This window comes from Leptodactylus fuscus, chromosome 2 (assembly GCF_031893055.1).
Source record: "Leptodactylus fuscus isolate aLepFus1 chromosome 2, aLepFus1.hap2, whole genome shotgun sequence".
Taxonomy (NCBI): domain Eukaryota; kingdom Metazoa; phylum Chordata; class Amphibia; order Anura; family Leptodactylidae; genus Leptodactylus; species Leptodactylus fuscus.
Window position 1 is genome coordinate 64,519,893 of NC_134266.1, and position 123,629 is coordinate 64,643,521.

The 123,629-nt window shown below is 41.6% G+C and overlaps 3 protein-coding genes across 3 annotated transcripts in view; 2 read left to right on the plus strand and 1 right to left on the minus strand.

Annotated features, from left to right (window-relative positions):
• The window catches only part of ZFX (zinc finger protein X-linked), a 24,304-nt gene extending 361 nt beyond the window's left edge, over positions 1–23,943 (plus strand). Inside the window, exons 2-8 of the mRNA XM_075263885.1 lie at positions 6,315–6,406; positions 9,783–10,328; positions 12,231–12,377; positions 12,485–12,628; positions 12,730–12,867; positions 13,958–14,110; positions 18,185–23,943. Coding sequence (XP_075119986.1) covers positions 6,343–6,406; positions 9,783–10,328; positions 12,231–12,377; positions 12,485–12,628; positions 12,730–12,867; positions 13,958–14,110; positions 18,185–19,377 — 2,385 coding nt within the window. The 5' untranslated portion in view covers positions 6,315–6,342 and the 3' untranslated portion in view covers positions 19,378–23,943. The remainder of the gene's footprint in view (positions 1–6,314; positions 6,407–9,782; positions 10,329–12,230; positions 12,378–12,484; positions 12,629–12,729; positions 12,868–13,957; positions 14,111–18,184) is intronic.
• Positions 23,944–37,892: 13,949 nt separating this feature from the next.
• Positions 37,893–98,803, plus strand: GDPD1 (glycerophosphodiester phosphodiesterase domain containing 1). The gene is made up of 11 exons (XM_075263894.1): positions 37,893–38,491; positions 62,888–62,930; positions 71,947–72,082; positions 77,069–77,114; positions 79,620–79,741; positions 84,845–84,934; positions 86,924–87,057; positions 87,628–87,687; positions 93,052–93,103; positions 94,013–94,881; positions 95,215–98,803. Exons 1-10 carry the CDS (start codon positions 38,356–38,358, stop codon positions 94,133–94,135), a joined length of 942 nt encoding a protein of 313 aa, XP_075119995.1. The 5' UTR covers positions 37,893–38,355; the 3' UTR covers positions 94,136–94,881; positions 95,215–98,803.
• Positions 98,804–103,681: 4,878 nt separating this feature from the next.
• On the minus strand, positions 103,682–121,247 carry LOC142194629 (eosinophil peroxidase-like). Its single transcript, XM_075263886.1, has 13 exons — positions 121,167–121,247; positions 119,974–120,067; positions 119,095–119,270; positions 116,858–116,978; positions 114,826–114,955; positions 113,979–114,185; positions 112,467–112,788; positions 111,115–111,275; positions 109,577–109,829; positions 108,185–108,355; positions 107,201–107,438; positions 104,408–104,619; positions 103,682–103,933 (listed from the first exon to the last, which is right to left on the minus strand). Exons 1-13 carry the CDS (start codon positions 121,240–121,242, stop codon positions 103,911–103,913), a joined length of 2,184 nt encoding a protein of 727 aa, XP_075119987.1. The 5' UTR covers positions 121,243–121,247; the 3' UTR covers positions 103,682–103,910.
• Between the last annotated feature and the right edge of the window lie 2,382 nt (positions 121,248–123,629).

A 123,629-nucleotide genomic window follows, 5' to 3' on the forward strand; every position in this document is an offset into this window, starting at 1 on the left:
GTGCGGGGGCCTGGGCGGGAAACGAGCGCAGTCAGGGGGGAAGCTACAAGGCCGGGCGGCGGGCGCTGCAGAAGGCTGCCTCGGTGTTGCTTAGAGAGGACGCTACAGGAGCTCGGGCTGCAGCGGCTGCCACGTCCTCGGCGAAATGCTGCGTTTCTGTCTCGGTATCACTCTCGGCGGTGTGAGGAGAGACAGGCCGCGGCCTGGTGTGGCCCGCTTGTAGGCCTCCGTTCGACCGCTTGCCCTTCCAGGCCTCAGAGGAGGCCGCAGCTAGGCCCTAGTGGGGGTGGAGGTAGGGGGGGCGGCGGCGCGGTCATGGCGGCCTGTTTCCCGCCTTATCGCACACGACATGTAGCCGTGTACAGAGGCTTGTGCACATTGCGTGCGCTCAGGAGCCGTCATCACCTCACAATCGTCACAACTTGTACATTTCTTTATAGAGACTGTAATGCAGTGAAAGCAAGATGGCGCCGGCCCACATGCTGCATGGGAGGGAGGGGGAGCGCCGCCATCTTGAATTACCCTGAGAGGGATAGACTGGGCGTAGGAGGAAGATAAGGAGAGAAGGGCTGCTCAGGATTATTGCACAGCAGCTTGTCCTAGTTACTTAGGCGGGGCTGAGGGCCGGACACTCCCTGCTCTAGTGCTGAAGTCTCTCATAGTCTTACACCACTGACTGCCATTCCTTCTAGCAAAGTTCTTTTCTCCTGATAATCTTGTATGTGAATTATAAATTACTTATTGGATGATAATAAAAGTGTTCTGATGGAAAGATTGGTGCAATAAGTCTGCTACATAGCCATACGTACTCTGTGTTGTATAGGGTGACAACTGCCTAATATCTGTGTGCACCTATTCACAGACACCATTCTCCAGAGTTTAGGATCTGCAGCATGTTTTGCAATCCAAATGTCATGTTCTGCAAAATGAGATTTGTTTTTTTTGGTACTATTCCGTTATCGGGCCAGCAGCAGCGCATTTCAGCACCAGCTTTCGGGACAGCAGTTCAGTTCAGCAGCGGGAATTACAATGACATCCGAGGACTGCTGGCCCGATGCTTGTGCCCAGTAGCCAGTACATCAATGACCCCCCCTCCATCTCCTCCTCCTTCCAGTGCTGCCCCCCAGCTCTCCTTACATCTACCCCGTACCCTCTCCCCGCCACATGACTAAGCCGATGCTGGCCCGATGATAGAGGCCGTGCTTGTGTGTAGTAGGCAGTACATCGATCGATGCCCTCATCCTCCTCTTCCTTCCAGTGCTGCCCCCCAGCTCTTCTTACATCTGCCCCGTACCCTCTCCCTGTAATAGGCCTCACCGTAAATCTTGAGCAATGAATGCTACTAGATAGCCGCCGGACGCTGCAGAAAGTTTGTCCCTCCGGCTCGCTGTAGCTCACCGTTCCTATAGTCGGCGTGTTTCTTGTCAGGGCCTGGATTGAGCCCCGGTGTCTTTCCTTTCGGTCTCGGTACTAGCGCTGAGGTGAGGCCTAGTCGTGTGGCGGGGAGAGGGTACGGGGAAGATGTAAGGAGAGCTGGGGGGCAGCACTGGCAGGAGGAGAAGGATGGGGGAGGGGGGTCATCGATGTACTGGTTACTGGGCACAAGCATCGGGCCAGCAGTCCTCGGATGTCATTGTAATTCCCGCTGCTGAACTGCTGTCCCGAAAGCTGCTGCTGAACTGCGCTGCTGCTGGCCCGATAACGGAATAGTACCGTTTTTTTTTTAAAAAAAAAGTCACTGGTTTAAAAATATTTGCTATTGAAAATTTTGTTCTGAAGGGACGTGCTGTAAATATATGGCCATAAGGATACATTACATAGGTGGCAGCTTTTTATATACAGTCTTTGTAGGCATCAGAAATTGCCGGATGAAGTCCAGCAAAAGAATTATAGACATACAATGGATCCAATTCTAGTTAATGGGGTCTATCAAGTTCTGTATGTGACTGCTTGTATAGCGCTCCGCCTGTCTGTTGTCCTGGTCCTCTGACTGCCCAGAACAAGGCATAGGCTGACACTAGTGCGGACCTAACATAAGGCTCCATTCATGTCACATTGCTGCTGTCCATTCATCCGTTTAACAGATACAAATATGCATCCAATTTTACATTAAAGAAGGCTCCGTTTAGTTGAACAGGGCCGTATGGTGCTCTGGCGAATACTGGTGTGTAGGGATGGGTGAACTTCACAAAAATTTATGAAATATTTGTGAGGTTTCCACGCAAAACATACAGAGAGAAAAGTCCTGGAAGTAACACTTCTGCATGTTTCGTGCAGAAACCACATAGACCCCATTATAGTCTATGAGGTCTGCGGGTTTCCTTTAGGTAACCGCTTTCTTATGCCTATAGGTTTCCATCTGGGGGTCCCCAAACAGAAACCCGAATGCAGATGTGAACTGGGCCTTACACGTTACGTGGACAACAATTGCGATCTGGTTCTGCCATCATCCCAGCCAGTAAATGTGACTATGACTTGTAACTTGCTGCAGTTGTGATAATTGCAAAAAATTTACTAGGTTTAGATTTTTCTGCAACCATTGTCAGCTTGCGAGTTGCAGTGCTGAGATTTTCATCTTTGTTAGTAGTGTTTTGGTTCCCCCCACCACAGTGTTTTTCATTGAGTTTTTGCTCTCTTTTCTCTGCTCTTTCGAAACGCACACATTTTTTTTAAAAAAAATCTGCTTCCCCCTGTCATTTGTGGATGAGATTAACCAAAATCTTATTCACTTTGCTGGTCCTGTAAAATGCATTTTTTTCCCCACAGCTGTCAAGAATGCTGCATATGTGCGATGTTGGGCCATAGCCTTACATATAATCTTTGACCATGCCGCCCTTGCCTATGGCTTGTTATTGATTTCACACAATTCCAATATGGCATCCAGAAGTGAATTTGAGAGGCGGACACTGATGTAAGATGAGATTTCCTGGCTCACAATATCTGTTCTAGTTCACCCCAAGGGTATTGGATGTGGTTGAGGATGAGGGCTTTGTGTGAGCCAGTCAGGTTTTTCCACACTAACCTCCTCAGCCATGTCGTTATGGACACTGCTTTGTCTTGCTGGAACAGGAAAGAATGACCTTACAGGCAATACTGTCACCTCTGCTGTTCTACTGAACTGAATTTGGATGTTTTCATAGGGTTCAGCTGAGAATTTAAAAGGGTTATTCCCTAGTATAGTGGATATTGTGCAGATCAAAGAGATCCAACCACTCAGATTCCCATTGATCAGGAAGATGTCCCCTGTTCTTAATGGAGTGGTGGTCAGGCAGTGCGTGTCCTGCTCCATTTATTTCAGTGGGAGCACCGGAGAAAAAGTGGGTGATGTATTTTGTCTTTCTTCGGCACTCCTATTTAAGTGAATAGAGTGATGTGCATGGCTCCATTTGTTTTCATGGTTAGTGGACTCTCACGTTACGCTGGGTTTACACCAGCGCCTGAACTCCGTTTTCAGGTTTCCGTCTTCTGCATGCAGAAGATGGAAACCTGTCATGCCGAGTCCGGCATGTCCGACTCTGTGTCTGGTTTAAAAAAAACGGTTTCGCCCTCGGAGCGCATTAAACGCTCACCGGCGCACACGGCCGGACACAAGCCCATTCAAATGAATGGAATTGAAACATGCCGGCAGTTTTCCATCTTCTGCCCCTGTTTTGTGCAGGAAACAGAAACCTGCAGAACGGAGTACAGGCGCAGATGTGAACGAGCCCTTATCCTGTGTATAGCAGGTAGTTAGAACTTACATCTGTTATTTGGACTAAGGGATAGTAAAAACTGTTGTGGTGCATTAAATGGCTGCAATTTTTGTCACCCATTTTTAATAGAAATGTATAATGAAGGGCCCTGTTATGGGGCCTTTACACAGTGGCAGCGTCCTCTATGTGCTAATCCTCAGGTCACGCCTGTACTTGCCATGCAATGTTTCAGGACATGGCTATAGCCACATTCAGTTCAAATTCAGCGCCATTTTCCTCTGTGTTTATGCACCCTTAGAGAGAGTCTAGTGGTGTCATACCCTAAGGCTGGGGCCCCACAGGCAGGAAATGCCGCGATTTGCCCGCAGCGGAGATGCTGCGGGAAAAATCGCGGCGTTGTACAGTGCTTGCAAAGTGGATGGGATTCATGCAAATCCCATCCCTTTGCGGAAAAGAAGGCAGCGCGGCCACGAGGAAAATTTAACTTATAAAATTTTTCTTAATAATGTGATGCTTCTGTTTAAGTTATGCTTGAGGGCGACACGGTGGCTCAGTGGTTAGCACTGCAGCCTTGCAGCCCTGGAGTCCTGGGTTCGTATCCCGCCAGGAATAAAATCTGCAAGAAGTTTGTATGTTCTCCCCGTGTTTGCGTAGATTTCCTCCCATTCCACAAAGACATACTGATAGGAAAAAAAATATATACATTGTGATCCCTATATGGGGCTCACAATCTACATAAAAAATAAATCTCAAATTATGCCTATATTACTTACATTGTCACTTGCACTTCCATAGAATGAGGAAGACTATCCTTTGTGTTAAGGATTGTGTCTACTTCCTCTTGCTGAACTGGCCTGAGAAGTCTCAGAACACTTATGCAGATCCGATAGTATGCAGATGCTTGTAGAGAAGGACTCGGTGTTATCTGTGTTTTTACATAGATATCAGACCTGCCACCAAGAGCAGTGAGTGACATCACTTGTCTTATAAGTTTGTGGTTATAGCAACGCTGTGTAAACAATGAGAGGAATAAGTTCACATAGCAGGCAAACAAAGCAGCATTTCTAAAGCAATATATTGAGGTAAAAGTCTTCAATTTTCATAAGCTACCAGTATAGATATGATCCTTGCGATGGGACAACCCCTTTTAAGGGAGTATTAACTCGATCTCTAGGGGAAGAGTGCCAATCAACGAAAACCATTTATTGCACAGACCAAGGCAAACTGAATTGACAACAATAATGGCCCTGAGTATGTGCCCATCTAACTGGTCCTTTAGAGCTCCACAGTGGTATTGTGTAATCTTAAGCACATGCAGTATATGTTACTGTATTTTTGTGTATAATACAATGCTGTAGTGCTTTTTTTCAAAACACTTTGAACCTTTTACCACCTCCACCAACTCCATTCCTAGCATCTATTAATAGTTGCCCTCCTCCCCCCCTATTCCTGAGCAATTAGTATGGTTAGTTCTGGTGCCTGATAGTTGCTGTTCAGGCTCTCTAATGTCAGGTAGGAACAGGCAAGGAGACGTGATTCAGGGCCTGGTAGTTCCATGTTCTGGCATGTTATCCCTGGCCTCATTGGCTAGATGTCAAACCATCAATAGTCTGTTGTGATTGGAATATCGTTCAGATAAAGCAAAAAGAAGGTCAGGGCAAAAGTCTTTACAGAGGACTTATCATGTCCTCCTGCACATGTGGTTTTATATACAGCTAGAAAGCTGACAGTGCGAATTCAGCACCATTCTCTGCCCACTTGCATAACTGCGTTTCTGACAGTTTAGCTGGGCTATGAGGAATGCCCCTCCTAACAGTACTCGTCTATAGCCCTGTACAGTCAGAGGGGGCGTTCTTTACCGCCCAGGAATGACGCTGAGCTGTGAGGAATGGCGCCCCCTGCCCCCCAGTTCAAGTCTATGGACAAGTACTGTCAGATGAGATGTTTCTTTGTCCCTCCATAGGTGCCTATGGATGAGCAGCTCCAAAAAATACGAGGAACGTTCCCCCTACCATCTAGCAGCCCAAGCATAGTGAGGGCACTGAGAGGATATCGGCACATGCAATTTATTGGGTGTTCTTATTTTAAAAGGAGATTATCCATGGCTTCTTGTCGTGGTTCTTCCATCATATACTGGACCCATCATGATGAAGTCTTTCCCTTTCCATTGTTGCCCCTCTGTGATCTCTGTTGCAGCAAAATTAAGTTATAATTGTTTGAAAGCATAAAAGGTCATATGCAAATTATATTAAGTGGTTGCGGTGGGCGGGGCAACTACAGTCTAGTCATGCTATCCCCTCCTGGATGTAATTGATGTTTTCTTCTCAGTCCTTTCACTTCCTGAAGTCACAAGGGAGACCTCACTCACACCAAGGAGGCGTTTTCCAATATTTAGATTTTACTTTGATGCAACAGAAAGATTACAGATGGGCATCAATGGAAAGGTAAGTGCGTCATTCTACATATGATGGGACCAGTTTATTGTGGAAAAACCACCTCACAGAGACCCTTTAACATCATTGTAATGTTCTTTTGTATTTAATAAATATACCTTATCATTTTGTTGATTTCTGGTGTTTGAATCATCATGATGATTATAAGTCCTTGTTTGTGTTTTTCTAGAAATATCAGCTAATGATTGTTCAGAGTCATGGAAGAAGATGTGGCAGAGCTGGCACTTCAAACAGAACCGCATGCTTTTTTTCATACTTCAGGTACAAAGACATGCTCAGATCTCCAATATAAGATTGTATGCAAAAAATGGACTGATGTACCGTGCAATGTATGAAAACATTTAATACTACAGAAAGATGTGTCTAAAATAATACTGCATGGTAATTGTGCGTTGTTTTCCTCTCAGACTTATATAATTAGAAAAAAACCCTGCAATAAGCAGTGAAACTGTAGTTGTTGTATCTGCAGCTGTTTTTAGCTGCGTTTCATAGTGTGTAGCCATAGGCTGGTTGTACACGACCGTAATGCTTTTACGGTCCGCAAGTTGCTGATCATTAACATAGACTCCGCGGATGCCCGTAAACTGCCGCACTCGCCCATAGAGTTCTATGGGTGAGTCCGTGCAGTGCCGTGAATTACGGACATGTTTTGTGAAGTGTGAACCTCGGTTGCGGCCCGGATAAATATCCGGTGGTGTAAGAGGCCGCATTAAATATAATGTGTGCGCAAATGGTCCGCAATTGAAAACCCTCAATTGCGGACCATTTGCGGTCTTAAACTACGGTCGTGTAAGACCAGCCTTACTGTGAACCCATCCTATTGTTATTATTGTCTGTTCCTAACTTACATCATTGGCACTAATGTAATGAACATGATGGACACTATCTTTCGTCATGTTTGTTGAGTTTTGTAACGGAAGGAAAAGTTGTGGAGTCTGTGTTCCTTCTCTGCTACAGTTTGATGTCTGTTGTTGTCACCATATGACGGAAGACAGCAACAGACATTAACGGTAGTGTGAACCCAGCCTTAGGGAGCGTTCACACTACCGTCTGTGTCCGACATGTAGTGTCCGCTCCTAGTGTCCGCTCAAAATCTGTCACGGACACTAGGAGCGGACACTAGATGTGTCCGTGACACCTGTCATTCATCTCAATGGGCATCGGGTGCGTTCTTTTGCACTCCGTGCCCGTCCTTTCCTGTCCGCAAGAGAAGATGTCCGACTTCTCAAGCGGACAGAAAAACCCTGCATGCAGGGTTCCTCTGTCCGCTTGAGAAGTCGGACATCTTCTCTTGCGGACAGGAAAGGACGGGCACGGAGTGCAAAAGAACGCACCCGATGCCCATTGAGATGAATGACAGGTGTCACGGACACATCTAGTGTCCGTGACAGATTTTGAGCGGACACTAGGAGCGGACACTACATGTCGGACACCGACGGTAGTGTGAACGCCCCCTTAGTCTTTAACTTCAGCTTTTTTTTAAATTTGTTTTACAAATGAATAGTTCTATTTTTGCTCCTACTCCCTCCATAGGAATTATATAAACTACAACCTGTGTTCAATGAAAACTGAATTTCCCCCACTGAACTGAGCAGTTTGCCATACAGGAGTGTAGCTGATACCAGCAGATGGGAGCATTTTCCTCTTATAAGATATATTACAAGGTTTCTTAGCTGTTTACCTTAGCTGTTCATTTACAAAAATATAGGAAAGGATTGTTAGCCTTAAAAGTGTTTAACCCCTTTCCACCGCAAGTAGTTTTCAATTTTCTTTTTGACTCCACACCTTCCAAATCCCTCTTTATTTTTCTATTCAGAGTGAACAAGAATCAATCTTAGGAGCCTTCATTAAAGGGATTCTACCACTAAACCAAGATTTTTTTCTAATTACCACGTCAGAATAGCCTTAAGAAAGACTGTTCATCTCCTACCTTGCTCAGTCGACTCCGGCCCGCCATTTCGTAGAAATACCGTTTTTTACTGTATGCAAATGAGTTATCTTGGAGCAATGGGGGCGGGCCCCAGCGCTCAAACGTCCCCCATTGCTGCCAGAGAACTGTTTCAAGTGATACCTCCATCTTCAGCTGCATCCTCCCCTTCTCTCGTCGTCTTCCGTCTGGGTCAACTCCGACACCTGCGCAGTCAGCTCTACCAGTGAGACACCAACAGAGCCGACTGCGCATGCCGACTGGCGGCAATTTTTGGGAGGCCGCTCTTGCTCTTGTAGTTCATGTAGGTTTTTGCTGTCTGCTTGAAAAGTCGGACATCTTTGGGAACGGACACTTAAGGACACCCACGGACAGTAAAAGAACGCACCCCATGTCCATTTAAATCAATGCAAAATGTCACGGACACATCTAGTGTCCGCTGATAATGTCCGCACAAGATTTTGAATGGACATTAGCAACGGACACTAGCTGTCAGACACCGACGGTAGTGTGAACGCTCCCTTACCCATGAATGAGGTTAGATTTACTGGCGTATAGTTGGGACAGACCCAATTATAGCATCCTTAAAGGGAGTCTGCCACAAGCAGTATCACTTGTAAACTATTTGTATGCTCTTGCAGTTTGTGACATAGTCAACATAAATTTCTTGGGAGAACGTGCAGTGTTGCTGCTGAGGAGTTCAAGTCTTAAAGGGATTCTACCATTAAAAATCTTTTTTCTGTGGCCAACACGTCGGAATAGCCTTTAGAAAGGCTATTTGTCTCTTACCTTTAGATGGGATCTCCGCCGCGCCGTTCCTTAGTAATACCGGTTTTTACCGGTATGTAAATTAGTTCTCTGGCAGCGATGGGGGCGAGCCCCAGCGCGGAAAATGCGATGAGGGCGTCCCCACCGCTGCCCTAGAACAGGATCCTGCGCCGCCTCTATCTTCTGCTGGATCCTCCCCTTCTTTCTTCAGCTGCTTCACCTCTGTCGGCTCAAACACTAGTAGAGCCGAGCTCTACTAGTGTCAGAGCCGACAGAGGTGAAGCCGCTGAAGAAAGAAGGGGAGGATCCAGCAGAACATAGAGGCAGCGCAGGATCCTGTTCTCAGGCAGCGGTGGCGACGGTAAAAACTGATATTACTAAGGAACAGCGCGGCGGAGATCCCATCTAAAGATAAGAGACGAATAGCCTTTCTAAAGGCTATTCCGACGTGTTAGCCACAGAAAAAATATTTTTAATGGTAGAATCCCTTTAAGCCATATGCAACTGAATTGGCATGGGCTTACACCTTTTCTTGCACCCACTTTCTTTTGCAATTGCCACCCAGTGCGATCCCCAAAATAGAAAGACCAATATGTCCCATGAACAGCAATTTGCAATGATTGCAAAAGATAATGGCGCTTCAGCAGGTATAACCCTGCCCTGAGTGCACCAAATAACTCATTTGCACATGGTAGCAGACTGGTATGGATTCTGGAGTGAATATAGGGAGGAAAGCAGCTTTATTCTAAGTGAAGAATGGATCCTGTTTCTTTAAGACATATTACGAAGTTTCTTATATTCACCCATCCTGTTCTTTTAAGAAAAGCTATTTTAGAAATGTTGGTTTGCTTTAAAAGTGCTTGTAACCAAGTATATTTGAGCAATATTATTGTATTCCACAATTAAACTCACTGCCTTTTTTCACGATTTTCTTTTTTATAGATCCTGGAGCCCCTCACCTCAATGGTAATGAGATAATTGTGGAAATCCAGGAGACTGTCTTTGTTGCAGATGGAGATGGTGGCATGGCCGTTCAAGGATTTACGGATGATGCAGACTCTGTTGTTATTCAGGATGTCATTGAAGATGTGGTCATTGAAGATGTACAGTGTTCTGATATTTTGGAGGGAACACGGGTGTCCGAGACTGTAATAATCCCAGAGCAGGTTTTAGAAGATGAAATTGCCCCTGACACAGAGGAACAGGAACTGGAAGAAGATGTGTTATCCAGTTGCGATGTTCCTGAAAATGTCTTAGACTCTGATTTAGTGGAAGGAGCATTGACTGTAGCGAGCAGTGTAACTTCTGTTCATCCAGCTCATGTAGTAGGAGAGGAGATGGCAGAGGACGGCCTTGGCGATGATATTATTTCTGAAGAGGTCCTTGTGGCAGACTGCGCTTCTGAAGCTGTAATTGACGCTAATGGAATTCCGGTGCAAGGTCCGGATGGGGAAGAAGTCAATTGTGATGACTACCTTATGATATCTTGTAAGTAACAGCACACAATTGTTACATCAACTGAAAACTTCTCCCTTTGGCAAACAATAAGAAGTAACCAAATCTGTTGGAAATTGTTACAGAATGTAATCCGTGTTTCCAGCATGTTCACATTTATCTGCTGGTATCTGATGGTCTTTCCAGAGAAGAAAACTTACATGTCATTTTCCTGTCCAAGAAAACAGCATTGTCACATTTGTTCACTGAGCTAGGCCATATGAGAATACCGTATTTTCCGGACTCTAAGCCGCACATAAAAACCTACGATTTCCTCAGAAATCGTAAGTGCGGCTTATAGTCCGTTGCGGCTTATATATGGATGGAAGCGGCGGCAAAGACTGCGTGCCGCTTCCATACATACATAAAAGGCACCGTAAGGGTGCATTCACACTACCGAACGCCGGCGTGTATCACAGCCGTACACGCCGGCGTTACAGCAGGGCTGCCGGACACTTCCTATTCATTTCTATGGGAGCAGGCATGCGAGCGCTCCCCATAGAAATGAATGGACAGACACTTCCCATTCATTTCTATGGGAGCCGGCATGCGAGCGCTCCCTATAGAAATTAATGGAAAAAAGCAGTCCATTCATTTCTATGGGGAGCGCTCGCATGCCTGCTCCCATAGAAATGAATAGGAAGTGTCCGGCAGCCCTGCTGTCACGCTGAAACAGAACGTGAAACTTACCCAGCGGTGCAGGGCGGGCGGGCGGGCATTCAGGCCTCCTCTGCCTCCGATGTTCCGTCCTTCTCCTCCGGCGCTCGCTGATAATGGCCTGGGCGCATGCGCAATATCATAATGCTTCTACTGCGCATGTGCCCTGGCCATTATCAGCTTGCGAGCGCCGGAGGAGGACAGAACATCGGAGGAAGAGGAGGCCTGAATGCCCGCCCACCCTGCACCGCTCGGTAAGTTTCACATTCTGTTTCAGGCTTTTATTTTAAAACGGGGGGAGGTAGTTTAATCTAACGTTTACGGTTGGGCTCTATCAGCATGATTTTGCTGATAGAGCCCCTCCTCGCCTGCCGAGCGCTTCCAATAGAAGCGGCTGGCACGCGGGGGGTTAAGCGGCCGCTGGCAAAGTCTGCCTGCCGCCGCTTTCAATAAGATATAATGCGCACCGGACTGCGGCTTATAGTCCGGTGCGCCTTATATATGAACCGAGACGGACTATAAGGCGCTCATGGGCAATGCGGCTTATAGTCCAGTGCGCCTTATAGTCCGTAAAATACGGTAAGTGCGAAACGAGTGATAAATGTTTCATGTAGTAATTTCTGTCACTTTTCTGTATTACTGCTAAACTTATTGTTGTATAACTAGGGCTGCACTTAACTCTGGGTCAGCTGATAGCTATTACTTTTGACCAATACGCTTTTGTTCTTAGTTTGGCTGTGTATGCAAACAGCTGGCAGATATCTCGCACAGGAGCGTTTCTCACTTTGGAACAAAAGGATCAGCATTATAAAATCCAATGTACCTGATTCTTTACAACTGCTGGCTAAGGAAGAATTACAACACCCTCAGCTAATGCGTTAAGGGTTTGATCTCCCAAGTTTTGCATCCTTAGAGCCATGTTTACTGATGAATAGTAAGGCTAGTTTCACACTAGTGTTATAGTGTCTGGTACAAACATTTGTGATACTCATCATCCAGGAGACAAGAGGATAGAAATGGAAAAAGACAAAAAGTAATTTTCGCTACAATCATTACATTTTGTGAAATGGTGCTTTTTTTTTTGGCCGCCACTGTATAATTGGACAGCAAGAACACAAGGGAACAATGTGCAGGTCTCCAGCCCTAATCCCTAGATATGTACTGGAAGTGAAATTGTAATGTAGAATGCCTTGCGTCATGCTATAGATATACCTCTAATAACTATTTTGTTCTGTTTAGTGGACGATGCTGAAAAGATTGATGAAGAATGTGCAGAAGAAATTGCTATGGGTGGTGAAGTGGATGTAGACACAGCTAAGTTAGATGGGTCATGTCCAGAAGTCATCAAGGTTTACATCTTTAAGGCAGACCCTGGTGAAGACTTGGGTATGAACGCTCAGTTTCTTTGCTAAATTCACTTAGTTATTGGTCCACATAATAGTGCATTATGTGTTTTATTTTTTTCTAAGTGACATTGCTATCTTCCTCGTCAGGTGGTACTGTAGACATTGTGGAAAGTGAGTCAGAAAATGACCCTGGAGACGGACTGCTCGATCCTCATACTGGAGGTCGTCTTCCTCGTGAAAAAATGGTTTACATGGCTGTAAATGATCCTCAGAACGATGATAATGATTTGGGTGAGTTCACGGACAAATCCTCGTGACGGTGTTCTGTAGAATGTGTATTGCTATGTTGTGTAAGGATTGAAGGGCTCACGTAAAGTGTTTTGTTTTTTCAGATGTAGCAGAAATTGCTGATGAGGTATATATGGAGGTGATTGTTGGAGAAGAAGATGCTGCAATCACACATGAACATCAGCTGGATGATGCCGAACTAAGCAAGACCTTCATGCCAGTTGCCTGGGCTGCAGCTTATGGTAAAGGCATCACAGCTATAGACTTACAGCTGAATTTGCACATAAACATTTCTTGTAAGATTCCCTGATCCACTGTACTTTGAAAGGCTCAGTTGTAAGGCTACAATTCACATGACGGTGCATTATTACTTTACACTGTACACTGGAGGTTAATCTGTTTTTACGGATCCCTCATAGACTACTTAGGGAGTCATAAAATCATCCAGAGAGAGAGAGAGCATGTTTTTTCATTTTATTTTTCTTTGATAATTCACTTGTATAAATAAATCTATTAACCAATTAAGGCCAGGCCATTTTTGCTTTTGCAATTTCATTTTTTCCCTCCCAACATTCCAAGTGCCATGACTTTTATCATTTTTCAGTTCACAAAGTCACATGATGGCTTATTATTTGCGAAACAAACTGTACTTTGTAATGGCACCATTCAATATACTGTGCAATAAAAAAAAAAATTCAGAAGGAGGTGCATTTGGAGAAAAACGCTAATTGCACCAATTTCATAAGGGTTTAATTTTTGCAGCGTTCACTGTGTGGTAAAAATGATATGTTAACCTGTGTTCTGAGTCAGTAGGAACACGGCGAGACCAAATTCATATAGTATTTGTAATGTTTTGATACCTTTAAAAAAAAATGAAAATGGAAAAACTTTGCAAATTAGAAAAAAAATTCTGTCACCATATTGTGACTCCTGTAACTTTTTCATATTTACATGTACGGAGCTCGGTGCCGTGTCTTTTTAAGCAATACAAAATTATGTTTTTATTGATACCATTTGGGGAAATAAATATTTTAATAGTTCAGACATTTTGGAATCTAATGTGTTTACTTTTATTTACTTTTATATCTGATCTAGGGAAAGGGGTGTGATTTGAACTGGGGGGGGGGGGGGGGGGGGGGGTAATAGATCTATTGCCATGACAAGTCTGGAAGGCTTCAATAGTCTCTTGTTCATGAATACTGGAGTTATAATTGGAGGTGCACCGTAAAATATCCTTCTGTTTATTGGAAACTATCCAACGGCTTGGTGATCATTAACATTACTAAATGAGAGCTTGTCAGGTCTACTTGTTAATTTGAGTATACGTTTTAGGTAATAACATGAATAACAATTTGGAGGGAGTGGAGCATCGGAATGGCACTGCTAGTGCCCTATTGCACATAGATGAATCTGATGGACTGGACAGGTTAGCAAAACAAAAACCAAAGAAAAAGAGAAGGGGAGAAAACCGTCAGTACCAAACAGGTAAGTGTATTGTTAATACATTGGGTCTTGTAAAAGTTGTATTTGGTACTTCATACATGAGAATATAAAAAGTATACTGTCTCCATTGTTTTGAAATGCAAAAAATAAAATGTCAACTTTGCCATGTTCTTTATAATTCCTTGTGTTTCTCTGTGTCACTTCCCTGGGCCCAACTAATTCTCCTTTAGATCCATATATTTCAATATTTCCTATATCTATCATTTAACTCTTTTGGCTGAGAGTTATCTCTGGACACTGGCAGGCTGGGGCTGCGGCAGCCCCGCCTGCCAGTGTCAGTAGATGACTCTCAGCCTGCGCTGTGAAGAAGCAGCATCCCGGCCCCCTCCATCCCTAAGAGCGGCCTGCAAGTGCTTCTTCACAGCGCAGGCTGAGAGTCATCTACGGACACTGGCAGGCGGGGCTGCTGCAGCCCCAGCCTGCCAGTGTCCAGAGATAACTCTCAGCCTGCGCTGTGAAGAAGCAGACAGCGGGAATGCCTGGGCGGCCACCTCTCACAATCCGCCAGCCACGCCCACACGCCAAGCCCCACCCACAAGAAGTGGGTAGTTGATCTTAGGGCTTGGTCATTTAAAGAAGTAGCTCACATGCTGACAAAGTGTGAGCACCCTTGATCTACAGTATCTAATGTGTCATTTATCTCACAACAGAACCTGATAATAATTCAGTTTTTAATCCTGCTCTGTGGTAAAAATGTCAGTCTCCTCTTTTCTGCCTGCCACTTAAAACTGAATAAAACTTCTGTGTACAGATTTTATCCTGGGGCCAAAGGAGGGAAATAAGTGAATACTAACACTAGGTTCACACTCTGGTTCTCAGTATAAAATTGACAGAAACTCGGCAGACCCCATTATAGTCTCTGGGGTCCATAGGTTTCCATGTGTTACAGCTTTTTAAGCAGACAGGGTTTCTGTGTTTTGAGTCCCCATGTGGACCAGATGGATGGAAACCTGAACACTAGTGTGAACCTAGCGTAACTGGCTTTCAATCCTATTAATATTATAAATGTGAAAGTTTGTGGGTTTGTGAGTTTGTGTGTGTTTGGATGTTCGGATGTTTGTTCCTCAATCACGCAAAAACCGCTCCACCGATTTGGCTGAAATTTTCCACAAACATAGTTAATACACCCGATTGCGCAATAGGCTACTTTTCGTCACAATAGCACACATACGTTTGTGCCAGGAACCCCACAAAACCCAAACTCACACCACCATCTCTGCAATCTCACACACTTTGGACCATAGCAAGCCCCAAAATTCATATTGCCCTCTACAGCAGAGGTCAGCAACCCCACACAATCTCATATACATATACTTTACCACTTTGCCCCTCACCTTAACGATACTCCAGGAGGCGCTCTATAACGCTCCGGAGCAGCCATGTTTGCCGACCCCCACCGCTCTGACAATCCGCGACACCGCCCACCCATGTCAATACCCCTAGGCGGTCTAATAAATGCAAAAAAAAGTTTAAAAAAAAGTTTAAAAAAAAAAAACAAACAAAAAAAACAAATAAAAAGGATTAAAAATTCAAATCGCCCCCCTTTCCCTAGAACACATATAAAAGTAGTTAAAAACTGTGAAACACATACATGTTAGGTATCCCCACGTCTGAAATCGTCCGCTCTACAAAGCTATACAAATATTTTTCCTGTTCGGTAAACGCCGTAGCGGGAAAAATGGTCAAAAGTGCCAAACCGCCGTTTTTTCACTGTTTTGATTCTGATAAAAATTTGAATAAAAAGTGATCAAAGCAATAACATTTCCCGAAAATGGTAGAACTACAAAGTACACCCGGTCCCGCAAAAAAAGACGCCCTATGCATCCCCGTACACGGACGTATAAAAAAGTTACGCCTGTCAGAATATGGCGACTTTTCAAAAAAAAATTTTTTAACATAGTTTTGGATTTTTTAAAGGGGTCAAAATGTAAATAAAACCATATAAATTTGATATCCCCGGAATCGTAACAAAACACAGAATACAGGGGACATGTCAATTTGGTTGCACAGTGAACGCCGTAAAACCAAAGCCCGTAAGAAAGTCGCAGAAATGCATTTTTTCTTCAAATCCACCCCATTCTGAATTTTTTCCCTGTTTCCCAGTACATTATATAGAATAAATAATGGTGGCATCATGAAGAAAAATTTGTCCCAGAAAAATTAAGACCTCATATGACTCTGGGAGCGGAGAAATAAAAAAGTTTATGGGGTTTAGAAGGAGGGGAGTCAAAAACGAAAAACCAAAATCAAAAAATGCCATCGGCGGGAAAGGGTTAACTTCAAATACCTCTGTCCCAAAGTCACTATGTAAAGTTTCTCACATCACCATATAGCAGCTCAAATACAAATTACATCCAACACAAAAGTCTCACGTATTCTCTGAATTACAACAAGATACAAAGTTACATTTCATATCCCATACCTTATACACAGTACGAAAACCTTACCCGCGCCTGTATATACCCACTGCTACAATCACCGCAGACGAAGTCGCGGGTACCAGCTAGTTAAAGAATATTTTAGAAGAAAAATGAATTTAAAAAAAGTAATACTACTAATATACCACTAGAGGTCCTAGTTCACTGGGTTTGTTTTTTTTCCTGTTACAGCAGTACACACACACACACACACACATCTGTCTGTACTATCATTTATACCACAACTTACAAACCAAAAGAGCTTATCCATGGTTAAATTATTCAGTTTGTTACAGACAAGGGTCACTTTAACCATAGTGCAAATGGTTCCCCTGCAGTTTATTTTATGACTTCTGGGCTTCAGCTCCCAACAGAAGCATTTGCTTTTATCTGTGTCAGGATTGTATTCATGTATTTATTACCAGCGGTAGTTCTCGGAGCGCAGACACAGCAGAATTACACATCGTGAGCACAGGGTATATTATTTGTGCTGTACATTCCTACAGGTGCTGAACTACTGCTGGTAATAAAGACCACTGTGCACAGGTACAGGACTATATATATATATATATATATATATATATATATATATATATATATATATATATATATATTATACTGTACTGATCTTACTATAGTTCCTGATCCATCTGAACTCTCCTGGGAGCCACTTGTGAGTAAGGAACAGGATGCTTTTAAACAGTCTATAGGGTCGCTGTGTTCAAGGTCAGGGAGAAAACACACAGCCAGTAATGGGAGACTGAGCAGCTCTAGTTGTGAGTGGTGGGAATGTAAATGTAAGCCAGGATGATTTCACTCATTTTACTGGATGTGGAAGATGGATGGAATCAATCTTACCCCTTGTTCTACCTGGAAGCACAAAAGGGGGCATTATTACTCTGGAGGCAACACAAAGGGGAGACTATTATGTAACGTACGTCCACACAGGACTGATCTGCCTAATTTTCAGTTGTAGAAAATTAACAGAGAGAATTCCAGAGGAAATACTGACATTCTGTGGATAAAAAAAATTTAAAATTAGGTCACAAATTGGTTGACACTGCAGGTGTTTTTGGCTGCATCTGGAGGAGTTTCCTGAAAACCTTAGCCAATGTGCTGGTACTGTAAAATGCTGCAAGTATTCTGCCCACAAATCTGCAGAATTTATGTCCGAGTCGACAGACCCTTGGGCCTCATGAATACGGCAGTGTGTGCAGTCTGAGGGAGTTCAGATGTTTTAGCAGAATGCACTCAGGTGACATCAGAGTGTGAGCGGAGTGCCTTCCATCCCCCATTGTTTTCAGTGTGGTGGTAGGGATGTCACCTAGCAAGATAGGACAGGAACAGAGCTTCCCCTATCGAAGGAGCCTTGGCCTGCACACTCCGTCAGGTAAGAGACCTTACTGTGTGCAGTACAAATCAAAGTACTCTCCATGAGGGACATGATTACAATCTCTGTCACCTTTGCTCTGGGCTTGGCTAAGAAAATAAGTCACATTTAAGATAGTTGCCTAAAAAGTGCTAGACAAAAGGTTACAGTTTATTTTAACGTGATCTTTCCCTTAAAACATATTTGTCAGTATATACAAAAAAAAATAAAAATTGATTTTTTTTTTTTTTTTTTTATTTTGTTTTCTAGCCATAATCATTGGTCCTGATGGCCACCCGCTTACTGTCTACCCATGTATGATCTGCGGCAAGAAATTCAAATCCCGAGGCTTTCTGAAGAGGCACATGAAGAACCACCCTGAGCATTTGGTGCGTAAGAAATATCGCTGCACAGACTGCGATTATACCACCAATAAAAAAGTCAGTCTACATAACCACCTGGAGAGTCACAAACTGTCTGCTGCAGTTATTAAAACGGAGAAGGAATTGGACTGTGATGAATGCGGAAAAGTATTTCTACATGCTAATGCTTTGTTTGCCCACAAGCTGACCCATAAGGAGAAGGCGGGCAATAAAATGCACAAGTGCAAGTTCTGCGACTATGAAACGGCTGAACAGGGCTTACTAAACAGACACCTTTTGGCCGTGCACAGCAAGAGCTTTCCACACATCTGCGTGGAGTGTGGAAAAGGTTTCCGTCATCCCTCGGAATTAAAGAAGCACATGCGCACTCATACCGGCGAGAAGCCATATATCTGTCAATATTGTGACTACAAATCTGCTGACTCCTCCAATTTGAAAACCCACGTTAAGACAAAGCACAGCAAAGAAATGCCATTCAAGTGTGAGATTTGCCTCCAGACGTTCGCAGACTCTAAAGATCTGCAGGCACATGTCATCCTGCATCAGGAGAGCAAAAGTCACCAGTGCCTGCATTGTGACCACAAAAGTTCTAACTCGAGTGACCTGAAAAGGCATATTATATCTGTGCACACCAAGGATTATCCCCACAAGTGTGAAGTGTGCGAGAAGGGCTTCCATCGGCCCTCTGAGCTCAAAAAGCATGAAGCTGCACACAGGGGTAAAAAGATGCATCAGTGCAGGCATTGTGAGTTCCAAATTGCGGACCCGTTTGTGTTGAGCAGGCACATTTTGTCTGTACATACTAAGGAGTTGCCGTTTAGGTGCAAACGCTGCCGTAAAGGCTTCAGGCAGCAACAAGAACTGAAAAAGCACATGAAGTCTCACAGTGGTAAAAAAGTGTATCAGTGTGAGTACTGCGAGTACAACACCACAGACGCTTCTGGTTTTAAACGCCACGTCATCTCCATCCACACCAAAGACTATCCCCACAGATGTGACTACTGTAAGAAAGGCTTCCGCCGGCCATCTGAAAAGAATCAACACACAATGAAACATCATAAAGAGGCTAGCTTAGTGTGACTGTCTGTTGCGGGCGTTTCCGAATATTGCTAAAATATACCCGTTCTTGTAGAGAACAGTGTCAGGTTTTCGTTTTCTTCTCTCCTTATGATTATTAATCTATGTGCCTCTAAACAAATAATTTTTATATTCCAGTCCTGCCCTTTGTTTAATATATTAACAAAGCGGCAAATACGAGGAAACCACTGGAGATATGTATGTTTAGTTCTTCCTTCCAAATTGATCGTGTTTTTCATGCACTGCTGTTGTAACGTTCTCCCTTTAGTATTTTGGGTTCTTAGACCACATATGCTGAAACATTGGCTATTTCATGGTATTTGATCAGTCAATGTAGTTTGCACTTGTGTATGCTTTTTTTTCCCCTAGAGAAAACTTGGAGTAGATGCTTACAAAAAAAAAACTTTTTCAATCCATTCCTGATTTTGGCTGAAAAATATGCATCATAAACTGCACTGTATGAGCAAAGCTTTTGAAGGGGTTTTCTAAAAATTGTAATGGATAATTTAACCTTTGGGTAGGCCATCATGCATGATCTTTAGCAGGTCCTACATCCAGGCCCCTGACTAACATACAGCAACATTTGCAGTACAGATCAATACCTGCCACTTATATCCATGGTCACTGCATAGCCCTGTGGAACTGACTTAACATGTTGTAGTATCCTTAATTCAATGTGTGGAAACCCAGTGACCAGGGGGTGGTTCTTTAACTGAGGTGTGCCGTGAGCTGTTTTCCATCTGATTCCCTCTGCTCTCATTGATCGCTGTAGCATACAACCAGGAGACGGATAAGGATATAACGCCAAGTACAGTTCTATGTGAGGGCCTGCCTTCTGCGCAGTGGGTATCTGGTTTACCCACATAAATATATGGAAGTACTGCCTGCAGTTTTGCAGGGGCAAAATTTCTGACCTCTTGGTGTTTTTATACTGATCATCCACGGGATAAGTCATTGGTATACAATCCTTGGGGCCCTGCAGTAATGAGGTCTTCTGGCTGCCTCTGGGCACTGAATGGGTCTGGAAGCAACGCTGCACCACCATTATATAGTAGACTATAGGGCTACAGCTCTGCACCTATTCTGTGGGTAGGTCATCAGTATGAAAAATGCTGGGGGACTCGGAAAACTCCTTTTAACTCAAGAGTAATGTTTGTTTTTGTGAAAAGCAAGAAAGTTCATGTAATCTGTAACTACAAACTTAAAGTGGTATTCCCATGTACATAATTATTTTTAAATTTGTAGATAATTAAAAGTTAAACATTTTTGCAAATATAAGTAATTAAACATTTTGCAGAGTTTTAAAGATTTTCTCTAAATATCTTGTGGTCTTGATCTGTTGCCAGTGGATACAACCATGAATGCAGGAACTTACTAAGGTCAGAAAATCCGCCCTGATTTCCTTATTGTGGCCGGGATATCTTTTGATACATGTAGTATCCCTGCATGATAACCCAGCTACAATAAGAAAATCATAGCTGGTTTCCTGACAAGTGCCAGACCTAGGAAAGTTTCTGCATTAGTGCTCATAATCCATTGGCAACCGATCAAGATAACAGACTGTCACCACTGAGAAAGTTAGAGAAAATCTTTAAAACTTTGCAGAATGTTTAATTACTTATATTTGCAAAAATGTTTAACATTTAATCTAAAAATCTAGATATGATCATGTACATAGGAATACCCCTTTAAAGCAAACCAAACCAGAAACGTCATTAGGAGGCAAAATGTTTCTGTCGATCTATTTCTGTCCTTTCTTGGGTATATAGAAAGCTAAAATAAAGTATAATAAGGCTAAGTATAGCAAAACATGTAAATCATTTAGCATCTCCTCATTTTCGGGTGGACAAAGATGTTTTATTAATACTTTGCCACGTCACCATTTTGGCCAAGGTTTGCTGCTTTCATCTTTTTTGTAGTCAGTGTTACTCGATTTGGATGTTTACATTCCTTTCAAGGAAAGGAAGAAGAAATGTCTATTTCAGAATCTATTCCCAGTGTTTTAAAGAGGTTTTTAGATTCTTACTTTCCATTAAATACTAAAGGTCTTATGCTTCCCAAAATAGCAACTACCGTATATCTTAGGGCTGGGGGACAGAAATGCTTTATTGTATTATAGACAAATGTAATGGGAGAAAGCTGGAGAAATTCTCACAGTCAAAAGTATTGATGGAGATTGTGTATAAAATATTGCCGATAAATTTTATTTGCATCATAAAATGTAATCTTTGGGCTATGCAGTGCGATTATGCAACGTACAATGTAGATATTTTCACTTGCTACAAGAATAGATGAAACACTGTTACCAATGCACCCCACATATTGATCATATGTTCTTCTGTTCTCTTTAATGAATTGGCACATGGAGATTTTATGGAGATTTTAAATGCTGTTTACATTTGTGATATGTTTTGGCTTTTTTTTTTTTTCATTTGGGTCTTAAATTATTTTTTTTAAAAATTGCACTTTTTAATATAACTGGTGGTGTTTTTTTGCTGCATGCAGATCACAAATTGTTTTGGGGGAGAATCGGACTAGTGTTGCTTCTTAAATCCAGGCAGCAATGTCAACTTGAGAAAAAAAAAAAAAGAGGTCCCATTGATGTCTTCAGTGAAGTTTGTAAAATGTTAATGGCACTTCCTGTCAGAATACTATATCATGATCCAGCACTCTTATACTTTATGTATCCAGTAAAAATGTTTTATCTCTTTGCACACATGACACTAAAATAAGTGGGTAAACTTATCTAAAATTTGCCCCGTACTGAAAGGGGTTTCTCACTAATAATATGTAAGATGGAGAATAGGTATCTAATCGCCGCTAGTCTGAATCTTGTGATCATGAGAATAGGATTCCCCTGTGGGAACAGAGCTGTAGTGTTTATCTATGGCCACCATCACCATCCACTTCTATAAGGGGAAGTTCACACTGAGTTTTTTGGTCAGGATTTTGAGGCCGTATCCGCCTCAAAATCCTGACCATGAAGATGGCTCCCATTGAAATCCATGGGAGCCAGTCAGTTCTTTTCTCCGGGAGCCGGTTTGTTTTGGCTCTTGGATAAAGAAGCGAGATGATCATTCTTTCAGGCGGCTTCGCCTCACAACATCCGCCTGAAGACACTCCCTCCCCACTAGCCCCATTCATTTGGGCCTAATCCGGAGTGGAGTGCAGCTACCCGTATTTTGGACTCTTCCAAAAAACCCTATATGAACTTACCCTTAGACTGAAAGTGCTGTACTCAGCTGTTTCCTTCAGTCCCATAGAAGTAGATGGAGTGGCGATGAAACATATGGGCTACTGCTTTATTAATACCATGAAGGGCGGGTTCACATATGCGTCCCGATCTCCGCTTTCAGATTCCGTCTTCTGCCGACAGGAAATGGAAACCAGGCAGACCGTGTCTGCCCGTGAGCGTTTTGTGGTTTCCGCGGCGAAACCGTTTTTTTTTTTTAACCGGACACAAAGTCAGATATGCAGGACTTTGTGTCTGATTAAAAAAAAAAAAAAACTTTTGCAGCGGAGACCATAAAACGCTCACGGGCAGACACTTTGCAAACCCACTCAAATGAAAGTGTTTGAAAACTGACTGCCGGTTTCCGTCTCCTGTCCAGTTTCTCTGCAGAAGATGGAAACTGAAGGCGGAGACTGGGCACAGGTGTGAACCCGCTCTAACTAGGTAGACCAACCTTTCTCCTGATTCCTGGTCTAGGCGTTGGACCTGCCGTTGTACTTAGTTTTTTTCCCCTCTGTATCCTCGGGATAAAGCGATACTTATTATTAGTGTGAAACAAACCCTTAATATTACATTGAGAGACTCCTCTATGTAGAACATGAAACCTGCTTTGTCCAATACTTGATAGCAGTGTGAAGGAGGGGGAGGGTGGGTCCTCCTTTTCATCTCATACTGTAAGTGGGGCTTTTCTTCTCTTTGATTTTTAAATTGCTTTTACGTTACCAGAATGTATTACCTGAAAGTCTAATAGTTACTGAAATTGTTCTAAATAGACATATGACAGATACCTGCAGTGCAGTGTTTTTATTCCCAACGTGCATATTATCCAATTCTCTTAATGCTATACATACAATTGTAATAAGATTAGAATATAATAAAGGCTTCACTTCATGTTTTTGTTACAAGAACGGGGCTGTATAGATGTAAATTTGTGTTTTTCAAGTTTTTTGTTTTTTTTATATGTTAGATTCATTCTGGCTTTTGTAAAGACCACATCTGTATAAAGACGTTGTAGCTATTGTTCATACTTGTTTCTTTGTTTCCATGGTTTTAGTTTCAGCTGAAATGTATGGTAAGTGCTCCAAAACTTGAATGTTTTGGTCACATGTTCAAGAGGTACAGGTTGATGGTTTTTTTTGTTTTGTTTTTTTGTTTTCCTTTGTACAAGAACATATTGTAAATTATTCATTAGACCCAGCCTGTAAAATATTTTATTGTCTTTATTCTGTGTACAATTTTGTATAAAAAGTAAAGCAAATCAATATAGGGATGTGAGATGACATTGTAATTGTGCTCTTGATAATGTGGTAAAATAAAGATCAGAATATTTTCCTGTTGGTGAATGTTCACAGTATTTTATGCCCTGGGAAAGAACACAAAAATACCCATCAAAGTTGTGATGTCTGCATAACCACTGCATAACCTCTTGGCCTGTAAGACATGCTCTTACATTTGGGGAGACAAATCTTTCAATTTAATGGCCTAGTGAACATAATCCTAGTGTCAAAGTGCGGTCACGCTGCAGAGAAACACTGCCACACCCAGGTTAGGCCCATAACTGCAGGCGCACTCATTTTTCTTTTATGGTTACCACCTAGTGCAAGCACTAAAACAAGTATGTCAGTAACAAACCCTAAAACCGCACATAAGGCTGAAGTGAAATGTTGTAAGGACACGTATTGGCTCACTCGTGCACTTTGTGACACACTTGGGACCAGTGGAGTGTGTTATGTGGGCTCACGCACTCTGCCGCTGAATCCGCATAAAATCGACAGATAGGAAAGTCCTGCAAGGAGGACTTTTCTTTCCACCAGTTTCCTTATCATATCAGTGACACTGGCAGGTCTATGAGATCGCGGGTTTTGATCTGTAATCACTTTTTAAGTGGAATGGGTTTCTGTCTTTCGGGTCCCCATGCAGAGCCCAAGGATAGAAACCCAAACGCTAGTGGGAACCTAGCACCAAACTAACGTCTGCCTCGACCACTGACTTCTGATTGAATTTTCATGGAAATCAGGCTAGTGTCCTATGAAGCCTTGGTTGTTGTAGTGGACTGTTTCCTACTACCACCAATGGTCCTAGAGGATTAACTGGGGGGGAGGGGGGATTCTCTGGATTGGCCATGTGAGGGAAAGTGGCCCTGTGGAGGCTGTCCTTATCTCTGTGTTCCTTTAGTGGGTTGTAGCAGAACTAGTCATCTATTTTTATCTATGAAGAAAGATGGAAGGTAAAACCAAAAGGGAAGACCCTATATTTGCATATATGCTATCTGGTTTTCAAAATGACAATCCTTCTCCAAGTCTCAGCTTTATCAGGACAGCATGGAGGAGGAACGGCCCTCTCTAAAGAGACACTGAAGGGATTTTGCCATCATAGAGTCATACAATATGTCCTGTAGCTAACTGATCAGGAGGACGGGAACAAAATTGTGCTTGTGTGACCAGTGCTCCTTTCACTGCTATTGGCTTCCTGGGACTGTAATCTCCAGCTGAACCCACATCTCCATAGAAGTGAATGGAGTGTTGGTCATGCAAGCACGCTGGTGCTAAATTCACCTGATCTCTGAGGTATCTAATGATTGGACACTTCTCACCTGCCTTGTGAATAGGGAATAAATGTCCATAACAACACAACCCCTTTAAGACACTGATCCAACGGGAAATCAGATCCTCCCTTGCTTCTATTTTATCTGACAAAAGCCTCACCTTTATTCCCTTCAAAAAGAAAACAAAAAAACAGTTGTCTAAATTAACCTCTGAGTCCAAGCCTGAACTGATATCCGCCATGGGGAACTTAGTGAGAAAGGTGATCTTCTCATCGAGAGGTGACATTTTCTCCTCAGATCTTATGTACAAGCTTCTTCCAGGTAGTTAGAAGCACTACGGCTATTGAAGAAGTGCAAGAGGTCAAAACTGTACAGGACCAAATGTTTGGGGCTTAAAGGTATGGAAGAAACATTTTTTCCCCTGTCCTGATGGTTTAAAGAACATCATTAAAAATGAATGGTCTGATCCAGAGAAGAAGTAGAGCATTGTTTCTGAGTTCAAAGGTGACGTAAAGGTTGTAAGAGTCATAAAGAAAACCATCATTCCAGTAGAAAATTGCCTTCAGTTGAAGGATCCAGAACTGCAAAGTGAAGTGTCGCCTGAACAAATCGTGGGAAACCTCAGTGGCACTTCTTAAAGCTAACATCACTTCTATTTTTGTGGCCGTATCAATGTTTTGAAGGTTAAATCAGCTGGAGACCTATTTGAGTGAAGGAACTTAGTGCTGTGAAAGTGTTCACCCCCTTAAACAGGGTTCACACTAGCGTCGGTGTCCGATGCTAACGTCCACGGAAGATTTTAACATCGGACACTAACTGTGTCCGTTTGCAATTTGCATGATTTTATATGGGACATCGTGTAGTGTCTGTGGGTGTCCTTAAGTGTCCGATTTTTCAAGCGGACAGCTTCTTGCTGCTGACCAGCTTTATGGAGATTCTGATTAAATTTTCCAGCAGATCATTGTACCTGCCCATAATGACCAAAAAGTACCAATAACCTGGTGTAATAACCACAGTATCGCTGTAATTGAATGTCCATAGCGAATCTATGGTGTATTGTCAAGTGGAAGATGAGACACCAGACACAACAACAGACTAAGGGAATGTTCACACTACCGTCAGTGTCCGACAGGCAGTGTCCGCTCCTAGTGTCCGTTCAAAATCTTGCACGGACATTAGGAGCGGACACTAGCTGTGTCCATGACACTTGTCATTTATTTAAATGGTCATCGGGTGCGTTCTTTTGCACTCCGTGCCCTTCCTTCACTGTCCGCATGTAAAGATGTCCGACTTTTCAAGCGGACAGAAAAAGCCGACATGTAGGGTTTTTCAGTCCGCTTGAAAAGTCGGACATCTTTACATGCGGACAGTGAAGGAAGGGCACGGAGTGCAAAAGAACGCACCCGATCGCCATTTAAATAAATGACAGGTGTCATGGACACAGCTAGTGTCTGCTCCTCCTAATGTCCGTGCCAGATTTGGAGCGGATACTACCTGTCGGACACAGACGGTAGTGTAAACGCCCCTTAACTGAAGGCAGCTACCAAAGCAACTTCTATAACACTCCAGCAGTGCCACAGGCTGATCGCCTCCACACTTGGCTGCATTGATGCAGTCATTCATGCAAAAAGAGCCCTAAGCAAGGATTGAGGGCATATACAGTTCATGCTTTTCAATAGTCCAACATTTCTTTATAGAAAGTCACTTTTTTAATTGGTCCTAAGTAGAAGTGAAACTCCCGTTTCGAATAGCACGCACCCATAGGAATGAATGGACGCTTCCATTCATTCTTGTGGGTGCATGCTATTCAAAACGGCCGTTTCAAATAGTACTCACTCATCTCTAGTCCTAAGTAATCTAATTTTTTTTGAGACCCTAGCTTTTGGATTTTCATTAGCTGTAAGGGGGCCTTCACACTACCGTCTGTGTCTGACAGGTAGTGTCCGCTCCTAGTGTCCGTTCAAAATCTGGCACAGACATTAGCAGCGGACACTAGCTGTGTCCGTGACACTTGTCATTTATTTAAATGGCGACCGGGTGCGTTCTTTTGCACTCCATGCCCTTCCTTCACTGTCCACTTGTAAAGATGTCCGACTTTTCAAGCGGACAGAAAAAACCTACACAGATCAGTTCCCAGCGCTCAAGCAGCATGGGGGGCGTCTCCAATGCTGCGAGAGAACTCTCCGGCCACAGCCTCTGTCTTCTTCTGGCATGCCCTCTCTGCAATGTCTTCTTCCGTTGGCTTTAAGTGGCATGCATGCGCAGTCGGCTCTGCCCTCGGCAGAAGAAGCCAACACAAGAAGACAGAGACCGACTCTGCATGTCTACGGCCATTTTCTTAGCTAGCGTAATTGGGTTATCTACTTGTGCATGCACTGTCCTTTATCTGTTTTTGTGTTCGTGTGTGAGACGATACCCCGGCTACAATAAGGAAATCATAACTTGGTTTTCCTGGCAAATCACAGAACCCAGACCATAGAAAAGTTTTATAAATTAACAAAAAAAAAGACAAACTTGGCATCACTGCGTCCATTGCTTCTAGCAACGCCACCCAGTTTTCGCTCCCCTTGTTTTGCTCACAGCTGGCATGTCTGCTAGTTGTAGGTAGTGCCCCTTATATTCTGTAGAACCTACGATGTAGCAATGTTCTTTTTTTTTTTTTTCCCTAAGACTCTAAGTAGATTACAACTATACAGTGACCCCTAACCTGGTTTTCCAACAGCCACATAGCTTAGAGTCTCTTGAAACCAATTGGACAGAAAATTAGGGTTTGTTCCCACGTAGGAACCCCAAATCCGCAGCAGATTGCAACTGAATCACTCTCCTACTGTTTTCAATGGGAGGTAGAGATTATAGCGGGACACAGAAAAAAAAATAAATCAGCGTTCTGCTGGATCTTGCCATGGACTCCACAGCTCAGCAAGTTCATCTGGATCTAATCAGTAGAGGAAAGCCGCAACTGTATCAGCATTCCACTGTGGCAATCCCACGGCCAAATACGGCAGCGGAAAATTAATAGGAATTTCTCTTTCTTTTCTGCCGTGTGAACATACCGGTACCTTTAGAACTGCCCAAATGCCATACAGTGTGGTTAGACACCACGCAAGAGTGTTTTAGAATCAACTTGTGGAAGCCCTCAAAATCTATTTAAAGAGGCAAGGCTTGGGTCCGTTTATTAATTGAAAGTATGTTGCATTGTTGTATCTGTATGATAATTCCTGTAAAGATGGTTAGTGATTTCCAGCAGGAGTATACTGTAATGTTACATGGCTGAAAACCTGAAACTGTTCTTCCTTGTTGTATGACATCAACTATCAGAATATTGTGTGACTACTGCTGGCCATACACAAGATATTTATCTGCAGATCATTGGCAAAGTCTGTTATCTTAGTAGCATCTGCTGTTGATCTTATCTATATCACAGACATCAGATTCTAAGCAGATTTCTCCAAATTTAACTGGATCTGCCAAAGGTCTGCAGATAAATGTGATGTGTGTGGTCAGCCTAAAGGGAACTAAACTGACCTGTTTTAAGTGTATTGTGTAACATAATTTCCTTATGTACGTTGCTGGGGTGGGGAGTAATGTCATCTTCAAGATGTTACACAATGATTATTATTTTTCTTTTTTTTTTTCGGTGGTTACCCAAAATAATTATGGGCTGACAGTATTTGAGAAGGTGTGGACACCATAAAGAGACTGTCCAAGACACTGATGGACAATCCTTAGGATGAGTTATAGATATTAGATCAGAGGGTGTCTAATACTTGGCACCCTCACTGCTCAGCTGCTGGTTCTGTACAGTGTATGAAGCAGGAAACTGACTGCTCCACAACCTGTAGTGGCCATGCCATGCTATTGCAGCTCAATTCCTTTTCACTTGAATGGGAGTTGGGAATATTCCAGAACTGCCAATATGCTGTGCACAGACAGCTTTTGGCTCTGTACACTGTACAGATGAGGTGACAGATGAACAGAGAGCATTCTGGGTGTGTGACCCCCAGCAATATGATATTGATGACCTGTCCTAAAAGTAGAGAATAGAGAGACACCGAGCACACTTATAGTGTAGATGGTCTATTATAAATATATAGATGAATTATCTGGTGTTTATGAAAAGAACTCAGGACCTGGTGGCCTCTCACCTGATCGGGTTGTGACTCCGTTCACAACTCCGTTTTCAGCAATATTAGGCTTCGTCAGAGTGAGAGTGGCAGCACGTCTCTATAACACTGGTCAAAAACCAGGAGGATGCACCAATGGAAGAACAAAAGGACGGCGCTCTCAGGTCCAAAGGAATTTATAGTGCAATCTTCTTTTTGAATAAATTCCTTTGGACCTGAGAGCGCCGTCCTTTTGTTCTTCCATTGGCTGTCCTAAAAGTAGGCCTTCAATATCTAAGTCTAAGACTTGGACTTGCATTCTGGCTGTGGAGGCCTAGTGTGGTGTCATACGTGCCAGGTTACACTTCTGCTGCTGGACAATACCTAGCTGTAACTCAACGGTAGGTTCTCTGTGCACAGGTCCAGCACGTAATGTTAATGAAGATAATCCATTGACTGAAGTTACAATTTAAGGAGCTTCTACTGTTTGATTAAAATGACTAAGAATTTCAAGTTTATTTTCAAGATTAAATGTAAGTAATGTTGGGGGAATCATAATACCCCAGAGATATGCTGTCTGTAAAGGAAAATTAATTAACAGGCCTAGATGGACTGCAGCCATCTTCTTTAAGCCTGGAGAACTGATTAAGACACAAGATGGTGGTGTATAAAAAGAGTTCTGTTTAATGGTGGCTAGAACAAAGTATATATCACATGGCATAGACAGAACAGGATTGGCTAGTATAATTAGCCTAACATCTATTGGTGGAGAAGTTTGTAACAATAGCCCTGATGCATATCTATTGGATAAGAAACTGGAGAGAGGTCACACCCCCCTGAGGGCTAGCTCTACTCTAAAATGGAGTCAGTGACCGCATGGTGGTCACATGGTATCAATCAAAATGGCAGCCATCAGCACATGTCTCAAATACACACCCTAGATGTCTATCTCATGGTATTCTAAAGACAATAGACATCCTTGTTGGAGACAATTAGCTTAATTACCCTTCTCTTGTCCCTTTATCTTTAAAAGGGTCTTTGGTCTTTGATCCTTTCCTAACAATGCCCCTGGTTCCAGACGATCTGTCCCCATCCTTTGTACGATAGCATCACCCAATACACAGAGCATAGTATTTACATAACCAGTCTGGCAAGTCTCCAAATTGCTCATCTCTGGACAGATAGAACAATTTCAGCCCCCACCTCTATACACAATTTTTCATAAGATGTTATTAGCCCCCCACAGTAACTTCTGTTTAAAAACATGGGGGTTGTGGCCTGAAGCACAATGGTTTAGGATGCATGGTCCTGGAGCTTCCAAAGAGGCCCAGATCCACCCCTCCTTCATCTATGGGGCATGGAGAATGGTCACTGCCAATTCCTGCTGAAGGTGTCGGCACTGCTGGCCCCTCTGAAAAAGATGTTGGCGCCATGTTTTCTGTAGATTGTGTGTCTCCTGCTGCACCTCAGCACTCCTCCACTTCCACAGGTTGATCCTGCTTTATTAGCACCTCTCACCTCCTGCAGCTGAGACCGCTCTGACCAACTCCAGAGGTTCCGTTATGACACTCACTCTTCTAACTACTCCTCTAGGAACTTAGGTAGAAGAAGAAAACCTTGCGGCTACACCCAGTATGTCCCCCTATGACACCTCAGGACAAGAAGATGCAAGCCCTACTCTGCTAGAAAGGCATGCTGCAGCTCCAGGATACCCTCCTAACAGGATCTACCGAACTGGTCTGATGTTTGGTTCAACTCCAGACAAAGCACTATTATCAGTACCCTGTTGCAGAAGGCACTGACATGTTATGCCAAAATATCAATGGTGCAGAGGGACCTCCATCACATTGCTTCTAGAGTTGAAACCTTGGAGGAAGACCATGAGGCCACAAGGGCCTAAATTTCTCAGGTACAATCCACAGTCCTCTCCCAATCCGCTGTGGTTAAAGACATTCATCGGCACCTTGAGGACCTTGATCCGGTGCTCTGACCTGCTGTGTTTCCCCTCTGTGGTTATATTTGGTCCTGTCTGGTTATCACCTTTGACCCTCTATATATATGCCCCATATCAGGACATTTAGTCCCGTCTAAGATTCACTTGTTTGTGGGTGTTTTATGCTATGTTCTGTCAATATTTCTATGTTTTTCCTAGTCTCTGTTTGTCTCTCCTGTCTGTCCTTCTCCTCCCCTTCCTCCCTCTCTCAACTTCCTTTTAGGTCCAGAGTCAGGTTGATACATCTCGCCTCCATGATGATGGCCCTCCATCTGGTATGTACTGGTGGTTCCTCTCAACTCTCTGTGAACTGGGTGAGACTTACTCTATCATTTGTATTTCTCTTAATATTGCTACCCATTGGTTAGGGGTGCCAGGGCTCACCTAGGAGATTTAGCACACTATGCAGCACATTGCCTTCTCTTATACACTCACTAGCGCCACTATGAATCGGGCAATAAGGCACATACTGTCATGGCCTAGGAGACTCTTACGTCACCTCCATCCCACATGCGGTGCGCAATGCTAAGGATACCACTCAACTTCATCCCGACACCATCACCACAGCCGCCTTCAACTATTTTACAAAACTGTACAACCTCCCTTCCCATTGGGTCTCGACACAGTGTACGTGGGAATTTCTGGTCGCTTGTGGTTTTCCCTCCCTTAACGCACCGTTTACAGATGAGGAGGTTGAGGAGATACTGAAAGACCTTCCAAAGGATAAAGCTCTGGGCCCAGATGAGTTCACTTATTTGTAAGACTTTTCAGGCTGACCATCTGAGACGTTTATTCAACTCTTTCCTGGAGCGCACCTTTATCTGCCGTCTATGCTGCACTTCCAGGAGTGTTCTAGCTATAGGCCCATTGCTCTGCTAAATGCGGAATTAAAACTATTTACGAAATTCTTGCCTAATCGACTATATGTGTGTCTCTCCTCTCTTGTACACAAGGACCAGGTGGGCTTCATTCCCCGTTGTCAGGGTGGAGATAACAAAAGAAGGACTGTGGACCACTCTTTCGACTCCCGCCCTCTTAGGCTTCGATGCAGAAAAGGAGTTTGACCACTATCAGGGTCTGGGGTTGCTAGGTGGGGTGGCATAGACACACAGTCCAGATTCTTTAGTCCAAAACAAAGGTTTATTTTCATTCAAACATATAGTGCAGCAACAAAAGGAAAAAAATACAAAAATAAATCCCTGCCCGGCTAGGCTCTAACTACACATAAGAATAGGTTACCTCACCTAGAATAACAGAAATGAAAAAGCCAGTAGAATCATTCAGGACACAGCTCCAAAAATATGACCTCTCTGTCATCTCTCCAGCCAAGCTCTGGCAAAGTGTTGCTGCTGGAGCTGGCTTCTTAAGCCTCCTTGATGAGCAGACTCTCTGCAGCTGAGTCGCTGCCGGAACATACCCAAAGTGTGGACTGGAGGGGGGGTTGAATGACAGGTCCCACTACCAACCTACCTGCCATTCCTAAAAATCCAGCCCAATACTGAGCATTTACCAAAATGCTCAGCAGACGAAAGTTGTCTGCTGAGAACAAACATTCCTTCTGGAGTTTTCTCATCTCACCCACCTGATTAGTCTGGGTGAGATATACACCCCCTCCATTACCTGACCAACCATCGGCTTACACCACATTGATTGGGTGTTCATGATGGCTTCCTTTGAAACTTTTGGCTTTCAGGGTGAGTGCCTTCAGGCTATTTGAGCATTGTGTTCTACTCCCTCAGCTGCACTGAAACTCCCCCACTCCTCCTCCAGCACCCTCCCCATCATAAATGGCACCCGGCAGGGCTGCCTCCTTTCTTCTCTAATTTTTGCGCACTGTATTGAGCTGATATTAACAGGGATTAGGATTCAGGACAGGGAATATGTCCCTCTTTCTTTACTATGTCCTTCTTACTCTCAGCAATCCTTACACCTACCTACCTTCCCTCATGAAAACCCTCCAAGACTATGGTCAACTATTGGGCTACAAAGTTAGCTCTTCTAAGTTGGAGGCCTTCCTGCTCAATATTTTTGATTCAATTGTACAGTTGCTATGAAGCAATTTTGACTTTCAGTGGTGGAAACAGTCGATTTAAATACTTAGGAATCCATCTCTCTCTTTCCTATACTCCGCTCTACTCTGTAAATTTTTCCTGCTTGTTCTGTAAGCTCAAGATGCTGTTGGATAAGTTGCACCCCTTACATATTTCTCTTCTGGGTAGGATCTCTGCTGTAAAAATAACACTGCTCCCTAAACTGTTATATTCCTTTGAGACCCTTCTAGAGGCAATCCCCCTCCCCTGTTCAGACCTTTGTGACTTGCAGAGGGCTATATTCCAATTTTTTCTATCTATATTATTATATTCCAATTAATTTGTAATGCTAAACTTCATTGGATCCCTATATTCGTTATGTTGGTGGGGAAGGGAGTTAGAAGTTGGTTGGTTGGTTCCACACCTCCTTCATTTCTATTGGGCCACCCACTCTTTTGGTCCGCATCTCAGGCATATACAAAGTGGATGGAGGTTGAGAAGCTGTGGCTTGCTCCCATGCAAACTAATGCTCTCTTGTGGATTGGATAATACACCTCCCTTCCTGATCTTCACATTGGTTCCCATATGCTTTACAAGGGTGATTTGGTGTACATGCTCCGGCCTATTTTCCCTCGCCTCACAGAAACATTCTATGATTTCCTTCTTATACAATATGCTTCTACTGGGGAAAAGCTTTTGGCTTCTATGGTACTCCCTTGGTCCAGGGGTGGCCTCTTTAGATTGGCTGATATGGTTGACCCTGTGACTCTGGCGTTCAGGCCCCTTGATTATCGCACTTTAACATGGACCCCCCCCCCTCAAACCAAGTGTTTCCATTATAGTCAAGTTGTCCACTATGTATTTTCCCTTTTGGCTCTCTGCAGGTCTCTACCGCTACTGCCTTTGAGAAATTGTCAGGTACCTCTACTAAGTGCTTATCTCTGCCATTTATCAACTCCTATCATCTCCTGAGGGTCCGGCTCCCACTTATCTACACATAGGTGATTAGGTGGGAAGAAACCCTAGGCCAGACGATTTATTCAGCACAATAGCAGATTATATGGTCACGGGCAACTAAATCCTCTGCTTGTGTGACTTTTCGGTAAGTGCAATATGAGATACTCATGCCCTGGTAACATACCCCTGCTTTTCTCCATTCCCTGAATCCTATGATCCCCTCACTTTGCTGGAGATGTAATTTGTCCATAGGCTCATATATTCTGGGATTGGTATGAGATTATTGGGGGGGGGGGGGGGTCAAAGCCATTGCTGACAATCTCTTTCTACAATTGGTACTATTGGACCCCTTTATTCATTTGCTTAAACTGCCACTGAGACAGATGGGGAAGAAGTCTGCCAAACTCTTCCTTTACCTCTGCACAGCAGCTAAATCTCTCATAGCTTTACACTGGAAGTCAGTTACCCTCCCCCCCCCCATCAATTCCTGACCTCATTGCCCAAGCCTAGAACTTCCATAACTTTGAATATCTGACACCTCGTCTAAATAATACAGTGATGGCCTTTGACTCAGTCTATTCCCCATGGGATACCTATTGATAGCTGTAGGATCTCTGACCTCTTTCCCCTTTCCTCTATCCTTTGTTTGTCCTTCCTTGTCCTGGCGTTTTATCTGTTCCACCCTTCTTTTTATTGGTTTTCCCTTTTAGGGTGCATTCACACTGAGTAAACGCTAGCTTATTCTGAACGTAAAACACGTTCAGAATAAGCGGCGTCTAAAGCAGCTCCATTCATTTCTATGGGAGCGGGGATACGAGCGCTCCCCATAGAAATGAATGGGCTGCTTCTTTCACTCCGTGCAGTCCCATTGAAGTGAATGGGGAGTGCTGGCGTGTACGCTCCGGCATGAGCAGAGCTTGCCGTATACGCCGGCACTCCCCATTCACTTCAATGGGACTGCACGGAGTGAAAGAAACAGCCCATTCATTTCTATGGGGAGCGCTCGTATCCCCGCTCCCATAGAAATGAATGGAGCTGCTTTAGACGCCGCTTATTCTGAACGTGTTTTACGTTCAGAATAAGCTAGCGTTTACTCAGTGTGAATTCACCCTTATTGTGTTTATTCTTGTGTAGTTTTTTATTCATTTGTTTATTATATTGTAAATTTTAATAAAATTACAGTTGAAAACAAAAAAAAATTCCACATATTTTTTTTTTTTTTTAGAAAGCTCCTAACAGCAATTTACATTGCTCCAGGGAGATATGAAGCCTCTAATCTTCAGTGTACTCAAGGGCTCTTAGCTCATATTACTAGCTGGAAGGGTTTTTCACAATCAGAATGACCTTTTATTTAGAAAGTATTGTCTTTGGAAGGGTGGACTGGATTCTTAAAGAAGTGGTGAGGTATGCTTAAGAGCCAAGTAATTGGGTTATAGAATTTAGGCAACAGCGACATCCCCAGCGTTTGCAGTGGCTGAGAGTGCATGCTTATTTCAATAGGAATGGGGAGAGATGAGATGATTACAGACAAGTACTCTGTTTCTCCTAGGACAGTGTTTCTTAAAGGGAACCTGTTATTTGGGACACTACATCACCCACAGGTCTTTGATGACTTGGGGTTAAGTATCCCCAGTAGCTGTGATATAAAATTATTTGTACCTGCATTAAAAATGTAGATGTTTTGCATCAAATTTATCTTTGGTGCTCCTGTGCAGTGGTTCAGTAAAGCAGGTGGAGGTACCATCTAGGCTTCACTGCACATGAACCCAAGGTCTCACACTTGCGCTGTGTAAACAAGGTGTACTTTTATCAGCTTTACTGAACCACTGCACAGGTTTTTTGGGCTTTTTTTGTTTTATTAACGATCTGTGAGTATTTTACAGTCTCAATTCGTCTGGACAAGGTTCCCTTTAACCTTTTTTCACCAAGTTACCCCCAAATGGCAAAAGGCTATGAATATCCCCTGAGGAAGCGATCTGTTAATATTCATAACAAAATGAGACTTCTGCGAAAGGTTATGTTTAAAGCTTCAGGTGCAGGTAGCACATGCAGTTTTATATACTGCTGGAAAGCTGACAGTGCGCTGAATTCAGCTTTCCCGATCTGTGCCTGGTGTAAAGCGCTATCGGTCCCGTAGGGTTTTACAGTCAGAAGAGCGTTCCTGACCTTCTGCCCAACAGCGCCTATTGCGCTGTACTGTGGAGCGGGGAGTAACTCCCCCCTCCCGCTCCTGATAATACTTGTCTATGGGCGAGCACTGTAAGCAGAGGGAGGGGGCGTTCCTCCCCGCTCACACTATACAGCGCGATAGGCGCTGCTGGGCAGAAGGGCGTCCCTGGCTAAGTGTCAGAAACACCATTCTGACTGTAAAGCGCTACGGTACCAGGACCGATAGCGCTTTACACCGGGCACAGATCGGGAAAGCCGACAGTGCGCTGAATTCAGCGCACTGTCAGCTTTCCATATAAAACTGCATGTGCCCGATCTGATGAAAGGTCCTCTTTAAAGGGATTGACCACTTTCAGACCAATATCAAGAGACAAATCTCACTGTATAATAAAAAGTTATACAATTTTCCAATATACTTTCTGTATCAATTCCTCACAGTTTTCTAGACCTCTGTTTGCTGTCATTCATTCTGATTATCTCTAATGGCTGAAATTCTGACCATGGTCATGTGATGGACATTCAGGTGTACAGTTTGTTATAGTCACAGCACATGAATAAGACATTTGCCTGGTAACGTGAAAAGTCCTGCAACAAAAAAAAAGCTGCGTTTCTGCAAAGGCCCCACGTTGTGGAAATGCAGCTTTTTTTTTGTTGTTGCAGATTTTGTTGCAGTTTTTTGAGCCAAAGCCAGGAGTGGCTACAAATGGAATCAGAAATATATAGAAAGCTCTTATACTTCTAACTTCTGCTTAGTCTAGTCTTGGCTTTGGCTGAAAAAAAACACAACAAAATCTGCAACAAAAAAATTTGTGATTCTGCAACGTAGGGCCTTAACCGTAAGGGGTTTTTCCAGACTTTTATGGCTTATCCAAAGAGTTTCTGTTAAGACTTAGTCACACACAGCCATTTTGAGAACACATTTGATTCTCAAAGTTTGTCATCAAGAATCATCAAAAAAACTGAGTTGCTTTTCTTCATCTTTGGATCCATTTCTAACTGATGTGAAACGGAATGATGTTCATCTTAAAACTGGATTTCTGACTTGTGTAAAAACTGAAATTCATCCATTTGACATCCCATTGTCTTCTTCAGGAGTATAGAAACAGAGTAGCATACAGTAGCGCAGTTTCTGTACAGCCTGACTATAGCTGAAAGTCTTCTCAACATTGGCGGTTGAATGGATGGATTGGTTGGTTGGATTTTAGCCATAGAGGCCAGTACCAGACGTTTAGGGTGTATTACCCTGGCCTATTTGTAAGGAGTGCACGGCTATACAGCCAGCAGCCATCACAAGCACTGCTATCTCTGCCCTGACATGAGCGGAAGAGCTTGTTGTTTATAGTCGTAGCTTATTACATCTCTCTGTAGAGCGGCTCTGTCTGGTAACTGGATGTAAACCTTAGCACTGCGCATGCGTACTCCTAATCTTTGTTGTATTGTCAGCCGTCGAGGCGGGAGTGCGCAGGCGCAGTACTCTGGCAGTGACAAGTGTAGATAAACCGGCTAAGAGAGGAAGCTGCTGCAGTGCACCCAGCCTGCCGGGCAGAGCACAACACTGACTGCAGCCACATTATATCCAACGAGACGGACTAGGACGTGTGTAACGGAGAAGACCTGGATATTGTGGATCAGCACCAGAGCCCCACAAGCTGCCATCCTCCTGGCATTGAGCAGTTACACATAGCAGCTGAGAGCTTCTTATGAGCGGTGTGAGGAGTCTCTTCTGCTGTGCTGTCTCTGCGCCCAGAGCAGCAGATCACTGGGAGGAGATACCTCTATAATCTCCAGCAGGATCTGCAGCAAGACACATCAGATACAGTCTGCTATGGGATCTCACTGACCAGCACCTACAGCCAGGAGAAAAGCCATCCTACACAGCAGCCCAATCTGATCGCACCGATCTCCCCGTCCAGACCTACCTGACACAACGCGATCGAATCGTCCATAGCAACATGTCTACTGCCTTCTACATACTGACCACCCTGGGGGGTTATCTGGTCACATCAGCGCTGCTCCTGAAATTCCCCATCCTCCTACATAAGAAGAAACAGCAGAAGTTCCGCTGCAGACACATCTCCCACCGGGGAGGTAAGGATTTAGGATGCTCACTATCCCCCCCACATGCACATGTGTCATGGCACTGACAACTACCTGCTGATCACACATGTCAGGGTCTTTGGGTAATATCTATAGATTTCTTTAACTATGACCTTGAGAAGTTGTCAGAAATTCTCTCCAACTAAATAATAGCTGAAATGCAATACATATTCCTGACACCATGAACAGCCTTGTGTCATCGGCCAAGATAGGGTGACAGTAACAGTGTGCCCTAAAATGTAGCGATAAGTACAATTTTATGTAACTTTGCACCCCTGACAATACACATCTGTCACCACCCATCACATATAACTAGAAAAAGCAATAGATCAAAATCTGAGAACATTTCTAACACCATTTTTAGTTTCTAGTCCCCAAATAACTTGGAATGTACATAGCATGGTTTTGGCATATGGCAGACTCCAGTAGTGGATATGAGGGTCCATTGTGGTTTGCATAGCATGAAGTACAGGTATATTATGATGCAATAAGCCCTGTTCACATCTGCTTTGCTATTTGTATTCTTTCACATCTGTTCTTTCATTCCCCTTCTTTTGGTCCATTGGAGGGCTAAAAGAATGGAAAATTTGACAATATCGGTTCCCCACAGTGATGAACATGAACCCAAGGGACCCCATTGACTATAATGGGGTCCCTTTTTTTTTTTTTGCCGAAATTGCCAGGTGAAAAAGTAGGACTCCCAGCACTTTTTCATCCAGCTATTTGTGACAGATCTGCATCAGACGGACACACGGCCATATTGAAACAGAATCACAAAAACAATGAAAGTACCAAATCTGCTGCATGATGGACACAATGAGTGCACGATGGACCCCATTGCCTTAATGGGGTCTTTCTGGTCTCCATTTTGGGAGATTGTGCGTTATTTTGGTCATGATTTTTAACGTAAGTGATGAAGTCTACAACATAGATGTGAACAATAGCATTTTAATATGATAGTCTTGAAGAAAGATAATAGTGTTATTAAAAACAAGGTTACGCTGGGTTCACGCTTGTGTTTGGGTTTCAGTTTATGAGGACTATTTGGGGAGCCAATGGATGGAAATCTAATCTGCTTTAAAAAAAAGTGGTTACCTGTGGGCCCCTATAATGCTGGGTTTCCACTCAAAAATACGGAGATAAAAGACCTGCTTGTATTTTTTAAGCGGATTCGGGATGGAAATCTCGAATGGAGATTGGGTGCAAGTGTGAACCTAGCCTTAAAAAAAAAAAAAAAAATTTGTTCAACTAGTGAAAATTTGTTTGATCACTCACAAACACTCCCAGTTTGTCTCAGGTAGTCTAAAACCAACCTCAGTGTCCAGAGAGTTACTTTCTATCACAGAAAATAGAATTTGACACTAAACTACTAGAGCTAATAGAATAGATAAATGAGGAAGCGTGTAATTCATCTTCATGTATGTGTTTGTGTTCCGGCTCTGTTCCTGCTTTATGTTCCGTGCTGTTGTGCGGGCAGATTGCTACCTAGGACAAGTGCCAAGTGCTGATATAGCAAGTTTATTAGGGCCCTTTATAAAGGAGCTTTTTGGGTACTTCCACATGGGGTTCCTGGAATACCATCTGGCAACAACCTTACATGGTTGTATTGCTGATTCCAGGGCAATTTACACAGACACATGGCTGGAGAAGAGTGAATACTCATTTCACTGGTTATTGGCTCCTGTAAAGGTCTCTTGACGGCCTTATTCACACGTCCGCATCCAAGGTCCATGCTTTTCACCAACAGCCGCCCACCTCACTCATTTGTGGATGGTGTGCTGTCCATGGTAGTAATGTTATTCATGTGTGTAAAGCAGATCATTTTTTAAAAAAATGTTCTATATTTCTGATTTCTCTCTTTTTTTTATGGACCAATATACATTTATTGATGCATCAGTGAAAAAAAAAAAACAAGGACATGCTTCTGTTTTTTTGCAGACCTTGCATGAATAATCACATTAAAATGAATGGGTACATTTGGCGTCTGTGAAAAATGCGCCTGCCATACGGACATGAAATGCGGAAGTGTCAATAAGGCCTAAAGGGGTTGTTCAGCCCCAAAAGGATTTTTCCTACTTATGACCTGTCCAGAGTATAGATCAGCAGTTTGTGATGTTTGGGGTACTGACACCCAGACCCTACACAGATCATCTGCTCCTATAGTCTTTACAGTAGTAGATAGGGAGCACCTACAGGCTCTCCTAATCCTATAATAGTGATGCACTGCCCTGGAACCAGCGCTAATGCTGTAACTTCAAGTGCCTGGAGGCTGCCGTAACAAACGATCTGTGTGGGGTCTGAGGATATATGATCAGCACAAAAAATCCTTTTGGGATTGGAAAACCTGTGTCCCAGTCCCAGTATTTTAAATTATCTGTAATATTTGATACATATTGAATAAGAAATGGCTTTATTTGCAGTTGTTCATTATAACTCAAAGCTACAATGTGAGTGATATTTATTGTATCATTGTGCAGCCCACATGTTATTTCATGCTTTGTGGATTGTAGACAAAACCTCTTGTGTTTGGAGATCTGCTTGCCTGTTTGTGTTGAGTTTTAGCTTTTCAAGTGCAGTAAAGCTTTACATATTGCATATGTCCAAATGTGAACACCTGCTGTTCCCCACAACCAGTAGTCAGTTATACACTTGATCTCTGCATTCATTATAAGAACAGCTGCAATGCACTTGTCACTAAGAGACAATATGATAGAGAACAGCTGCAGGGCACAATATCCAGGCTATGCCCAGCACAACATGGCACCCATGTCACAGCCTATATTGATATAGAATAAAGCACATGACACTGAGATTCTGCTGACCGGTTTGGCTACTATACCAGAAGTACAGTACAAGAATAGGCATTTCTCTAAACATCATGTACATAAAATTCTCACTAATGGTCTGCAATGTTCCGGACTGAAACATTGGCGCTGTAGAGTTTGTACTTTCTCCCAGCAGTTAGGTGGGTTTACACTACTTTTGTTTCTTGTTGTTCTCCAAAAATCTACTGATAGGTTAATTTGATTTTCTAAGAGTGTGATTCTGATATGGGAAAATGATATATTGTGATCCTCATGGGAACAGGAAGCAAAATCTTGGCTCAATTGCAAACTGCATTATGGACCGTGGGGAAGGTAACTCGGTAGCAGCAATGGTGCGGACCCAACCAGTCAGAGACATGGACACAAAATCTGTAGCAAACAGGTTTATTTAAAGATGGCAAAATAAATAAACCTTTACATCAGGCACAAAATGAGCAAAATAAAATACAGCCTTAACTTCAGGCGAAAGAAGGTGAAAAAAAAACTCTGCTTGTCCGAGCTCTAGCTAAACAATAAAGTACTAACTGTATGTGTGGCTTACTACCAACCACATTAGTAAACAAAAATAACGCAATACAGTCTCACCAGACTCACAGTGTGTCAGGACAGACCCAGGCACCTCCTCTCCTTCCAGGATCTGCCCTGAAGTGCAGGCTCTGCAGCCTTTTATGGCCCAGTAACAAGCCCAGGACCTACACCTGGGGCTGAGGCCTATTCAAGACCTGCACTGGACTACACATAGGTCAGAAACCTGGGGCTGATATAGCGGGACTCCAGCAGTCTGCCTGTCACCTTCTCACAGGAGGTACCATATGGAATTTGCAACTCTGTGGTGTAGAACCTTCATTTTCTACTGTATAGGCTACATATACAAGCCTCTGCCAATAGACTCTTGTCAGTGAATGTTTTATATGTTATGTTTCATAGATTTCTTTTAGCAATGGAGACAAATATAGCAATAGTAGACTGCAAAAAATACTTTCATCGACAAAAAAAACAAATAAATAACACACCCAGATTAAATTGTCAGACTGCTGCAAATGTTGGCATGTAGTTACATGTGGTCAAGTTAGACACTGGGACTTGCCATAAGAGGGTTGTAAAAGTGCTTTCTCCGCTGCACTGTAAGAATTCTCTCAGAAGTTACTTTTGGGTAGTGTAACTCATGGTAAGAGATCATTGACTGGTAGACATGCATGTAGAATACACATGAAGACATTTTGCCCATTTTACAGACTTAATAGGGAGCACATCATAGGATTTAGAGAAGCAGGAAGTTTTGATGAATTGTTCACGATCTAGGCCATTTGGACCTAGCTGTTAGTGGTATTGGGATCAGTGGTTATGTGAGGGCATGCACACTTGAATCAGAAACTCGGACTGCAATGGATTGGAACCGAATCCGGGTTATGCTTTGGATTCCAGAACTGTCGCGTTTTATTATGGAGATCTCATGGTGTGCGCTTCAGTCCTGCTTCTGTTAAGGGGCTGATTTTGAAGCGAAATCCGCTGTCAAAAAACTCCCCTTTGCCCACGTGTGAACTAGCCCTTATGGGCGACACTCTTTCTTAACTGCTGGTCATTCATTCCTAGTAGTGATTTGAGGGACACTTAACAGTTCAGCAATATGTGCAGGACATCCTGCAGCTACGAGTATACAGGATCTACAAGCCCAACTGCAACTTGTATTGGCAAATATAACCGAGGATACCATATGAAACCTGCATGCCTCCATGCCCAACCAAATCTCAAATTTTATCCAGGATAGGGGCAACCTAATAGGGTACTACATCCTCCTTTCAGATGGACAGTTTCCCCCCCAATAACGTTTTCCTTTTACTCTAATACCATTATCACTTACGTATATCATCATTGTATTCACACAGAGAAATTTTCATTCAATTCTAATAACATGTTCGCATTGAGTTATTTCTTTTTGTGGTCAATGATCTTATATGGATACCCTTACCCATTCAGACAGTTTTGTTTGATTTTAAACAGATGTCCTAGCAATAATACACAGCGTACACTATTACATACACAGTTTGTGTAAGCCTTGTCTATGATCAGGCTCTTGTTTGACAGGTGCGAGGAACCACATTGCTATTCCTTGTGACATTCTGTATGGGCTGCTCTACAACATTGTTAGCTGCATATCCAAACAATAGGCAAACCAGAAAACGACTTTACCGCAGCACAAATGCAAATTACTTTAGTTTTGTGAACAGTCAGAATATAGTTGTAACCTCAGCTCGTAAAGTCAGTAGAAGATGTTGTATATATGATCATGTTCTATCGTACCGTGCATAATGTACCATAGCTATTGATGTATGGTTGGCCTTTGTACCTTTTATCAGATAGCATTCAGCTTGCTATAAAACACATTTCCGGTTTTATACATTTGGCTCATGTCACTAGTCACTGAATAGCCAGAATTTCGACCTAAAGCAACTATCATATCCACTCATGACTACCCAGCACATTTATTTTAGGCCGGGACCTTCCCCCGTGGCGTAAATGATCTGGTTTGGCCGTGGTGGAAATGCCGTGGGAAAAAAAAACGCAGTATTTTACAGTCACTGATAGACAACCAACCAAAAATAAGCAACCTAAAGTATATGCATAAATGCATGGGTTCCTTTAAACTATACCAAGCCCTAAAGAAATCTGTGTCCTCACCATACACATAAATATCCACAAGAAAAGCAATCGTGAGTATGACACTTAGTATAAAAAGAATATACTACACATCCAGTTTAGGTCAATAAACTTGTCATAATTTTATTTATTACATCATACACATATATATAAAAGATGGACATTAGAAGGGGAATCTACAAATACAAACTGACTGGGTAAAAGTGAAGTGCAGCAGATGGTTTGTGGTCCCTTTAAGTATTTACATACAATGGAATGCACATGGATTAAGCTAATGCCAGAAAGGAGCTCAGCATTGGAGTCCTTTATACACCGTGTGGGGGCATTATATACACATAGCAATAGTATCAATAGCCGCTGAGGTATATATCATGATTGGCCACAAAGTTATACACATTGCCACAACAGCTCAAAGAAAATGCTAGAAGTTTAAAGTTACCATGTGGTCCAATATATGTCTCCTATCCATTAAAGTAATAGCATTAATACACACACATTGGTGACTACAGTCCTATGAAAAAGTTTGGGCACCCCTATTAATCTTAATCATTTTTTGTTCTAAATATTTTGGTGTTTGCAACAGCCATTTCAGTTTGATATATCTAATAACTGATGGACACAGTAATATTTCAGGATTGAAATGAGGTTTATTGTACTAACAGAAAATGTGCAATATGCATTAAACCAAAATTTGACCGGTGCAAAAGTATGGGCACCTCAACAGAAAAGTGACATTAATATTTAGTACATCCTCCTTTTGCAAAGATAACAGCCTCTAGTCGCTTCCTGTAGCTTTTAATCAGTTCCTGGATCCTGGCTAAAGGTATTTTGGACAAACAATTCAAGTTCAGTTAAGTTAGATGGTCGCCGAGCATGGACAGCCCGCTTCAAATCATCCCACAGATGTTCAATGATATTCAGGTCTGGGGACTGGGATGGCCATTCCAGAACATTGTAATTGTTCCTCTGCATGAATGCCTGAGGATTTGGAGCGGTGTTTTGGATCATTGTCTTGCTGAAATATCCATCCCCGGCGTAACTTCAACTTCGTCACTGATTCTTGAACATTATTCTCAAGAATCTGCTGATACTGAGTGGAATCCATGCGACCCTCAACTTTAACAAGATTCCCGATGCCGGCATTGGCCACACAGCCCCAAAGCATGATGGAACCTCCACCAAATTTTACAGTGGGTAGCATGTGTTTTTCTTGGAATGCTGTTTCTTTTTGGACGCCATGCATAACGCCTTTTTTTATAACCAAACAACTCAATTTTTGTTTCCAAAATGAAGCTGCCTTGTCCAAATGTGCTTTTTCATACCTCAGGCAACTCTATTTGTGGCGTACGTGCAGAAACGGCTTCTTTCTCATCACTCTCCCATACAGCTTCTATTTGTGCAAAGTGCGCTGTATAGTTGACCGATGCACAGTGACACCATCTGCAGCAAGATGATGCTGCAGCTCTTTGGAGGTGGTCTGTGGATTGTCCTTGACTGTTCTCACCATTCTTCTTCTCTGCCTTTCTGATATTTTTCTTGGCCTGCCACTTCTGGGCTTAACAAGAACTGTCCCTGTGGTCTTCCATTTCCTTACTATGTTCCTCACAGTGGAAACTGACAGGTTAAATCTCTGAGACAACTTTTTGTATGCTTCCCCTGAACAACTATGTTGAACAATCTTTGTTTTCAGATCATTTGAGAGTTGTTTTGAGTAGCCCATGATGCCACTCTTCAGAGGAGATTCAAATAGGAGAACAACTTGCAATTGGCCACCTTAAATACCTTTTCTTATGATTGGATACATCTGGTTATGAAGGTCAAAGCTCACTGAGGTTACAAAACCAATTTTGTGCTTCAGTAAGTCAGTAAAAAGTAGTTAGGGGAATTCAAATCAATAAAATGATAAGGGTGCCCATACTTTCGCACCGGTCAAATTTTGGTTTAATGCATATTGCACATTTTCTGTTAGTACAATAAACCTCATTTCAATCCTGAAATATTACTGTGTCCATCAGTTATTAGATATATCAAACTGAAATGGCTGTTGCAAACACCAAAATATTTAGAACTAAAAATGATTAAGATTAATAGGGGTGCTCAAACTTTTTCATAGGACTGTATAACAACATAGGTTCACATGTATCCTATACCACTATATACAGGTTTAATAGCACTGTGGCTTACCCATGTTGCCAATATAGGAGGTATACAAGTCAGGTATACAAGTCAAGACAGGCACTCACTCCCCAGTACCTGACGCGCGTTTCAGCTATGCAGCCTTCGTCAGGAACGATATAAAGCAACGATATTCTGTCTCCTAGTATTGTGCTAGCCTTCCTCTACGCGTTTCGTCACTTGACTCATCAGGAGGATACATAGAAATTGCTAGTTTCGGATAGACTCCAGTACTCGTGTAGGTCATACCTACACGAGTACTGGGGTCTACTACCATCAAGGCCCCAGGAATTGTGGTTTTCACTGCAAATTATCCGAAACTAGCAATTTCTATGTATACTCCTGATGAGTCAAGTGATGAAACGCGTAGAGGAAGGCTAGCACAATACTAGGAGGCAGAATACCGTTGCTTTATATCTATACATATATCTGAATTCTATATAGGGGTAGAGTATAGTGTGTTTTTGGGGGAGCTATAAGTAATAGGTTGACCTAGCTCAACACCTGTCACTACCACTATCTCTCACTACTAGGTATATCTGCCAGGTTATAAAAGTGACTTCAGCATACAGTTGCTAGATTACAGTTGGCTGGGATGCTGACTAGTGGATACACCATCTACCTGGGCTCAACCAACGAATTTGATACTAGAGTGGGAGCCAAACTGGGATGAATGAACATCAAATGTCTTTTTTTTATACACTATTTGATTTTGGGATTGATCACTGGGTGCTATTTAGTGAATGTCTTAACAGAAGTAATTAAAAGTTAGGTTTTAGTATTTTTTCTTTAGTAGAGAGTACCCCTGTGTAGAAACACTTGAAAATAGTACTCTAAAACCCTGTGTGTTTGACATATGTAAACTACGGTAAATTCAATTGTGTTAGATATCTGAACCCTGAGTAAACTATCCCAAGTGAAAAGGGTATTCTTCTCACTAGTGACACTACAAAAAAATTCCCGATTCCCGACTGCATTATTGTTAACAAATGAAACTTAATACCATGGTTAGACTTCTTACGGGGGTGAAGAATATTTGCCGACAGCTGTGAGCGTAGTGGATCTAGCTGTTATATGAGCACTTCTGCATACTGCATTCAGTAACATGGACAGCTGTTTGGAGTTCAGGATGTTAAGTCATGTTATATGAATACTCAAGAAATATTGTCTCTTATGTATAAAAATTAGGGTTGGAAAAACCCTTTTACCTTGATTTGCAGGGTGCTGAGAACCTTTTCAACTTCTTCTTGAAGGTAACTTCCCAAATATACAGATATATGCTGTATTGTCATAATCTGGAACCCACTCCCCACCACAGTACAAGTCTATGGACCAGTACTGTCAGGAGAGGCGTTCCTCACAGCCCAACTAGACTGTCAGGAACATCCTTCTGACAGTGGGAAGAGATCGGTGCCAAAACTAACGGCACCGATATCTCCAGCCCCAGAACACATAATGGGAAAGCCGACAGTGCGCTGAATTTAGCGCACTGTCTGCTTTCTAGCAGTATATAAAACCGCATGTGCATCAGTCTCTTTAAGGAGACTGCTTTTGCAGGCCACTTTTTCAGGTGTACAGAGTCCTACAGACCATATGTGTTCTGCCAAGAGAAGTCTGAGAAGAAATATGCTAATACATTCTCCTTGATGGCAAAAGAGAAACTTTTTGGAAGGCAGCTTTCTATAAATCAGTGCCTAGTTTTCCGGAAAGCAAGTGACATGACTTGAGAATAAAGCCAAACCAGAATATCTCCTTCAAAATGAAGATGGAGATCTACAGACTGGTATTATATATAACACCAGTTTGTAGATCTCTATCCCTGTTTTGGAGGAGATATTCTGGTTTGGCTTTATTCTCAAGTCAATATGTATAGCTGTAATTACAATTAGTCATCAAATCACAAACGTACATTGTACATGGGACTGTGACCAGTGCAAACAGCATAATAAATACAAATGTATGCCAAGTCATACAGAAGTACAATATACAGAAAGCACAGAACCTACACTATACGTTAGCCATATACAGCTATTTTGTCTATTTCCACTCATCAGTGAGAAACAAAGTACTGGTTGGATAGGTGATAGGACATAGACCTGCGTTAAGAGGGGTAAAATGGTCTGTTAGATTATATGGAGTGAGAAAAGGATATTTACACTGCCCCCCAGCAGGCAGAGGTGGTAATGTCTCTAGCTACTGTGCAGAGGCATCAAAAGCAGGTTGAACACTATCTTCCCTGTGGAGCCCCTATCACAATCATCATGGTCACAGAGCTAAGGGTGCCCTAATTCAAAGCAGGAGAGAGCAAGCAGGCTACTAAGAGGGCCATAGGACATACATTCTCCAAGGTAAGGGCTAGGTAGCAGACCAATACTGCATTTAGCTGTATAGCTGGTCCCTAGAAAGAATTCTGTGCCCTAGGCACCCCATTCTGACATATGCCCTCCTAGAGACAGAGCCCTATTGGCCACCATCAGCTAGGTTGGTGTATTTTTTTCTCCTTTTTTATTATTATTGGCTGTGTAGAATAGTGTAGTAGATTACCTTATACTGCCTGTTATATATATTTTGTGCATATGTACTGTATTTTTTTGTACATTAATGGGCACTAATTGAAGTTAATTTGATTGTTTGTTTTTTTTACTGATCCTTTAAATGTACATTATGATAGGCATCCATTCTTTTTCTAACAGACCCTATCAGAACGAACACCCAAAACTAGTCTGAACGCCCCAAAGTCTCATTTTCCTGTAACTATTTCTCTTCAGGAACATATTAAACTTGCTTTTTATGTCTTAGTAAAGACCTCAAAAGCCCAGTGACCCCCCTCTGATAGGCACTATCTAAATTTGTTCAGCCTTTCTAAAGCTATAAGCTCCAATAATGTGCATAACATACAGCACAGATAGACCCCACCCCAGAGAAACCACAGTGTTACTGCCCACTTGGCTAGTAGACTTTAATTTGCATATCGGCTGAACAGCTTGGGACAGTCAACAGCCACATGCTTCATATGAGGTACATTGTTAGGCTTCTAGGACTTGGGGACAGGTCCTTTTTTCATAATTTATTTCCCTATCAGTATGTCTTTGGAGTATGGGAGGAAACCCATGCAAACAAAGGGAAAACATACAAACTCCTTGCAGATGTTGTCTTTAGCAGGATTCAAACCCAGGACTCCAATGCTGCAATGATGACCACTGAGCCACCATGCTTCCTTTTTTATATTTTATGTTGCATCTTATCCTGCTCATGCTTCATGTCCTAAAGATGTCTCGGTTATCCTTGACAAACCATGGACTAGATTATTTGTCACATTTTCAATTCACATCATGGCTTACTGAAATTAGCAAATGGTCCATTCCCAAGTCTCCGCTCCCGATTTTATGACACAACACATCCTCTTTCTAAGCTGACCTTCCTTGTTTGCCTTGCCTTCTGGATTTATACATTGAAAATTGCAGAGATTGTAGGAAAATGACTGCATTGCAGTCTGCAGCATTCTCTGTCGATTAGCAGATCAGCAGACGTGTGTAAGTAAGTTCAGGACATTCCCAGGCTAAGGATTAATAGACGATGATGTCTGTGTCTCCGCTTGTGCCACAAAGTCACATCTTCAGGGCACATAATGAATGGAAAGAAATCCTAAACCTTTTGTGTCTCTTCAGGACAAGTTTCATTAGATACCTCCTTTTTTTCTTTATGAGAAAACCAGTTGGACCACTTTTATTGGATTCATTATAATTCACCAATATGAAGGATGTGAAAATGAGACCTATCAGAAATAGCTGCATGTTTCAGTGTAATATATATCATTGTATCAATAAGGTAAATGTTAGTGATTAAAGACTGGATAAATTGATATAGAATTTGTATTTTAGATAGTTAAAGGGTTTTTTGGGTAAAAATATTGGTGACCTGTCCCACCAGTCAGCTGTTCCATAAAGAAAGGAGCAGGAAGTTAAATGGGAGCTAAGTTGGAGCAACTCAGTTCAGCCACTACATGGCATAGAGAGTTGTCTGCTTCCTGGTCTTTCTCTGTATGGGTATGTTCACATGGCGGAATGTGCATTCCGCGTGTGAACATTACGCGCAGCTAGCCGTGACGGCATGCCGTTGCAGTTCACCGTTATCCTGTCGTGGCATTCCTCTCCGGATTAGGCCCAAATGAATGGGCCTAGTCGGGAGGGAGCCTTGCGCCGCGGACCCCTGGCTGATTCAGCCGTGGAATCTGCGGCAAGAAGAGTCATCTTGCTTCTTTTTTCTGCTACTAGCTAGCGGAAAAAAGAAGCGAGCGGCTCCCATTGAAGTCAATGGGAGCCGGTTTTGGCAGCGGATTTTGAGACAGATTCCGCGTCAAAATCCACTGCCAAAAAATCTGTGTGAACTGACCCTGTATCAGCTGCTGAGAACTGCTGATAGTTGGGGACACTGGGTGTCGGAGCCTCTTCAATCTCATATTGATCTCCTATCCTCAGGACAGGTCATCAATAATTTTAGATTGAAAAAAACATTTTAAAGGGGTTGTTCCATTGTGCCTGCAACCCCATAGAAGTGAATGGAGTGCCGATTGCTCATATAATTCATGGAGAAATGAGCAGCAGTATATCTAATGCTCTAGTAGGTCTAAAACAGATGAAAGTTGTTGTTAAACTTTGTTATAATCCCAGAATTTTACAATTTCCCAATATGCCCCTGTTATTCAGCTTTGTAGCCCCATTTTCATGTAAATTGAAGTTTAATTCATGTACAAATCAGGGAACCTGCTTTGGATGTGTCTTAGCTAGCGTGGGATTTGGTCTCAGCTCTAGATAACCAGTCAAACACTTTCCCCCCTCATTTCCATATGAATAAAAAGGCAATTTTCATGGGGGTCCAAAGCTGCAAAACAGAGGCATATTTGGAAATTCTAGAATCACCTCTACAATCACTTAATGGGGTTAGGTTTCTAACCAGACTCCCGCTTTTATCCATTTTAATGGAGGCTTTAGGCTGTGATTTGTAGACAGAGTCTGGAATGGATCTAATGTACAGAGTAAAGATCTTATTTTCTATCCAACCTGAAAAAGTACATTTGTGAATCCTCCAGGCGATAACATGGCGGTATTACATTTGTGTGAAATGTAGCAAAAAAAGCAATGATTGGCTTTCCTTGGAACGTCTTTTCCCAATCATTACCACTCTTGCCGACCCATGTGAATGGGTACAAATCCACCTATGTAAATGCAGATATAAATTGACCTATAGAATGAAAGTTGCCTTGTGCTACCGTTATGTATCTTTCTTTGGAAAGAGCGCAGTCAGCTTGTTTTTCTAGATTCTTTATGTATCAGAAAGAATTTAGTGTATGTTTGTGTATTATAAGGCTTACTAACTCAGGGACTCTAAGACAACACTGGCTCTATGTAAGGAGCCTTGTACTTTTGAACATGTGGCAATTTGCTTACCTGTCAGAATGATTTAGCAAAAAGCATGCACGTCCATTACAGTCTAACCTTTGAACCTGTCAGTCTGAACAAATAAAAATTATAGGGCTGATCTTGTAAAACAGATGTCGTCTTCAAGTCGGTGAAGATACAATATCTTATCTAGGCTGACATCATACCCTTGAATTGAGCAGAATGAATATTTACTATACCGATTCCCTGAGATTAAGGTTGGCAGAAGAAGGCTTAAACATTGGATTAATAATTGTATTAATATTATACAGGCCATAAACTATAAAATAAATTTTCGTAAGCACCCCAATAGCTGAGCTCTTTGATCCTCAGGATATTGCTGCAGCATTATTGGCTGTCATACAGACCATAGAACTTGTGGGCTGTAAGTATTAAGCCACTTTTTTAGCTTTTGTCAGATGACTTGACCTGCTCAGAGACGCTGATAAATTATTTGCAGCCCTTCAGTTTGTCAAGGTGAAGTAATCTGGCCACTTGCGTAAAAAGAGACCTTAACCTTGGTATTTGATGCTCAGTGTCTCCATGGCTGAAAGGTTCATGTTGCATTCTTGGTGTTCCCTTTACATCCAAATTATTGATGATGTCACTAAAACAACGCCTGTCTGGTGGAGCTGGCTGCTGAATTATTCAGTCTTCAATGATATCAACCTTGTTTCCACACAGATATATCTTCCTTCACATAGTATACTCTATAACAGAGGTTCTTTTCCAGGGTTCGATCGAACCCTAGGCCATATGTACGGTTCATTTTGTGTGCCAGTAAAAAAAACCATATACCTATGTCTTGAATTTGGAAAAAAAATCATATTTGATTTATCACTAAAGAAGGGTTCGGTGAATGTGCATATAAAACTGGTGGGTTCGGTAGCTCAAACAAGGATAAGAACCACTGGTCTATAAGTAGGGCGTGACTGCCATGCAAGACACTCATTTATGGTAATAATCGCTTATAATAGATGTAAGTGGAAAACTTTATGGTGACTTGACTATAAATAATATTATTGTATCCATCGTATATTAGATCCGCTGATTATACAGATAGAAGGGGCACTGCTGGCACTACACATCTGTCCATCACAGATCACTTTAACAAGAAGCTTCTTCTCCTCTATGAGCTGTATAAATGCAGTCAGCCTTCTAGGATTAGGGAGACAAGGCACTGCCAGGCCCCCCATGCAGGCAGAAATGATCAAACATATCAAACTCCAACATGCTTGTTCCTTCTCTCCCTAACATCTGTCATCTCTATAACATCACATATGACTGAAGAAGACAATGTCAAAATAGCACAACAATTATAGCGTCTTTTCGGATTGCTTCCAGTGCGTTGTGTGTGATTATGTATGTATTCTGAAGCTGAGCAATATATACATTAAGCAATGAAATCCCGTGGGCGTAATTCGAAATATAGATGTGTTACATTCGCAAGCTAATTTGGCGGATCTCTGTGGAAGCCCCCAGGATATTAGCTAAATACATTGTCATAATTATGATTAGGGAATATCCATTAGGACTGCAGTGATGACAGTCACCCATGAGATGCTGTAGCCCAAGGTAAAGCACCTGAACGCTGCACCAGTGAATTGCTACAGAAGTGAATGATGTACCAGATGTGTCAGACGTCATCACTGTAGGATTGTTGGAGATCGTATGCATAGCAGTGCTAGAATTTAAAGGGTAAATTAATGTTGTGGATTTTTTTTTTATTTGTACTTTATAACTATATCTTGGGTCTTGGAAACCCCTTTGTTTATTTCTCTCTATTAAGTCTTATGTATTGTTCAGTACCCTGTGCTTGTACATGTTGATTGTCCTGCTCCATACTAAATTTTATGTACAGAAATATTCATTTGATCCACATATAATGGTCCCTATAGAATGCATGTGTATAGAATCAACCTCATGAATCTCTATGACAGCCCTATTATTGCTCCATAAAAAAAATGTATAAAGACCTGCCAATTTCGACCAATTCAGCCGACCATCTAATGTGTAAGGAAGTCTGACGACCCGCTCTTGATGGTAGATATTGAGAAAGATACTGCCTGATCCTTTCGTAGTGAGTGGCAGTTCATTACACATGCACTGCTCGGTCACACATGTATGTATCGTATATACTCGAGTATAAGCCAACCCGAATATAAGCTGAGGCCCCTAATTTTACCACAAAAAACTGGGAAAACTTATTGACTCGAGTATAAGCCTAGGGGGGAAATGCAGCAGCTACTGGAAAATTTCAAAAGTTTGGTTGTCTGTCTGCCCCTTTCCTGAGCTTGAGGACTGTTTTTTCTTCCCCCACTTGGAATTCAGTCTGGCTGAATATAGGGTATCTGCAGTGCTCCTATTAACCCCTCCCCGACGGAACAGGAGCACTGCAGATCCCCTATATTCAGTAGACCGGGCACTTTCAGACACAGGATACCTAATGTGTTTGTGTTTCACAGTCATTTTCTACTTCTGTATGTATTCTGTAATTTTTTTTAAATCTTCTTTTTTTTTTTTTTTTGCACTATTTTATGGGAGATTCTATACATTAATATTGTGGCTGGTCATAGACCCCCCCCCCCCCCCTAAAAAAAGAAAAAAAAAAGAATTTTTTTTTTTTTTTTGCTGACTCGAGTATAAGCCGAGGGGGGCTTTTTCAGCACAAAAAATGGGCTGAAAAATTCGGCTTATACTCGAGTATATACGGTATATGGAGATGTTGGGTGAGTTAATGTCGGACAAATCTAAGAGTTCAGTCTCTCCTGGAGGCTGCACATACTTATTCCTACGCTAGCTTGCTTGTATTACCACTGTCTAGCTTCTCTCTTATCTCACAGCACAGGATGCTTTTACAAGCGGTTTATATTCTGGTAAAATTGTATTCAAGGTATGAAGCTTGGACAATGGATTCTTTTCTTTGTATAGAATTGTCACTACTATTCAAAAACAATGGTGCAAAATTCTAGCCTTGGTATTTATTACCGAGAGAATAGAGTATCAATATATTCACATACTATCTATCCAAGTTTTATCCTCAGACATGAACTCTTCTGTTTCTGTCACACATTGTTTCATGTTGTTCACATTCTGTGGTTGGGGAGGGGGGGGGGGGAACATAAACAATGTGGGTTTTTTTTTCTTCCGCCAACCGGTATGTCTTTGGAGTGCGAGAGGAAACGCACGCAAACATGGGGCGAACATACAAACTCTTTGCAGATTTTGTCCTTGGCAGGATTCAAACTCAGGACTCCAGCGCTGCAGTGCTAACCACTGAGCCACTGTTATGCCATACACTGTATTCTTGATGTAGTTCAACCCAAAGAAGTCTCAGGACTGTCTGTTGAGGCTTTCAGTTGTGGAAGCCAACACTGTTGGTGAAACTTTTTCCGGTGCAGCTGATCCAACATTGTGGAAGAGTTTTATTAAGCTATTGGTGAACATTCGGAGGTGCACCACACTGCTGGTAAATTGTATATTTGGCAGGTCTTCCTCTGCGGCATAAGTTGTCCTTTAACATGGCCAGGTAGGAGATCCTAGTGGCCATATTATTGGCATAAAAAAGAGACCATAGACTTTGCTCCTGCTGAATGCAAAGAACATGTTCCCTTTCGGTGAGTTCCTCACGTGCTCAATAAGGGTACATGGTTTTTCAGAACCCCAATTTATAAGGTAGCTGATCTGCAGCCTGTCGCTGAGCCACAAAACTGTTATGTGGAAGAAGTAAAATTGACAATCCCTTGAAATAAAGGCATAGATAAAGTAAGGTCATTTTCTATCTCAGATTTCACTACAAATCAGCTAAATCCTACTGTGTTACATGCAGATTATGGCATAGATTTCACCTGACGCCTTGTAATCTATAGTGAGATTTTAAAGTATTTTCACAAAAGAGTAAGCATGCTTTGGCTTTTTCACACATTTATTGGCAGGCTTTTGCATACATTGCAACAAGTCATCAGTGGCTCCGAGGACAGACGGTGAACTCATAACTATAATGTGAATGTCACACTAGCATTCTAGTCTCCGTACGAGAATCCGTCCCACATTCTGCTTAAAATTGACAAACAGAAAAGGCCTGCAAGTTTTTGGCAGAAAACGGGTGGACCCCCTTATAATCTATTAGGTCATTGGGTTTTCCATGTATTATTTTTAAGTGGATACGGTTTCCGTCTTTCAAGTTCCCAAGTGGAGCCGAAAGACGGAAACACAATTGCTAGTTTGAATCTAGCGTAAGTCTGCTGTATTCTTATATCACTACTGTTAGCCAAATGGCAATCTAGCCGTTTCCTTCCCTAAAGATTGTCACACCTATATATGGGTTGTCTTTGATATAGAATTAATGGAGAGAACCTGCAGTACCACACTCATCCTGTGACACTGATTTTCGAAGACATATATATTGTAATATGGAACAACCTGCATACGCGTTTCCACCGACATGACTGAACTTTTCAAAGCCAGTAGTTATACGGTTATAAAAATATGGGCGAACCTTCACAAGGTCAGGCTGTCGGTGCTGACTTCGCTTCCATACTATATTCTAATTATACATACTTGCGTTTCATTAGGTCCCTTAGAGTTTCCTTAATAATTTCGCCTTGATCTCCTCCGGCTAGACATTTTTGCCCACATTCTTTTCACTTTGGGAGCAGCTTACACTCGTAACACAAAGGCTTTCATTGTATATATATTAATAACGTTGTTGAGGTCAGCATAGGAAGGAATTTGGCGATACTGTATTGATACTAATATGCTTATGTGGAATACAGTCCATAATTATTATGCGCGCTGTTTAGTATATTACTACAAAAGACGTCTTGTTAGGAGTTGTCTGTGTTTCTAGTTCTTTGTCTGGCCTGCTGAGATGGAAGATCTGCTTACAAGACACTTTCATTGGAATTGTTCTTCAGAGCTGCATTTGTCTGTAAATGTCACATTTAACACATCAACATGATTCTGCAAATCCTTAGATGACTCACGTGCTTGCTGAGTTGTGTAATTCATATAAGGCAGCCGTGTCATTGATTCACTGCAAACATAATGTTTGTTTAAGCCACAAGCAACTGACTGACTGTGTATGGTTTATACACACAGATGCTATCATGGTGGCTTTAACCATATGGCAAACAGTGTATCCGCACCAAGCCCTGTGACAGCAGGGGCCCGAACACTGAGCAAGTGGAACCATCCCGCATTTTTGGGTGTTGTCCTGCTTTTCCGAGTGTTAGGCAAGCAATCTCAACTCAACTTAGGAGGCAGATAAAGTTGAATACAATGGTGGATCACAGAGCTCCATGCTGCACCACTCAGGCTTCATCTTAGGATGTCTGTGCCGGAGTCTACATGAAGCACCGTGGGAAAGTGGTGAGGTGAGTATAACTTTTTTTTTTTTAAAACTGTCATTTTTGGGGGAATTTAATGAGATTACATAGCAAGAAAAAACCATAACAAGCAGGGAAAAAAATGACAAAACCATTATCAACGGAGAACCAGTACCAGAAGGGAAGCGAGAAGACAAATGCCCGAGACAAGAAACACAGCAGACAAACAGGGGACAACAAAATGAATGGGGGAGCAAAAGTGTAAGGAGCTAGAGATCAGAGACCATGAAGGATACAATAAGCATCCCACATTAAATTATGATGGAGGGGCCCCTTAGGAAACCTTTTTTTTTTTTTTTTGTAGATTGTGAGCCCCATATAGGGATCACAATGTACATTTTTTTTGTCCTATCAGTATGTCTCTGTAGAATGGGAGGAAATCCACACAAGCATGGAGAGAACATACAAACTCCTTGCAGATGTTGTTCCTGGCGGGATTCAAGCCCAAGACTCCAGCACTGCAAGGCTGTAGTGCTAACCACTGAGCCACCGTGTTGCCCTCCCCTTAGGAAACCTTTGAACAGGGCCCACTAAAGTATTAAAATTGCCCTGGATGCAATTCAGCTCTTACATGAAAACACTGGCAAGTCCTTGTGATAGTTTTGCAGTAATTACCGTAATATTGTATTATATAAAAAATGATTTATGTGACCAGAGCTGTGGAGTTATTAGAAAAAAAAATCACTGACTTCTGCTCTGACGCCTTCATAAGTGGCTGATATCTATGGTCAGCCAGAAGCAGTAAAATCCTCCAATTCATTAAAAACCTACTGATTGAATTACTATGAAAATAAATATATAACGGAGTGTAATTAATTATACGACATTAATAATTAATTGTGTAATATAAGTAATAATTTTATTTTGATGCTGGAGTCGGTAACATTTTTCCTCTGACGCTGGGTTCACACCAGCGTTTGGCAGTCTGTTCTCAACCTGTCATGCCGAGTCCGGCCGTGAGCGGCGGTGAGTGTTTTATGCTCTCTGCGGCGAAACTGTTTTTTTAAAACCGGACACAGAGTTCTGCATGTCCAACTGTGTGTCCGGTTTAAAAAAAAATGCTTTCGCCGCGGAGAGCATAAAACGCTCACCGGCGCACACAGCCAGACACTTTTAAAACCCATTCAAATGAATGGGTTTGAAAGATGCCGACAGGTTTCCGTCTCCTGCCCAGTTTTGTGCAGGAAACAGAAACCTGCAGAACGGACTCCCGGGCGCAGATGTGAACGAGTCCTGACTCTGCAGCCCTGTCTGCAAAATATTCTTTTAAAGTGACACACACTGCTTTTGGGTCTGTGTATATTCTCAGCCATAGTACCACATAAGAGCCTGCCATATAGCAATTGCTGCAAGATTGATTGAGTGGAGTGAATAAACCCCTGATATCACATGCAAGGACAATCTTTTTTTTTTTTTTTTTAATGTAGATTGTGAGCCCCATATACCCATATAGGGATTACTATGTACTTTTTTTTTCCTATCAGTATGTCTCTGTAGAATGGGAGGAAATTCATGCAAACACGGGGAGAAAATACAAACTCCTTGCAGATGTTGTTCCTGGCAGGATTTGAACTCAGGACTGCAGCGCTGCAAGGTTGCAGTGCTAACCACTGAGCCACCATGTTGCCCTTTGTGCTAGGACAATCTGTACATGACATACAGTTTACTAAATATTTGAAAAATAAAAAAAATTGAGGATAACTGTACGTTTGTGTAATACTCACCCTTCACTCAGGCTGCAAATTGAACATAAATCGCACCCCAGTCCTACTCACATAGGCACACATCTCTCCATCAGGTTCAAAGAGCAAGCACAAAGTACCATTAAAGAGATTGTCCAGTCTAAATAGTATTCTATGATTAGGCTGGGGAGGGCAAAAAATCCTAGAGTGGTGCGGTCAGCTGCCTTCTTACTGATGAATTTCTTGCCAGTTGTGACATCTTGGTTCCCTTCAGCTGAGGCTGCTAATTTGTCACGTGAATGACTGAGGCCAATGCGTGGCCGCAGCAACTTCAGTAAGAGCACCGCGGATGTCACAGGTAGTGATGTCCTCAGTCAGGTAGTGACATCCTCAGTTCCCTTCCTGAGGCCGCTGATCACAGACTTCCACCGGAAGACAACAACAGAGCTGCAGGACCTGACCACATGGGGAGGTGCCAGAGTCCTGGGGACAGGTGAGTATGGCTTTAATTTATTTTTTGGCTTTTAATATTTTTTTTTATAGTAATAAATATAATGTTAGGCCGGACAACCCCTTCAGATTTATTGATTTACTACCCACAGGGTTCAGTGCTATATATGAAAAAGACGGTGATGATAAATGATGGCAAGGCAAGAAAAACTGTTTTTAAATAAAAGGGAGAAAATACAGAAAACCTGGTAACTTAGAGTCCTTTTATTTCCATGCAGCATGGAGATTTTTTTTATGTAGCTTGTGAGCCCCATATAGGACTCACAATGTACATTTTTCCCTATCAGTATGTCTATGTATCAGTATGGGAGGAAATCCATGCAAACACCGAGAGAACATACAGACTCCTTGCAGATGTTGTTCCTGGCAGGGTTCGAACCCAGGACTCCAGCGCTGCAAGGCTAACCTCTGAGCCACCGTGTTGCCCCATTTGGAGATTCTTAGATTGGCAGGGCACACTCCGTCTTTTGCTGTCGTCTACAAAGTGATAAAGTTCCAAGGTATTTTGGAAATGGTGAACTCCTGGCTTGTGTAGGCGCACCCTCTGCCAGGGTGCCTCCCCTCCTCCCCTTTCATCATCAAAGATGGGAAATGAATTTTTCCATCTCCATTGGGCAAAGCTGACTATCACATATGTTTGAGGTCACAGTCTGGTCGCAACACTTTTTTTTTTTTTTAATTCAGTATGGATATATACACTAGTGGGCTTCTTTCATCACACTGTATATAGATAGAAATTGTCACATTACAAATTATAACATATCTACACATGTGGATGAACTGTTTATTGCTACTGTATCCTGTGTAATGTGCAGTGTCAGTGAGCCTTTCACTAGGAAACTGGCTACCAGTCACAGCACATTGTAGAGGACATTATGCTGAGCACCATTAAACCTTAGATAGTCCAACAGATGCTCCATTTCCATGAAAAATATGTCTTTAGAAATCTGCAAATAAACCTCAAGTGCAATGAGATGTGCCAGAGCCTCCAAGGGCTCCAGCTGGGAAATGCCAGGCACTTGTGTAGGAATTCTACAGGCAGCGTCATAACTGTAAAGTATTAAGTGACTGTCAATCAAATGTACAAGACCTTGGGAAATACAGCACGACACCCTGATTATGGTTTATTACCATCCTAGCCTATCTGATCACTGTATACATAGTGCTCAATAGGCAACATCAATAGGCTGGGCAGAAGTAGAAGAAGCCTGAGAAAGTTGACTATTGGGTGTGTGCATATGTGTATGATCCTATTAATATTATAAATGTGAAAGTTTGTGGGTTTGTGTGTTTGGATGTTTGCATGTTCGGATGTTTGTTCCTCAATCACGGAAAAACCGCTCCACCGATTTGGCTGAAATTTTCCACAAACATAGTTAATACACCCGATTAAATAATAGGCTACTTTTTGTCACAATAGCGCACATACGTTTGTGCCAGGACCCCCATAAAACCCAAACTCACACCACCATCTCTACAATCTCACACACTTTGGACCATAGCAAGCCACAAAATTCATATTGCCCTCTTCAGCCTCGCCCCTAACCCCACACAATCACATATACATATACTTTACCACTTTGCCCCTCACCTTACCGATACTCCAGGAGGTTCTCTTTAACGCTCCGGAGCAGCCATGTTTGCCGACCCCCACCGCTCTGACAATCCGCGACACCGCCCACCCATGTCAATACCCCTAGGCGGTCTAATAAATGCAAAAAAAAATTTAAAAAAAAAAATATAAAAAAAATAAATAAAAAGGATTAAAAATTCAAATCACCCCCCTTTCCCTAGAACACATATAAAAGTAGTTAAAAACTGTGAAACATATACATGTCAGGTATCCCCACGTCCGAAATCGCTGGCTCTACAAAGCTATACAAATATTTCTCCTGTTCGGTAAACACCGTAGTGGAAAAAATGGTCAAAAGTGCCAAACCGCCATTTTTTCACTGTTTTGATTCTGATAAAAATTTGAATAAAAAGTGATTAAAGCAATAACATTTCCCGAAAATGGGAGAACTACAAAGTACACCCGGCCCCGCAAAAAAAGACGCCCTATATATCCCCGTACACGCACGTATAAAAAAGTTACGGCTGTCGGAATATGGCGACTTTTCAAAAAATAATATTTTAACACAGTTTTGGATTTTTTTTAAGGGGTCAAAATGTAAATAAATCATATAAATTTGGTATTCCCGGCATCGTAACGAAACACAATACAGGGGACATGTCATTTTGGTTGCACAGTGAACGCCGTAAAACCAAAGCCCGTAAGAAAGTCGCAGAAATGCATTTTTTCTTCAAATCCACCCCATTCAGAATTTTTTCCCTGCTTCCCAGAACATTATACAGAATAATTAATGGTGGCATCATGAAGAAAAATTTGTCCCAGGAAAAATTAAGACCTCATATGGCTCGGGGAGCGGAGAAATAAAAAAGTTATGGGGTTTAGAAGGAGGGGAGTCAAAAACGAAAATCAAAAAATGCCATCTGCGGGAAAGGGTTAACTTCAAATACCTCTGTCCCAAAGACACTGTGTACAGTTTATACCAACACCGTATAGCAGCTCAAATACAAATTAACTTCAACACAAAAGTCTCACGTATTCTCGCAATTACAGCAAAAACAAGATACAAAGTTACATGTCATATCCCATACCTTATACACAGTACGAAAACCTTACCCACGCCTGTATATACCCACTGCTACAATCACCGCAGACGAAGTCGCGGGTACCAGCTAGTGTATAATATATGCTGAGTGTAATTCTGTAATACTGCACAATATCTCTTCTCTTGTTCTGTTTGCTGGGTGCAATTCTTTGTTTTCACTGATACTCAGTATGAGGTTTGTAGGTATTTTAGGTTCTGTATATATTTTGGTATATGGGCTTTGTACGTGGTTTGGGGGTCTGGGTTTCATATTTTTATATATTTATTTATGGGTCTGTTTTAATGTTGGGGACTGACCTTGGGCTATGGTGTCATGTTGCGGCCAAAACCTGTGCAGATACGCTGTTGGTGCAGTATTAAAAATGATTTTACATGTAAAATCATGTTAATGGCCATGAAGTTCTGCAAGTAAAATTACTATCAGAGGGAATATAAAAAAAATTGTGTGCTTGTTTTCTTAGACTGTCTCTGATTACAAAGTATGCAGGAAAATGTCATGAATGATGTGCGTAAATCTATGTGTGTGTATATGCTGCATATGCTTGTATTGTATATGTGTATGTTTATTGTATATGTGTGTGTATGTATATGCTGTTTTGTTTCCAGTGTACACCTGTCTCGGACTGTGTTAGTGACTGAACATCTGCCCCGTACACATGAAATTCTAAAGTGACTATATGATGCAAAATGGGTGTTTGCGTTCACTTTGCTTTATCTGCCTTGGGCACCAGAATGCCTTATCCCGGCCCTGGCAGGTTCACCTACTCATTGAATATGATGGAACTGTGGGCAGTGGTTGCAACGTGTAATTTAGAATTGCGGGATCTTTGTTTCAGGTTCCAACTTGCTGGTATTGAGGTATTTTCTCTGCTCCACATATTGTGTAAGCTTGTATACATGCATAAACAAGAATGGCATACTGTATGAAAAGAACTGGAACGTTCATATTAAGTACAATGCAATAAAGTCTATTAAATGTAGCAGCTCTTTAATGTACATTATTATATATAATACATATATTTTTGTTTTTTTCAAAGGTGCTGGAGAAAATCTAGAAAATACAATGACTGCTTTCAGACAGTGAGTATTCTGTATATTCTATGAACAGATATTATAATGTTTTTCTAAAATACATTTATCCTTTGAAAAACAGGAATATAGCTTATCTATAGGGAAACTAGTAGGTTATAAGAACTTGCACTATACAGTTCCCAAAACAAGTCTGAAGTATTTCGTATCACATCTGACATTGTGAGAAAAGCCTTTTCTGTCTGCTTTGCTGGCCATACTTACACTGACTTAAGATTCTTTACTATTGGGCAATGATAGGCCGAATGGTCAGACTATTGATTTGGAATTGGAAAATAAAAGTAAAACAAGCACTGATTCTTACTGACAGAGGTCGCGGTGCTCCTCCAAGAAGGTTATTCTTAGCTTGGTAGATTCAAGGGTGGACAAGGATGGAAGAATTTTATATGAGACTCTTGATGTCTAGTAGTTTATCATAGACCCCCCTTCTTTGATCATAATAATTGTGAGCTATGAAATCCTTGACCATGGTCCGTTATATGGTAACCTGATAGCCAGTAGGGGGCAGTGGGTGCCCTTACCTACAGGAACCCTACATCTGCACAGGTTGCACGTATGGTAGGTCCACCCCAGGGTACATTTAGGAATCGCAGAGTATCTGGCTGTCAGCCCTTTCTCGAGCTGCATTGATATCCAATTTTTGTTGTTGTCAATTTTGTATAACAATGTGGAACAAATCTACCTATAAAAAAGTAGTACATTGTAACAATGTAAAACTACTATTTACTAATCTACTAGCATCACAGCTTCAATTTAGAAAGAATACCAGTGAACCCCAATGGACCTCATTCAATTTAATGGCAATGACCCAGACGGCCCCCTTATTGCTGTCAATAAGGTCCTGTGAGCAGAGTAATGATGGTATTTAATAGGTTAATCAATAGGCTGACACTATATAAGCTATATAAGTATACATATTACATTATATTACAATATATAAGTATACACCTTGACATGACCATATGCATGAGTCCAATTATTGTTTTCAATAGCAGTTTGTATATAAAAGGTGCCTAATCTGCTTGGTGCAGTAGTATAACCCCTGTTTCTATATTGCTGCAGAACTAAGTAAGTTTGCCTATATAGAGGCCATATTGATTGTCACATAGCTCTCCAAGACATAGAGTGTTTTTAATAAATATATAGAACAATATAGGGTCTTATGGTTACTGGTGGTTTCTTCAGTGTTAGTTGGAAAATCTCTTTCTGAGCCTTTTAGTATCTTCATCCATCAGTCTTATACTCTGCGTTGTGGTTTGTGTTTGGAATAATGGAAACCATGACACAATGCTAGAGCCATCCAGATGGATATTTCCTGTGGTCAATAGACCTTATTGACTTATAAAGGCCGTCTCTTGTCTTTGGCCAAGATGCCCGTCCTTTTGCAGCAAAAAAATAACCCTGTATGCAGCACTATTTGTCTGCTGAATGTAAGCGTATTAGTAATGGGCCTCCCAATGGAGCCTTTTACCCATGGACACGACCAGTTCTTTCCCCGTTCCAATTTGCAATTAAAAATGACAAGTTCCTAATGACTCGGCACTGCAGAATGTATAATACTCCCCCACACAAGACTCCTTTAATGTAGTAGGTTTAGCAAAGCCAGCACTTTCCTTGAACTAATGGAGCAGCAGGTTATACTGCAATATTAGGTCAATACCTATATATATTATAACATAATACCTTGGAGAAATCTCTGGGTAATCCTTCAGTCATGTTTATTTGTTCTGTTTTACTTTAGCTGACTATTGGAATTTTGTGCCTTGTAAGAATATTGTAAGAATACATTTTACACCCTTGGGGCTGGATAAGACAGTCCCCGAACTCTTGTTGATAATCTCTTAGTATGTATTATACAATCATGGCACATACTTAAGGGGAATTGTCAGCATTAAACTCTAGGGAGGGTAGCGTTCCTGCACATGACATGTCAAAGGAACATGTTGGGTTAATAATAATATGATCCTGATTCATAGTCGCCCCCCCTCGTTGTCTTTCTAATTAGGAGAGTGACATGATATAAGAGTCTAATGGTGTCCTAAAGCCACCAATCTGGGGCGAGCGATGCACAGTGCTGCGGGCTTTCGGATTCCCAGCTCCGCTGCTTGCACGTCTCTCTGTCATCAAGTTTATGTTAATAAGAGAGCTGAGAAAGCCTTAGGATAAATCACATTACAGATATTTTGTAAGAAAAAGAGTCCCTAGGAGCCTAAGTACATAGTTTTTCTTCCTGAATAGATCTGCACAGAAAATCTCTTCCTCTGTCTAATATACTGCAAATAAACCAGGATATTATTCTATATAAAATGTATGCACAAATCTTTCACTAGGGACTACAAACCTCATTGTCTATCAGTTGCTAATACTTGACCTACCCCCACTTTAAATGATATTACATGCTATACTATTCTCTTCTGATAACATCACAAGGGTACAAATGTTGGGAAAATAAAGTTGGATTAATAAGCGCCTCCAACCCTCAGCAACTGCCCTCATATTGCAATGAAATGTCATCCAATAGGATATAGTGTAACCAATTTTATTTAAAAAAAACCCCACAATACCGGGATTGTCCGACACTGGGTCCTGCCATTTGTGTGTGGTTCACTGTCCTCTGCTGCTAATGTTATGGTGGCTAATGTCACTGCCATCGCTTTATGCCCTTCAAGATCTAAGACCTGGGGGTTGTAGCAAACAAGGATACCGATAATAAAGTTGTTGGAAGAGGGCTGTCAGGGACATGAACTCATCGGTCCTTTGTAGGAAGTCAGTGTTTTAGTAATGTCATGGGGATGATAATATCATAATAAACATTGGGGGTGACATTTGCTGGCGGAATGAGATGAGACTTCACAGATAGAGATGTGGCAGTTTGGGGCACCTCAGGTTGTGCAAACCCTATAAATGGACCCCTGGATCCCTAAGCTACACCTGAGAGCACTGGTGGCCCATGCTGGAGACCTGCTACACACCTTTTAAGGCTCTATTAAATTGAATTGAATAATTCGCCATTTCAAAAGAAACAGATTTCTGACTTTCATCAAGAACATGAAATCAATGTTGCCACCAACGAAGAGTCTGATGTCTTCCATGCAAGTTTTGTCCTCCTGCCCAAACTATAATCAACAGTTTCTTTACTGAAGTCGGGTGGTAGGATGAAGAAGCCTGCATCAGATAAATCTGACTACTTCTTATTGCACCTTGCTGAACTTTTTTTGCTTTGTCTGAAGTCCTACATGTCACATGATCGCTGAGATCAACCAGTGGCCTCAGTGGTTGCTGGAAAGGGATCGGTGATGTCAATCACATATACCAATTATTTCTTGGTACGACCACTGAGATTGGTCTGAATGGTCATGTGGTGTTCAGGATTTCCAGCAACAAGGCCCCAGGACAAGCCTGAACAGACATCAACAATGGACAAGATGAATATGTTTTTTTTATCTATGCCATACCTCTCCTGTCCGCCCCATAGGTTGTGCCAGTTCCTGGATAACCACTTTAGGCCAGGGCACCACAGGCCAGAAACTCCACGATTTGGCAAAGTGAATGGGATTCATGCGAATCCCATGCCCACCTTGCGGAAAAAATTGCAGTGCGGACACGCTGCTATTTCCAAAATCGCCGTGGTTTTGGAAGTCTCAGCATATCAGTTATATCTACGGAAATGTTGGCAGCTTTCCCGTAGCTATAATCGTAACAGAAAGTCAGCGGAGGAAAACTCTGTGAACTTTCAGTTCAAAGCGCTGCAGGAACAACTGTGATGCGTTCACGCCGCTGTTGTTGCCACAGCGCGGCATTTCCGGCCCGTGGGGCCTTAGCCTTAATGTAGTAGGCCTTAGCCTTAAGAAGCCTTCAATCAATAAAAAGACTGAGAAAACAATCTAATGATATAAAATGTGTTTTGTTTTGTCCTTGCCATATATAAATGATAGAATTATAATTTTTGGTCACTTTTCTTATCTCTTTGTATAATGTTTATGTAATAGATTTTATTATAATAAAACAAACAAAATCTGCAAATAAAGCCTATATAAGGCTAAGGTCCGAGGGGGCGGAAACCGCGGCGTGAACGCATCATGGTTCTTCCCGCAGCTCTTTTAACAGAAAGTTCATGGAATTTTCCTCCATGGACTTTCTGTTACAATTATGTAAAACACTGCAATTTTTCCCACGTCGTTTCCGCCGCAAGCAAATCGTGGCGTTTCCAGCCCGTGGGGCCCTGGCCTAAAAGTCAGTCTTTATTAAGAATTATTAAAAAGACAAGGGTCCAGCAACTAAAAACACATAAGCACAGGGATGTCATCCGGGAGGTCACAAAATAATAATATCCAAGAGAAAATAATCAGCAGACTATAACTCAATATTGGTGCCATCTTGTGTGGTCGACTACTGAGGGTCTGTGTTTATTGTAGACTTTATTTATTATTGTATTATGGACTGATGGATGATATTACTGGACATTATTGCGTGTACTGGACATTATTTATTTAGCATTTATAGCCTGCTGATTCTATCTATAATCCGCTCTAGATTTATTTTGGTTGTTATTCCTGATCCTCCCATCCTGTGCTTATGTGTTTTTAGTTGTTGGACCCTTGTCTTTTTAATAATTCTTAATAAAGATTGATTGTTAAGTAGGCTTTATTTGCTTATTATTATTATTGGTATTATTTATTGTCTGATGCTGCTTCATGGATGGGTATCCTTCCCATTGTGTAGGTAACATCTGCAGATGGTTGTGTGATATTCGTTCTATGAAATGTATACTATAGAGCAGGGGTGGGCAATTAATTTTCCCATGGGGCCACGTGAGAAATTGTAACTGTTCTAGAGGGCCATGAGCGTCGCGGCAAACTTAGTTGCACCCACTTCTCTGCTGACTCCGCCCATTCTCAATCATTTTTCCCATGTGCCCCACAAAGTAAAATCCTCCTACAGTCACCCTAACATTATACCCCCCCCCCCACATTATAATGTTTACCTCCAAATGTCCCACAGTATTAAGTCCCTCTCCTGGTGCCCCAGTGTAAACCAGCAGAAGCTAGAGGGGACATTAAACTGGGGGCAACTAGAGGTAGACATGTCCCCCTCCAGCTACCCCCCATGGATTAATATCCTCCTCCAGCTGCCCCAGTTTAATGTCTCCCTCCATATGCCCCCTAGTTTAATGCCCCCCCTCCATGTGCATTAAAGGGGCTCTATCACTAGGAAAAGTCATTTTTAACTAATCACACCTTTGCATAGCCTTTAGAAAGTCTATTCCACACCTACCTTTTGTATGTAGATTGCCTCAGTGGTTTCTGAATAAGTCCGTTTATATTCATATGCTAATTAGACTAGTGCACAATAGATGGTGCACACCTCTCCTGTTGTTTCCTATGGGAGACTGCTGCTGGTGATGATGATGACTCAGCTTCCTGTTTGATTTCATACACATAGAAGATAATGGGAGAGAGGAGGCTGCTGGGAACTTCCTGAGCTGGCTGGAAGCTTATTAGCATATCAATAAAAACGGACTTATTCAGACACCACTGAAGCAATCTACATACAAAAGGTAAGTGTGGAATAGCCTTTCTAAAGCCTATGCAAGGATGTGATTAGATAAAAATGACTTTTCCCAGTGATAGAGCCCCTTTAAGTTTAGCTGCCCCCCTACATCTGCCTCTAGTACCCCCTCTTGCTCACACATGCTGTCTCTTCTCTCTTTATCATCCAGCAGCCCCATTAGCCGGCACCTTGCAGCAAGCACACAGTTCCGTGTGGCTCCACCCACTAACGAGTCATAGCCTATCCTGGTGATAGGCTGTGATGACATCATCACAGGTCCTTGAAAAACCTTCCACTAGTTATGCGGGCCGCACATTGCCCAGGTCTGCTATAGAGTCAAATAAGATATTGGAGCAGGCCTATTTCTACAAAGTGTACTTTGCATAGTATTGACATTTCTGTGTTATGTATAACAAGGAAGTTATATAAAGCGGGTATTGCATATGGTAGCGTATTAAGATTTATATGCTTTAAACAATGGGAAAATTTGGTTTGAAATGACACCAACATAGAAGTCCCAGTGTTCAGATTAAAACCGTGAAAGCTACTGAAAATCATCAGGACTCAGGTAATGAAACGCAGCTAAAAAATGCCATTGGAAAAAATATAGCAAAAATGTTATTTTTTGCTACAGTGTTTTTGCGGCATGTTACATGTGATTATTGTAGTATTGAAACTGTTGGAAGATGAATGTATCCATTTTTTATCTATTTTTTTCCCCAGCTTTGAAGCCAATTGTGTGTGGGCACGGATATTTTTTGTTCTCACTTTGTTCACGCTAGGTTTACACCCTCATTCCGGTTTCCATTTTTGAAAGAGGGAAACCCAATCCGCGTAAAAAGCAGTTACCTGCAGAAACTATATTATGAGGTCTGCTGGGTTTCTGTTCTGTTTCTTCCTGGAAAAATGCGGAGAGAAAAGCCCAGCTCGCAATTTCAAGTGGATTCAGGGATGAAATCCCCGAACGGAATCTGGGTGCAGGTGTGAACCCAGCCTTAGCTGTATCTATTGGCCCATGGTGTAGTAAATTACTATAAGGGAGTTCACACGGAGTAACGTGCCGCGTGATGTGGCACGTATATGCCGTGTGTGCTTTTGCGGGCTGTATACGCTCCCATTGATTTCAATGGGAGCGTGGATCTTATACACGGCGCTATTTTGCGGCCGTGATTTTGAGGCCGCAAAATAATGCCACGTATACGATCCCGGATCCCATTGAAATCAATGGGAGCGTATACGGCCCGCAAAAGCTCACACGGCGTATACGTGCCACATCACGCGGCACGTTACTCCGTGTGAACTCCCCCTAACAGCAATGATCTCATGGTAGTAAAGTCTGCTACATAGGCTGTCTGAGGTTAATATAGAAGGCAATGTATCATATGACTATGTCACATAAATAACATCCACATGCAGCCCATAGTCTAGACTCTACAGGTTATTCACATGCTGCAGTATTCCTTGTGTGCTAGACGCTTACTATGCAGACTTGTCCTAGAGGTTTACTACCAAACATGTACTCAACTTCCTTTACTCTGTCAAATAACCTATTTTTTTAATTATCTTTTAATTATAAGAATTAAATCTAATGAACAGTTTAATACTGAATTATTTCATCACTGTCCATAGAAATAAAAACACAAAAACATGCCTTGGAGGAAATGTATAGCCTTTCCTTAGCATTTGTCTGTTAGGAATAGTTGCTGCGTTCTTGCCTTGACAACATTATTTGGATTTCAATATGTTCTAGTTTGATGGCAACAACTTTAGATTTGTTGGTCTGTCCCATTTATTTTGTGTCTTTTTATGATGTTCATCAAAAATACTTTGTTTTTAGGCTAAAAATATTTTTAAAAAATGATCTTAACACATTTTACTACTTAGTTTGGAATCATGTAAAGCATTGTTAAAATGGATTTAACATGATCTTATGGTCATTTTGATACCAATACCATGTATTGGTTTCAGTTAGTATGGTTGGGATGAGGACTACCCCTTATCTTCTCCGGTATGATACTGCCCACCTTACAGTACAGAGCCTAAATGGCACCAAAACTACCTGCGCTGATTGCTCAGGAACAAATCCAACTGTGCCAGAATTGGTGGCGCTGCGTCTATTAACCAAGGCTACAAAGTGAAGGTGGTGAAAGGTCCTCTATAAACAGGACATCAACTAGGACATATTGGTAGGAAACCAGTGATCGGATGATCAATCATGTTATTAATGGAAGTAATGCTAGAAACAGCTGTAGGGTAAAAAAGTGATCCAGAAAAGTGAGATGATGTCCGTTAGAAAAATTGTGCTCTATATTTACTCTATAATTATGACGGGCAAGCCATTTTTAATATTTGTCAGCAATATTTCTGAAATATAGGATCATTAAAGAGGCATGGATAAATAACATGTGTATACAGACATGAGGAAAACAGCGGCAGTGGCTGAAAATCTCTGTTGGCCATACATTACAGATTTCAGATCAGGCCATTTTGTGAACAACTTGTCATTTCCATAGTGCCGTACATGTGAGAAGAGACTGCATGCATAGTACAATAAACGTGAATGAACTAAATGTCTGAGGCTAGGGTCACATCTGCTTTGGCGTTTCCGTTATTCAGATACCCAATCCTCTTAAAAAGCGGTTACCCGCAGACCTCATGGGCTCACCCGAAAAATCTTTTCTGTCTGTATTTTTCAAGCGGAATGGAGTCCCACAATGGTCGCACTATGCAAGTGTGAACCTAGCCTGATACTACCTGTGAGGGCCTATTCTGCAGACAGGGGAGGAAATACAAGGTGAGGGTAGAAGCTGTTCACATGGAGTAGTAGTGTACTAGTTCCTGCAGGCTACAGATTTTCCTCAGGAGGAGGATTGTCAGATTACCCTTGAAGAATTCAGTCATGGAGGACTGCCTTAGGGTATGTTCCACGGAGGAAAAGATGGCGGAAACCTTTTTCGCACGGCTTGCCAATGCAGCATCAGCATTCCGTTGCGGCATCCCACTCCTGATTAGGCTGGAATGAATGGGCCTAAACTGGAGTGTGTCTTAAGCCGCGGACACCACAGAATCCGTGTCAAGATAGGTCATGTCACTTCTTTTTTCCGCCTGCAAAAAACTCAGCGTGAACATACCCTTATGTGTTCAGGTAGAGCATTTGCAGAGGATGCAGTACTAATAGGACAATAGATAGCCAGAGAAGGAATCAACAGAGAGAAGGAGAACCAGGAGAACCAAGAATGATGGCAGCAGAGGTAAGGGTGGATTTGGGAAGTGCATTAGATGGAGGGCCACAGAAAAGATTCTATTATTATCTCTTTATCTCCAAATTGGTTAAAGTGCCAGAGAGAACATTTTTTTTATATAGTTCAGTATCCATGATTTTTTGTTAAAAGGATGTGCATAGATATTCTATATATTATTATGACAGCTAACATTATATTCTCATTTTCTCTTAAAGTGCAGTCAGTCTTGGAACAGATATGTTGGAACTTGATTGTCATCTCACAAAAGATGAAGAAGTTGTTGTGTCTCATGATGGTAACTTGAAGCGGTCAACTGGTGTGAATGTCAATATATCGGAGACGAACTACTGTGTAAGTATTTTTATACTGACTTGTACACATTCTCTGTGACCACTTTCAGAGGTGCTATCAATGTTGTAGAATGGCTGTATGTATGAGCATTATGTTATGTTGATCTTGAAGATTCTTACCTTGACATGGTGAAAAGTAGATCTTCATAATCCCCATGTTTGTGTAAGCTTGTTCTGGGTACTCCAATTTCTACCCACAGTCCAAAGGCATAGTGATAGGGAATTTAGACTGTGAGAACTACTTGGAACAGTGAGCGATGATAATATTGTTACAGCCCTGCAGTATATGTTGGCGCTATTTAAGCGTGCAGAATATGTCATTTTGAGTGATTGGTAATTCAACTGTGGAATTGTATCATGATATTTCACAGGAGTTTGTACAGTATATAATTCTGTCTTAAGATTTGATGATGTAATAAATACCTATTTGGTGAATATTTAAGACATTGTCACCAAGGACCTTAATTTGTCCAGTAGTTAGACTCGGTGCTCTACACATTCCAGGTAAAGCAAGCACTGAATCTGTGTCACCTTAGAGCACCTATGCTTTATGAATACAGCACCTAGATTTTGGGCTTCCATGATGCATTTGCTTGATCAGGGAAGGGATTGTTCATACAAACAATTCCACTACTAACATTAAAGGAAATTGGTCAGGCCCACAATGCCTCCCAAATTAAGAAATGTGTCATAATGGGCCTTTAGTAGCAGCAGGTGCTCATCTCTGTGGCCACAAGCCAAGGAATAGATAGAGGTCATTATATTTTTATAGCTGTGCAAATCAGTCTGTAAGTGCACTAGGGGCGGAGCCAATTTACCAGGTTTGACAGCTGCAGGTACTGAGGCGTTCCGCTGGAATCGCTACCACAGTCCCTTTAGCTATGAGTAATGTTTTAGGTTCTCTGCCTGCATTATAACTGTCTGTAGGTAAATCTGGCAGAATTAGACCTGCCTTAATACACTTGTAGGCTGATCTGTAAGAAGGTGATTATCAGCGTTTTGCTTCATTGGTTTGTATCTGAAAGGTATGTTACTATTAAAGGCCCCTAAACAGCACTATTGGTCATTTGGGAGGCATTTTGGAGCTGAGAGACCAGTTTACAATCAGTTTATAAGACCAAAGTAGTGAGTTTGCATTACCTGAATGATAATCGGCTGATCTTTGCAAACACTTTTGTAACAGATTGTTGTCCCAAATTAGTAAAATGGGCCATTTCGGCTGTTGAAAGTCTTAAGTCTTATCTGAAGCACAATAGGACCATAGGGCATTGAAGATTATCCCTTTTAGAGAATGGCCTTGACTTGCATAGACTAGAAACCTTGCTATAGAACTGAATTAGAAGCTATACCTCTTGTGCAACTCAGTGCCAAAGTTCTGGAGATCGGTGATTGCTTCTATTGATATAAGCTTATGTAAACTAGTGGCTACACAAATGCTGATGTCCGCACCTTCCAATGTGCAGTCTCACCTCAGCCATTTATTTGTCAGGATGTGGTATATTCAACTTTGCTTTTTTTTTGCTTATGACTTTTAACGCAATTTACAATAATATAACAATGAATGCCAAGTCCCATTAAAGAATCCTCAACTATGTGCCAGCAATAGCCTATGTGTGTATTCATACAATATAATATGATACAGGTATTCTAGCATGAATACCATACTTATACTCTATTAAGGCTTTCTCCATTCAGATTGGCCCACCACTAAGGAAGCTTCAGTCTCAGAACTATATTAGATAACTGCATATCTGCTGTAAATGTAGAAATAATCCAGTGAATTTTTCAGTACTGAAAGGAATTCAGGTAGAGAACAGAATACAAGCAGGCAGTGCTTATGTCATGGCCAATACTATATCAGCACATTAGACTACTTGAGAAGTCCATTGACAAAATACAGGTTGTACTAATTTTCTCCTTTTATTATGTTGGGCAAAGGGCAAGTGGAATTCTGTACAGGCCAGCAGGATTAATATCTACTCATGTAAAGGGGAGCTACACTGAGAATTCATTTCAATGGGAAAGCCATGTAGGTTGACATAATTCTCACATGCAAATGCACATTAGCTGGCTGTAAGGGAATACCCATCCAAATCCGCCATACACTGTAAACAGTTGTTGGCTGTGAGCGATCTTGCGCGCTTTCCCGTCATACCTGCACATTGAGCTCAGCTTAGGTGTCCATTTGCATGGAACTGGAAGGAGTAGGAAACCACTACTAGACTAGACTCTACAGCAGGGATAGGCAACTTTTGACATTCCAGCTGTTGTAAAACTACAACTTCCAGCATGTATAGTTGCTTTGCTGTTTTTGGAAATCCTATGTAAGGGAATGGAGCATGTTGGGAGTTGTAGTTTCACAGCAGCTGGAGTGCTGAAGGTTGTTGACCCCTGCACTACAGGCTGCAGATTATCTCACGGAGAACAAAATGATTGGGCAATTGAAATCCTTATCTTCCCTAACATCTGCCATCTTGGGAGAGCCAGGAAACTCCCATAGACGGTGAATGATCAGCCGACATATGGAAATCCGCTCCTTACTTGGATTTGCATCTCTTGTATGGATAGCTTAAGACATTTATAGTATATTCTCAAGGCCACCTCTAGGACTATCATTTATTGGATGGATCGGTGACCCCAGTTTGCCAGCTGCTGCACTATCCATATATATTAGTGGAGGGGTTGGACGTGTATAACCGTCTCCATGAAGGTATTTATCAAGGGACAAACCAGCAGCTCTATCAGAAAATGTGGATTTAATTGAAAAAAACTAGAGTTGAATTTCCGTAATTCATGAAGTGCTGAAGCCGGGGCGATTAACATTCCTTAACCCCGGAGGCTGAATGAGCCCATACCAATTTATCAAAAGCAGCATACTTGTGTAGTAAAATAGGAGAAAGGTCAGGTATTGTTACATTGCTGCTGACGCAGGGGAAATGAATTTGCTATATAATGAATATTTTTTGTGTACTTCCACTTTGGAGGTTCTTTTCCGAATCTAAATGACATTGTGCGAGCATATTCTACATTATTATTATGCATACATCAATAACCACAACTCGTTGAAGCCAGGCAGAATTTTATCTTTCAAGGGGATTTACTGATGAAGACAACCCTGCCTATATTTCATATTTCAACATCCAGACAAAATTGGAAGGGGTCAAATAATGTGGAAAGGCTTCCCCAAAAAATGTTGTTGAATTGGAGATTTAGCAATTCCCAAAAGATAATGGAATTGCTATCTAAGCAACTTCCTAATCCACAACAAGTACCTGACAGAACCAGCAGACAGCAGGTACGAGTGTCCAGTGATCCATCACCACCTTGATTCTCAGAGCCCAAGGACAACCCAAGGCCTTAGACTCCACCAGAGCTGCTGCACGGCGTTCACCTTACAGAGAAGGGCGCCTTTTTCTAGCAGCTTGGGCACAATACCATAACACCTAGTTCCGACCAGCTGTCATGTCTGGCAAAGGTCACGAGGATGAAATATCACCAACTTTGACTGCATTTTATTCAATAAATGATCTTATTAAAGGGGTCGGCCACTTTTAGACCAGTATTGAAAGACAAATGTTATTGTTTCTATAATAAAAAGTACAATTTCCCAATATACTTTTTGTATCAATTCCTTACAGTTTTCTAGATCTCTGCTTGCCTTCTGCTTAATTAAAATCAGTCCATGGTCATGTGATGGGCAAAGCTCGTTACCAGGCAGATGTCTGATTACTGAGCTGTGACTGTAACGAACTGTGCACCTGTGAATACATCACACGATCATGGACTGTATATCACATGACCATGGACTGTATATCACATGACCATGGACCGTATATCACATGACCATGGACTGATTTCTATCCACTGGGAGTCAGAAGAATGAATGAATGAATGAAAGCAAGCAGAGATCTAGAAAACTGAGAGGATTTGATATAGGAAGTATATTGGAAAATTGTATAACGTTTTATTATACAGAAAATAACAGAGGTCTTTCAAAATTAGTCTGAAAGTGGCCGACCCCTTTAAGTATTGACAATAAGGCGAGCAAAGTTTTTATTTTCCTAGTTGACCATAGAGAGGGAATGTGGACTAGAATAAAATGTTAGGAATTCTGGGCAATGAATGTGGCTACGTTGTATGGAAACGCATGACTTCATCTGTATGTATAAGTGTATATGTTACATAGAAGAATGTGTGATCAGTACAGTTTGCAAATATCTAAACCAGGAACAAAGCCACATTCACAATGTTCACTCTTATAAGATATGTTTTAGCAAATTTTATGGAACAGAAATCATGTTACCCTAGTAACCTTTGGAGCTGTCTGGTCTTGTTTGGATACCCAAGATCATTCCTCATAGCAGAGGTGCATACTGGATGTTAAAGCAATATATTTACCCACATGTTGAGCTAATTCCTTCTGACGGGCATGAACTCCTAGGAAGTAAGTGGGCTGAAGCAGAAGGACACATATCGGTTTTAGCCTACTCTTGGGTAGATCAAGAGCAAACTGTTTCTATAACACAATGTGCCATAGTGTTCTGTCTGTCATCTTTACTGTACTTATTGGTCATTACTATCCAATACCTAAGATAATATTGGATATAGATGTCACATTTTTGTTGGTTCCTTGCCTATATATTTTCATGGGAAGAATATGCAAATGTGTCTCCCAAGATGTAAACAGGGAGACAGTGCCTCTGTTATGCTGGGTCGGGCATGATGTTCAGGGTGCTTCCCATAGAGGGCAGCATAACAGAGGCGCTGTCTCCCTGTTTACATCTTTGGAGACACATTTGCATATTCTTCCCATGTTCCCTTGCAGTGGAGCAATTATGGCTGTATAAGTCTCCACACACCTGAAAAGGTGGTCTCTCCCTAAGGAGTGACATTATCCCCATAATCTATATATTTTCATGTCAGTCGCATAGATGTAGCGTAGATTGTGTAGATGAAGACATTTGTAGATGTTCTTGTGTTGTTGCAGGATCTTCCTCCATATCTGTGCCAGCTGGATGTGACATTCGAAAAAGGTAAATCCCTTACTGCTAGCCTTGTGTGAATAGCCTCGTTCATATTTACCAAGCATAGACAAATCCCTTACTGTTATTGTCTTGTTTGAATAGCATAGGCCTTGTTTACCCAGCACAGACAAATACAGGTAGGTCTAGGTTACTGTGCTTAGATATAAATGTATTATTATTCTTTATAACAATGGCATGCTGTATCCTCCCTAGAAGCAATGCTTCCAGAATACGCAGCATAAGTTGGAACTTGCAACAATCATATGGTATATATGTATGGACTCACTGTATGTCTCTGAACACGGAGGCACACTATGAGCCCATAGGTTTCTGTGGGTGCCATAACACAGGTGTATTAGGCCAAAAACCCTTTTCTCTTCATCGTGGAATCTCTGTTTTAGAAGGGCAGCACGGTGGCCTTGCAGCGCTGGAGTCCTGGGTTCGATCCTGACAAGGGCAACATCTGCCAGGAGTTTGTATGTTCTCCCTGTGTTTGCGTGGATTACCTCCCATACTCCAAAGACATACTGATAGGGAAAAAATGTAGATTTATGGGGCTCACAATCTGCATAATAGAAAAAAAAAATCTAAGTTTTAGGGTAGGTTCACACATCCGTTATTAATGTCCATTGCTCTCACCTGTCATAGGACAAATACAGGGGACATTAAGTGACTGATGCAAATAGAGCCCTGTCCATCGGGTGGCTATTTGCATTCAGCCTTATGTAATAAACATGACAAAAGCTTTCTTTCATCATAATTTTTACTTTTCTGACGGAAGAAAAAGTTATGCATTCGGTGGGGCCCCTTATGCATCTGTCACTATAGTGCCGTTAATGTCCATTGCTCTTATCCTATGATGGATGAAAGCGAAAATCGTCTTTAATGGTAGTTTGAAAGCCTCCTTACACATAATGTTCCAAGTAGTAATTGTTAAAGAGATTTTTAAGAAAATTAGTAGATTGTCACTTGTCCATTTAGGGCCATTACAGGTGTAACATGCGAAAATAATCAAGTTCGTTCTATATTGCTTAGAAAATCGGCAAAATCACAGAATAAAATATTTGTAAAAGCAGAAATAAAGGGACACACAAAGCGAATCCCATCCACACATTGCAGATTTCTAGAATCATCACACTCCCTATGGAAACGCCCGCAGTTTCCCTATAGGTGTAATGGAAGCAGAAGGTTTCCTATGTGAGCTTTCTGTGATGTGTGATGTGTTACCGCTGCAGTTTTTCCCACAGTGCTTTTTTGCTGCGGCTCGCTACATAGGGCGTTAGCCTAAGACAGGCCACACATTGCAGAAATCCAGTGTTTATTGTTGCAGATTTTGCTGCATTTTTTGTAAGCCAAAGTCAGGAGTGGCTTGAAAAGAAAAGTAAAATATAGAGGAAGGACTTTGGACGTTTTCGTTTCCCTTCTGTTAAATCCATTCCTGACTTTGGCTCAAAAAAAATGCTGAAGATGCTCCCGGAGGCAAGACGGTCAGCAGTAAATTGGTTGTCAACCTGTGTTAAGAACCTTGTAGAGGTTATTCCATGGTTTCCAAATATGCCTCTGTTATTCAGCTTTGCAGCCCCATGTTTGTGTAACTCTCCATTTTATTCATAAGCAAATGAAGGAGGCGTGCTTTGTGACTGTGCCTTAGCTTGCTCGGTCTTCAGACTCAGCTCTAGATTCCTGGACAAAGCACTTTCCTCCAATTTGTATATGAATAAAAGAACAATTTAGATGAAAATGTGTCGCAACACCACCAAATGTAGCCTATCAGAGGGGTTGTCCAGTGTCAGACAGGTATTGAGAAACAAATATTATTGTTTTTATAATGAATAGTTTTTCAATTTTCCAATATACTTTCTGTATCAATTCCTTACTGTTTTCTAGACCTCTGCTTGCTGTCATTCGTTCTGCTTACATCCAGTGGATTAAAGACAGGGCAGATGTCTAATTACTGTGCTGTGACTGTAACGAGCTGTGCACCCGTGTCCATAAATCCCAGAAATCCCTTTTAGGGTAAGGCCTGGTTCACATCTGTGTTCGGGATTCTATTTGGGGAGTCCGTTTGGGTCCCATAGACTATAATGGAGTCCGTGCGGTTTACGGTCGGTTTCTGTATGAAACATGTGGAGAGAAAAGTGGTGCTTGCAGGACTTTTCTCTCTGCGTGTTTCGAGTGGAAACCGAACAAAAACCACACGGACCCCATTATAATCTATGGGGTCCGTGTGTTTTCCCAAGTAACCACTTTTCTATGTGTATAGGTTTCGGTTTGGGGGTCCCCAAGCAGAATCCTCGAACGGAATCCTGAATGTAGATGTGAACCGGGCCTAAGGCCCCACGTAGCGGGACGCAGCAGAAAAGTCTGCCCCATTACAACGAATACAGTAAAAATGCTGCGTCTCTGCAATGTTGGGCCTTAGCCTTAATTCAATCTATGTGCACTATGAACGTTTTATTAAGGTGGTGCCTGTTGGATACATTGTTAGTAAATGATGACCCACATTCTCTCCAGATTGCTGCTGTGATGGAGGGGACGACAGGCGAATCCCACTGCTGAAAGAAGTGTTTGAAGCATTTCCGGAAACCCCGATCAACATTGATATCAAAGTGAATAATGACATTCTTGTGAAGAAGGTATCTGTCCTGTCCAGATTGTGCGTGATGTTACACAATAAGACAATAAGACATGCCGCCTTCATCGTAAAAATGGTTAATGGTGAATCGTTATTTGGGTAAAAAAGCCTCAAGTTATGTTTTGTCTTACTAGCCAACAACTGGCTTCCAGATGCACAATGCACATCCAGCGTTCAAGAATAAAATCTGATAGCGTTATTTAAAGTTCAAGTAGCCACATGTTTTGAGCATATAACATACTCTTAGTCATATTACATGTTGTACACATGCTGTACTTGAATTTAAACTTTTCTTTGTGTCCTAAATAAACCTATTGGGTTTTATTCCTGAGTTTGAATTGTTTCCACTTCTAGATTATCTACATAAATGCTTATGGTTGGATTACCCCTTCAACAGAGTGTAGACCAGCTTGCACAAATAAGTCTATGGAGAGGGGCAGGGGAAGGAAGAGGCTGCTACTTGATTTATTGCGTCAGTCTGTGCACTAGTTTCTTGAAACATAATAGTGTTAAAGAGCTACTCAGTCTCGTTGCAGCAACTGGAGTTAATTGTATGAGTGTTTTCCTGCAGCCTTACCCTCTCCTATCCATAAGATAGTATGTGAAATTTAGTTTAGCGGGGGGACACTTCCGGTCAGCTTATTAATAATTGAACTTTCTAATAACCCCTTTAAGTCTGAATTCTTGGATGCAATTGGTTGTAACATATTTAAAAGGTACCTGGGTTTTCATGAAAAGTTTAAATTTGGGCAGAGTCTTGCAGGGCAGTGTGTTCTATGACTGTATAAGCCTTCATTCATAGTTTTCTATCAGTTTTTCTGCTGCTAACAATAACATCATGACTGAAACGCCTTTTACATTACTCTCTCAGGCTGTGATGTGCACAATAAGGAGCAGTTTTTCCTTCCTCTATTCATTGCGATACTGTTCTGCCATTCTGCTAGGAGTAACTGTACAGTAGCTAACAAATATCTGTGAAAAGCCGAATTGATCATAAAATATGAGATCCAAGAACAGTGTTATATAGGACAATATAACTAGCTATAATATAGCTGCTTTGCTGAATAGTATTTCATTTGTAATAACACAAGCTTCCAGAACTAGATACAAGTACATAGAAGACTTTGTACAGAATACAGTTTTCAGATGTGTTTCTGAGGAGAATCAACCACTCCCCGCTCTACTCACTGTGTGAAAAGAGAAAAGAACTGCCCTTCTACTCGCTGTAATCCCATCTTGCTTATCTAATGCATCTATGGACGTACTTCCCTATTAACAAAGAAGTAAACTAAAAATTAGCTAGAAGGGAGAAGTTACATTAGAGATGATTTTTATGCAGAAAGTAGCCTCATATTTAAAGGGGTTTTCTGGGCAAAAAAATAATTTTCAAAAAAGGTCTGTCAATCCTCTTAATAGGTTAATAAGTGTACCCAAATACCTTTAGCCGTGTTTTGAGTGATTTCTGGGTTCTCTGGGAGCTTCTGGCGTCTTCTGCATTTGTTTACATTGGCACCGTCCTGTTCTGTGTTTTCCTACAACTGCCATGATTCCTTCTACTGCGCTCAGAGCTGACTGACTCCTTTTAGTGCCTAGTTTTTCAAAGAAGATTCTCTCTATTCAGCAGATCTCTGCTCTGTTTAATATGTGGTGGTGGGTTTCTTAAAGGAATGACTCTTAAACTGCTGAGCCAAAGTTTTAATTGAATGTCCTTTTCCTGCATTTAACACTGTCATGATGTTCTAGTATATTCACATTGCTGGTTCATTGCTTTGGGCAAATTTAGATTTTCCAGCTCTGATCACTTCCTTCCCATGCAGCAGAAGAAAGGAAGAACACCTTCATCACTAAAGCAAACAGTTTCCAAGACATCTCTGCCGCTTCCTTCCTATCTATTTTTCAGAAGAGATTTGACACTTGGGAGTTTATATGCTGTTTGTTGATACTGTGCTTTTTTTCCTTGTTGGAGAATTCCCTCTGTCATCTGGGATCTGTAATATATCCATTCAGCGGCCAGCACTTTGCTTCTACCAGGCAGCACCATTAATTCAGCTTGTTTATTGGCTTTAAGTGACGGTAACAAATATGCAGGCTGCAGCGGTTTTTTCTGTATCAGCATGAGTGCGGAGGAAATTTAATGATGGAGTCAGCAAATATAATAAAATGATGGAGATGGAGACAAAGCCAAGTTGCTGCTCTATTGAGCCGTTTGTAGCACAATAGATATATCGTAAATTATTAACTATTACTTCCCTTTACATTTGTATATGTGTAAAAGTGAGTGACCTTTGTTTCATATAGCATTTACATATTGCATTTCCATCTGGATGCCAGACTCCGTATACAGCCCTTCCCTCCCAAGATTTAGTTCTTGAAGCTGTATTTTGGCAGCTATGACCATCTTTTCCTATTTATATATTTATACTCATGATCTGAAATAAGACAGTAAACCTGCTCTCCAAGATTGCTTCAAGGTATGTATGAGGGAAGGGAATCTGATGAACACCACGTGAGATGAAGATTGGCATGGCTTGTTGGATGCCTGGGTGCTTTTCTTTGCAGTCCTTCTCTGCTCAGTGCTTGGACCGGGCAGCCAAGTCATATGGGTTTGGAATACACCCTTCAAGGGATTTTCTAGGATTTTACTTATAGAGAGGTGGTTTTCTAAGATCCGTCACAATCTCCACTGGCTAGTTGAAGGGGTGCCATGTCTTTTCTATTCTTTGCCGGTTACAATTCTGTACATTTTTATCTGCTGTTCCTGACATCTTAGTTCATTTTATCTGTTTTGTTAGCACTATCGTTACAATATGTACAGCTCATGACTTTGCAAGCAACAAAGTGGACACAGTGCTGGTCAGTCGGAATGCCACGGGTTGGTCCCCACCAATCTGATCTTGATAGTGTATCCTAAGTATAGGGCACCAGTATGAAAAAAACAGAATGCAACAATAAAGGGGCTAGCTGGGGAGTAATAAAGCTTGCTCTGTATTGGTTAAAGGGGTCCTATCAGTCAGACACAATTTTTTGTAGGTACCACGTCAGAATAGCCTTAAGAAAGGCTATTCTTCTACCTTTCGTTGTCTTCTCCGCGCCGCCGTTCGCCTACAATCCCAGTTTTTCTCGGTATGTAAATTAGCTCTCTCACAGCACTGGGGGCGGGCCCTAGCGCTCAGAGACAGCACTGGTGGCATCCCCAATGCTGTGAGAGAACTCTCTCCAGCGCCGCCTCCTCTTCTTCAGCAGCATCATCTTCAGCCTCTTCTTCCAGTTGTGGCTTGTAACTTCTAAGGCCTCGGGCCTTGGGCAGAGCAGACTGCGCATGCCCACAGGACATGAGAAAATGGCCGCTTGCACAGTATTGTAAGATGACGCTGCTGAGAGAGTTCTCTCGCAGCATTGGGGACGCCCCCAGTGCTGTCTGAGCGCTGGGGCCCGCCCCCAGGGCTGCGAGAGAGCTAATTTACATACCGAAAGAAACTGGGATTGTAGGCGAACGGCGGCGCGGAGAAGACAACAAAGGTAGGAGACGAATAGCCTTTCTTAAGGCTATTCCGACATGGTACCTACAAAAAATTGTGTCTGACTGATAGGATCCCTTTAAGCTTTACTACTGATATACATACGCTCCCCAGTTACATGACTTACTCCTTTCTACTCAATAGAGGGAAGTTGGTGACATCAGTGAGATTTTGAGATTATTATTTAATCCTAAAACTAACCAGTGCAGGGAATGCACAGATAAGCTTTATGACTCCATGGAAAATCCCAATGATAACAAGAAAACCCTATATTACCTTTTAGCTTTTTTTGGGTTGGTCTTCTGCTGGACCAATAGGTATTTTGGATGGTAGGCCTGGGCTGTAGATGGATGCATTCAAGACAGAAACGAACTGAATCTGAGCAGAAGAATACTTTATTGTGCAAGTTGCACCTTTTTACATCCATCGAAGTGGGCAGACATGTTTGATGAAACATTAAACATTTTAATAAGCATTTTTTGGTTCATATGTATCAAACAGTAAATCATTTTCCACTAGATTAATTTTCCATCATATGACAGGCGAAGTTCCACCTCAGGTTCCGATCCAAAAAACTACGTGTGAACTTACCCTAATGGTGAGTTCATACGGGGTTTTCTGGACCGAACCTGAGGCGGTGTCCACCTCAGGTTCCAGTCCAAAATATGGGTAGCTGTGACTGGATGCCGGTGCATTGCATCGGCATCCAGTCGTGTACTCCGCTCTGGATTAGGCCCAAATGAATGGGCCTAGTTGGGAGGGAGTGTCTTCAGGCCGATGTCACGAAGCGAATACGCCTGAAAGAATGAACATGTCGCTTCTTTTTTCTGAGAGCCGAAACAAACAGCTCCTGGAAAAAAGAACTGACCGGCTCCCATTGATTTCAATGGGAGCCGTCTTTTTGGTCAGGATTTTGAGGCGGATATGGCCTCAAAATCCCAACCAAAAAACCCTGTGTGAATTTACCCTTAGGGTCACATTATTTTTATTATTCAAAACACCATATTGTTATGTTAGTAGTTCAGACGCATATTGATTAACCAATTATGTATTGACTACAAATCATAATGGCGTTTCTTTTAAGCAGAACTAGGCAAGTAGAAGCAGGAGAGAAACAGCAAGGCAGCCTGCCTGTGCTAAAATCTAGAAGTACTTTATTTCATATTGCTATAACATTTTGGTAAATTTGGATTTAGCGATAATCTCATTTTTACAATCCCCCCAATGCATCCAAGAATTGCAGAATCCAGTGACCTTTGGGCCTATTACTGGTCCACATTACCAATTGTTCCCCCATTACCCCATGTGAGTGTTTTTGTATGCCTTTTATATAACTACATGCATTTACCGGTACATTAAGTGCTTGGAATTCTTTGTGGGATATTTATGAAATACGCATGTCCTTGTTATAATATCGGTAAAGATATTCCTTGTTAGCTCCCCAGAATCAAATTCAGCTACTAAAGAGGGAACAAATACAGAGGGCGGCAGATACCATGCAGTGCCATATTGTGCAGGAACCTTTTGGAAGTGAAACATGTGGGAGGAAATGTTCACTTGAATGTGAGTTCTCTGTATTCCGGCAGGTCTCAGAACTCGTGAGAGAATATAAAAGGGAGCACCTGACTGTGTGGGGTAATGCCGACTACGAGATTATTCAGAAGTGCCATAAAGAGGTGAGAGCAGATTACTGTGTGTACAGATTACTGTGTGTACTGTACAAATCATCTCTATTGTTCTGTGCTCATAGTACTGTTGGAATATTTTGTATGTACTAGAGTTAAACGTTAGAAGTCATGTTCTCATCCATTACTATTAGTTTCCATATAATGCTTGTTTTCAGTGAAAGTTACCATAATTCGCTCAATACTACTTTACCTTCTTTCCCAGCTGTCTGACAAATTAAACTCACTTCTATTGTTTCTTTACCAGTTTAGTGGAACCCCTGCCATATTCCTAGATATGTTGCTCTGGTATCAGCACCATCTGCTGGACAACTCAGTGTAGTGCAGGAGTCAATCAAGGTCATATATTGATTGGTAGTGTATACAGTGTACAGTAATCCATGTTTGTTAACTTATGGCGTAGTGAGATTTGTCTCATGACCTTCAAAATTGTTGTCACTCCTAATCTTAGTACAAACTCACGGCATATGGGAATGTACAGTAAGAAGGTGGCAGCGTAGATTCTATAGCATGTTACCTACATAATCTATAACATGTAACCTACAGATTTTATAACATGTTACCTACAGATTCTATAATATGTTACCTACAGATTCTGTAACCTGCTGCCTAAAGATTCTGTAACATGTTACCTACAGATTCTATAACATGTTACCTACATAATCTATAACATGTAACCTACAGACTTTATAACATGTTACCTACAGATTCTATAACATGTTACCTACAGATTCTATAACATGTTACCTACAGATTCTATAACCTGCTGCCTACAGATTCTATAACATATTACCTACAGATTCTATAACCTGCTGCCTACAGATTCTATAACATGTTACCTACAGATTCTATAATCTGCTGCCTACAGATTCTATAACATGTTACCTACAGATTCTATAACATATTACATACAGATTCTATAACATGTTACCTACATATTCTATAACATATTACCTACAGATTCTATAACATATTACCTACAGATTCTATAACCTGCTGCCTACAGATTCTATAACATGTTACCTACAGATTGATCAGAATTTTACATGTGATAGTTTCCTTTTACATTATGATGTCTTGAAGTATTTTATATTGTATATGCAAAAGAAAAGAAAAAACAAAAGAAAAACATTAATGCACATTAAAAATGTGAAAACTACCAGATACGAGCACTTGGATTGATTTTTATCCTTATAGGTGTATTCCCATCTTTTCCCACATTTATAGAATATCCACATCTTAATACATTCTTATCTCACATACTACCATGTATACACATATTTATGGATCCACAGAATGACTTGAAAATACTACGTCGAAGCAGAAATTATTGTCTTTAGAATTTCTCTGCAATGCAGCTGAAATTCGGGCCTGTAACGTTCCAGCTTTAGTATACAGTGCCTTGTTTTAATTTCCTTCTGGTAGTCATAAATAGAGGCTTTACTATATTAACCAGCTGACTGATTATTTTCTGCACTATGCGGCCAAATGAACATGGGCCAATACGATCCCAGAAATCTGGATATGTATATGGCGAGACAGGAGAGCCACACGGAGACAGGGACTCCTACTGTAGCATCACAAGTCATTATAATTAGAGATGAGCGAGTACTGTTTGGATCAGCCGATCCGAACAGCACGTTCGCATAGAAATGAATGGACGTAGCCGACACGCGGGGGGTTAAGCGGCCGGCCAACGTCAAAGCGGAAGTACCAGGTGCATCCATTCATTTCTATGGAGCGTGCTGTTCAGATCGGCTGATCCAAACAGTACTCGCTCATCTCTAATTATAATGCAAGTAATCCCAGTCTCTGAACTAGAATCAGTCCCAGAAACAAAGGCAATATATGCTCCTGATTTTCCAGATCATGTTTGCTCATGTGCAAGAGGCCTGCAGCTTAGGAACAGGATATTGATCATATTGGAGAATAATATGAGAGAATAAGCAACATAAATCAATGTTTCTGTTATAATTCTAGAATTTCAGCATCCCTCTGCTTTTCTGCTTTCAACGGGTTCTGCTCCTGGTCGGACTTTTCTATACAGGACTCCTGCCATTCTTTCCACTTCGGGAACAATTCTTAGAAATTCCAATGCCTTCCATAATTATGAAGTAAGAGATATTAAGATCTACTATCTTTACCATGTTACTACATTTCATCAGCAAAATCTGACTTTTGATGAACCATATGAATGCTGTGTACAGTTATGAGAAATACAAGTACACCCTCTTTGAATTCTATGTACATCCAAAGTACACCCTCATTGAGTAGACTATGAAATGTATACCAAAGTGTTCTAGAGCCAAATGTGAGGCTTCCTATCCAATATCTAGAGTTTGGACTACAGGGCAATGATCCCAAGCACAATTGCCAATCTAGAGCAGTACGGTTGAGAAAGAAAAATAAAAATCAAGGTGTTACAATGGCCTAGTTAAAGATTTGCATCACTCTGACTCGGCTGCTATACAAGGAATGGAGCCTTTTGCTTTCAGCTCTGTAACCTGTATAGGTTTGGCCCAGAACAGCTATGGGTCACAAGTGTCAAAAATTGCCCAGAAATGTCCTTGAAGTTCCATTTTAATAAGCATTATATTTCTTGGGACTTGTTACATGTAAATTGATTCAATGGGATGCAAATGTTAATTTTACTTGTGTTTTATTGTATTTTGTTTTCTCTGCAGGCTTAAAGATCCCTCAAAAATGAGCAGAAGTCACAAGTTTGTTGTGTGGCTGGCTGATGCGTAAGCACTGCTTTACTTGAATTTAGTTTAGGGATTGCCTAGGAGATTTTTAAAATGCATATATAGAAACCTCATTGGCCTAAGAATGTGAATAATTCTCACCTTATCACCAGTAGAAGCCTGAGCGGATGACGCAAGGCAGAATGAATCAGTAGAATTAAGCTGAATTCTGTCATCAGTTATGGCTTTTAATTATAATTTTTAGTTTTAATTTTTTCACTAATTAAAAGTATTTATAATTTTTTAAAAACAAAATGTTATTAATTTATATTTACTGGGTACATAATATTTTCTAATCGTTCTATGAGTTGTTCTTCCATGGTGGGACTGACCATTGTATTGATCACCATAAAGTAGGCATTGTGTATTAGATTATAGAGAGGGAGTGGGCTCTATTTACTAATACAGCAGTGAGCAGTACAGAAAGGGAGGAAAGGAGGGCCACACGGTGGCTGCAGCCTTGCAGCGCTGGGTCCTGGTGTTCAAATCCCGCCAAGGGCAAAAAAACATCTGCAAGGAGTTTGTATGTTCACCCTGTGTTTGCATGGATTTCCATCCCATATTCCAAAAAGTCATACTGATAGGGGAAAAAAATGTACATTGTGAGCTCTATGGTGGGGCTCAGAATCTACATAAAAAAAAGAAAGGGAGGAAAGAGTCATATCTTGGCCACTAGCGGGATCCCGGGCAACCATCACATCTCTCACTGCAATATATAGATGTTTTATTACTGATGTGAAGATATGCTTATTCCTGACATGCTGAGACTGCTGCTCTTAGGGGTTGTTCACACAGAGTTTTTTTGCAGGCGGATTTGGAGACATAGATTCAAAAAAACATCTCCCATTCTTTGCAATGGGAGTCAGTAGCAGATTTTTTCCTCTCGCTATTTTTTTTCAACCAGAGGAAAAATGAGGTTTAAGATGAGCGAGATGTACCGTATATATTCTCGAGTATAAGCCAAATTTTTCAGGCCAGTTTTTGTGCTGAAAAAGCCCCCCTCGGCTTATACTCGAGTCAGCAAAAAAAAAAAAAAAAAAAATTTTTTTTTTTTTTAGGAGGGGGGGGGGGTCTATGACCAGCCACAATATCAATGTATAGAATCTCCCACGAAATAGTACAAAAAAAAAGAAAAGAAGATTTAAAAAAAAAAATAAAAGTTGTAAATCGCTCCTTTCCCTAGAGTACATATAAAAGTAGAAAATGACTGTGAAACACAAACACATTAGGTATCCCTGTGTCTGACAGTGCCCGGTCTACTGAATATAGGGGATCTGCAGTGCTCCTGTTCCGTTGGGAAGGGGTTAATAGCAGCACTGCAGATACCCTATATTCAGCCAGGCTGAATTCCAAGTGGGGGAAAAAAAACCCAGTCCTCAAGCTCAGGGAAGGGGCAGACAGACAACCAAAACACCCCCTCCCTTTCCCAGCACCCAGCAACTACTGCACCCAAAAACTCAGACCATTTTAATTTTTGAAATTTTCCAGTAGCTGCTGCATTCCCCCCCCCCCCCCCCCCCGGCTTATACTCAAGTCAATAAGTTTTCCCAGTTTTTGTGGTAAAATTAGGGGCCTCGGCTTATATTCGGGTCGGCTTATACTCGAGTATATACGGTAATTGCAGCATTATTCTGGAAGCTTCCTGAGTCTATGTATGGGGTTTTCAGGTTTGCTGTCATACCACCATCCAGATTATATATCTTTGAGAGAGTCTGAGTTATATTCTTTTTCACTCCTACACAATGGTATCTATGTGTCGTATTTGGAGCATAAAAGTAAGAATTGGTGTCTGAGAATTTGAGACATGTTATTGAATGTTTTCACTTATCTCATATACTATCGGAGGCCTTATAGGATAGGCAAATGAGTAGGGTTGAGCAATCGAGATTGGAAAAGATCGGATTCCGATCTTTTCCCGCAGGATCGAGATCGGAGGTTATTTCCCACAATACTTGGCTACTGGCCAATCATTGTGGGAAAAGCTAACAATGATAGGCCAGTAGCCAAGCATTGTGGGAAATAACCTCCGACCTCGATCCCGCGGGAAAAGATCGGAATCCGATCTTTTCCGATCCTGAGCGTTTAACCCTACAAATGAGTTATTGTGGGATGAGTTGTGATAGAAACGGATTGGGAAAGGCTAAGAGTTCAAACCATCCCGTGACAGTCCAGTGTTACACACTTGAGTATGGGATACAGACGGATTATTATACCATTATGATGTATATACTAGTCCCCATACAAAGAAGTTGATATTGGCAAACAGTGGTTCATTACTTTCCTCCTGGTGAGGAAGATTCGATACTGGGGAATGGATTAATAGCTGAACCATCTTTTAGTTTTCAGGACTATGAACAAGACTAGTGGTGCAATTTAGTTCTGTCTGTTATAGGTCCGTTACATACACGTCTGCCTATATCCAGGGCCTGGGTCTCTGTGATTAGTTATACAAGCACTGATGTACCAATAGTAAAACTTAACGTTTATTACATAACCCCTAGAGAATGCTAAGGCCGGGTTCACACGGAGTATTCTGGCTCGTCATTTGGTAAGTAGACACTGCAGGAGGATTTGCGGGCCATATACGCTTCCATTGTTTTCAATGGGAGCCGGTACCGTACACGCGGCGCTATTTTGCAGCCGTGATTTTGCGGCGGCCGCAAAATAGCGCCGCGTGTACGGTACCGGCTCCCATTGAAAACAATGGGAGTGTATACGGCCCGCAAATCCTCCCGCAGCGTCTACTTACCAAATGATGAGCCAGAATACTCCGTGTGAACCCGGCCTCATAGGGTGTGTGCCCCAAAAGCATTGTTAAAATTGGCCAAATATATCAAAGCCACTAGAAGATACACATAGATATACAACAATGTAATCCCACAGGTTCAGGTAGGGACCAATATATATAACATTACCACATTACAATATGCAGGTAAGTAAAAAATAGTTCGATCTTACCCAAGCAGATGATCGTAATGTGTTAATCAAGATGACACCAGCGGACCGACAGACCCTAGATATCACTAGGTCACTGTCCCTTTGTTCCCCGTGTAGTGACTCCCGCCCTGACAAAGGGCAGCCCCAAGCTGAACCTGATTGTTAAACCCTATCAGTCCTGAACAAAGAACTTACCCTTAGGGAACCCCTTCTTTGTCAGCATGTGAGGAATACAAACACTGGCCAAAAGTCATTGGTGTAACTAGGAATGGTGGGGCCTCATGGCAAATAAACATACAAACATAAAAAACACTGTTACTTATCTCTCCCGGGCTCTGGCACACTCACAACTGATGTCGTCCATCTTCAATGATGGAAGAGATGTCACTTGATCCGGGCTTGCGTCATGATGCATAAGGACGCAAGTCCGGCCCACGTGATGTCTATGACGTCACTAAGTAGGCCCGGAACCTTCCGGAGCGAGTAGAGGTAAGAAACAGTTTTTTATGTTCCCTCACCTCTCCTAGACCCAAGAGTATAAAGATAGTGTGTTTGTGGTGGTTGAGGGTCTGCGGCCTTACTTACCGATCCCGGCTCCTGCTCACAACCGCCTCCACAGAAAGAGAAGCGATGGCGGCTTTGAGCAGGAGCCAGGATCGGTAAGTAAATAGGGCCCGTTACCTGCTTAGAGTTACTCTAGCACTCTAAAGGAAGAATCTGTAGTGGCTGCCGCCGGGCCCCTTACGTCCCGGGCCCTGTGGTACCCGCTACTGCTGCTACACCAGTAGTTACGTCCCTGACAACAGTACACATCTTCATATCTGCAATATACAGAACTATGTATTACATTATGGGGATGTCTATAAGAGAAGTTGTGGCTTGCTGATATGTGGGAGACTGTGCTCAGCTATCATGGGGTGAGGACTGTGTCTAGATATTGTTGGGGACATTAAAGTGTCCTCATAAGAGTATGTTGCAGAGTTCCAAATTAGATAATTAATTAACAGGCCTAGATGGACTGCAGCCATTTTCTTTAAGCCTGGAGAACTGATTAAAGACACAAGATGGTAGTGTATCAAAAGAGTTCTGATTTTATTGAAAGAAAAAGGTAGTTTAAATACATTACAGACAAAGAGCTGGCTTGGCTATTCTAATTAGTATACCATGATTGGTCATAGAGATATAAGATAAGCCTGGCACATGACTATTGGCTGAGGCCTGATATAATCTGCATCTCATTACAACTTTCCACACTGGGATGGACTTTCCCATGAAACAAAGAAGGATTCAAAATACTTGTGTGAGCTAACATCCCAGACTATGTCTATATGTATATATCATGGCAAAAGAGATAAGATGACATGTTCCATAGACCCTGTGTCTATACACTCTAAGTGACCTTCATATACCATAAAATATGACAGAGTGCCCAGATACCATAAGATTAATACTTTTGTTGGTTATGTGTCCATACATCATGTAAAGGAGGTAAGGGATATACAAAGTCAGCTGCATCTTCTCAAAATGAGGCCCTTGAGAGATAAGGATTAGCAACCTCTGCATTAACGTTCATTATCACATTCCTTAAAGTCTAACAAAGGGCCTCCTTGACTTAAGCAGAAAAATACATACTTATACAGTTTATATGTGAAAGATTACAAGATTTGTGTCAAAATACAAAGATGGAGGACTTAACTCTAACAATATTAAATAGGGGGCTCTGCAGGCTATTATGAGGAGATGTGCCTAGCAATTGTGTGGGGGACTGTCTAGTTATTATGGGTTTTTTTTACCTAGCTTTTATGGGGTGTTATGCCTAACTATTGTTGGGGGACTGCACAGGCTTTTGCATGGAGTGACTGGGTCTACCTTTTGGGGGGTTGCTGTGCGACTATTTTGGAGTTGCTGTCTGTACCTTTTATGAGGGCGGCTGTTCGGGCTATTCTGAGGGGTTCTGTGCTTTTATGTTTGGGACTGTTGTTAGCCATTATGGGTGTAGGTGGCTGTAGCTGGCTCATATAAGGGAGCTATGCACTGCAACAACAAAAAACTATTTAGTCATGTCTGACTTTTGTATACACCATTCTTGGAAGATAACCTCTTTCTGAAAGACTCGAATCAGCCCATGACACACAAACAGTCGTTCTATGGTCAGGTCTAGCCTCAGTACTGGGCAGAGACTAAACCTCTGCACTATAAGCTGGCGCCGCCATAAGGCCTGCAATATGAACAGAGAACTTCTATTGGGAAATTAAAGTGGTAAAACAGTCACATTTCCTTGATAACAGAGAATTTCATATCATGGTGAGCGGCATAACCAAAGACAAAGTATGTAGCAGAGTAAATAGAGCATTTCCCAGTAATTTTGTTTCCATTTTCAATGTACCGCTAGTAAAGATTTGACTTGATGTATTTTATTTCTTTCAGATTGATTATGAGAAAGTCCTTGTTTGAGCACCTGAAAGCTCGAGGAATCCAGGTACATGTAAAAGTAATATGTAGTTATAAGTGTATTATAAAGTGTAGATAAATGACTAGATAACAAAATAGATCTACCTGGGGCAACACGGTCGCCCAGTGGTTAGCACTGCTACCTTACTGGAGTCCTGGGTTCGAATCCTGCCAGGAGCAACATCTGCAAAGAGTTTGTATGTTCTCCCCCTGTTTGTGTGGCTTTCCTCCCATTCTGCAAAGACACAATGATAGGAAAGAAAAAAAAATTACATTGTGATCCCTGTATGGGGCTCCCAATCTACATTTGCAAAAAAAAAAAAAACAGATGTACCTGTGCTTGACAGGGACATAACTAGGGCTCCACACTTCATTCCTAATCCCAAGTATAGCTTCCCCCCTTATTCCTGGTCCTCAACATAGCTCCCACATCCAGGTCTCCTGCCTGGTTCCTTCTTTCATTTCTCTCGCATTCCCGGCCTCCAAGATGTCTTCGCCTCTCAGTGCTGTTCCCGGAATGACTGCCCCTTACATTTCTGGTCTCCAGCATAGCTTCTTCTTTCGTTCCTTGCCACCAGCTTGGTTCCCCCACTTATTTCCAATACATCTTTTTCACTCACTCCTATTTCCCATGATGGCTCCCTCTCTTATTTCTGGTTCCCAGCATGTCTCCTTCTCTCACTCCTGGTTCCCAGCATAGCTAACTTTCTCATTTCTGGTCTCCATCATGGCTCTCATCTTATAATGATGGAGTATATGAGTGTTATATATCTTTGGTTGGATTTGGAGAGGTTTCATTGTATTAAAATCACTTTCAGATTATTAAGGCTTCACCTGCCAAAACCTATATGGACCCTTAGTTGCAAGGGGCTGCAGTGCTGCCTATGTGCTTCTCTCTTGTTTTGGAGCCATTGATAACTATGTCTCTTACTTCTAGGTTTACATTTGGGTGTTAAACAATGAAGAAGAATATAAAAGAGCCTTTGATTTGGGCGCTACTGGTGTCATGACGGATTATCCTACACGATTGATGGGATTTCTGGAGCATTACTCGCACTGAGACAAGAGCTTGAGAGCCAACCACCTGAGCGACGTTACTGTACAATAAGGTCATCATACCTCATGCACGGCCGTCTAGTAAATACTTAGATACCTATACATATGTATTTAAGGGGATCTTGTATAGTTTACAGTTGTAAATAGTAGTAACAGAATCAGGAGAGAACCACTATGCTGTAAAGTCAACATCTTTCCCTATGGGCTGTTTGACGTGGAATGTACACAGTATTTACCTTTGGAAAATTGTAAATTATCACCTAAAAGTAGATTGAGTTACTGAAAAGGAAAGGATGTGCGCAGTTCATGGAGGGATGAATAAAGATATGTTTCGTTAAAAGCACCTACATAAAAGGGCACATATGATGCACAAAATTATACTGAAGTGAGTATACTATATCCATACACAATGTCAGTCAAAAGTGGTGAACCCATCAGCAAGTAGAGTGTCTGTGCCAGATCTTAAGGTTCTGTTGTGACTGGATCTAGAACCCTGGATGATACCCCTGTTCTGCTGTGGGCCCGCCCGGCCTTGCTGACATTCTGTAATGGAGTCCATGTAGTGGTCAGTTCTCCTAGAGCAGACCTCACGGACTCCGCTACAGGAACGCTTGTGTTTGTGTATATATGGAGTGTGTCCACAGGCAAGGCCTTTTTACATCTGCACATATTTTTCTTATGTAGACACAAAGTACTAGGTATCCTTCACTTCAAAGAACTTTTATCTTACTCCTGAAGGATACCTGTTAGGTGTTCACACTGCTGCTACTGTCCGCCCCGGGGTGTCTTTGGTAAACCCCAGGGAAAACGGACAGCAGACGGCTTGCGAGCGTTCAGCTATAAAACCCATTCATTTGAATGGGTTTTCAAAGGTGACCGCCCATGAGCGTTTTCAGCCTCTCTGCCTGGAGGACTTTGTGTCTGCAGAAAAAACGGACACACGCTCACGGGCGGTCACCTTTAAAAACCCATTCAAATGAATGGGTTTTAAAGCCGACTGCTCGCAAGCCGTCTGCTGTCCAGTTTCCCCGGGGTTTACCACGGACACCCCAGGCGCGGACAGCAGCAGCAGCAGTGTTTTAGATCTCACAAAGGTTTTCAGCCTCACCATATATTAGGTGCAGTATATTTATAAGTAAGCAACATCCCATAAAATGAATATGGATAGCAACACTCGAATATTTAGTAACAAATTTGATGTTTTCCATCAGTTCTGCATTTACTGACAGCTAGCTGTCCATGGTGGTTACACATACTAGTAATGATTACTTTTTACTGACTTGTTTCATAGTAGTGAAAAGCCTTGTAATGTTCACGCTTGGTTTTATGTAGAGGTTGTGATAGTTATTTATTAACTCGGAGGTGGAGTAAGTTGTGAGATGGTACAAGCTATCCGATGTGAGTTTGATGCAAATTTGGTATTTACAGTTTTATGCACTTGAGTTACTTTCCGAAGATGCCATTGACTTGCAGTTCCCTTCACTCCTGTACTACGCTCACACATGCAGTACAGTCTATAGAGTCTTTACCAGCACAGACTGTACAAGTAGATGTTTATCTGTCATGTCATTTCTAAATCATCATAATTGACAAATATTTTTCTACATTTCCAGAATACAAATCCATGTATAACAGCCATTTTTGATATTAGCAGTCCAGTTTTGTACTACATAAACAAATATGTTTTTTCCTATATTCAAGAATTATCAATGTCTTTAAAAAAGAATTACCAATACCATGTAAATGTATATTTGTAAATGTAAAACAACATTTAATGTACCCAAAGATATTTAAAGAGTGCCTCCACCTTATACTTCCGTCATACCTAAAGATTGATCTAGCAGACTTACCTTAGACCACTGTGTAATGTATATTACTTACCTGGTTGGTCTTCATTTGCTTTCTTCTTTTCCCCAGCAATTTAACAAAACTGCTTGGTTGCTAGTAGGAAATGCTAAACTACTGAATGCCTGTGTAGCTGGGACCCCGCTGACAGCTCCAAAGACCTGGCCATTCATTGTAACACCTGCCAGATACCTACATACAGCAACTTCTTAGTTATTCAGCATCATATAAGCTGCCCCCAACCATCGGTCTGCCAATGATAAGCCGTCCATACACATTAGATAAAAGTTGTCTGAATTCAACAATTTCTGTGGGATTCCCTGACTTCCCCAAAAGCAGGGTTGGATTTCAACTTTCCCAATACTTTTATTTCAATTAAGCGCTGGAAGGATCTGGCACAGAGAGGAATAACCTCTGAATACTAACCTAAGAGGAGATCTAATAGCTGACGGCTATATAAAGTGTATGGATGGCTTTACAAACATAGGCATGTCGATGTAAACATAGACACATGCAGATTTAATGTTCACACTGTGTTTGCACTGGGAAATGCTGAAGGTCAATACACTAAATGTCTCCATAGACTTCTATGGATGTGTCACCTGGCTGGTATGGTCACGTGGTTTCTATTTAACTGTATTCAGTTTTTCCTGATCCTTATATCATAATGGTGACATCTAGCAAAAAAACATGATGCAGAACAACGGCCTTTTTGCACATGCCAATGATCATGAGAACACACAATCGTATAACCATTGCCCTTGTAAATATGCCCAACAAGCAAGCAAACCTGTAAATAGGAGATGTACTGCCAACAGCAGTGTGTGTGAATGATCACGCTAACAATTGTGAGGTCACATATAGTATTGTATAGTATAGTATTGAAGGTCCCGCCATGTAAATGGAGCTGGACTAGCACTGGTCAAGCAGCAGAAATAAAAGGGCCCTTACACATACAGACATATATAGTCAAGCACATATACAGACAGGCCACATGTGCGGGATTGTATTATGGCTCTGTTCTGCACAATCGTAATTGAGTTTCATGGAAGTACATATGGCCTCTACGGTTCCTCATATTGTACAGTGCTTCGAAATATGTTGGCGCTATATAAATACAATTTATTATTATTATTATTATATGCCTTTGCATGTCCCTTTATTTTCAAGGGATTCTGTACAAGATTGCGACACATTCTCTCAAATACCATATGTACGGAGGTATTCATCCTTAGAAGCATTGGCGCTACAGTACAATATCTCCCACATACTGCACCTACAAGACCCAGTCCGGCAGCACATGGTGACCATATAGTATCCAGAGGCTGTACACATACAGACACACAGATGGACGCTGTAGACAGACACACAGATGTACGCTGTACACATACAGACACACAGATGGACGCTGTACACACAGACACACTTACTTACAGATAACTGCACCTAGACATGGACAGGAATGCACACAGACATGTACACACTCATACAAATGTGATCCACAAGCATTGATTTTACTAAGAATAACGGCAGGACGGCAGCCATCCTTATTTATAGAAAACCAATATAAAACAATATGGTGTATGGCTTCCAGTTAAAGTGGAGGTTCTCTTTAAGCCGTGATTCACTGAAAGTATATTTAGCTACATGGAATATGTAACGTTAACCTTAGGGATTATTACTGGCTACTCACAATGTGACTGATAACAGTGAGCAGTAGCATATTGCAATAGCTAGTCAGGTTTTGTAACTAATGCACTTAGAATGACAATATCTCATACAATGCGGGGATCTAGAGAGTTATCTGAAATATTATTATAAGGTAATTTGTTGTGAATTAATTTTAAAAGTTTGTCATATGGAAAATGCTGTACAATCGGCAGGCATGTTATAGAGCAGGAAGGGCCAAGCAAATTGTTATATATGTCTATATAGATTCAGTATACCCTGCCATTTATCCACTGGAAGTCTGTGCTGGGAAGTCAAGAAGGCGGTCCTATCAGTGATTGACAGCTATCTCTATGTGTACAATCAGAGATAGGAGTCTGTCAGTCACTGATAGCACCGCCTCCTTGACTCCTCAGCACAGAAGGAGCAGAGATGTCAGCGGATTAAAGACAGGTTATACTGAATAACACACAACTATAGATCAATCTGCTCAGCCCCTCCAGCTCTATAACATGCTATTTGCAGATTGGACAGTATATTTTATAAACCAAGTATTCTTTTAAGTTTTTGTCCGGCCCCAAATGAAGTTTTCATACTGATATCTTATTCACAGCACAGGCCATCATAGAAAATAGATTTGGGGCCCAAAAACCCATATAACTGTTGTATAATATAGAAATTTGGTAATACAATACTAAGGTGTGTGTGTATATATATATATATATCTCCAAAAACACCTTAAAGAATTGGGATGGGTTATTTATTTGCTAATCCTGGTTATGTTTTTATTCTGGAACTGTTGAGCAGTTGTGCATGTAGGAGACACCATGTTGTGCATGTGTCCATAACGCTGAGGGCCGCCATCACATTACATATATGTTACTGGATACTGTCCACAATTGCATGGTACATTTGCTAGCATGCCATGATTCCCATTCATTCAGAATCATCATTTCTAATGGATCTGTGCCTATTACTATTACATCATATAGATCTAGCCCGTGGCTATGAGGGATTCTTGCTGATATGAAAAAGCCATGATATATGTAAAAACAGCAGCAAGAAATCGCCTGGCCTGCAAAAATGTCTTCACTCTGTACTAAATGTTCTATGTAGAGTTCAAATCATGGGGGAAATCCTGTAATAAAATATTTTATACTAAACTGATATGTGTTGTATTCTTGACTATTGTATAGGCTGAGCTTTCCAGAGACTATAACCTGAAACACCAGTGATGTGCCAGGAGGTATCTAATAATAATGCTTATCTTTCATGAAAATCCTGAATCAAAAGTTACTCGAGTATAAGCCGAATTTTTCAGCACAGTTTTTGTGCTGAAAAAGCCCCCCTTGGCTTATGCTTGAGTCAAGCAAAAAAAAAATAAAAAAAATGTATTTTTTTGGGGAGGGGGGTCTATGACCAGCTGCAATAATAATGTATAGAATCTCCCATAAAATAGTGAAAAAATAGAAGCTTTAAAAAAAAATGTAATAAAAAATAAAGTAAATAAAAGTTCTAAATCCCTCCTTTCTCTAGAATACATATAAAAGTAGAAAATGACTGTGACACACGTACACATTAGGTATCCCTGTGTCTGACAGTGCCCGGTCTACTGAATATAGGGGATCTGCAGTACTCCTGTTCCGGGAAGGGGTTAATAGGAGCACTGCAGATCCCCTATATTCAGCCAGACTGAATTCCAAGTGGGGGAAAAAACCCAGTCCTCAAACTCAGGGAAGGGGCAGACAGACAACCAAACACCTCCTCCCCTTCCCCAGCACTCAGCAACTACTGCACCCAAAAACTCCAACCATTTTAATTTTTGAAATTTTCCAGTAGCTGCTGCATTCCCCCCCCAGGCTTATACTCGAGTCAATAAGTTTTCCCTGTTTTTTGTGGTAAAATTAGGGGCCTCGGCTTATATTCGGGTCGGCTTATACTCGAGTATATACGGTAGTTGTGTTTAATTGAAAACCTGTGATCTATCAATTTTTACAGACAGGGTGGCTTCACTACAGCCCTTCCAGGCCCTTTCACCCCATGATGTCACAGTTGAAGGGGTATTTGTGTAATTTTAAGTTATTCCCTAACCTGTGGATTGGGAATAACTTTCCACTGGTGCCCCATACCGATCAGGATAATGGGGGTCGCAATCGCCTGTCTGAATGGAGCAGCAGGTTGAGCATTCACTGTGCCATCCTGCAGGAGATAGCCAAGAGTCGGAGTCAGCTGTCTCCATAAATCCCATAAAAGTGAATGGAACGGCAGTGCATTTGCAAAGTGCAAAGTCACAAGAGATCCTGATTCTCATGATTTGTAGGGGCCCAGCAGTCAAATCCTCGTCATCATCTAGTAAATAAAATTAGCTGAATACACCCTTTAAATAGTGTATTGTAACTGAATTAGCGCAGCTCTCCACTCCAGCTAATAGAGAGTAGTCTTGGGCATCTAGGATGATCATTGATGCTGTAGGGCTCTTGTTGTACCTTTCTTTCTAATTGCCTAACATTTCATTATCCTAGTGCAAGTGTTTAAGAGGATCTTTCGCCACCTCTACCAATTCAAGCATCAGTTAATAAGTGCCACTCCATTAATTCCAGTGGAGTTGGAATTTTTTTCTTTGGCCCCCACCATTCCTGAGCAACAAGCACAGTTAGCTTTTATGTGTGATGTGCTATTTAAGCTCTTTAATGTCAGATGGACAGTATCAAGGAGAGGGTGTGATTCAGAGCTCCAGTCAGAGGTAGTCAGAGTCCAGAGTCACAAGACAGAGTCAGCCCTCCTGACTGTACAAAGACTAAATAGCACAAAACTAACAACTTTGATTGCTCAGGAACGGTGGGGGCTAAAGAAAAAAATTAAACTTTGTCAGAATCATTGGAGTAACAGCTATTAATTCATATAAAGAGATGCATTTGATAAAGGTGGTGAAAAGTCCTCTTTAATAAAATAAACCTACAGTACAGGGAATGGTTGTTCTATACTGTGCTGCAAGCCGTGGCTGGCAGATAGTATATCAGAAGGAAGGCTGCACTGTCTGATTTACTGCCAAACTGGCCAATACTGAGATGAACCACATGAATAAATGTCACTATCACTGGCTCAGAATCAATCACTGTATCTTACAGCAGTTGACTCCATTCGAGAAAAAAAAAATCCAATTCCTCTGCACTCTCAGACAGTTCTTATGTTCGTATTAGGGTCCATTCACACGGAGTAACGTGCCGCGTGATCTGGCACGTATATGGCGTGTGAGATTTTGAGCGCCGTAAAAGCTCCCATTGATTTCAATGGGAGCCTGGATCGTATACGCCGCGTTATTTTGTGGCCGTGATTTTGCGGCAATAATTTTACGGGAGTGTTTGCAGGTATGCCTTTAAACAGTCACTAACTTTTTAGACATCTTAGTCTCATTTAATAGGACATGTGATTCTGGACCAAAATGTAATGTGCTTTATTTATACATGTTGCTGTTCTCTGGCTGAAAAACGCCTCTAATGTTCCTGCCACAAGCAGTTTCCCTTCTAACTAATTTGCTGTTAGGGAAGTCCTGTCCATAGATTCATAAAAAAAGCAAGATGACTTTTAGGGTGAGTGTGGAGGGGGGAGGTCTGTTCTCTCTTTTTACAGTGAATGCAGAAGAGAGGGGGCGATTTTCCTTACAGCCTCTACACACCTCTGCAAATAGCTCTCTCTGTGCACTGGACAGAACATTCTGCGCTTCTCACAACTTGTGTCTACTTCTGACTGCTTGTGTTATTACAGATAAGATGTTAGTCACAGACAGCAAGCTTTTTTTCTTGATTGTACTCTTAGATTGTTCTTTTCCTGTGTCAGGATTCATTTTAGCTACATCATGCCTGCAAGTATTTGCCCTATATTTGCAGTTCATTGTTCCTAGAATTTCTATTACATGGTCACTTGGGCTGTTCTCAGCTGTTTTTTGCTAGTTTACAGTTACTCCTGGCAGAATTATCTGTATATAAACCAGTACTACTAATGGATAGGGAGGGGGCAGGCTACTCTGTATTCTATACGCCCTGAGCCTGAGAGAAATGTACAATGTACTGCAGCCACAATGGTAATAAAAGCAGAAAATTTGATGGGATACCACATGTAAATGCTACCCAGCAAGACTCTACAGATATTTCAGTTTTACATGAAACTTAGGTACCCTTTGCTGCTCATTTTAGGAACTCAATGTCACTACATGTATCAGCACTAAAATTGAGTAGGGACTGCAGTTCACCTTTGTTCAAATAGCACAGGGGAGGCTGTCCAAAAACTCTCCAGTGATGCCTCTTTCTTCTCTGGACAGCCTCTTTGCCGGGTCATCGGCCGCATCTTCAGCCAAAAGCGTTGACTGCGCATGTATGACGGACTTTTGCCTGTGGCCGAACAGGCACTCGTGTAAGAGGCCACAGGAAAATGGCTGATGGAAATGCGCAGTCAGCACTTTTGGATGAAGATACGGCCGGTGACACGGCAAAGAGGCAGTCGGCAGAAGAAGACAGAGGCGTCGCTGGAAAGTTTTGACTGCACAGGGGACGTCCCCTGTGCTGTCCGAAAACTCATTTACATATGGCAGAAATGAGAAATTTCTCAGGAACGGCGGCGCAGATCAGAAAAAGAAAGGTAAGAGAAGAATAGCCTTTCTTAAGGCTATTGCGATGTGTACTTATTTTAAAAGGATTCTATCATTAGAATCCCTTTTTTATTTATGTAGTGGAGTGTGAAGTCCTACTTTGTAAGTCTGCATGGACGGGTACAGTTACTGGTCCATGAGTGACCGCCGCTGACAGCACATGGATGTTATCCCTTCCTCCCTGGACTCACTTTATTACCTCCAGGAATAGGTCTTTGTCCTGAGTTTTTGCCACTGAGCTCACACAGACTTCTCTACGGCTCCATGATAAAATACACAGTTGGAAAATTATTATATATTACCTTTAAATTATTATTGAGGGGGCTCACACTATGGTAGAGCTAGATATGTATGTAACACTACATTTGCCCTAGAGTGAAGTAGCCAGTAGTAGTAGCCATATGCAAGTTCTCCAGTGATCATAGCCCACTAATCTTGTATCAAATTCCTGTGTAACCTTAGTATAGCGGTAACTGGCAGAGATGTCACAGTCCTAATTATTGGGTTCAGGTAATAGTCTTTTTTTAGGAATCGAAAACATCTCCATGAATTGTCTATGCAATGCTGCCACCTAGTGTGCAATATGAAGATTTGATCCTGCAATGACTATCCAGTCGTCTTCATCAACGTTTAGAGGTCTCATTTGCAGTTTTCTTCTTCTTGCTTTGTTGAGCCTCATTCTTATAAGCATTGTATATATGTGTGATTTGCACCTATGACAGTTCTATGACAGTTGTTGCTGCGCAGCGTCCCCTTATTCACTAAGGAAATACATAGATTTCTTGTGGTGGACTATGGTATGAAAATGTACAAAAAACAACATCTCAGTTGCTTTACCAATGATGAAGGATAGAGATGGTTAAGTAGGGGTAAAAATGGAGTGTGTGTGTGCGTGCGTGCGTGCGTGCGTGCATGGTTTTTTTTAATGTCCATCTAAAATGGTTCTAACCCTCATGTATTCAGTCTCTGCTGATCCCTGAAATTAAATGCAAAGAGAATAAAGTAGGGGGCAAACTTTTTTTTTTTTTTTAATGTAGGTTGTGAGCCCCACATAGAGCTCACAATGTACATTTTTTCCCTATCATTATGTCTTTTTGGAATATGGGATGGATATCCATGCAAACACAGGGAAAACATACAAACTCCTTGCAGATGTTTTTATGCCCTTGGCGGGATATGAACACCAGGACTCCAGCGCTGCAAGGCTGCAGTGCTAACCACTGAGCCACTATGTGGTCCCTGGCAAACCTTATTTGTAACATGTATGACCCCCTAAGAGAGCATAATTGAATTGGTTAAGAACATAGTCAAGTTTATTAAGGTTATTAAGGTTACAGAACACGTGAATATATCTGAATTACAGTAATATCACTAGAAGCAATGTAAGTTCTCAGTCTTGCGGTCTCGGCTCACAGACAGATGGGACACAGGCAGTATATTAGAAAGTTACACGGCCTTCTCCTTCCAGCTCATGTGACATCTTACACTTTACATGCACAGCTCAGTAAAGACTCTTCATATCTTATTACAGCACTATGGTATTAAGCTCGGCAGGCTTTGTCAGGAAGGCGTTCAGTTTTCTAGAAACATGGCACACCTTTCAGATGCATCTTTGACTCCTTTATTCTTCAGAATCTTCAACTTCTGCAAGACAAAATGATAAATACAAAATTTCAAATGAAATTTCCTATAAGCCATAAAAAGTTAGATCCTGTATTATAAACTCCTGAGAACTCAAGATATCTGAACTTGTATAGGATCTAAACCAAGGCAGAGCCGCATTGTAAATGACAACTTATGTAGTATCATCGCTTTCTGCAGACCATGACCGGGTATACATTGCACTATTCTATGTAGTTAAAAACTGATGGAGCCATTACTAGTCAATGGGATCTGCCGAACTGTTACAAAATGGATCATACCAGAGCCATCCAATGTATCATGGCTGTAAAAAGGACAACAGGTAGTTTGATTTTGTGTTGGGGATATTTCAGTGATGAAAGGTTCTTGAGGTGAATGGGCAGAATAGGACACATTGACTGCTAAAGGGTGACAAAGATGTAGTTGACTAAGTAACTGGCAGGTTACTTTTTGTGACATCTCTATTGAAGGTCATACCTGATCCGCTCTTCCTCCTTTTCCAAGGGCTCAGATCAAAACGTGGAATCTGGTTGCAATTGACAAAGTCTCTTGGGTAGGTGTTTGCTGCAAACACGCACCGAGGAACTTGGGTGATACCGGTGTTGTCACAGATGATTCGAGACATTGTCACTCTGTTTATAGAGTTTCTCTGAGTTGATGTGAACTCTGAAGGTCTCTCATAGTAAAATCTGATTAAAAAAATAGCAAAAATGTATGATTATCTTTTCTAAAATTGTGCTTTCATATAATGCAAAAATAATGTGAAAACCACTATACAGTCCTATGAAAAAGTTTGGGCACCCCTATTAATCTTAATCATTTTTAGTTCTGAATATTTTGGTGTTTGCAACAGCCATTTCAGTTTGATATATCTAATAACTGATGGACACAGTAATATTTCAGGATTGAAATGAGGTTTATTGTACTAACAGAAAATGTGCAATATGCATTAAACCAAAATTTGACCGGTGCAAAAGTATGGGCACCTCAACAGAAAAGTGACATTAATATTTAGTAGATCCTCCTTTTGCAAAGATAACAGCCTCTAGTCGCTTCCTGTAGCTTTTAATCAGTTCCTGGTTCCTGGATGAAGGGATTTTGGACCATTCCTCTTTACAAAACAATTCAAGTTCCGTTAAGTTTGATGGTGGCCGAGCATGGACAGCCCGCTTCAAATCATCCCACAGATGTTCAATGATATTCAGGTCTGGGGACTGGGATGGCCATTCCAGAACATTGTAATTGTTCCTCTGCATGAATGCCTGAGGATTTGGAGCGGTGTTTTGGATCATTGTCTTGCTGAAATATCCATCCCCGGCGTAACTTCAACTTCGTCACTGATTCTTGAACATTATTCTCAAGAATCTGCTGATACTGAGTGGAATCCATGCGACTCTCAACTTTAACAAGATTCCGGATGCCGGCATTGGCCACACAGCCCCAAAGCATGATGGAAACTCCACCAAATTTTACAGTAGGTAGCATGTGTTTTTCTTGGAATGCTGTTTCTTTTTGGACGCCATGCATAACGCCTTTTTTTATAACCAAACAACTCAATTTTTGTTTCCAAAATGAAGCTGCCTTGTCCAAATGTGCTTTTTCATACCTCAGGCAACTCTATTTGTGGCGTACGTGCAGAAACGGCTTCTTTCTCATCACTCTCCCATACAGCTTCTATTTGTGTAAAGTGCGCTGTATAGTTGACCGATGCACAGTGACACCATCTGCAGCAAGATGATGCTGAAGCTCTTTGGAGGTGGTCTGTGGATTGTCCTTGACTGTTCTCACCATTCTTCTTCTCTGCCTTTCTGATATTTTTCTTGGCCTGCCACTTCTGGGCTTAACAAGAACTGTCCCTGTGGTCTTCCATTTCCTTACTATGTTCCTCACAGTGGAAACTGACAGGTTAAATCTCTGAGACAACTTTTTGTATCCTTCCCCTGAACAACTATGTTGAACAATCTTTGTTTTCAGATCATTTGAGAGTTGTTTTGAGTAGCCCATGATGCCACTCTTCAGAGGAGATTCAAATAGGAGATCAACTTGCAATTGGCCACCTTAAATACCTTTTCTTATGATTGGATACATCTGGCTATGAAGTTCAAAGCTCACTGAGGTTACAAAACCAATTTTGTGCTTCAGTAAGTCAGTAAAAAGTAGTTAGGGGAATTCAAATCAATAAAATGATAAGGGTGCCCATACTTTCGCACCGGTCAATTTTTGGTTTAATGCATATTGCACATTTTCTGTTAGTACAATAAACCTCATTCCAATCCTGAAATATTACTGTGTCCATCAGTTATTAGATATATCAAACTGAAATGGCTGTTGCAAACACCAAAATATTTAGAACTAAAAATGATTAAGATTAATAGGGGTGCCCAAACTTTTTCATAGGACTGTATATATATATATATATATATATATATATATATATAGATATATATATATATATATATATATATAGATATATATATATATATATATATATAGATAGATAGATAGATAGATAGATAGATAGATAGATAGATAGATAGATATAGATATAGTAGTAAATATCCAGATCTCATAATATTCCTGCTGGTTCCTACACTTGCATAGTATTACCTGCTGGTAATGGCGCTTGATGCACCAACTTTTTAGGAACTTCCTGGCAAGCATGATGCTTGCTGAGATTACTAGGTAGAAAATTGCTATTGAATGATTGGATAACCCAAGGAGGCAATGAAGTTCCCCTTAAAACAGAAAGTCTACTCACAGTAACAAAAACCTGGTAATAACTAGAGACACAGATGCTACTTTGTGATGCTTTCTACACCTATAATGGGCAAGTAATACATGAAAGCAGTGATCTGATCACTGTCTATATTGAAAAACAGTAACCAAAGAAAAGGCAGGGATCCTGTAGTCAGGTCACACACTTCTGGTGAGATTATTCCATGATGCAACGTTTCAGCTCCCAAGAGCTTTTGTCAAGCATTGAGCTAGATTTATGGGCCCAAGGTAAAATCTGTTTTTTAGTGGATGTGACACAGAAGCATTAATTTCAATATCAGTGAATGGGGGCTCTGCACATGACCGTCACAATATAGGTCATGTCCTAATTTTGACCGTTTTCACGGATGTCTACATACACTGAACAGTATGGGGTATCTGTGAAAGTGGGTGCCCCTTGGGTGCAAGATGACCATGAAAAATGGATGTTTTTCATGGCCACTGTGCACCCCTTTTGTGTGAATCTAACCTAATATTCTCTCATGCTGTAGTCACCTGTCTCCATCACGGGTTCTGCGGAACTGGTCTCCAATCAAACAAGCTAACAGTTCACCAACTCTAGCGTTCGGCAGCAGAGGTTCAGCAACCGCTCCCATCCAGATGTCAATGTTTTTCGGTGTACCATAAAGAGACATGAATTTTTCAGCCAGTGGTCTGTTTCTCAAAACCTGTGCTAGTTCAGCTGTATTTTGGGGCTCAGAAAGTCCACAAAATCTTCGCCATGCATTATACCCTATAGAAGAAAGAAGATAATGACGCCTGATGTGATATTTAGATGACACATTGCTATATATAGTAGGTAGACAATTCGAGTTGATATTAACATCCACATGTAAGAAAATAAAAATATGTCATCTCCAGCATAGAAATAATACCTGAAATATTAATGTTATTTAACGTGATCTTTTAAAATACATATTAAATGTACATACAAATAAAGTTATGTATAGTATTTTATAGTATTTTTTGTTTTTCAAATCTTCCCTGCCTTGTTTCCAATGGAACTATGGGCCTTTGGATTTTAGACATTATATAGATATATACTATTCTGTATGAAAACCACATTTAGTTTGTATTGTTTCTTAACCTCTTCAAGCCAAATAGCCCTGACAACAATGGTTCCATCCGAGTACCCCTAAGGAAGTAATCTTATAAATAAAAAAAAGAATTGGGATCCTTGTGGGGGCACCTGTGGCTAGCACACACTATTGTGGGGCACCTTTGCTGGCAAACACTTATATGGAGACATTAGTGGCTAGCATGCATGTGTGGCACATTACAGCTCAGCTTTACCATCATCCTGCTCAGGAGAAGCACGATGGGCGGTAGTAACAGGGAATGGTACTGTCAGGTTTTTCCTTTCAGTTGCAGTATGTACCCCCTGAATCTGCAGCGTGTACCCCCTGGTTTACGTGCACCACAGGTTGAGAACCACTGATTTATATTGTACAGAAGCATTATAGGTGCTCCTTTATCTACCTGGTAATCCATGGTCACGGCCACGTTGCATATTGATGGCTCCCAAATCTAGGCCAAGACGCTTGAACAACTCAAACAGATGTTCTCGGAGCTCATCAACCAAAATCTGGTTTTGTTTGTTCAACTTTGCTTGATTTGCCATGAGACCTCGAAGGAGAGGGTCAATGCCTCCTGTAGTAATAGAAAAAAATGTGTATGTGACATTTCTGGCAGATTTATATAGGTACTTACATAACAGCTTCGTTATTTTACATAGAATGGGTTACATTCACAGCATGTTTTAGGCTTATGTCAATAAATTGGCAAGAAGAAAAAAAAACCCTCACATTGCCCCATTTTCCTGGATCAGGTATTCTCTGCTTTCTGCTGTTAGTGTCTTGGGGTACTAGGTACAATGGCAATTACTACAGTGGGTCTACCTGTGTGCAAGTCACTGGCAGTAGATACAAAAGGATGAATCGAGAAACAGCTGATGGCTCCAAGCTTCAACATAGTATTCAACACATTGCCCACAGCCCAGAATCACCAGGACAGTCCTTCACCATCTACGTTCCTGTCCACATGACTCGTGCGGAGACCAGGCGGAAAGCACACGGACTCCATTATAATCTATGGGGTCCGTGTGCTTTCACTGCACATCGCTTCCCAATGCGTTCGGTAGTCCATTCAAGAAGGGGTCCCCATGCGAACGCCCCTGAACGGATTACCGGCGCAGATGTGAACGAGGCCTTAGATTGGTGACTCCTCTTTAATGACTTATTTATGTACAGTAAGTAGTTAGGAGGAGTCACAGGTTATAAATAGTCACACTCACTAAATGCTGAAGGTGAAGATTGGATAAATGTAAGAATTTTATGGAACAGAGTGCTGGATCCAGCATTTACTTGTATACTATGACCGGCGAGCGAGCTATGCACTCCTGGAGTATACAGGTTGGCCTGATGCAGTAGAGCTTACAATAAGCATTATCTGTATATACTTATATACCACCTCTTTTTTGTGCGATATGGTTTTGGCAAAAGGTAGTGCTTTTTAATCCATGCCCTCATTTTCAGCTACGCAGAATAAAAAGTGTCTGAAACAATGGCCACAATTCTAGCCAGAGTAAATCCAATGATTACTTAAAGGGGTTATCCAGTTTCTGAGGTTGATAGCTTATTCTTAGCTATATTAGTTTTGCAGGGCTCTGATACCCAGGACCCCCACAGATCACTGGTACCAAGACATAGAGGGAGAGCTGCGTTGCTCACTCTCCATACAAACAGCAGTGCTGCCCCAATGAAGTCTATCTGTCCTACCAGTATATAGGGGCAGAACTATTCCCATCAATGTGTTGCTGATAGGACATAAGGGAAACTGGATGAGCCCTATAATGAAAGTTTATATGTGTACCTTCTCTCACAACTCTCCATGTGTTGAAGAAGGTAAGGTGCAGAGGGACTGGAGGTAAGTTTCGTGAGGTCCGGTAGCCATCCACCAGTCGATAAATGAATGGCTGGATCATTGTGTGACCCATACGGAAGACCAAGCTGAATACATTAGATGCTCCTGGATTCACTGATTCATTGTAAGCACGGTATCGAGGAACCAACTGGGACATAGAGGAACCCAACAAAAGGGGAAGCCAATCTTTGTAGTTTATTTTCTATAAAAATAAAAATTAAAAAAATGTATTTGTTAGAGTTTATAAGATTATAAAAATATCTGCTGCTAAAACAAATCCTTATGCTTGTTTGTAGACATATTGGTCAGAAAGGCATGGAAACCATTGTTGCCTCATGCACACAGCCATATAATGACTCCAGAACTATCTGCGCTGTACATAACTGTAATATGGGGCCAGTGGCGTAACTAGGAATGCCGGGGCCCCGTGGCGAACTTTTCACATGCCCCCCCCCCTCCAAAACCGGCATTGAAGACCTCGACCAACCCCCTCCTCCACATTCCTGCGCACTCTATTATGTCCCTTAGTGGCCCCTGCACACAGTATTATGTCCCTTAGTGGCCCCTGCACACAGTATAATGTCTGCAAAGACCCCCGAGTATAATGATAGTGTTTGTGGGGCCCGCGGTGTCACTTACCAATCCCGGCCCAGCCAGGATTGGTAAGTAAATAGGGCCCATAACGGCCTATTAAAAAAAAACAAAGAACAACGCAGCGGTAGTGGCTGTCACCGTGCCCCCTAATGTCCTGGGCCCTGTGGCAGCCGCTACCACTGCTACCCCGGTAGTTACACCACTGTATGGGACCCAATAATTGTCAATGAGGCCACGCTCAAATTCTGTATGCTTCTAATTCGGGTAAAGAGAATAACTAAACCTGGTAAGTGCAGTTGTTTGATCTTGAAATCAAAATGTAGGGTGTATAACTGACATGTTGTCGTAGTGTTACCCATCTATCTCCTTACACTAGATAGCAACATTCAGCTCCAGATTCTAGTGGAAATGGCTATACAAGCGTAGTTATTTTAAAAATACTTACTGTCACTGGGTCCAAAAAGCCCATTGACATATATCATCTGATGCTGTCACCCTGAGCAATTTGGTGTTTTGTTTATCCAAATCTGTTGAGCTATTCCAAAGATATAAGCCTTTTTAACATTGATACAAATTAGAATAAACTAGCTAAGGGGGTGGTAACTATATGGTTTTTTTTCAGGGGCGGAGTCTCTGTGTGCTGTAAGTCATGCCATGTTCCTGCCCACTTGGCTAATATACTATCATTTGTATCACATGATGTATGTATGTTATTGGGCTATTCAGACCTGATGATGGGTCCTCTGTAACTTACCCCTTTATTAATTTTGTATGTGAAACGTTGCTTTTAACAATGAGAAATGTCACATTAAACATGGAGCTGGATGTTTAGCCATCATGGTGTAGCGTGGTGTAGGCGATCATTTCATGTCCAGTTACACACAAGGCCTCACCTGTGTAAGGGCACCAACTATTTTCCTGGTTTCTTGGAATAGTACTTCTTTATTCCAGCGTGGGTTCATCCTGCGTAACTCCGTAGCTATGCGGTTGTGCTCTCGCACAAAGAGTGTGTGAAATGCAGTTAGACCAGGCTGCTCGCTCACACGACCATCACCTAAAAAAAGGAGTTTATTACAGATTAGTCTATTAATTTTTTCATAGAACAAAACAAAGCAAATCCGAGACTATAGTGTTCAGAAAACGAGAAATCCTCTATTCTGTTAATACTAAAAATCCAGTGTTTCCAGTTGTTACATAGGGGATAACAGCATGGGAACTGATATGTCACTGATACCACAGCGGTCCCCATATGTAACTATTATTTATTATGTTTACTTGTATAGCGCCATCATATTCCGCAGCGCTTTACAGACATTGACAGTCACTGTCCCATATAGGGCTCACAATCTACATTCCCTATCAGTATGTCTTTGGCGTGTGGGAGGAAACCAGAGTACTCAGAGGAAACCCACGCAAACACAGGGAGAATATACAAACTTCTTGCAGATGTCCTTGGTGGGATTCGAACCCAGGACTCCAGCATGGACATGATACTGGATTAATGGTTTTAACACCGAAAAGTGCCAGATCTATCTTTCCCTTTATTGGATATCCCTGGCCTTTAGCCAATGAAAGACTCTCTAAATATGAATACCGCATTATTTGATAGCGCTTTGCTTCATGTACTGCTTTTTAGGGTTGTATTATTTGCTTGTATTGTATTTGCATCTGGTGTTATAATCTATAGGTCTGTGCATCTCATTGCAGTGAGGCTGTGTTAGTTATGCATGCTCAAAATAATACAATTTGTGGTATCCTGGATTATAGAAGCAGGGAGATCATTTAGGCTAGACATAGGCTTTCTATCTGCATTTCATAAAGCCCAACATAGGCAGCACCATTTATAAGAGGAAAAGGTAGATGTTCCTGATACAGACTCCAAGCAGCGAGATAAAGCATTTAGATAAGCACATCGTTGTCCCTGATACATGATGAGGTGTTTTTCTAATTGCTTTCCCCGTATTACATGGAGACAAAGTGCTGCTGCCCATGCTGGGTTTGCTCTGTGAGAAGCAGAAGGAAAGAATATGTCCAGCCCAATTGATATCCCTGGTTATTTCACTGAGGATGCCGCAGAAGCTGTACTGTATTTAAGTGGGCATACATGACTAACATTGCCTTACTAAATGACATGCACAGACCTATACTTGGGCTGCTACTACAAGAAGATAAGTTAAATATTTCTTTGAGAACAAAACCGATTTGATATATAAATATTAGATAATAGATCTATAAATGACATTACCAGCTAAAAAGCATGGAAGACCAGATGTCTTGTTAGTCTGCACACAGAAATCTTCTTCATTTTCATTAGAGCTAAAAGGTAGGTAGGCACGTCCATTATCAGTGAAGTTTCTATTGACATCCATGAGACCCAGTTGATTCATGTTGTTTCGCAGTCTGTTCGCCAATTCATTAGTGCTGCCGTATACCTGACTGGCATCGATGTATGATGTGAGGATATTCATCTGTTCACGTACAGTTGAACCTTGCTGAACAGCAGGACTTGAGCGGAAGAGGGGGATACAGTCACTGCGGTTACTTATACGAGGGTCATTTGGGGGGATCTGTGGAGTTAAGCACAAAACAGTATTGTATTCATGTTTCATTGACTACATATTTATTATGGCAGTGACGAGTGAGGGGCGATAAATCTAATAATATTTTTTATTGGATTTCTGTTAAAAATGGTGGCAACACCAGGAATATGGCACAACGCTAAGAATGTTCTATGCATTAGATTGGCCATGTATGGGGGTAATTCCCTGATAGTAGCCATTGGAGGGAAGAAGAAGGGAATATGTTGGATTTTAATGTGAAAGGGGTCTGCCAGCTGTTTATGCCTCACTTCCTATAAAGGTGACTGAAGGGGGAGTTTCAAAAAAATATCTGATGCCCAGGCTTAAATTGGGAAAACAATTTTAGGGGGAACTCTGTAACAATTAATCCCCTAAAACCCTGACCGACTATAGTGGCCCCTGCATAAAGTATTATGCCTCATAGTGGCCCTTACACACAATATTATGCCCCATTGTGTAAACCCATGAACAATTATTATACTCTTTATTATTATAATAATCGGAGACCCAGAAGAGGATACAAACATAAAAAACACTATTACTTACCTCTCCTTGGCTGCAGTGCACTCCCAGATGCCGGGCATCTTCAATGATATACGGACATCAAGAGAACAGGGGCTTGTGTCACGACGCATAAGGACGCAAGCCCTAGCCCATATGACGTCTGGGACATCACCAAGTAGGCCTGAAACCTTCCGGAGCCAAGAGAGGTGAGTAATAGTGTTTCTTATGTTCTACATTCCGCGTCAGACACATTTCTTTACATAAATATGTCTGACACAGAATGCGGGAAAATAAAATTACAAAATGTCTTTCAGCGTTCCGGCCCAATTTAAGCACTGCCGCTGCCTGACTGTCACCCCTTCAGCTATTTAGTTCTGCAGCCTAAGAACCTATAGGTACAGATTGGTGCCTTGCGGTAGATGTAACCGCAGCAATGTGCCCCAATATTGTGCTGACATGTGTTTTTACCATCAGCACATCTTTAGTTGTTAATGTCTGTGCGGTTTTGCAACTAAACAACAGCTTTAACTGAAACATCAATGCCTGTATCCATGGTCAATCCATTGCTGCTGACTGTATTCTTCTGTGGACTTATTCTAGTCTTATTAACTCCATGTTGATTTATCACAAACACATCAATAATATATATGAAAATAATTTTAACAAAAAGTTACCCGGAGGGGGAAGCATGGAAGCTCCCGAGCACAGCTGTGGTCACAGTCAACGCCTCTCACAAAAGATGATCTTGCTGGTGTTTCCGGTGCGAGATCAAGGTCATGGTCAATCCACTGTCCCCACTGCATGAACATGAGAGACCGCTGTCTGTCCAGAGTCTGTTCTCTCTCCGGGAATTGGAGAATCTGATTGGATACAGCCCTTGCCTGAAATACGGAAAAATAGCTTCAGAAGATAGCAGGCTTCAATACAAAAAATATATAAAATAATATAATTAATATAATATAATTAATTTATATATGGACCTCATGACAGATATAGACAGAACAGATTCATTCTCCACTGCTAACAGACTTACCAGATGTAGAGCCTCAACACTTTTTTGCACAGAGTGGCATTTTATTTACTCATGTTGTATCAGAGATTGTAAGCGATAGAAATCTCCAAGTTTCGCTAAAGGAGTTCATGTACTTTGCAAAGATTTGCAGATATTTGCTCTCGAAACCCTGTTGGTCTCTAATCGCATTGTGATATGGTCAGACAGCTTACTCCAAAGACTATTAAACCCCACCCACCCATCACCCAAAGCCCTTTAAGCCCCCCCACCCACTCTACTCCCCCCATACCCACCCACTCTACTCCCCCCATACCCACCCACTGTACGCCCCCATACCCACACATCCCAAACAAGAACAATGAGACACCAAGGGCACACAAACCCCCAAACCACACACCCCAAGCCCACCCCCACCCCCAACCACTCTTTGCTTTGACAATACCAAATGTTTTTCTTCGTTCATGCTAATAAAACCCCTTTGTATCTTGTTGTATCTTGTATCTACTCACCAGAGGTAAAGTGAAGCCATTGATCCTACTATCTTCTGTCCAGCCTTGGGGGAGACCTCTCCTATCTTCATACTGAGCAGGTAGCAAGCGTGTGTATGCCCTATTGGAAACTCCAAAGTTTGGAAATCTCCTGAAGAAACAAAGATCAGTGTCATGTATCTTTAAATGCATAGAAATCATAAGATTAGTAAAGTATCTACCTAGCATAGATGAGATTTCTCTGTCACTTTCTTTGTCCTAATGGACTCCCAACCCAATGTATTGGAATTGAAAGAATATACAACTTTACAAATTGTGATATTTACCAATTTCCTACCATTTTGTGACTACAGCTTTATGTCTATAGTGGGGCAAAAAAGTATTTAGTCAGTCACCAATAGTGCAAGTTCCACCACTTAAAAAGATGAGAGGCGTCTGTAATTTACATCATAGGTAGACCTCAACTATGAGAGACAAAATGAGAAAACAAATCCAGAAAATCACATTGTCTGATTTTGTAAGAATTTATTTTCAAATTATGGTGGAAAATAAGTATTTGGTCACCTACAAACAATCAAGATTTCTGGCTCTCACAGACCTGTAACTTCTTCTTTAAGAGTCTCCTCTTTCCTCCACTCATTACTTGTAGTAATGGCACCTGTTTAAACTTGTTATCAGTATAAAAAGACACCTGTGCACACCCTCAAACAGTCAGACTCCAAACTCCACTATGGTGAAGACCAAAGAGCTGTCAAAGGACACCAGAAACAAAATTGTAGCCCTGCACCAGGCTGGGAAGACTGAATCTGCAATAGGCAACCATCTTGGATTGAAGAAATCAACTGTGGGAGCAATAATTAGAAAATGGAAGACATACAAGACCACTGATAATCTCCCTCGATCTGGGGCTCCACGCAAAATCTCACCCCGTGGGGTCAAAATGATCACAAGAACGGTGAGCAAAAATCCCAGAACCACGCGGGGGGACCTAGTGAATGAACTGCAGAGAGCTGGGACCAATGTAACAAAGCCTACCATCAGTAACACACTACGCCGCCAGGGACTCAGATCCTGCAGTGCCAGACGTGTCCCACTGCTTAAGCCAGTACATGTCCGGGCCCGTCTGAAGTTTGCTAGAGAGCATTTGGATGATCCAGAAGAGTATTGGGAGAATGTCCTATGGTCTGATGAAACCAAACTGGAACTGTTTGGTAGAAACACCACTTTCGTGTTTGGAGGAAAAAGAATACTGAGTTGCATCCATCAAACACCATACCTACTGTAAAGCATGGGGGTGGAAACATCATGCTTTGGGGCTGTTTCTCTGCAAAGGGGCCAGGACGACTGATCCGGGTACATGAAAGAATGAATGGGGCCATGTATCGTGAGATTTTGAGTGCAAACCTCCTTCCATCAGCAAGGGCATTGAAGATGAAACGTGGCTGGGTCTTTCAACATGACAATGATCCAAAGCACACCGCCAGGGCAACGAATGAGTGGCTTTGTAAGAAGCATTTCAAGGTCCTGGAGTGGCCTAGCCAGTCTCCAGATCTCAACCCTATAGAAAACCTTTGGAGGGAGTTGAAAGTCCGTGTTGCCAAGCGACAGCCCCAAAACATCACTGCTCTAGAGGAGATCTGCATGGAGGAATGGGCCAACATACCAACAACAGTGTGTGCCAACCTTGTGAACACTTACAGAAAACGTTTGACCTCTGTCATTGCCAACAAAGGATATATAACAAAGTGTTGAGATGAAATTTTGTTACTGACCAAATACTTGTTTTCTCATTTTGTCTCTCATAGTTGAGGTCTACCTATGATGTAAATTACAGACGCCTCTCATCTTTTTAAGTGGTGGAACTTGCACTATTGGTGACTGACTAAATACTTTTTTGCCCCACTGTACCTCTGTGCCTACATGGTAACAGACATACATTTGGAAGGTTAGCATAAAATAGTGGACATAGGGAGTATGACGGCAGCATTAGGCTTGTTTGTAGTCTGTTATCATGGAAATATTCTCCTACTTTTGTCACTAGTCTTTCTCTCACCTGTTGTTGCACTCCCCTGTGAAGGTTCGATACCGACTTTGAGGACAAGCTTTAGGAAGATGTAGAAACGTATGTCCAGAAACCTTATGCAGCATGTCTATCTGGTTGACTGTCAGCAGGTCTGTTGAACATATAATAATATTATGTAATGCTTCCTCATATAAAGTCAATTATTTTAACCTGATAACTACAGGTCCCTGCAGGGGCCAAATGTGCGAAATTATCGGACAAATTTACTAAAATAATAAAGATGACTTGAAGGTTATAGAACATGCAGATAATATTAATGCAGGATTTTCAGTTTATACTGGAAATGGTACACTAAGATGATGATATAGATATGGCAATATTTCTAAGCATCACTACAAATACAGTAGATATAATATAATGCAATGTCAATTTAGTTACTAACAATATTTGCATTATCCCTTTAATTACGGCCAAATGCTCTTCAATATCTAAATGTCTAGGTATGACTGAAGTTAAGACACATGTATTACTATGTTAAACAGGAGGGAGGCACTACAGGAGTCCAGGAGGTCTTTGGTGCTTTAATAGTGTCATCAATGGCGTAACTACCACGGTAGCAATGGTAGCAGCTGCCACAGGGCCCGACACCTTAGGGGCCCGGGCCCCCTCAATAGTTAGTATGCCAAAAAAATAAATAAAAAATAAATTTTACTTTTTTGAGGCCCGAGGCCACCTAAGCTGTTGGGTTCCGGGGTGGGGAATTGCCTCAGCTTGCGTCCTGACAATGGGGGAGGGGCGGAGATATTCAACTTATGCAGTGAGCAGCGCAGTGCTGAGGACTTATGGAGAGTGAGTGCAGACTGATCAGTTTAACCCATTTGTGCAGGGCAGGCTGTCAGGTCACAGTACTGTGCTGGCATCTGCCTGCTGCACTTTTTGCTGGATGGGGAAGAAGGGGTTACAATGCCACATTCAGTGCTGTAACCCCTTCTTCCCCAGGCAGCAAACTTATTACAGTATTATGTATTACAGTACATAATGCTGCGTGCAGGGGTCACTATGGGGCATAACACTGTGTGCAGGGGACACTATGGGGGAATAATACTGTGTGCAGTGGCCACTATGGGGGAATAATACTGTGTACAGGGTCCACTATGGGGCATAACACTGTGTGCAGGGGCCACTATGGGGGAATAATACTGTGTGCAGGGGCCACTATGGGGGAATAATACTGTGTGCAGGGTCCACTATGGGGTATAATACTGTGTGCAGGGGCCACTATGGGACATAATACTGTGTGCAGGGGCCACTATGGGGTATAATATTGTGTGCAGGAAAGTGGCCGGGGGAGGCATTTGATCGGGGTCTTGGGAGGGGGGCATGTCAAATGTTCACCACAGGGCCCCGCCATTCCTAGTTACGCCATTGAGTTTTATTATTTACGATCATAGCTACTTTAAGCAGGGGCATAGCTAGAAGATAGTAGTGCAACTGGGAGTAGAAGAATATAGGTGCCACCAGAGCATATGTCCTGGGTGCCGGGGGGCATTAAGTAATTTATCCAGGGCAAGAGCAGTTTAGAGACAGGGCTAGTGCCTGCAGCTTTGCACCAGGTCACATTACACCTAGCTTCATGTGACAGATGTTGTTCCACCTTTAAATCCTGCCCCTAAGTGTTGAGTAGGGGGTTCACTTGGTGAGGCTAGGATTAGTCATCTTGCTTCATTTACTTCTATGGGAGTTATGGGAACAGCTGGAAATCTAATAAATGCATGGCCGGCCTCAAGGTACTTTTGTGATAGATGAAAGTCTCACCACGGACCTGCTCTCTATTGAGAAGCTTCAGGCCACTTTGTTGTTCTGTAAATGCCACAGATGTGAATGGCAAGAGCCACACCAATGCACATCTATGTCTCCATTCAATCCATGTATGTATGCGGGAATACTCCTGTACTTACAATGTGTTGTGGCTTCTTATTCTATCCATGTCAGTTGCAGGAGTATGTAGGGCAGTTACAATAGAGGACCGTATAGGAAAGTACCACACATGTCAGCTTCCTGCACCCTTATAATATCATAATGGTGAAGTGGTGGATTGGGACTCTATATAGTCAAAGTTGAACCTTCCTTGTAAACTATACTACTTTCCACATCTGATATTAAGCTATATTGATCACTTACTAATATAATCAGTTCCTAATAAATATCAGTGTGTTATTCAGTCCTTACAATGGCTGTTCTAACCACATCCCCCTCCTCTCTGGTACCTGAGATGTTGAAGGGTCGACTGTAGATGCTTCGAACCTTCTCAGTCAGAAGTTCAAGGGTGGTCTCTATATAATCGGCGGCACGGATGTGCGTTCTGCTTGTTGCCACAGGCTGCTTGAAGTAGGACATGACATCAGATGGAGTCCAAGTTCTTTTCCGAAGACGCTCTTTGAGGCTTAAAGAACAAGACATCCATTTAGAACACAATCACTTATAAAAACAAAGCAGGGTGAAAAATATGCAAATCTATTCTCCAGGATGTAATTAAGAGAACAGTGCACTCTGTATGCCGCCCTCTAGAGGGCAGCATCCTTAACATCATGCATGACTCAGTTAAAAAGTCTATTTAATCATGATGCGGATTAAGGATGCTGCCCTCTAGAGGGCGGTGTACAGAGTGCACTGTTCTCCTAATTACATCCTGGAGAATAGATTTGCATATTTTTTACCCAGAATCCCTAGCGGAGCAGGAATGACTTGTAAGTCTCCGTACTGCCTATGTAGGCAAACACTCTCCCTGATGTGTATGATTATCCCAAAAACAAAGCAGTCATATATGACAGTGATAGATGGTAATGTATACCAAGTATTTACATGATAAACTATATTGTCAACATGAACAAACACATCAACTCCCAATCATGATGAATGGGAATTGTAATTGTATAGCATTACAGTTTGTTCCATACTGTCTTGGTACTCTAGAACATAGCTCTGTTCTTTGAATCAAAAACACTGGACCATTGAAGGAAACCTGATATACAATCTCAGATAAAGATACGTTCATGTGCATGAGACATAAGCTACCTCTTAGTAAGTCTTTGGAGTGTGGGAGGAAATCTAATAAGATATGATCATGTTGTGTTTCTGGGACTTACATATCACGTGTGCGCTTGTAGGCAGTATCTACTAGCTTCTTTGCTTCCTGGACTGAGCTGAGAATAAGATTATTGTCCAGCTCTTCCACTCCATCTGGATGGTGAAAATAAATGGAATTATATGAGGTATGAAAAGTAGGAACGAGCCAATATAATAAGCCTCCAAGTATTTACAGGTTAGTCCATTCCTAGACAACACACCATTGAAGACAACTCAAAATGCCTTCTCATGTTTCTAGTTCTTTCCATAATAAAGCATACATACACACAGAGGAGTCTATGCCAACTTCATGTCGAGAATATTTTTTTATTAATGTCCATCATTTTTACACATTCACAATAGACACGGTGGCGTAGACTTATATACATTTGTTTGAGCACGGTTTTCTTACCATTGCAATTACGCTGTTTTGTTGGTTTTGTATATAATGTAGATATACATATTACATTATACAATATCAGACTGTTACAATTTTATATGAAATAAGTCACTAATATAACCTTATATAAAAAGCACATGGCATCAAACACCAACACTCGGACTTATCGCCATATGAGCGTGTGACCATTTTTTGCACACTTTATATGTAGACAAAATATTAAGTGGGGTTCTCTATTTTAAATAAGCAGACTGAAAGACAGATGTAAGATGTGTCGCAAAAAGAAGGCACACATTGAGTGTTATCTTGCCACATTTTTAGAATAACAAAAAGCAAACTCTAATTCTATATGGTGATATAACTTGAAATTAAAAATTTATGGCACAAAGAATAGAAGAAACTAATACCTAGATGTAATAAATATGATATAATAGTAGGAGACACTAAAGAAACACATCTTATGAGATGTTACATGATGGTAAAATCTAAAGCACTGATATATGTCATATCTATCTATCTATCTATCTATCTATCTATCTATCTATCTATCTATCTATCTATCTATCTATCTATCTATCTGTAGTATCTATCTATCTATCTATCTATCTATCTATCTATCTATCTATCTATCTATCTATCTGTAGTATCTATCTATCTATCTATACAACACAATATTCCTTAATGAATCTGCAATATACAAGCTATTATTTACATATAATAAATGAAACAAACAGAAGAAGAAACACATTATGCAGAAGATGAAAAGGAAGGTCAATAGAAAAGAGGTATTAAAAAATAACATTACTGAATTACCGTAATAAGACGCTGTAGCAATCTGAAAGGATCCAAAAACAAGAAGGAGACAACTAAGTCTCTGTATGGACGGCATGTTCTTGCTCCTAGAATGACAAATTGTTTCTACATTAGATTAGTAATACATATTATAGATAACCATATCAGTCAGGTTCATCCAGGTTAAGAAAAACTTTCTTCTATTTCTACTAAGGAGCTACAAGACTTGCAATCTATTATGTAAGATACAGAACAGAAGATGTCACACCTTCTCCCTTTTAGATACAAGTTCCCCAGAAGAAGATGAGTTTATAAAGTGTAGCTTTAAGGAAGGTCTAGACCAGGGGGAAGTCATATATTGAAAGGTTGCTCTAACACGGTTGCAAAAAAACAAGGCAAAGTGTCTTAAGTAATGCAAACTGACATAATGAACTTAGATTATGTCACATTACGTAACACATTACCTAATATTCTGCATGTACAGTGCATGTCTGAAGTAATGAGTGCTGTCTCCCCCAGTTATGGTGGGAATGGGAGACTTGTGGGTTACTAGCGCTGATAACAAAGGTTACTTCAGATAAGCACTTGCCCCATCTCCATCTATTCCTGCGGCCTGCTTTAGATAAGGTGGCAAGCAGATTTTTATTGTAGATGGGGAAATATACCTCAACTTTTGCACAGTTGTTTTAATAAAGGCATCGACGGGGCAAAATGCACTTGATTTACCAAGAGGATACAGCCCCAAACTGTAACTGAAACTGGGGTAGATTTCCTGTATAACCAACACCATAAAAATGGTGTGAGGTGTCCCCATCCCGGCCCACCCCACCCCACTCTCTGCCATGCTCTGCCAACTTTTGCAGAAAGTGACAAGTGAGACGCAGAAATGTGGCGTAGAAAGGATAATAAATTCCCACCAATATGTCTGTTTCTTCTTTCCACTGCTCAATGATCAAACCTTTGTGTTCTTTGTGTTGTCCCTTTGGCCATGTTAGTTGGAGCTCCAGGACTGGTTTTGGTTGACTGTGTACGGCCTCTTCGTGAGAATGATTTTTGTCATCTTCCAGAGTCCTCTTCCATTGATAAGTTGTTTAAGTCCAGAGGATGCCCCTTCACCTGATGTTTTTTAATACTCTTGACACCATTCCATGTGAAAACTCAACAAGGTTGTCAGTTTTTCCTTATTCTAAGTCAAATCACTAAATTTTCCCATTTTAATGAAAATTTACACTGAAATGAAACAAAGATAAACTTGCTTTATGTTATGCTGCACATGCTAAGACATTAGTGAAGAAAGCTTATATCCACCCAACCAGTTTCAGATCGGACCCCTTCTTTTGATTTCTTTCATTCATGACCCCCTTATTTCCTCAGGGCTATGGCAAGATCAGAAAACGTATTATTATTGGGCCCTGTAGACATGGAGCCTATATCTATTAGGGTCCATTCACACAGAGTAACGTGCCACGTTATGTGGCACGTATACGGCATGTGAGACTTTGTGTGCCGTAAAAGCTCCCAGCTTTTATGGCACGCAAAATCTCACATGCCGTATACGTGCCACATCACGCGGCACGTTCTTCTGTGTGAATGGATCCTTAGACTGCACACTAAACACTATTGTGATGAAGCCAAGGGCTTCCTATTCTTGGTGGGGAGGGATTTTTTTTTTTTATAGCAGGCAACAGATAGATTCTCTAAGACATGTTCCTCTTTCTCTCTCTCAGATTAGCAGGAGAGCGAGGGAGCAATAACCTATTTTTGCACAGAGGTGTCTATGTCCATCCCTGCATGTGGCCTTATGTTTCTATCATTTCAGTTTGCCCCCCAGACCACCAAGCTACATGCCTGAAGGCTATTTCTGCTGTGAGGTCAGTGCTGATATTTTACACTCAATGACATATAATAATAGAAGTGTCAAATTGCTACAAAACTCAGCAAGCAGTTATGTCTCAGGCTCATATGTAAATGATTATAGGTGTGGTCTGATCAGACACTGGGTCTCACCACAAGAGGGCAGAAAAGTGCTTCCTCCAATACCCTAGTAAAATGCTATCAGAGGCTACTTTTGGATAGTATATCTCCTAGTGAGAGATTGTTGCCTGCCTTCATGAAGCACTTATTGCCTAGTTGACAGAGTGGACATATCATTGGACTGAAAACAAAACAAACAAATTGCCTCCCATCTAGGCTCTACTAACCTAGCTATATGTCCGGGCCACATGTGTTGCCTCTCATGGCAGTACAATCAAGTGTCTTTTTTCAGCAGGATAATGCTTGCCCACACATTGCAAATGTTTCATAGGAATGTCTGTCAGATTGCAACACGAACTTGGCCTCCTGGTGTTCAGATTATCAAGCATGCCAGCTTCGGCAACCTATGAGTGTACAGGATCTACAGACTCAGGTGCAGGGCATCTGTGGGCAAATGTGCCACTGGATACCATATAGAACCTGTATGCTTCCATGCCCAAGTGTCATCTT

Coding starts and splice junctions, on each gene's coding strand:
- GDPD1 (XM_075263894.1), top strand. CDS start 38,356: ATGTCTACTGCCTTCTACATACTGACCACCCTGGGGGGTTATCTGGTC. Junction 72,083..77,068: donor TATCGGAGACGAACTACTGT/GTAAGTATTTTT, acceptor GTGTTGTTGCAG/GATCTTCCTCCATATCTGTG. Junction 93,104..94,012: donor TGAAAGCTCGAGGAATCCAG/GTACATGTAAAA, acceptor TCTTACTTCTAG/GTTTACATTTGGGTGTTAAA.
- LOC142194629 (XM_075263886.1), bottom strand. CDS start 121,242: ATGCCGTCCATACAGAGACTTAGTTGTCTCCTTCTTGTTTTTGGATCC. Junction 107,439..108,184: donor CCGTGACCATGGATTACCAG/GTAGATAAAGGA, acceptor TTTCTTCTATAG/GGTATAATGCATGGCGAAGA. Junction 104,620..107,200: donor AGAACCCGTGATGGAGACAG/GTGACTACAGCA, acceptor TTTTTTAATCAG/ATTTTACTATGAGAGACCTT.